A 144179-nucleotide genomic window follows, 5' to 3' on the forward strand; every position below is an offset into this window, starting at 1 on the left:
TGCTAATTCAATAATTGCTGCTAATTCCCTCCCCTGGGTGGGACAAGGATGTCTCAGGTCAAACCTCTCGGCTGACAGACTAGCTTTTGTGACAGGATTATCCATGCTCCTGCCACATGATTGTTTACTACCTCTCAACCATAAACAGCACAGAGAGTTTTGGAGTATTCTGAGAGTCTTAATTAGCATAGGGCTTTTTCTTCTTGTTGAGTCAATGATTGCCGCCAGGCCTCCATATCCTTAGGCACCTGGGAATATATTAATCAATGTATTTGGACTATAGAAAAGGAAATATAGTAGTTTTTGATGTTAGCAATATTAGACTTTTTGAGTTAATGGATTTTCTCTTTTGTAATAGATCACTGTACTTTGTTATAAATCACTGTGTCCTTGCTAGGGGAGCATTGGTGAAAGGATTTTCATTTGTTGGGCTGATGTTTGCTGCTAAATCTCCATGTTCCCTACCCTTATAATGAATATAACTAACGTATAGGAGAAATAAGTATTAACCTTTAAGCATATAGGGAAAATAAGTATTAACCTTTAAGACTAATCATGTTAACCTTGGGTTAAATAAATTCCTTTCTTGACTGTAACTCACTACACCCTCACCCTATAGGAATGTAACTTTATTTGGAGGGTGGTGTCTGGTTTAAGAAAAAACACCCTTGGAAGAAATAAGTTTTTTGGTTATCAGAAAGAAAGTATCATAAAATGTCAGCAGGTCTCACTCATGGCCAGAAGATGATGTACCTTTTTCATACATTTATGTGAAGCACCTGATTTTGATAAAGGTCAGGACTGCTGACTCCTACGTGACTCTGTATTCATCCCTATGTGTAACAAAAGGTATAGAAGCAAACCCAAAAATAAAGAAATCGGGTCAGTTTCCAGAAAGACTGATTCCCCCATGTCGCTTCTTTCTTGCTCCCATTTTTCTGGCTGAATTCCCATCTGGAACATGGATGCTATTCCACGTAATCCAAGTTATTCAGCCTCCTTTTCTACACTATCTCCTACTACACTATCCATTTCTAATCTCTCTATATATCTGTAATTAAATATGTATTTTTCCAAAGATGCCGATGCCGTCCCCCCACCTTCGAATTCCCTGGATCGACCGGGGCTGGACCCCGGCAAAAGAGAACTGCAAAAAGGCAAAATAGTTGTCTGAGGAGGCCTTACAAACAGCTGAGCAAAGAAGAGATGTGAAAGGCAAAGGAGAAAAGGAAAGATATATCCATTTGAACACAAAGTTCCAAAGAATAGCAAGAAGAGATAAGAAAGCCTTCCTCAGTGATCAATGCAAAGAAATAGAGGAAAACAACAGAATGGGAAAGAGTAGAGATCTCTTCAAGAAAATTAGAGATACCAAGGGAATATTTCATGCAAAGATGGACACATTAAAGGACAGAAATATTATCGACCTAACAGAAGCAGAAGATATTAAGAGGTGGCAAGAATACACAGAACTATACAAAAAAGATCTTCACAATCCAGATAATCACGACGGTGTGATCATTCAACTAGAGCTGGACATCCTGGAATGCAAAATCAATTGGGCCTTAGAAAGCATCACTACGAACAAAGCTAGTGGAGGTGATGGAATTCCAGTGGAGCTATTTCAAATCCTAAAAGATGATACTGTGAAAGTGCTGCACTCAGTATGCCAGAAAATTTGGAAAACTCAGCAGTGGCCACAGAACTGGAAAAGGTCAATTTTCATTCCAATCCCAAAGAAAGGCAATGCCAAAAAATGTTCAAACTACTGCACAATTGAACTCATCTCACACATTAGTAAAGTTATACTCAAAATTCTCCAAGCCAAGCTTCAGCAATACGTGAACTGTGAACTTCAAGTATTCAACTGTGATGTTCAAGCTGGACTTAGAAAAGGTAGAGGAACCAGAGATCAAATTGCCAACATCCACTGAATCTTTAAAAAGCAAGAGAGTTACAGAAAAACATCTATTTCTGCTTTATTGACTATGCCAAAGCCTTTGAGTGGGTGGATCACAACAAACTGTGGAAAATTCTGAAAGAGATGGGAATACCAGACCACTTGACCTGCCTCCTGAGAAATGTGTATGCAGGTCAACGAGCAACAGTTAGAACTGGACATGGAACCACAGACTGGTTCCAAATTGGGAGAGGAGTACGTCAAGTCTGTACATTGTCACCCTGCTTATTTAACTTATATGCAGAGTATATTATGAGAAATGCCAGGCTGGAGGAAGCATAAGCTGGAATCAAGATTGCTGGAAGAAATATCAATAACCACAGATACGCAGATGACACCACCCTTATGGCAGAAAGTGAAAAAGAACTAAAGAGCCTATTGATGAAAGTGAAAGATGAGATGAAAAAGTTGGCTTAAATCTCAACATTCAGAAAACTAAGATCATGGCATCCGGTCCTATCACTTCATGGCAAATAGATGGGGAAACAATGGAAACAGTGCGAGACTTTATTTTGGGGGGCTTCAAAATCACTGCAGATGGTGACATTGCAGCCATGAAATTAAAAGATTCTTGTTCCTTGGAAGAAAAGCTATGACAAACCTAGACAGTATATTAAAAAGCAGAGACATTACTTTACCAACAAAGGTCCATTTAGTCAAAGCTACGGTTTTTCCAGTAGTCATGTATGGATGTGAGAGTTGTACTATAAAGAAAGCTGAGCACTGAAGAATTGATGCTTTTGAACTGTGGTGTTGGAGAAGACTCTCAAGAGTTCCTTGGACTGTAAGGAGATCCAACCAGTCCATCTTAAAGGAAATCAATCCTGAATATTCATTGGAAGGACTGATGCTGAAGCTCCAGTAATTTGGCCACCTGAGGCAAAGAACTGACTCATTTGAAAAGACCCTGATGCTGGGAAAAATTGAAGGTGGGAGGAGAAGGGGATGTCAGAGGATGAAATGGTTGGATGGCAACACCAATTCAATGGACATGAAATTGAGGAAGCTGCAGGAGTTTGTGATGGACAGGGAAGCCTGGTGTGCTGCAGTCCATGGGGTCACAAAGAGTCAGACACGACTGAGCGACTGAACTCAACTGAACTTGCATGTCAGGTGATCTCTGATGCAACTACTTCACTACTGCTGCCGCATGAAAGTGGTCAAAGATAATAAGCAAATGAATGGGCGTGGCTCTGTTTCTAAAAGCATTTACATGTGGCAAGTCTAGGTTTGCAGTATAGATATGATATACAAATCAGACATTTTTCAGGCAGATATGTTAAAAAAAATAGTTATTAGTTCTAGTTTTGTACTCTCAGGATATTTTTTTCTTAAAACGTTTACTTTATAGGAACCAATTATTTCTCCATATGTTCTTCCCACACTCTTCATGCAGATGAACTATGGTAACTCTAGGAGGGCTCGAGATGAGTTTCTGAGGATTAATGGGTTAGTCAGCACTCACCAAGTGCCTACACTATCCCGGGCATGTACTAAGGGCTCTTCTGCAGTAGCTCATGTATTTCTGAGAGAAAGTGAGGTTAGAGATGCTACATAACCTGCTCATATCGAGTAAGCCATGGGAAGAAAGAAAGAAAGAAAGAAAGAAAGAAAGAAAGAAAGAAAGAAAGAAAGAAAGAAAGAAAGAAAGAAAGAAAGAAAAAGAGTAGTCATTCAGTCATGTCTGACTCTTTGCAACCCCATGGACTGTAGCCCACCAGGCTCCTCCGTCTATGGAGTTTTCCAGGCAGGAGTACTGGAGTGGGTTGCCATTTCCTTCTCCAGGGAATCTTCCTGACCCAGGGATCAAACCCAGGTCTTCTGCATTGCAAGCAGACACTTTACCATCTGAGCCACCAGCAAAGCCCTAGAAGTGAGATATGAACCTAATTCATCTCTTTAATTTACCCTCTTAGGACCATACCATGCTCTGTAGTATATTTGTAACTGACGATTCTTTTCCACAGCATAGCAAGTTATATTTCAATATATGGAGCTTAAACCAGTAGTGTAGATGACATCACCCTTATGGCAGAAAGTGAAGAGGAACTAAAAGGCCTCTTGATGAGAGTGAAAGAGGAGAGTGAAAAGTTGGCTTAAAGCTCAACATTCAGAAAATGAAGATCATGGCATCTGATCCCCTCCCTTCATGGGAAATAGATGGGGAAACAGTGGAAACAGTGTCACACTTTATTTTTGGGGGGGCTCCAAAATCACCACAGATGGTGACTGCAACCATGAAATTAAAAGATGCTTACTCCTTGGAAGGAAAGTTATGACCAACCTAGATAGCATATTCAAAAACAGAGACATTACTTTGCTGACTAAGGTCCGTATAGTCAAGGCTGTGTTTTTTCCAGTGGTCATGTATGGATGCGAGAGTTGGACTGTGAAGAAAACTAAGCGCCGAAGAATTGATGCTTTTGAACTGTGGTGTTGGAGAAGATTCTTGAGAGTCCCTTGGACTGCAAGGAGATCCAACCAGTCCATTCTGAAGGAGATCAGCCCTGGGTGTTCTATGGAAGGAAAGATGCTAAAGCTGAAACTCCAGTACTTTGGCCACCTCATGTGAAGAGTTGACTCTTTGGAAAAGACTCTGATGCTGGGAGGGATTGGTGGGGGCAGGAGGAAAAGGGGACGACAGAGGATGAGATGGCTGGATGGCATCACCGACTCAGTGGACGTGAGTTTGAGTGAACTCTGGGAGATGGTGACGGACAAGGAGGCCTGGCGTGCTGTGATTCATGGGGTTGCAAAGAGTCGGACACAACTGAGCGACTGAACTGAACTGAACTGAACTGAAACCAGTAGTAGAGAAAAACTAGTGTGGTTGTGTTAGGAGGGTGTGCATACCACTCTTAGTCAAAATACTTAAACATGTCTTTGGAGTAAATAACCAATTCCACAGCTTTAGAAATCTCTAAAATCTGCTGGTGCCGTCATGTAGAACATGGTATTAGTTATGCTACAGTAATTTTTAAAACCAGATTTTCATAGTTAGTTCATTAGGATTGGCCAAAGAAGGAAGCAGAGCATGAAACTTCATATATTGACAATTAGAAAATTAATATCCATATTAAGAATATATTTACAGTGATTGACAACTGTCACTGGAACAGCAGCTAATTATAAGGGGAAAAAAAAAGAAGAACAAGTCAGAACTCTGCTATATAATTTAAGAGGAATCAGTTTCATATACAAATTATAATACACACATTCTTCAAAATGGTATAAATTATATATTTTCCAGATACAAAACAAAAAAGCTATTTTTGAACACTAAGTAATAGCAGGTTCTAACCATCATCTGACTAAAAGGAAGACAGTGAAAAAGGGAAGGGACCGCAAATCTAATCTGACAAGCCATGGTTATTCAATTGCTATTGGACTGTGCTTTCAGCCCATGTGGAACTGATGTCCTGCCAGACCAGATACACAGCTGGGTTGGGAGCCCATAGCTCATTCTAGAAAACACTGAATCTAGCTATGGGATGGTAAATCTAAAGGCAAATGAGGGGCAAAGCAGATGATACTTTGACATTTAACCTTTGGTCTTTGAAAGAGAAGAAAAAGGAACTAACAGTTAAATGGTATTGAGGCTAGATTTGAACTGAGAGCTTGAAAAAACTCCATATTTCAGAATAGCAGCAAAATTAGTGCAGAGAAGGATTCAGTCACATTGTGAACAGAACAGAGAAACAGGGGTTAAATATTTTCTTGAAAATGGAGATACACATGTAGAAGGGAATAGAGAGCAGGAGAGAATAAACTGATCTGAAGAAATATAGAAATTTATGGATAAGTTTTCTTTGAATGACAAGAAGACATTGATATTACTATGCCCTCTCAGAAATTATCCAATAAATAATCTCTACCATCCCAACACAGCATTTGAAGATTTGGTTCTGTGGTAAGGCATCTAAAATCAATATGAACCCAGTTGTTCATTTAGTCAACAAATATAATTTCTATTCAACAAATAAAAATCTTTAGTTGGCTGCCCTTCTCCTTGACATAACTTTGCAATTTTTCTTCAGCACACACACCCTCTTTGGTTCACATTCCCAGGGGTTTCCCTGGTGGCTCAGTCAGTAAAGAATCTGCCTGCAATGCAGGAGACCCAGGTTCTATCTGTGGGTTAGGAAGATGCCCTGGAGAAGGAAATGGCAACCTACTCCAGTATTCTTGTCTGGAGAATCCATGGATAGAGGAGCCTGGCGGGATATAGTCCATGGGGTCACAATAGTTGGACACGACTTAGCAACTAAACCACTACCCAAGTGGCATGAGTGGGCCCCACCACCATCCCTTGACACTCAGAGGGTCCTGGTTCAGTTTAAGCCAGTCAATTTAGTCTACTTCCCTTGACTCCAAGGTTGGCCACATCATAGATAATTTAAAGCAGGAAGCTACTGAGCTTCCTCTGTCTTCCACGGAAGTAACTGAAACAGATTCTCTCTTTCTCCCTCTGATGGTATGATAGGAAGATGGTGAGCCTGAAACACTGAAGCCTTCAAGCTGCTAGGAGCCCCCTGGGCCTTGGTGACTGAGTGGGCTTGAACCACTGAATCAAGCCTTTCATAAAGCCAGAACATATTCTGGACTTTTTGGTTTTGTGAGTTAATGAACTCTCCTTATTCCTCAAGTCTGTTTGGTTTGGGTTTCCTTCTGTCATTTATTTTCAAGAGAATCTTCACAAAGTAAATGCACATTTTGTCAGGTTCTGTGGAACCAAGACAAATAATATGATTTTTTGCTTTCAGGAGACTTTTCTACGTCATGAAAATATAACTCTCAGTTACAAGTTGATAGGGGCCTAGCTATTTTCAGGCAAGAGACTGGAGCACTAGAAAAAAATTTATTGAATTAGAGTTTTTAAAAAGGACATTAAAAAAACCCCAAAAAACCCAAAAGGAAGAAATGAACCAAAAGATCACCTGAAAGTCTGCAAAGTCTGATTTCAATGCCACTCAAATCAGTTTATATGAAAAACACTGAAATATTCTGAAAGATTATTGTGCACAACAGAGGAACTCTGGGGAGAATCACAGCTTTTAAGAGCAAAGAGCATGTTCCTTCCTCCTATAAATAACCAGGAACAAGATGTCTGTTCAGAATTAATCACATTAGTGTCAAGGATGATTTACAAAGCAAGCAATATCTAAGAGATCATCTGTGTTATCTTTGTCCTTAAGAACAGTTTAAGTTGTTAAAAATAGATTGATTGTGCTTTGAGTTCATAGCTACATTCAATTACATCCTCTGTCACAGGAAAACGGGCTAAGTCTCTTTTACAAAGGAATAAAAGTAGCGCCCTGGCATGACTAGGAATGGCTCTTTTTACTTAACATAGAATGGAAATTTATTGTGCTGGGTTATGTAAAAGAAAAGGGAAAATAAATGCATTTGTCTTCCAGCTATAAAGAATGATCGCCTGTGGATTAGCTTTGGACTTCTACATAAAAAATGGGATTTTGAAGTAGAAAAGTTAAGACTCAAACTCTAATGTGTGTACAAATCACACAGGAATCTTACTGAAATGCAGATTCAGATCCAGATATCCAGGGTGGGCCTTAGAACTGCACTTTTCACACGATCCCCAGTGACAGTGATATTTTGAGAGGCAAGGATGTAGAGCAAAGAGCTGGGCTGTGCAGGAGTCAAGAAGTCTGCCTAATTTCACTTGTATCATTAAACAATCACAACACCTTTTTCATGTCACTTCCACTTTAAATGTTTCACATTTATAAAATGATGTATTGGACTTTTTTCCTGTTGCTGTTTAGTTGCTAAGTTGTGTCCAACTCTTTTGTGACCCTATGGACTGTAGTCTGCCAGGATCCTTTGTGCATGGGATTTCCCAGGCAAGAATACTGGAGTGGGTTGCCATTTCCTCTTCCAGGGGACATTCCCAATCCAGAGATCGAACTCAATCTCCTGCATTCGCAGACATTCTTTACCACTAAGCCAGCTGGGAAGTCACTGAGGAAGTCCCAGGTTGGGCTCAGTCATCTCAGAAATCCCTGACAAACCTAACCCAACAGGAAAAAGAACCTCTATATGTTTTGCATGGTGCTTTAAGACCTTCCCTGTACATTGTTCCTTGTTCCTTTTCTTCATGTCATCTGCCGTTCCAGCAACTTGAATATTCTCCTTGTCTCTTCTCTCCTCATCACCTCCCTGTATTCAATGATTCATCAAGTCTCATCCAGTTCCTTCCTAAATAATTCTAGACTCTTCTGTTTGTGCATTTCTATTTCCACTGGTACAAATAAAATTCAAGTAACCATCATCTTCCTCTTGACCATATTATACCAGCCTCTTAAAAAGTTTCCACCCTCCTATTCCTCTTCCCAACCCATTTTTTCATTCATTTATTCAGCAAATGGGTGTCTTTAAAAGTCTGCTTAGCCACTTTTCCTGTCCTCTAGGCAGAGTGTTCCCTATACATTGTAGCACACCTCTCCTCCTGTCCTCGCAGCCCTGTGGTTAGGTGGGTGCCAGCTACCTTCCTGTTCCAATACTGAATTAATCCCTAATTGTCTCCTGCCTTGTGTGAAATCCTTCAGGGACTTCCCACGTTTAAAGCATGTGACCTGTGGGCTCTGTTACGACATAGGCTTAGTATGATGTCACACTTGTCCACGCTCCTTTCCCCTTCTTGCTCTCATATTCTAGTCCTACTGGACTCCTTCAAGTTCTGCAAAAACACCACGCTCTTTCTCATCTCAGCTTCTTCACACCTGTTGTTCCTTCCACATATTCCCTTTCCCCCGCCTCCCTCCCCAAGTCACTGGTGACTTATTTTGCTTGGCTCAGTCGAAATGTCACTTCTTAATTCCCATGCTTAATTTATGACTCTGAGATTAAATGTGCTAGAAGTACTTTGCACTTGACCATCATAATACTCAGTGACATACTTTAAAATATTTCTTCAATGTTTGTTTTAGGTAGTGGGCTGTATGCTTGATGAGGACAGGTAACCCAGATACCTCACACAGGGTTGGATTTGAGAACATTTTCAATCATGGCTAACAGAAGTCAAGTGGAAAAATTATAGATAACTTTGCTCTCCTCACTTTTAACGTCTAGGTTTTATAGACCATTGGATAACTCTTGTGGTTTCTCCGCCATTAATTTCTCTTTATGTCAATCTTTCTTCACACTGCTGGCATTTATTTCAAACCAAAGCCCCAGTCATCTTACTCCTCTGCTCAAAACTTATTTTATGGCTCCTTGCTGCCTATGGAGTAACAACACAGTCATGGGCTTCATTCAAGTTGCTCCATAATCTGTCCTAAGAAATCTTGGGGACACCACACACGGCCCAGGCAAATTTTATAATATCCAGCCAAATGGGATTATAAGCTGTTTCCCAAGCCTCTGTTGGGCTTCCCTGGTGACTCAGATGGTAAAGAATCTACCTGCAATGCAGAAGACCTGGGTTTGATCCCTGGGTTGGGAAGATCCCCTGGAGGAGGGCATGGCAACCCACTTCCGTATTCTTGCCTGGAGAATCCCCATGGACAGAGAAGCCTGGCAGGCTGCAGTCCATTGGGTCGCAAAGAGTTGGACATGACTGAGCAACAAAGCATGCATGCACACAAACATCTCACATTTCTAGGTGCCATGATTTTGTTGCTACTGTGTCTTTTTCATAGACTATTTCTATAGCTCAATATAAATGTCATTTTGTTATTAGTCATTTTATATGAAAAGTGAAGAGTGAAAGTGAAGTTACTCAGTCATGTCCGACTCTTTCGGACCCCGTGGACTGTGGCCTACCAAGCTCCTCCGTCCAAGGGATTTTTCAGGCGAGAATACTGGAGTGGGTTGCCATTTCCTTCTCTGGTCATTTTACATATCATGGATGAAAAATAATCTCTTCTTCCTCTATATTCTCTTAGTAGTTCTTCTGTCCCTTCATGCTGGAGGTTCAAAGGACCCTAATCACCCTTGTCCTCTTGTTCCTGTTCTAGCCAGTGAAACAGACACAAGAAGCCAAAAGCAGTAATTAATAAATGAGGCCTAAAACTCACAAATGACAAATCTTCCTGGACTGTTAAACATGGCTTGGACTTAAGGGCTTCCCCATTTCTCCACCGTTCCCAAGTCTACAATCCATGTGGGAAAAATTGAGTATATTGAGAAAATATTTAGCGATGGCACCCCACTCCAGTACTCTTGCCTGGAAAATCCCATGGACGGAGGAGTCTGGTAGGCTGCAGTCCATGGGGTTGCGAAGAGTCGGACACGACTGAGCGACTTCACTTTCACTTTTTCACTTTGATGCATTGGAGAAGGAAATGGCAACCCACTCAAGTGTTCTTGTCTGGACAATCCCAGGGACAGGGGAGCCTGGTGGGCTGCTGTCTATGGGGTCACACAGAGTCGGACACGACTGAAGCAACTTGGCAGCTGCAGTTAATTACAAAAGTGTAGCTTCCTTCACCGGGGCTTCCCTGGTGGCTCAGTCTGTAAAGAATCTGCCTGCAATGCAGGAGACCTGGGTTTGATCCCTGGGTTGGGAAGATCCCCTGGAGGAGGGCATGGCAACCCACTGCAGTACTCTTGCCTGGAGAATCCTCAAGGACTGAGGAGCCTGGTGGGCTGCAGTTCATGGGGTCACAAAGAGTCAGTCATGACTGAGCAACTAAGTACAGCACAACTTCCTTCACAAACTTATACCAAAAAATGACTTAGAGCAATATTGTGTAAGAGAGAGATGATGTGAGACACATACACAGTTTAAAATACTTTTATTAGCCACATAAAAATTTTTTAAGTGTAAAATCAATTTACTATTATAGCATTAATATATTAATTTAAAATGTATTTATTTAATATTAATTATTCATTTAATTATTATACAATAATTATTCAAAGCATTATCATTTCAACACGAGATGTTTTGCCTTCTTTTTTGGTCATACTATATCTGGTATGTATTTTATACTTAAAAGACATCTCTAGTGTTTAGTAGCCACATGTGATTAGTAGCTATTCTGCTGCTGCTGCTAAGTCACTTCAATCATGTCCAACTCTGTGCGACTCCATAGACGGCAGCCCACCAGGCTCCCCCGTCCCTGGGATTCTCCAGGCAAGAACACTGGAGTGGGTTGCCATTTCCTTCTCCAATGCATCAAAGTGAAAAGTGAAAGTGAAATCACTCAGTCATGTCCAACTCTTCACGACCCCATGGACTGTAGCCTACCAGGCTCCTCAGTCCATGGGATTTTCCAGGCAAGAGTACTGGAGTGGGTTGCCATTTCCTTCTCCAGGGGATTTTCCCAACCCAGGGGTCGAACCCGGGTCTCCCGCATTGTAGGCAGATGCTTTACCATCTAAGCTACAGATTCAGAAGAAGTTGCAAAGGATGAAGAATAGGGTTCCATGAACTCTTCAGCCTATGTCCCCTAATGTGGATGCTTTTTTTCCCCTCAATTTTTAATATAAATTTATTTATTTTAATTGGAGGTTAATTACTTTACAATATTGTATTGGTTTTGCCATACATCAACATGAATCCACCACAGGTGTACACGTGTTCCCCATCCTGAACCCCCTCCCTCCTTCCTCCCCATACCATCCCCTTGGGTCATCCCAGTGCACCAGCCCCAAGAATCCAGTATCATGCATCGAACCTGGACTGGTGATTCGTTTCATATATGATATTATACATGTTTCAATGCCATTCTCCCAAATCATCCCACCATCTCCCTCTCCCACAGAGTCCAAAAGACTATTCTATACATCTGTGTCTCTTTTGCTGTCTCGCATACAGGGTTAATGTGGATGCTTTTAAAAATTATAGTATAATAACAAAACCAGGGAATTATATTGATCCAAATATCAATAACCTCAGATATGCAGATGACACCACCCTTATGCCAGAAAGTGAAGAGGAGCTAAAAAGCCTCTTGATGAAAGTGAAAGAGGAGAGTGAAAAAGTTGGCCTAAAGCTCAACATTCAGAAAATGAAGATCATGGGATCCAGTCCCATCACTTCATGGGAAATAGATGGGGAAATAGTGGAAACAGTGTCAGACTTTACTTTTTGGGGCTCCAAAATCACCACAGATGGTGACTGCAGCCATGAAATTAAAAGACGCTTACTCCTTGGAAGAAAAGTTATGACCAACCTAGATAGCATATTCAAAAGCAGAGACATTACTTTGCCGACTAAGGTCCATCTAGTCAAGGCTATGGTTTTTCCTGTAGTCATGTATGGATGTGAGAGTTGGACCGTGAAGAAGGCTGAGCACCAAAGAATTGATGCTTTTGAACTGTGATGTTGGAGAAGACTCTTGAGAGTCCCTCAGACTGCAAGGAGATCCAACCAGTCCATTCTGAAGGAGATCAACCCTGGGATTTCTTTGGAAGGAATGATGCTAAAGCTGAAACTCCAGTACTTTGGCCACCTCATGCGAAGAGTTGACTCGTTGGAAAAGACTCTGATGCTGGGAGGGATTGGGGGCAGGAGGAGAAGGGGATGACCGAGGATGGGATGGCTGGATGGCATCACGGACTCGATGGACATGAGTCTGAACTCCAGGAGATGGTGATGGACAGGGAGGCCTGGCGTGCTGCGATTCATGGTGTTGCAGAGAGTCGGACATGACTGAGCGACTGAACTGAACTGAACTGAATATTACCTTTTAAAAGCAGTGACCTTTCATCCCTATATAACCAGATTTCTCTGACATCACTAATGGATAGTTTCTTCTTTTTCCTCCAGGGAGAGATTCATAATAAAATGGGGATACAGGCTAAAGTTTTTCAATCAGATATTTTGTTTTCTTCTAGAGGGTGGATCAGATATCCTTCCACTCATGAAAGAAAGAACTCTTTCCTACACCCACCTCCAGATATTATACTTTGCCTTATTTTAGAGTTAATTATTTCTAATTCTACTTTTATTGAAGAAGTAATAAGATCCTGGGATACAGGGAAATATTCTTTCCAATATTGTCCATACATACACTGGTTTGCACAGAGAAGATGCTCAGTGAGTATTTATTGTGATGGTTTCTTGAAATAACCCAATTGTTATACGAAAGGCATTCACCATGCACATTGTTGCATGTCTAAAAGGGATATGACATAACCTTTGAATAGGTCTGATGAATGGCTTTTCTCAAGCAAGAAGGATTTAAGGGAACACAGTAAATTAATAACCACTAGGGACTATTCTATCCACCCAGAGATACAAGCCTCTTTTCCTTAATTTAGTTTTAATTGGAGTGAAGTCTTTGAGGAATTGTCATCCATTCTGTGGATAGTTTTTACTGAGTTTACCATCTCTACACTTCAAAAACAGAAAAACAGAGATGTAAAGACCTTCCAGGCACACTGATGTACATGATTATTCAGCTAATAATTGGTACATGGATACAAACCATCATCTTTCCTGTCAACTTTTACAGTCTAGATGTACTGAATCAGCTCCAAGAGCTACTGACTTCAAACAGACTAGAACCCAAATAACTCGTATATCTAAAAATATATTTTAGATCCAGTGCAGAGCCAGGAACATGGCAGAGATCAGCACACATATGTTGAATGAATGGGTAAATGAATCAGTGGTATCCTTGTTCAGTGTCACTTCTGCCTGGCTTTAGGGTCTAAGAAGAGACTGTCTGAGTTGGAAGGGTATTAGGGAACTCCTAAGGAGCTGGAAAATCCCATGGATGGAGGAGCCTGGTGGGCTACAGTCCATGGGGTCGCACAGAGTCGGACATGACTGAAGTGACTTAGCAGCAGCAGCAGCAGCAGGGAGCTGTCAAAACTCACCAGGAAATGTTACCAGCTGCTCAGCATCACCTGGCAACAGCTGACCAGCGGGATGTGGCCAAAATCCTGAGCAAAACCAGGGCCAATCACTATCACTTTTCTTCCTGTTATCCAAGAATATCTATATGGTAGAGACTGGAGTTCTGGTCTTTACTGTCTTCTAGGTGAATTCAAAGTCTACGCATCAATAGCAGCATGTCTTCAGATCTTTCCTTATCATTTATATCCACCTAACTCCCATCTGCCACCTCCTCTAGTCTTTGATGGAAGTCAAAACATTACCCTTAATTTTCTCCTTTCACTTGCACCTCCACATTCAATTTAAAACAAAATCCCATTGACTATGATCCTAAAACATCTCTGAAATCTGGCCATTTCTTTGTCATGCAGCCACAAACCATCTCTCACTTGGAAAATGAGGTGGGCCCCACATTTCCATTCAAAGGGCAGAGATGTGCCCATGTGACTTCCCTGCTTCAAATCTTTCAGTGTTTTCTCATTAGTAATGAACTATGTTTCTAACACGGTTTCAAAGGCCTTGGCTCATCTGGACCCCACCTACTTCTCCAGGTTCATTTCAGCTCCTCTCCTCTCACATACTACTGTAGACTTAAAAAAACAGTCACAGCCTAGAAGTTGAGAGTTATGTTTTATTTTGTGGGACTTCAAGCTCAGGAAACTGCATCTCAAGTGTCCCTAAGAGAACTGTTCTTGGGGGTGGGGTGGGGAGGGGGTCAGGTTATACAGAAGCTTGTAATAAGGGGTAGGTGGTGTGAACATCGAAAGACTATTGTTAAGGAAGGAAAATCAGATATCTCAAGTTAAGGAATTTAGTGTTTTTCTATGTATGTGAAGATGCAAGAGTTTGGGTTTAATTAAATTATTCCTTTCATATGCACCTCATCTATCTGGGGCCAGCATCCTGAGATTTGATTTTTCCCATCCTTAGTTCCTAGCTCACTGTGAGGAGTGGCTGATGACCACTGGATCATTGGCATTATTCTTCCTGGGTTCCCTCAGGCTCAGAAATTCACATTTGGAGGGCCAGAATCGAGGATGGCTGTGATACCTTTGTTTGTTGATATGGCAGGAAATATTCCATTTCACATTATGCTTGAGCCACACTCAAGTTATATGGTTTTCCTCCTCATGTCTTGAAAACACTGTCCTTTACTCCACTGTCCTACCCTCTTTCAGGAGCTGATTACTCCTGAAAGAGGGAGTAATTATTACTACTCATCCTTCAAATTTCATTATAAAAAGTACTTTGTCAATAGGCCTTATCTGGCCTCTTTAAATCAGTTTAGAACTCTGGTAAGGATTCCATTCACACATTACGTTTCTTCTTTATGCCATTCACTGTAATTATAATTTCTTGTTTAACATCATTAATCCTCATTCTACTGTTATTCCCAAGAAGTCAGAGTCTGTGAGTACCTTCATTGCTACATCAATGTCTCGCACAGAGCCTGACAGGTTTGGGGTGCTCAATAATTATTTATCAAGGAAATGAAGTATATGTTCTCACCATTTCAATGTCTCTTTATTTCTTTAATAGCTCACAGTTTGATCACCCTATGAGCAACCCCACGCCCGAGGTCAGGGGTGGCGGCTGGGAGGAGCAACCCCACGTCCCAGGTCAGAGGTGGTGGCTGAGAGGAGCAACACCATGTCGAAGGAGCAGTGGCTGAGCAGGAGTGGCGAGAGAAGCTACGCCACGTTCAAGGTCAGGAGGGGTGGCCAGTGAAGAGACACCCCTTGTCCAAATAATGAGCACCAGCTGTGCTTTGCAGCCGTGAAGAGATACCCCATGTCCAAAGTAAGAGAAACCCAAGTAAGATGGTAGGTGTTGCAAGAGGGAATCAGAGGGCAGACACACTGAAACCACAATCACAGAAAACTAGTCAATCTAATCACACTTGGACCACCGCTTTGTCTAACTCAACGAAACTAAGCCATGCCGTGTGGGGCCACACAGGACGGGCGGGTCATGGTGGAGAGGTCTGACAGAATGTCGTCCACTGGAGAAGGGAATGGCAAACCACTTCAGTATTCTTGCCTTGAGAAGCCCATGAACAGTATGAAAAGGCAAAATGATAGAATACTGAAAGAGGAACTCCCCAGGTCAGTAGGTGCCCAATATGCTACTGGAGATTAGTGGAGAAATAACTCCAGAAAGAATGAAGGGATGGAGCCAAAGAAAACAACACTCAGTTGGGGATGGGACTGGTGATAGAAGCAAGGTCAGATGCTGTAAAAAGAGCAATATTACGTAGGAACCTGGAATGTCAGGTCCATGAATCAAGACAGATTAGAAGTGGTCAAACAGGAGATGGCAAGAGTGAATGTCAACATTTTAGGAATCAGCAAACTAAAATGGACTAGAAAGAGTGAATTTAACTCAGAAGACCATTATATCTACTATTGTGGGCAGAAATCCCTTAGAAGAAATAGAGTAGCCATCATGGTCAACAAGAGTCCAAAATGCAGTTCTTGGATGCAATCTCAAAAACAACAGAATGATCTCTGTTCATTTCCATGGCAAATTATTCAATATCACGATAATCCAAGTCTATGCCCCAACCAGTAACGCTGAAGAAGCTGAAGTTGAATGGTTCTATGAAGATCTACAAGACCTTTTAGAATTAACACCCAAAAAAGATATCGTTTTCGTTATAGGGGACAGGCAGAGAAGGCAATGGCACCCCACTCCAGTACTTTTGCCTGGAAAATCCCATGGACAGAGGAGCCTGGAAGGCTGCAGTCCATGGTGTCACTGAGGGTCGGACATAACTAAGCGACTTCACTTTCACTTTTCACTTTCATACATTGGAGAAGGAAATGGCAACCCACTCCAGTGTTCTTGCCTGGAGAATCCCAGGGACAGGGGAGCCTGGTGGCCTGCCGTCTAGGGGGTCACACAGAGTCGGACACGGCTGAAGTGACTTAGTAGTAGTAGTAGTAGTAGTAGTAGTAGTAAGTAGTATAGGAGACTGGAATGCAAAAGTAGGAAGTCAAGAAACACCTGGAGTAACAGGCAAATTTGGCCTTGCAGTACAGAATGAAGCAGAGAAAAGGCTAATAGAGTTTGGCCAGAGAATGCACTGGTCATAGCAAAACCCTCTTCCAACAACACAAGAGAAGACTCTACACATGGACGTCACCAGATAGTCAACACCGAAATCAGACTGATTATATTCTTTGCAGCCAAAAATGGAGAAGCTCTATACAGTCAACAAAAACAAGACCAGGAGCTGACTGTGGCTCAGATCATGAACTCCTTATTGCCAAATTCAGACTTAAATTGAAGAAAGTAGGGAAAACCACTAGACCACTCAGGTATGACCTAAATCAAATCCCTTATGATTATACAGTGGAAGCGAGAAATAGATTTAGGGGCCTAGATCTGATAGATAGAGTGTTTGATGAACTATGGACAGAGGTTCGTGACATTGTACAGGAGACAGGGATCAAGACCATCCCCATGGAAAAGAAATGCAAAAAAGCAAAATGGCTGTGTGAGGAGGCCTTAAAATAGCTGTGAAAAGAAGGGAAGTGAAATGCAAAGGAAAAAAGGAAAGATATCAGCATCTGAATGCAGAGTTCCAAAGAATAGCAAGGAGAGATAAGAAAGCATTCCTCAGCGATCAATGCAAAGAAATAGAGGAAAACAACAGAATGGGAAAGACTAGAGATCTCTTCAAGAAAATTAGAGATACCAAGGGAACATTTCGTGCAAAGATGGGCTCAATAAAGGACAGAAATGGTATGGAGTTAACAGAAGCAGAAGATATTAAGAAGAGGGGGCAAGAAAACACAGGGGAACTGTACAAAAGAGATCTTCATGACCAAGATAATCACAATGGTGTGATCACTCACCTAGAGCCAGACATCCTAGAATGTGAAGTCAAGTGCGCCTTAGGAAGCATCACTACCTACAAACAAAGCTAGTGGAGGTGATGGAATTCCAGCAGAGCTGTTTCAAATCCTGAAAGATGATGCTGTGAAAGTGCTACACTCAATATGCCAGCAAATTTGGAAAACTCAGCAGTAGCCACAGGACTAGAAAAGGTCAGTTTTCATTCCAATCCCAAAGAAAGGCAATGCCAAAGAATGCTCAAACTACCACACAATTGCACTCATCTCACATGCTAGTAAAGTAATGCACAAAATTCTGCAAGCCAGACTTCAGCAATACGTGAACCGTGAAATTCCAGATGTTCAAGCGGGTTTCAGGAAAGGCAGAGGAACCAGAGATCAAATTGCCAACATCTGCTGGATCATGGAAAAAGCAAGAGAGTTCCAGAAAAACATCTATTTCTGCTTTATTGACTATGCCAAAGCCTTTGACTGTATGGATCACAATAAACTGTGGAAAATTCTGAAAGAGATGGGAATACCAGACCACCTGACCTGCCTCTTGAGAAACCTATATGTGGGTCAGGAAGCAACAGTTAGAACTGGACATGGAACAACAGACTGGTTCCAAATAGGAAAAGGAGTGCGTCAAGGCTGTATATTGTCACCCTGCTTATTTAACTTATATGCAGAATACATCATGAGAAATGCTGGGCTGGAAGAAGCAAAAGCTGGAATCAATATTGCAGGGAGAAATATCAATAACCTCAGATATGCAGATGACACCACCCTTATGGAAGAAAGTGAAGAGGAACTAAAAAGCCTCTTGATGAAAATGGAAGAGGAGAGTGAAAAAGTTGGCTTAAAGCTCAACATTCAGAAAATGAAGATCATGGCATCCGGTCCCATCACTTCATGGGAAATAGATGGGGAAACAGTGGAAACAGTGTCACACTTTATTTTGGGGGGCTCCAAAATCACTGCAGATGGTGATTGCAGCCATGAAATTAAAAAACTCTTACTCCTTGGAAGGAAAGTTATGACCAATCTAGATAGCATATTCAGAAGCAGAGACATTAACTTTGCCAACAAAGGTCTGTCCAGTCAAGGCTATGGTTTTTCCAGTAGTCATGTATGGATGTGAAGTTTGGCCTGTGAAGAAAGCTGAGCACCGAAGAATTGATGCTTTTGAACTGTGGTGTTGGAGAAGACTCTTGAGAATCCCTTGGACTGCAAGGAGATCCAACCAGTCCATTCTAAAGGAGATCAGTTCTGGGTGTTTTTGGAAGTACTGATGCTGAAGCTGAATCACCAATACTTTGGCCACCTGATGCAAATAATTGACTCATTGGAAAAGACTCTGATGCTGGGAGGGATTGGGGGCAGGAGGAGGAGGGGACTACAGAGGATGAGATGGCTGTATGGCATCACCAACTTGATGGATGTGAGTTTGAGTGAAATCTGGGAATTGGTGATGGACAGGGAGGTGTAGTGTGCTACACTTCATGGGGTCACAAAGAGTCAGACAAGACTGAGCGACTGAACTGAACTGATGACTCTTCTATCTATATAAATTATTCATGATCATCACCTTTATGTGTGGTACAGTGAGAAATGCTGGTTTGCTGGAAAGTTTGCCTGGGGAGACACATTTGTCTCGTGTAACAAAAATGGTACTTAATAGGAAGTTACAACTCCAAGTTTAGCTCCAGGGTCTACCATTAAGTAGCTATACAAACTTCAGCTAGTTCCTTTCTCACTTTAGGTCTTAATTTACCTTTGTGTAAACTGCAGAGTAGTATAGCTTGAGATGACCACTCAAAGCTAATGTTTTCAGTCTCAGGGCCTCCCTAAAGAAATCTAGGATAGCTGACTCTTCAATTATAAAGTGTAGATGCCACAAAACCTTTAAAAGTAAAGTACAACAAACTTTAAGAGGCTCTAAGGAAAAGTATTGAAATTCTTTTCAGAAAAAATGCTTGCTGTGTAAGCTGGACCCTGATATTTTGCTTAGAAATTGAGGCTAAGAAGTATTGCTTCAAATTAAATTTACATATTTCTAAGAGCACTTCTCAGATATGCAGATGATACCACGCCAATGGCAGAAAATGAAGAGGAACTTAAGAGCCTCTTGATGAGGGTGAAAGAGGGGAGTGGAAAAGCTGGCTTAAAACTCAACATTCAAAAAACTAAGATCATGGCATCTAGTCCTATGACTTCAAGGCAAATAGATGGGGAAAAAGTGGAAACAGTGGTAGATTTTATTTTCTTGGCCTCCAAAATCACTGTAGATGGTGACTGTAGCCTTGAAATTAAAAGATGCTTGCTCCTTGGAAGAAAAGCAATGACAAACCTAGACAGGTGCATGGGGATGATCCAGAGAGATGATATGGGGTGGGAGGTGGGAGGGGGATTCAGGATTGGGAGCTTGTATACACCCGTGGTGGATTCATGTCAATGTATGGCAAAACCAATACAGTATTGTAAAGTAAAATAAAGTAAAAATAAAAAAATATATTAAAATAATAAATAAATAAAAAACATAAAATGTAATAACTCCATCGTATTGCCTTTACTCCTTTGTCAAAGATCAGTTGATTCTATTTATGTGGATCTGTTTCTGGGTTCTCTGGCCTGTTTCATTGATCTATTTGTCTAGCCTTTTGTCAATACCACACTGTCCTGATTACTGTAGATTTATAGTAAATCTTTGAGTCAGAGATTAGTTTCTTTCTGGTTTGATAGATACTTTTTAAGTATCTACCATGGGAACACAATGATGAACAAAACACAAACACAAAAACCAAATTTATTCTTCATGGGGTGAGGAAAATATTAATCAAATAATCAAACAAATGAAAATTGACAAACTGCAACCAGTGTGGTTTAAGAGAAATTATCGGGATTTATGAAAGAGATGAAATTGGAAATAGTTTGTTTGAGGAAGTAAAAGGAGAACAACGTGGTTTATACATGAGAAACAAAAGGTGGAGAAGTGCTTGAGAAGGTTGAGGAGGAAGGCAGAGCCCAGACCCTATGAAGTTTCCTATGTCACATTAAGTTTCTGACTATTTCTCTAGAGCAATGGGAAATCATACTGGGGTTCCAGTCAGGCTAAGTGGCATGAACAAATTTCTCTTTTTTGATTAATCAAACCAACTGACGTGAGAGAATATATAGAAGTAGGCAGGACAGGGGACTCCCCTGGTGGTGCACTGGATAGGAATCTGCCTGTCGATATGCAAAGGACATGGGTTTGATCCATGGTCTGGGAAGATTTCACATGCCAAGGAGCAACTAAGAGCAACTAAGCCCATGCACCACAACCACTGAGCTCAGGCTCTAGAGCCCGTGAGCCACAGCTACTGACCCTGCATGGCTAGAGCCTGTGTTCCCCAACAAGAGAAGCCACCACAATAAGAGTTCCACAACTACAGTAGCTAACGAGTAGCTCCTACGTGCTGCAATTAGAGAAAGCCCCCACAAAGCAATGAAGTCCCAACAAAGGCAAAAATAAATTTAAAAAAATTTTTAATTGCAACAACATAAATGGACTTAGAGAGTGTCATACTGAGTGAAGTAAGTCAGACAGAGAGGGAGGAATATAGTACCTCTTATATATAGAATCTAAAAATAAATGATACAAATGAACTTACTTACAAAACAGAAACAGACTCACAGACTTAGAGATCGAGCTTATGGTTGCCAGGGGGAAGGATAAGGGAAAGGGATGGTTAGGGAGTTTGGGATGGGCACGTACCTCTGATGTATTTTAAATGGATAACTAACAAGGGCCTACTGTACTGCACATGGAACTCTGCTCAGTGTTACGTGGCATCCTGGATGGGTGGGGAGTTGGGGGAGAATGGATACATGTATATGATGTATATGTATGGCTGAATCCCCTCCCTGTTCACTTGAAACTATCATAACATTGTTAATTGTCTATCTCCCAATACAAAATTAAAATTTTAAAAAATATATAATAAATAAATAAACCATTTATTTATAAAAATAATAAATGAACCCCTTATTTATAAAAAAGAGAGTCTAAAAGAATATCTTACAATATTTCAAATAAAATTTCATTGTAGCTTTGATTATGATTCAGATTGTTGCTCAAAGGGATCTACAAGACCAAGTACTCAACCCTGCTATTTTACAGGTGAGGTAATTAAGGCTCAGAGAAGTTACAAATTGTGCCTAAATTCTACCATTTCTTCAAAGGCTTCCTCTTTCTGTTTTCTTCCCCTCTCTCCTTCTCTACTTCTTCTCTTCTTCCTCCTCACCCTCACCTTCCGCCCTCTGTTCCTCCTCCCTGAGGCCCTTTTTGCTCTGCACTTAGGGACCAATCCTTCCTCTTAATTACCACTTAAAGTCATGCTGGATGCCCCTTGCGAAGGCATTTTGTTCTGTCATTTTTAGTGGGCTAATGTCCCTGCAAATAGATAACAAGACTTTCATAACCAGAAGCCAAGACATACACAGGCTTCTTAGCCTGCCCAGCATGTTGGGTTTTAATTTTAAGGGTAACCTTCCAATTAAATCCTTTTGCAGGATAATGCATGAAATGAACAGAAACTTATCAAAAGGTAGACAACTCAGGAATTCACTTCTAGAAGAAATCTGTGAAATGAGAGAAGGTGAGGTATATTCTGGATTCTAATTGCAAAGGCCAACCCTCTGCCATTACACCAAGAGGTACAAGAACAGAGGCCTGGATTCTCATCTCTCCTCTGCTGTTAATGGGTTTGGGCAAGTACCTTTGTTACTGAGTCTAGGATGCTCTTTTAGCAGAGACAATCCATCGCCAAAGGGATGGATTTCAGTCTGTTATTTATTTTAGGACATTAAAGAAGTCTAAAGAAGGCAAGCAAAGCACAATCCAGAACTGACTCATAAGTGACCTTGTGACCTAAGCAGGTATTCTTTGTTACTTTCTATTACAAAAGCCTATAAATATCCTGTAAATCATAAACCTCAGTGTGTAACTGATCTGTTTATTTTTTCCTCTTTCATTGTCTATTTTCTCACTGGATTGGAAACTCCTTGGGGGCAAGGATCTTGTCTTTCATGTGTTATGCTATGCCCCCTGATATAGCACAGGGAATGATCTCTAGCTCATACTCTGTTGCCATTTGTTAAATGCACGGATGAATGAAACGGTTACATTTTTCCAACATACCTATTTCAGTCCAGTCTCAACACATGATCCTAACCACCCAAACCTCATAAGAATGAGGTGAAGCAATGTTGTCAAAGCATTTTCGGAAGGAGTCGGAAATCTTTGCTACTAATTCAGAAATATTTATCTTTCAGTGTCTCTAATTTTCCATTTTGCCTCAATTTTTAGCACATATTGATAAACACTGAAGCATTGGGCTTGTCCAGAAATCTTGATGCCTAGATCATAGCATGGATCTTTCTTCATGATTAGCTTGAACATGCCATTTAAATACCAAAATTGTATAGATTATACATATCAGCCAAGGGTAAATTTGAAAGCATTCTAAAATAATAATGGACTGCAGACTTTTCCAGATATCTCTGACAAGTTTAATAGATAAGACAAGACAGAGGACTGAAGCATAAATTAGAGCAATGTCTTGGTCCTGAAGAATAAAGATGAGAGAATTTTCATTGAGGTTGATTTGTTCCACTTTAAAAGGGAACCCATTATAACACCTCAATTCTGATCGATCCTTATCTTTTTCTTATTTAAACTCTCCAAAAGCTTTCTTTCCCTGTGCCTCTGTTTCTAAATTGTGGTGAAACCAGACACTCTCTGATTGTACTAACATTTCTATGAACTTTCTGTTCAAGTCCAAGAGTCAAGATGTCTTGATTGTCCCAATTTCTCCTTGCACAGTGTGTTAAAGGAGCCAGTTTACTCCCCCTCATCACTAGCCTGTGAGCTCCATAAAGGCAGGCATCAGCCTTCTTTTGTTCTTCACTAATATATTCCTGCCACCTATTATAGTGACTGACATATAGGAAGAAATCAGTAAATATTTGTTGAATTGTTGAAATATCTGATTGCACAGATCTCTTAGTCCCCATAGCAAGTACACATAAAAATCAATTAATCGAGCCACAGGACATTACCATTGGAAAGGATTTCTTGAAATTTTCTAATTGAACTCCTTAACTATATACTACACAGGAAGAAACTGATGTATAGCAAACTAAACATCTAGAACAATTGTCTCATATCCAGAAAGTGATTGATTTGGCCTGCAGTGCTGGTTTTCTGTTCAAAACCACCAAAACTTAAGAGAACATATTTGACAAAACAATTACAGTAAATATAATAGGATCTTTTTTCAGTAATTATCCAGCCCTGAAAGTTCTTACAGTTTTTCTGGGTCCTTGAGAGTTAGAATAATTCTCATGAAGATATGTGCCAGTCAACAGAGATCACTTTGTTTTAGAATGTCACATGATAGGAGGCCTGATTTGTTTCTTTGAGTCAGCAAAAGCCGCCTCTGGTGGGAGATGTAGCCAGGCTTTCTGAGTTAACAGATTTAATTACTGCTAATACTTATCTTGCACTTACATCATGCTGGACACTTTTCAAAGTGCTCTATGTGAATTAATTCATGAACTTCTCAGGCTACCTTGTAGGGTAGGTTCTATTAATATTATTTTCACTTTGTAGGTAAAGAAATTGAGGCACAGAGAAGTTGAGTAACTTCCTCAACGTCAGACAGTGAGTTAGTGAAAGAGGATGTGAAACCAGGAAAAGTGTTTAAAGATGACAGGAAAAACAAGGTGTTTATTCTCCATGGAGGGTATATCTGGCTTCCGCATTCACTTGCAAAAGTGAGTCAACTTTCTCAAGATACACCTTTAAACTGTTGTTACCTTTAAACTATTGAGTTACATAAGCCCATAAATTCTCTACTGTAAGGAAGTCTGTTGGAGCTGGGTTTTCTACTACTTGCCACCTAACTGTTCCTAGCTGACATAGTTTGCATGTCAAATAAATGAGTCAATGTGTACAAACAGCTATGCCTAATACCTGGTACTTATCAAGCATTCAATAACATGTATCCAACATTATTCTAATCAGAAGTTTCCCTCTATGGTTTTCAGCACCTTTTGCCTTCACTCCCATCCCTAAGACTGTTTCTCAGGTTCTTAAAGCCCTCTCGAAATCTTTAAGCCCATCTCAAGTTCCTTCTCTCCTCCAAGGCCTTTTCTCAGACCCCTGGTCACCTGTCTCCAGCCAGTCCAGGTGAGATGCTTAGGCCCTTGCTGCAACTCTGTGCTCACTGAACACCTTCTTCCTCTGTTAACACGTGACAAGGTAACTGATCCTCTGTCTCTTGCTCCTTGAGGCAGGGACTAATTCCTACGGCTGCATTCCCTTACAGCCTGACAGAGAGTAGGTGCCCAGTAAATGCACACATGATCAAGTGAGGCTTTATTAGGCAAGTTCATCTTAGCAGTTATGTCCCTGGCACACAGACAGGAAGAATATCAGGAAATCTCCCTGCTGTATCAGAGTCACATTACCAGAAAACAGAGGAAAAATAAAGCAGAGAAAGCTTTCCTAGCTACATTCTCCTGAAAAGCAACAGGCAGTAGTTGCCAGGAACTACTTATCAATGTATAGTTTATTAGAGCTTTTGATAATGGTCTATAAATATCCTTGGCTCTTTTCAGAGAAGTATTTTCTCATCCCTCCATCCTCATGTTCCCTATTTAAAACTCATTTTTCAAATACTGGCATGCTGCAACATCAACCAGGGGCTCTAAATTCACCCGTGAAGATTTTCTTCCCTAGTTTTTGCCAGCCATCAGGCAGAAATTGTAGTTTAAGGATGGGGTGAGGGAAGGGAGCTCATTGCCTTGGCTGCCTCAGTGGAGAAAACTTTTAGTCAATTTTTTTTTTCCTTTTAAATCCTCAAGTTGAAAGTAATTTCCACGTTTTATGAAAGGCCTGGAGATAAGATTGAAGAGAGGTGACTGTGAGGGGGAGTTTCTAAGGAGACTGATTAGGGCTCTTGTCCTGTTCAAGAGGAAAAAATACAGCAGAGAGGTGTTTGATGCAGAACTTGAGCAGAGCCTCCCAGGGATGGAAAATGCTTCTGTCTGTCTATTCTGGCTCTTGAGGTCAACTTTAAAACTTTGCTTCTTGACAAACAAGCTTGAGTAAAGGCAGCTCTTCTCCCCCATGTCCTGTGGCAAAGTTGGACAGCCTGGAGCAGCCTTTTTGTTTTTTACTTAGAAATATATTCTCTGAACAGAGCTAGGGTTCAGGAATAAGACGCAAGGTACTTTGCAAATCTAAGGTGCATGAGATGGTCATCAAATAGAAGCACTGTAGTCCCAGCTGAAAATCATTTAGGTATGATCCTCTAAGCCAGCGCTCTTCACCACCATATGCAATCTCTAGCCTTAGTAAGGCAGCATTTGTTTGTTGTTTGTTTGTCATGGTCCTTTTGTTTTTTTTAATATTATGCTCTTTCTCTGTCTTCTCCAATGCACAAACATAAGAGTGCCTGCTACAGTGCCAGCCAGGGCAAATGCCCTCCTGTCCTCAAGGAGCAGGGAGCCATAGCGGGAAACAATGAGGAGTTTCAACTACAGTGTCATCATCTAGACTAGGGTTTGGGCTCTGGTTCTGTCTCTTAAGGGCTACCCTGGTGGTTCAGAGGATAAAGTGTCTGCCTGCAATGCAGGAGACCTGGGTTCGATCCCTGGTTTAGGAAGATTCCCTGGAGAAGGAAATGGCAACCCACTCCAGTATTCTTGCCTGGAGAATCCCAGAGGAGCCTGGGATTGCAAAGACTGAGCAACTTCACTTTCTTTCTTTTCTTTTCTTTCTGTCTCTTAATAGCTATGTGGCCATGGACAAGTGACACAGAAATATCCACCCCATAGTTTTAATGTGAACATCAGATGATATATTGGTTTATATATAATACTGTATATAAAATTGTACATTTTATATATGAGAATATATAAAATAAGCAGTCTCTGATGCACTGTTGCTCACGAGTAAATGGTGATCCTAATGATGATTTCCATCAAAGTTTAGATTGCATTCTTTCTAGAAAAAGTTCATTACATTGGTCCTTGGGCACTGTAGTATCACCATTCTTTATTTACCAATTACTTTCTGTTCAAAAGTACTTTATACCTAAGGACAGTCTCCTTTCCCTTGTGGAGACAGAAAATTGTACCTGTATGTAGCAGGGGAGGTGAAGAGTGGTTCTTAGGAGAGGCAACAAATCCTTTACAAAGGATGTGAAAGAGAAAAAAGTTAAAGGGTGAGCACCAATCCCTTTTGCTGAGCTCAGCTGCTATGTATATTGGCTACTAATGGTTCACAGTGGCATAATCTTCTGTGACAATTTGCCCTGGATCAGTGGAAGTTGCTGAGAAATCTGTCTGTGGGTAAAGAAGCTAGAGTTAGAACCACACGCAAAACAATGGACTAGTTCAAAATTGGAAAAGGAGTATGTCAAGGTTATATACTGTCACCTTGCTTCCTTCTATGCAGAGTACATCATGAAAAATGCCAGACTGGAAGAATCACAAGATGGAATCAAGATTTCTGGGATAAATATCAATCACCTCCTGTATGCAGATAATACCACTCTAATGGCTGAAAGTGAAGAGGAGCTAAAGAGCCTACTGATAAGGTTGAAAGAGGAGAGTGAAAAAGCTGGCATGAAACATTTAAAAATACTAAGATCATGGCATCTGCTCCCATCATTTCAAGGCAAATAGAAGGGGTAAAAGTGGAAGTGGCAGATTTTATTTTCCTGGGCTCCAAAATCACTGCAGATGGTGATTGCAGCCATGAAATTAAAAGATGCTTGCTCCTTGGAAAGAAAACTATGACAAACCTAGATAGCACATTAAAAAGCAGAGACATTACTTTGCCAACAAAGATCTATATAGTCAAAGATACGTATTTTCCAGTAGTCATGTACAGATGTCAGAGTTGGATTACAAAGAAGGCTGAGAGCTGAAGAATTGATGCTTTTAAATTGTGATGCAGGAGAAGACTCTTGAAAGTCCCTTGGACAGCAAGAAGATGGAACCAATCAGCCCTAAAGGAAATCAACCCTGAATATTCATTAGAAGGACCGAAGCTAAAGCTGAAGCTCCAATACTTTGGCCACCTGATGTGAAAAGCCAACTTATTGGAAAAGACCCTGATGCTGGGAAAGATTGAAGGCATGAGGAGAAGGGAGCAACAGAGAATGAGATGGTTGATGGCATCACCGACTCAACTGACATAAATATGAGCAAACTCTGAGAGACAGTAGAGGGCAGTGGAGCCAGGCATGCTGCAGCCCATGGGGTCACAAAGAGTCGGACATGGCTAAGAGATTAAGCAATAACAAGAGGAAGCCACCCTGCTCAGAGATGCCTGGGAGGATACATCACACCCCACCCCCCCAACCACCCTGTAGCTCTCAGTTAATGACTGATTGATAGGAATGAAAGCCTGCTATCTTGCCCCAGGGTGGGACATTTTGATTCTACCATTCACCTGGTGGGCTGCCATCTATGGGGTCGCACAGAGTCGAAACGACTGAAGTGACTTAGCAGCATTCCTGCTATAGAGCCCCCAGTGGGCTCAGGCTGAGTATGCATAGGGTCTTCCCTTATCTGCCTCCTCACTCCCAAACTGATTTCACTTGAGAGCCCTCTCTTAAAATCCCCTTGTGTAAAAGCCCCTATCTCAAGCTCTGCTCCCAAGGAATCTAATCTAACAGCCATTAGCAAAAAAATTTATGGAGGAATTACCCTCCCATTGTGTCCTGCCTTTTAGCTTAGAGGGGTCCTCCAGAATCAACCATTTTTCTTGGCTTTGCCTGGCAGATGGGAAAACAAATTGTCAGGAACACATACCTGAGCTAAGTGTAGGTAGCAGACCTGTGAAGTCTCATTGCTGTGAGGCTCAGGGACAGTGAGGGAGAGAACAAATTATCATTTAGTAGCAGACGCTGTGTTCAAACATATGGATAACTCATCTTATTTAAATTCTAATAAACCCAGCACAATGTCCTCCAGGTTCATTCACGCTGTTTCACGTGACAGGATTTCCTTCTTTCTCAAGGCTAATAATATTGCATTGTCTGTACATACCGCATTCTCTTTATTCATCCATTAGTGGACATGCAAATTGTCCAATTTAAATTGACATGTAAATTGTCAGAGGATGAGATGGCTGGATGGCATCACTGATGCAACGGACATGAACTTGGGCAAACTCCAAGAGATGGTGAGGGACAGGGAAGCCTGGCGTGCTTCATTCCATGGGGTTACGAGGAATCAGACACTGACTGAACAACAGCAAACTATCTGCTTTCCTTGGCTATTGTGATTAATGCTGGATGAACCTGGAGGACCTTATGCTGAGTGAAATAATCGCAGTAGAAAAAGTGTTACATATTTCTGCTAATGAAATGTATCTCTAATAGTCAGACTCAGAGAAGCAGAGAGTAGAATGGTGGTTGCCAAGGGCAGTGGGGAGGGGAAATGAGAGTTGATATTCAGTGGGTATAAAGTTTCAGCTTTACTAGATGAATTGGCTCTAGAGATCTACTATGCAGCATTGTGCCTGTTAATAGTACCATACAGAACAACTAAAATTTTGTTAAGAGGATAGATCTTATATTAAGTGTTTTTTTACTATAATAAAAAATAAACACATTCTAATAGGACTAAAAAGGTATTACTATTTTTATTCAAGTTATTTGTCCTGAGCAGAAGAGGAAATAAAACTTATTTTATATTTGGTTAACAGTATTCTTTCTAAATATTGATGTATCTCTTGTCAAAATTATTATTATTTTTTTTTAGTGAGCAGAAGATTTCTTTTTTTTTTTTTTTTATACGCTGTCCATTATCACTCAAAGCCAAGAACTTAATGGTAAGTTAAGGAAAAAAACTGGGACAGTAAACCTAGTTAAGAGTCTCTGCTTATCTGGGACGTTCTTATCTTAAATGCTAGGTTTTCAGCAATGTCATTTCCAAATCCAGCACGCATGGTTTCAAGAAGGCCTCGTGATTTGGAATAATTTTATAATATTACCATAGCAACTCATGTGATTGCGCAGATACTGAGAATAGAAATCCACAACAGAATTGTTAGGAAGGAATTTTTTTAAACATATATACAGTCAGAATTAAATAAAAATCAAATTGTACTTTTGTGGAGTGATGGTACAGAAATTGTTTTTTTTTTTTTTAAGTGAATCTTATTTTACCTTTTTAAATATGAGAAACTCAGTAAGGAAAATTCAATGCAATAAGACAGCTGTAAAAAAAAATCCTGAAGAAAGTAGTGCTTGTGTAGCAATGCCAGACAGAGGGCTGCAGGGAGAATCTGCATGTTACAAAGAGGTTGAAAATGTACTAAGTAGATATGCAGGCTGTATGTGTGTTGCGGGGGGTGGGGTGGGGGGGTGGGAGGTGTTGGTTTCTCAGTCACTCAGTCGTATTTGACTCTTTGTGGTCCTGTGGACTATAGCCCACCAGGCTCCTCTGTTCATTGGCAGGTGGATCCTTTACCACTGAGCCACCTGGGAAGCCCATAGCTGGTACATATTTCAAAGGATTGATGAAAATTACCAATAATATAACTGTGGGATTGTTCTTGTTCCCCACCAAAGGTGCCCAATTTGGGAGTTCCAAAGCTAGGGAATTAAAGATTATTAGAATGAAAAAGTTCTTAGAGGTCATTTATGATGTTTGACTCTCCCCTGCCAATTTCATACTAAACGATATGCCAATAATATACAGTGGTGGATACTGGCTCTTTTGTCCAGTTGCTATTTCTCTTCCACATGGTAATACATTTTATGATTTTTTTGGGAAGCCACTCATCCCCATCACATCATTGCATTTGCTGGGGCTGAATCCATAGCAACCCAAAGCTCCTTGTGGGGGGAGGGAGGGACACACAGGTCAGCTGTAGTCCGAGTAGAACATCCTCCCACACACAGCAATGAGATAAAATCTGCTCAAGGCTGAAATCCAACAGGCGGGGACATCTTTCTATTTTTATTGGATCTCCTGAGAAAGAGGCTCTGTCTTTCCACTGGACTTGCTAAGGCATTAGACTGAAAACAAAGAGAAGCAGGTATCCATCTTGGCACAAACAAGGTTAAGCCTGCCAGAGAATGAAGGCAAAATTCAGAAATATGACTGCAAACCTCAAGTGGTCCCTTGGCGTTGCCTGGCGATTCTAATATATTTTTCCGGGCAAGTTACTCTCTCATCCTCTGAGAGGTCCACTTTAAATCTTCCCCTGCTCTCCAAGCTCCCAGTATGTTCCCCTCACCATCCACTTGCATCTGATGGTATCACTTTTTATTTCAGTGAGAAAATAAAAGTGGTTAGAAGAGGACACCCTGTGTTTCCACTAGCAAAGCTATCAAACGTCCAGCTTCTTAGTAATAGTATAAATATTGTTGTCCCTTTATTACAGTGGTCATCTGTCTCTGATCTACTATCAACCCTCTCTGATGTGGTAGTGTTGCTGTTCAATCACTAAACCTGAGCAACAGTGTTTGACTCTTTGCAACCCCATAGACCAGCATGCTAGGCTTCCCTGTCTCACTATCTCCCAGAGTCTGCTCAAATTCATGTCCATTGAGTTGGTGATGCTATCTAACCATCTCATCCTTTGCCACTCTCTTCTCCTTTTGGCTTCAGTCTTGCCCAGCATCAGGGTATTTTCCAGTGAGTCAGCTCTTCACGTCAGGTGGCCAAAGTATTGGAGCTTCAGCTTCAGCATCACTTCTTCCAATGAATATTCAGGGTTGATTTCGTTTAGGACTGACTGCTTTGATCTCCTTGCTGTCCAAGGGTTTCTCAAGAGTCTTCTCTAGCACCACAGTTTGAAAGTATAAATTCTGCAGTGCTCAGCCTTCTTTATGATCCAACTCTCACATCCATACATGACTACTGGAAAAACCACTGGTTTGACTATATGGACCTTTGTACACAGATGTGTACATAGCACATAGGTGTGTACTGGGTTCCAAATATTAGCACCACCACTCAAGGAGTTTGCTTTTTCACTTACACCTTGCTCTCTGTCATGATCAAAGTTCTCTTTACTATGTTATTCCCATCAGTTTATGAACTTTCTGTGACTTTTCCCAACTTAGAAAACTAAAAACATTCCCTCCCTTAACTCACAAATCCTTCAGCTTCTGCCTATTTCTCTATTGTCCTTTACAGTGAACCTTCTTCAAAGTATCTCTCTGTGCTCCTGGTCTCCTCTTTCTCCTCCCATCTCATTTCAGCCCTCAGCAATCAGAATTATGATCCCAGTATCCCACTGAACTCACTCTTGTCATGTTTTCACTTTAATCAATGTTTCACTTTTACCTCTTGATGTATTGATTTCAGTTGACTTTGAGAACATTTGTTTTCTCCTTGTTATTTGCTGTTCCTTTCTCATTGTTGTAACTGGATCTTCTTTCTCCTTTAGAATAGAGCTCAACCCCAGATTCTCTTCTCTCCCCTATTTATATTTACTATCCATGGCTTTAGATGCCATCTTCTCACTCGTGGATAGTTCCCATGTGTGTATCTCTAGCCCTTTACCCTTGAGATGGTCTATAATAATATGCATCTCTGTGAATCTTTACACACACACATGCATGAATATTTTTCTGCTTAGATCCAAAACATCACAGTCAATCCTCACATCTCTATTTCTCTTACACTCTTACAGCACACATCTAGTCCATCATTAAGTCCTGTCAGTCACAAACCTGACCACCTCTCTCGATCTCTGTAGCTTTACCTCAGTTCAAACCACTTCCATCTGTCTCTCACTTGGATTAGAACCATAGCCCTCTAACTTATTACCTGCTTCTTAGAGTGTCTTGGCCCTTTAGATGACACTGTATTCAGCAGGTAGACAAGTTATTTTAATATAGAAATCAGATCATAGCACATCACTGCTCAAAACCTTCAGTGGTTTTGCATCAGTCTTGCTTGGGTTTCAAGGTCATATATGCCCTGGTTCTTTTCCCTCCCAAACTCCTTTCATACTTTCCTCTCACTCACTTGCCTCCAACCAACCAGAACTTTTTTTTAACACTTTGCAACTTGCAACTCAAATATGAAAGCATGCTTCCATATCAGCACCTGTGAATTTGCTGTTCACTGTACCTGAAATGCTCTTCCTTGGTTATTCATATAGCTTACTGCCCAACTATCATCTCCTCCCTGACCAACCAGTCTGTTATGGTCACTCCTTAAGCCCATCATAGTTTCTTACTCCTTAGGTAGGCTTGTTTTTCTTCATTGCACTTATCAGTCCATATGGTTTTATACACCGACTGTCTCTAGACCTAGAACTTCATGAAGGCAGAACTATGCCTGTTCTACCACCTGTACACTCAGCACACAGAATAGTGCCTGGCACAGAGTGGGTATCCAAGAAACAGATGGAAAAAGAGAAAAAGTGAAAGTGTTAGCTGTTCAGTCATGTCTGAATCTGTGCAACCCCATGGACTGTAGCCTGCCAGGCTCCTCTGTCCATAGGATTCTCCAGGCAAGAATATTGGAGTAGGTAGCCATTCCCTTCTCCAAGGAATCTTCCTGACCTAGGGATCGAAGCCAAGTCTCTTGCCTTGTAGGCAGATTCTTTACCGTATGAGCCACCCAGGAATCTAAATATATGTGAACAAATCAATAAATAAGTGAATGAATGACAGCAGCAAAATTCCCATCATGTTTGAGCCAGGAACCCAGCAAGGCAGGGTCTGGTCTTCTCCTCCAACTTTACAGAACAGGAATCAAAAGTCTTATTTCTCTCTCTCTCTCTGATACCTCAGTTCAGTTTCCTCAAACCGGTGGCTGAAAGACTTTTGACTACAGGCAGCTCTGTGCTGGAGCTGTCTTTCTTACTCAGGCTTATGAGAATGGAATGTGCTTACTTCCTTCCCACTCTGCTTTTAATGGTGTTAGTCTCAAGTCAGGCACACTGGGAGTAGTCCCACTATGGCAATCAGCAAACTCAACAAGCCAGGGATCTATGTTTTCCTTTTTACCTTCTATGGAGAGTTTGAGTTAACATTTGCCAGTATACCACTGTATGTCTCTTGCCATTCCTTATCAAGTTTCAAGGAAGGGGCTCTCCCTGATCACTGAAGTGAAGTGAAGTGCAAATCACTCAGTCGTGTCTGATTCTTTGCAACCCCACGACTATATACAGTCCATGGAATTCTCTAGGCCAGAATACTGGAGTGGGTAGCCTTTTCCTTCTCCAGGGGATCTTCCCAACCCAGAGACTGAACCCAGGTCTCCCACACTGCAGGCGGATTCTTTAACAGCTGAGCCACCAGGGAAGCCCATGAATACTGGAGTGGTTAGCCTATCCCTTTTCGAGCAGATCTTCCCAACCCAGGAATCAAACTGGGGTCTCCTGCATTGCAGGCGGATTCTTTACCAAGTAAGTTATCAAGCTGTGATCACTAAAACAACCTAATCTGATATGGGACAGCCGTCACCATTACAAGAACTTAGTGATTATGTAGTTTCTAAAACGTGTTGCATTTCTCTTTTTAACTCCCATTCTGCTTTCTGCAGCAACACAGAGCTAGTCTAGTCATTCTTCTATATAATTAACCCCCAATATTTGAATAAAACTCTTTGTACATCATCCTCTCTCTTCCTCTTCATCTCTGTGTATTTCCAGGCTAAACGCCCTAAAATCTATTCCTTTCCCTCTTTTACTGGCCAACTCCCTGTTTTAAAGAAAATTGTTATTTTTAATATACACTGAAATATTTTACACAGGGTAGGAACTCAACTGATACTTAATGTGAATTTATCAAGCATTCTGGAAGATAAATTATCTTGATTATAAATTTTTTTAAAATGTCAGCATTGATATATATTCAGAACTTCTATGTATAAACACATTCTGAAGGCAAGATATATTTCTCCCTTATTTAATTTCAGCAAGATTAAGGCAGACATCTTTCATGATAGTTCGCCTCATAGTTTATGTCAAATACTTTCACAGCATACGAAGAAACTGAGTCTAAGTTGTTAGAAGACTTGACCACTGACATTAGCAAAGTAAGATCATCTAACTCAGATCTCAGCCTTTTTTTACCATTAACTCCTAGATTCATCTCTTAAGAAATACCATTTTTTCTTAAAATGGTTATTTCTTTATGTTAATTATTATTTACCATCTGTTAGATCCCATTTGGACACTAGATGAATAACTAATCAGCATCTTTACTCTTGGTCTTATTTGGCCCATTGCCAAATCTACATAGTGTTATTCTATCAATCAGCCCTAAGACCAATAATCTTTTGTACACTTTTTTCTCATTTTTCCTATTAAGACTTATGGTGTTTAACAAAAAGCATCATTGATTTTTATTCTGTCCTTTTCTAGGTGCTCATTCAATCAGCACATCTTTACTGAGGATATTTTATGACATACAATCTTCTGAGCTCTGATGGTACCAGGGTGAACAAGACGAACAAGTCTCTGATCTCATGGAGTTTAATTGCTAATGATATGTAGGGATTAAGCAGACAGTGAAGAAGAACTGTGGATAGTGGTAAGCTGTTTATAAAAAAGAAAACAGTATTATGTGGTAGGGATGGCTCCATGGGGGAAGTGTTTGTTTGGTCATGGAAAAGGTCTTAGACTTTTGAACTGAGGCTTTAGAAATGATAAGGAGACAGGCATGGAGTGTCCTGGAAGGAGAGAACACTCAGAACAGAGGAAACAATGATGATGGAAGCCCTGAGCAGGAATGAGGTTGAATTTTCTGAGGCAAAGAGATAAGGTCAATGTGGCCCCAAGGTACAAAATGATGCCACAAATGAAGTTGGGGACCAGATCATAAGCTTTGTGAACAATAATAAAACTGTACTATGTTCTTAGAGCTATGAGAAGCCCCTGGGTAGTTTAAGTAGTAGAATAACATGATATAGTTTATATTTAAAACTCTCTCTCTCTGAATTCTGGATGGAGTGTAGATTGTCAGGATCAAGCATGGAAACAGGAAGACCAATTAGAAATGGTCCAGAAAAGAGACATAGCACGGTGTCATCAGTAGAGATAGCTATATTTTCAAGGGTACATTTTGAAAACCGAGCCAAAAGAATTTGAGGATGAATTGAATGGAAGTACTGGGGAGAACAGAGAAACAAAAAATGAGTTTGTGGTTAAAGATGTGTGCGACGAGATAGATGCTGATGACATTGACCAAGATGAGAAAGCAGGGGGTGAAAGTGACTGGAAAAGAACCTGAGTCTCTAGTGTCAGATGGGATAGAAAATCATTTAAGATGGTTGTAGTAAAGGCAAAAGAGCAATGCCCAGGGCACCAGAAGAATAGCTTTCTAACCCTTGGTCTGTTGTTGATCATATGAGTGATCCCAGGCATTCTCCCAAAACATGCCCAACAAAGTCTTAGATTTTTCATTCTCTATGTGAGTGGTCTTGATTGTTTCTAAATTTCCTCCCCACTTTTCCCTTCTCTGATGTACAGCAACACTTGCTTCTCTACAGTCAAACACTCCCAGGCCTGTTTTCCCATAAGAAGAGAAGCCCTTGTTCCCAAATTCAGACCTGGGTCTTCTATTTCTTGTCCTCCTCTCTTTAACAAAATTATTTTGCATGTTCTTGCCTTTGCCAGGTAACAGACTAAAAAAATAGTTCTGCATTAATTTCCTATCTTTTCCAGCTACTTAAGTTCATCTCTTTAAAACACAGACTCGATATAGTTTGTTTTTTTTCACACTGAGTGTCACAGCTGGAGAAGTATGTTAGAAGAACATATTTACGAATGAGACAGTCTTATGTATTTCTTACTGTAGATCCCTCTCAATTGAAGAGTCTTCTCTTGTGGTCAAATTCACTCAAGTGCAAAACATCCCAGCAATGGTGTAAGAAGCTATTTATAAAGAAGGAGGGTGAAAGTAAACAAGTAAGGAAGATTAATGCTCCCACCTTTAGGAATAACGTGCTACCTGCCTGAAAAAGAACCAAGTACTGTTGTCTCCAATAAGGGTTCCATTAATCAAAGCCTTGCAGCAACTGTATAATGAAGCCAAGATGTTGAGGAGGATTAGAATAACGCTGTACTTTCTGCCTTGCTGGCACGAGTGGCAATCTTAGGGTCGGCACTAGTATCATCTGTTTCAAAATATCATAGATGGGAAAAAGAAATGACAACTACCGATTCCCAAGGAGGGTTCTGCAGACCTCTCCCTAGTATTGAAAGCTGCTCCAAAGACAACACAGTTTCTTGGTTATTTCGTGGGGAAAACTGCATGCTCTATACTTGTCCTGGTGATGGATAAAACATATCCCAAAGCCTCACAGTAAAAACCTATTTCCTTCTGTTGAATTAAAAGTTTCTCAAATTAGTTTGCTCATATTATTACCATCGGCAAGACAGTCTCTTTTTTATAGAGGCTCTACTGTTTCAATTACTTAATTACTAGAATTGTCCAACTCGGGCTCCACAAGGCTCTCCAGCATGGCTTTTATGCTGTCTTTATCCGGGCACAGTGCCTGGTACAGAATCCATGCCAAACTGGCCTCAAAAATATTAACTCAATTTGAATCACATTTAGTCTAACATTCTGCCTGTCAGTGATGTGGACTGTCCATTTCAGTTTCACTCGCTGATCCCCATTTGGAGTCTATCTTCTAGAACATATTCTGAACTTACTTAGAGGCTCAGCTTCAAGAAAATTCCATATATCCTATTCCATGTATTCTATTCCCAGGTGCTATACATGTTTAAAACCTACCGGTTTTCAGACTTGCAGATACAGAGAACAAGCACATGGTTACCAGTGGGGAGGGGGAAAGGAGTAGTACAGGAGCTGGTGAGCTCGAGGGACAAACTGCTGGAGGCAAGATGGGTTCAAGGAAGTGCTGTACAGTATGAGGAGCATAGCCAATATTTTATTATAACTGTAAATGGAAAGTGATCTTTAAAAATTGTATTAAAAGTAAGAAAAAAAAAACCTACTGCTTTTAAGCTTCATGACTTTCTCTCAGGTCTTGTTATACAATATTTATTTGGTCTACAAGAAAAGCTCTCATTTCAAAGTTTCTGCCTACTTTCCTTAAAAAGGCAGATCTTCTTGGAACAGTTTTCCTTGCCCGGGGGAGAATCTGATGGCTCCTTGGAGTTTAGGGATAGATGGATAGAGAGGTCCACAGTACTTATGAGAACTGTGTGGCAATGAGCTGAATTGGGAAAGAAACTGGTTGACTTCTTTGGCTTCAAATGATATTTTTGGAAGGAAAACAACCAGTTTCCTTTCAGACAATTAGAAATTCACTAATACATTAAAATGGTTCTGAAAAGGGTTTTCTACTAATCAAAAGAGAATGCATCCTGAAGAATGGTAAATGTGATGTGGTAAGGAATAAGGCAGTCCTGGTGGGAAAACTGGCTTGGGCAAAGAATAGGTGGTCCTATTGCTTATGGTGAGATTACAAAGTCTGAGCTGGTGAGTGTGACTGAGAGGGCTCACCCAGGGGCCAGAAACTGCAGGAACAGCTGCACAGCACAGAATCCAGGCATATTTTCCATAGCCAGACTGTGTGGCAGAAACAGAAGCACCTGTGAGTCAAAATCTTGGATATTTTAAAAGAAAAATAACATTCTCTGATTCTTTCTGTCAGGTAATGAACTGGTCCATTTGGCATGGGTGAGCCCCTAGGGAGCTGTAAATGTGAAGCAACAGATTGGGGTGATCAATGGGCTTTGAACAAGTCACATGATTTTATTTTGCATTCCTCTTTTGTTTGCCGAGTTATCCTTATCCTGATTCAGAGTTTTCAGAATTCTTACCACTTGGCTCTGTACTCATTGTCCCTGCCTTCTTTTCTGAATTATTTAGATTAAATACTTAAACATCATATTTCCTATAGAAAGAATGATTATCTTTATTTTCAGTGAGTGGGATACTTACTGAAAAAATGTAATAGAGCACAAAGAGGAGGATACAATTTTATTGAAAAGTTTCCTGTTGTTAAAAATAAGGGAAATTTTCCAAGTCTTCCCTAGATGATTTAATATAAGAACTTTTATATTTACCAAGGGAATAATCTATTTTTGCCATTTTTCTCCAATATCTAGTGAAAATCTGTGCATATGTTAGGTGTTCAAAAAACACCTACTGGTTGATAAGAAGGCAAAAACTTTGACAGTCACAGAGTGATGTTATAGTGAAGGCAAAAACAACCAGTCAAACGTGGTGGGTAACAGAATGGAGGGGCATACATCTACACCAAGATCTACTTTGTACCAGGTGCTATGCTAACATGTTTTTTCCTGTATCTATTTAAGAATTCACACAATAAAGCTATGGCAAGCTGCTATTATCCCCATCATGTACACCAGTGAGGTTACCTGGCTCCAAATAACAGAACTGGGAATTTGGACACAGGACTATTTACATTCAGAACTCAAGTTCTTAAAAACTTCATATAGTGAATATATTATATTTGTATAATACATCTGTTATAAACAATTGAGATTATCCCTATGTTATAAAGTATCTAAATACAAAATACTTTAAACTATATTTGTATATTGATACAAATATATAAATACTGTCATATTTTTGAATCAAGTGATCAAATTTATAGGTTCAGTCATAAGTTGCCCTACCCTACCCTTTTCCTCTCACATGATTCTGGAATGTTACTCTCCTGTTCATTTTTCAACAATGATGGGAAATAATGCAGATTTTCTATTTTATTCCCTAAAAAGAAAAAAGCATCTAGTGCTAAAATTTTGAAGACTTAGGTTAAGCATAATATTAATTTATATGTAGTTTATACTTGAGCCAGTTTCTCTGCTATTACCAGATGATGAATTCTAATTGAAGATGCGGTCCTTAGTTATTAGAATGTGTGGATTTCCATTTAACTTCATTATTGTCAGAGAACATGCTTTGTATGATTTTAATTTTTAAACATTTGCTGAGATTTGTTCTTTGGTTCAGCATATAGTCTATGTGCACTTGGAAAGTTTGTATATGCGTATTAGGTAGAGTGTTCCATAAATGTCATCGCAGTCATAGTGGCTCATAGTGTTTTCAGGACTTCTACATCTTTGAGTAAGTAGAAAAATCAATGATTTTCTAGTAGAAAAAAGGATCGTTGATTTTTATACTCTACCAATTATTGAGAACGAAGCACTGAAGCCTCCATCTACACTTATGGTTTGCCCATTTCTCCTTTCAGCTTTATCAGTTTTTGTTTCATTGTTTTGAAGCTCTGTTGTTAGGTATATAACATGTCAGATGGTTCTGACTTCTTGACGAATTGACTTCTGTATGTAATTATGTCTTGGCTTCATGCCCTCTTTTTTTCTGGTCTATTTTTGTTTTGAAGTCTCCTTTTCTGATATCAAGATAGTTATGTCATATTTGTTTTGATTAGTGTTTTTATGGTATATTTTTCCATCCTTTTATTTTTAATGAGAAGTACTTACAATTCTTGCAAATGACACATATTTGGGTATTTTTCTAAACCAATTAACAATATTTTTTCAACTGCTGTAGTAGAACTGGTAATTATTGATAGTATTAGATTTAAATCTATCATCTTCCTAGTCGCTTTCTATTTGTTCCTTCTATCTTTTCTGGTGGCTTTTGAATTAAAATTTTTTATTATTTTATCTCCACTACTGATTTGTTAGTTATACCACTATTTCTGATATTTTTAATGGCTGTCTTCAGTTCAGTTCAGTTGCTCAGTCGTGTCCGACTCTTTGCGACCCCATGAATCGCAGCACGCCAGGCCTCCCTGTTCATCACCAACTCCCGGAGTTCACTCAGACCCGCATCCATCGAGTCAGTGACGCCATCCAGCCATTTCATCCTCTGTCGTCCCCTTCTCCTCCTGCCCCCAATCCCTCCCAGCATCAGAGTCTTTTCCAGTGAGTCAACTCTTCGCATGAGGTGGCCAAAGTACTGGAGTTTCAGCTTTAGATTCAGTCCTTCCAAAAACACCTACGACTGATCTCCTTCAGAATGGACTGGTTGGATCTCTTTGCAGTCCAAGGGACTCTCAAGAGCCTTCTCAAACACCACAGTTCAAAAGCATCAATTCTTCGGTGCTCAGCTTTCTTCACAGTCCAACTCTCACATCCATACGTGACTACTGGAAAAACCATAGCCTTGACTAGACGGACCTTAGTAGGCAAAGTAATATCTCTGCTTTTGAATATACTATCTAGGTTGGTCATAACTTTCCTTCCAAGGAGTAAGCGTCTTTTAATTTCATGGCTGCAATCACCATCTGCAGTCATTTTGGAGCCCCCCAAAATAAAGTCTGACACTGTTTCCACTGTTTCCCCATCTATTTCCCATGAAGTGATGGGACCAGATGCCATGATCTTCGCTTTCTGAATGTTGAGCTTTAAGTCAACTTTTTCACTCTCCTCTTTCACTTTCATCGAGAGGCTTTTTAGTTCCTCTTCACTTTCTGCCATAAGGGTGGTGTCATCTGCATATCTGAGGTGATTGATATTTCTCCCAGCAATCTTGATTCCAGCTTGTGTTTCTTCCAGTCCAGCGTTTCTCATGATGTACTCTGCATAGAAGTTAAATAAGCAGGGTGACAATATACAGCTTTGACATACTCCTTTTCCTATTTCGAACCAGTCTGTTGTTCCATGTCCAGTTAGTGGCTGTCTTAGGACTTACAAAATGCATCTTTACATGGCATGTATTCAAATAGTATTATATGACTTCATGCATAGATTACAGAAGACTACTTCCTGTTTCAATATCCTATCCTTTGTGTTTTCATTTTATTTTTACATGTCATAAAATAAAATATATTTATATTTTTTCATCAAACAGGCAATTATATTTTAGAGTAATTTAAAATAAGGAAAAAAGGATTTTATATTCACTTTCATTTTTACTATTTCTAGATCTTATTTTTTATGTGTAGATCCAAGTTTCTTTATGGCATTCTGTTCTTGTTCTTGAATAACTTTAAGACTTCTTGTAATATGCATCTGGACAATGAATTTTCTTATTATTAATTGTTGCAATTTTACCTTCCTACTAGATTTTTGAAAGTCTATCTAACTGATCATTGCAGCCTCCATAGTTTTTAGTGCAAGGCCTTAAAACTAGACTGGCTTTGCACATGAACTTGCCAATTCATCACGTCTAATCATTTTTCAGAAATTTTGAGAGAAAATATTGTACTTTTTAAGCTTTTTGCCTAAGAACAGAATAGGACATCTGAGAATGTCACACATAGCCTAGTTTCATCTGAACATTTCAATTGTTATAGAATGTGATGGATCCATCGGGTACCCAAAGAATTCATCACCTCCCACTTCCTGACTCTCCAAAGTGTGCTCTTTGTCCAGTGCTTGCTGTCAAAGTAAAAGGCATATCAGCCACACTGTTATCAAGACAGTAACCCCAACATAATCTTTGTTTCCTATGTTCCTCTCCTCCAGTCACTGCATTTAATCTAGCACCACACCCTGTAGATCCAAGCTTCCTTATAACTCTTGAATTACTGTCTTCAGCTCTCTTAATATCACCCAAGTTCAGGTCATTTTTACACATTGGGGGCAATGGGGGCAATCTCTTCCCAGCCAGTCTCCCTGCCTCCAGAGTTGACTCTCACTAACTCTCCTCACTCAACAGTGACAGAATGAACCTTCTACTATGCTAATCTGATCCTGCTAGTTAGCTGCTTAAAACTTCATTGGGTCTCCACTGGCTCCGAAAAAAGGGACAAACTCCTTAAGAAATGTTCTAGTTGCTATTGCTGCAAAACAAACCACACAAGGTTAGAGTTTTAGATACATCACAGTGGAGACAGCTTATCTCTTCTCTGCTCTACCAGGTATGGGAGCTCATTTGGGAATACTAGCAGATTGGGAATAACCTGACAGCTGGGTTCTGGTATCATCTAGAAGAGAATTCACTCACAAGTCTGGTGGCTAATATTACCTGTTGGTTGGACAACAGCCAGCCATTACCCCCAAATACTTTTATGTGGCTTCTCTTTGTGTTCTTTTTGTGTGGAGTACCTAGGGTATCCTCACTGCATCATGATTGAGTTTCAAGAGCAAATGTCTTCAGAGAATAAAACAGAAGTAATGGCATTATATAATTTGTCTCAGAGATTAAAATGTCCACCCAGGTTCTAGAGGAGAGAAGAAGGAAGAAATGTTTGAAGGCAGAAATGTGGGAAGTTCACATTTTAGAAGAGCATGTGGAGGCAGATATTGTTGTAATTATCTTTTGAAAATAGAATCTACCACAATTTACGTATGGTCTTTTATGATTTGATCCCTACTTATATCTCTATAGCATTGCCCTCATCTCTCTTGAATTCTGCTGTCTAGACATACTAACCTCTTTCCCCTAAATGCACTGTATATACTTGTTTTGGGTCTTGTTCACAAGATTATCCCTCTTCTGAAATCCCTTGCCATCACAGCCCACCCTTCCTGGCTAACTTGCTCCTGGATGTTTTCCCTGACTACTGATGTCTACTCCAAATCTGGGTTTGTGCCACTCTTTTATCATTTCCAGATAACATAGTAAGCACATAAGAAGTGGTCAAGAAATATTTGTTGAATAAATGGATGTCTCTCTCAAATTAGGGACTTACATTCACCTTTATGGCTTCCCTTAAGATCAGTACAGTGCTGAGCCATAGTAGGTGTTCAAAAGTATTTGATGAAAAAAAAGTATATTTATCTATAGAGGATTTTTTTGTTTTTTGGGTTTTTTTTTTTTTTTTTTTTGAGAATTCACAGGGCTAGGTAAAACTATTGGAAGAAGGCCTCATGCTGAGCCAGTGTTGTATCAACTACTGCTAACAGAACTAAGTCATGAGTCAACTGTGTTAGCATCCCAGAGCTTCTTCCAAGCTAATTCTTTCCACTTCTCACTCAAATAAACACAGTCTCTACTCAAAAGAAAGAGGCTCAAATGTCACAGAAGCACTTACTAGAGAGCATCCCAAAATTTCTGCCAGAATCTCCAGTGTGGATTGAAAGGGAGAAATTATGTGGGTTTTCCACTATTAAGATGGGTAACAGAGCTATGTGAGCTTCTTATTCTTCCTATAAACATCGCTATGGTAACTGACAGGTAATTAGCTGTTTATCCCACATACACATATGCACACATAATTTCAAGCTGGAGACTGCAACAGCCTGTAAGCATAAAGAAATGCAATCCATTGCAGACTATTCTTAAAATTATTTTCAGAAAGCCTTCCCACTGTGAGCATTCTGGGGAAACAAAATATTTATGATATGGACAAGCATCGCTAAAACTGATTATATTTTCAGCTGTTCCCTTTTACATTCTTCTTCTCACTCCTCTCTGAAAAAGAGAATTTAGGTTTAGAGATCCCCATCTTAAATTTTGAGTTGAGAAATTGACAGAAAAGATGGCAAAGCAAAGCAAAAGAGATAATAATAGCACTGGTGGCTCAGATGGTAAAGAATCTGCCTGCAATGGGGGAGACGTGAGTTCAATCTCTGGGTGAGGAAGATTCCCTGGAGAAGGGAATGGCAACTTACTCTAGTATTCTTGCCTGAAGAAACCCAAGGACAGAGGAGTCTGGCAGGCTATAGTCCATGGGGTCGCAAAGAATTGGACATAATTGAGCAACCAACACTTTCACTTTTAGTAGCATCACTAACAGTGAACTCACCTGTTAAGGAAATATGTTAAGAAACCAAATTTCCTTCTAGCTACAGGTCAGAATGACTAATCATTTTCTTTCTATTTTCTAATATGCTCCATGGTGCTAATATGAAAAAAGCAATAGAGAAGGTAGATACTAAAAGACAGCAAATTGCTTATTTTGGCCCTAATTTGTATCATTTGATGATTGGACTACAAAAGCCTATTGTGAATTTTATCCACATAATTTCTGAATATATCTGTGTATAATAACCTTCCATCCATACGTAATTACATCCTATTTATGCATAATCAAAAGAGGCAGTTGGAAGAAAAACAAGTTCATCAGAAGATCTGCAATAGCGATTAAGAAGGGCCTAATTAATACTTTTAAGGAGGGATAAATTCTTTCTCAATGCACACTTTATAATTATCTCATTTAAGTTTCTTGAATCACAACTTTATTTTGAAAAAAACAAAATACTTGGAAGCAATTATCAGAATATCTATTTTGTCTTGCTTAAAGGAGCATGAGAACAGATGTTTCTCATACATATAAACATAACCTCAGCTAGCCCAATATTTATCAAATGATAACACATATCATAGATCAAATGAGTCTAAAGAGCATATTTAGAAATTGTGCTAATGTGTATCTCAGCACGGGGCCTGTGCTCCTTGATCACGTCTCTCCAGGAAGCCAAGCCTGGTGTCATACATTAGCAAGGAGTGAGCTTGAAAAGATAAGTCAAGGAGACAGGAGCAGGAAAACTACCTCGCAAACTCTTGCAAGGAATCATGATAATTGTGATTGGAACTGAAACAAACTAATGGAAAGAGAAGTGATGGTCCTACTTTTTCATTTTAACCACCAAGATGATTCTCATGTGCCATATTCAGGAGGAGGAAGCCACACTTCCTGTTTATTTTCTGTTAAACAGGCCTCTGGTAAGGTGTCGTCACTCAGTCCAGTCCGACTCTTTGTGACCCCATGGACTGTAGCCTACCAGGCTTCTCTGTCTATGGGATTTTCCAGGCAAGAGTACTGGAGTGGGGTGCCATTTCCTTCTCCAGGGAATCTTCCTGACCCAGGGATCGAACCCAGGTCTCCTGCATTGCAAGCAGATGCTTTAGCCTCTAAGCCACCAGGGAAGCCTCTGGAAAACTATAATAATCAGGATATTGGTTTAGTGAGAGGCATCTTATACTTTGAGATTTCCAATAATGGGTACCTTAGCAAGTCTCAGGGTTTATAATTTGGTAGGAAGAGGACACACACACACACTTGCACAAACACACTGATTGAGCTGACTGTGATACAATTCTCATAATGTAAGAAGAGCAGATGTAACATAACTTAACATCACTTCTCTTGGCCCCTGCTGTGGACTGAATTGTGTCCCCTCCAAATTCATAGTCAAAGTCCTAACCCTGCCGCCATGTGACTATTTGGAGATAGTTCTAATAAGGAGGCAATTAAGGAAAACGGAGTAATGAAGGTGGCTCCCTGATCCAATGGGATTAGTGTCTTCAGAAGAAGAAACATCAGAGACTTTACTCTCTCTTCCCTCTTCCCTTCTACCACCCTCCCCCGACCCTGCACCCTCACACCTATGAAAGGTCAGGCCAGGAAGTGGCTTCTCATCAGAAACAACTGGCTAATACCTTGATCTTGGGCTAACCAGCTTCCAGATCTCTGAGACATATATTTCTATTGTTTAAGCTTCTTAGTCTGTGGTACTCTGTTACAGGAGCCCAAGTAGATGAATACTGCCCACAAGGTCTCCAATGGAGACACAGTTGACCTGGACACTGTCCATGTCTAAGGGATCTTGCTGGAGTGGAAAGCTCCAGTCTTGCCACATCACCAACCTTTTATACTTAGGATTCCATCAATTGGCACTTCTGACTTAAGGCAAATTTACGAATATATAGTACTCCTGTTGTCTAGCATCACTGAAACACTTGATTGTGGTAAGCCTGGAAGGTATGAAGAGAGAAAACCAGAATCCCTAAAGAATAACTCTGCCTCCAGCTTTCTCACCTCCAGGAAAGTCCATTTCTTTGCACCACCTTTTGGTCAGGGTTAGTTCATCACTGTGCATTGTGATGGCTAGAACAAGGATTGTTTCTTATCATTATTGCAATTCTGACAACACCATGTAGGGTTATTAACCTCATTCTTCCAGGTGAAGCATCTGAGAAGCACAGTCATTTGCTCAAGATCATAAATCCAGATTCAGGACATGAACTCAGGTTTGGTTGACCTCAAGGCTCAAACCAGTGATGGCTATACAATAAATTCATCTAAAGTGTCCTACGGACCAGATGAAACTTTACAGAATATTGAACCAATCTGATAAACAAACCCAGACTCAAAGATTAACTATTTGCTTACTAAAGTGCTCTTCACTGGCAATATTGTTAAATTTTAATAAATATCATTTAGATATAGAGATCTTTTCAAAATGGGAAGTAAGTTCTTGGCCTTTTTAGTTATTTGTGTAAGAAAACTCTTCTGTAGGAGAAAAGTATTAAAAGCTCTTTGGTCATGTTTGTGGTTTCTTCAAACCATGGAGAGTATCCAGAAATTCTACTTTCAAAGGTTAGCACATTAGAATGAAAAATACCAGATGTGGGTTAGAATGTTAGGATTATGATTGCATGTTTCTTAAAATGTTTCATAATTTCTATAATGTTATTAATTGCCTTCATGATAAAAAATTTGCAATAACATTTATTGAAAACTTACTATTAAGATTTAAATACTTGATGCATAGATAACTCAAATAATCCTCCTAACACTCTTGTGAGTTAATTACTATTATTTTGCACTGTTATTTTACAGATAAGAAAACTGTATTCCTGAGAGGTTTAAAGCTAGTTAGTATAGGGCAGAATCAGCATATAAAGTCAGGCATTCTTCCTCCAGAGACATTGCACTGAACTCTCCAACAAGCTGTTTTTTTGAATAGCTGAACCTAGTGAAAAACAGAGGTCCAGAGCATTTGAGTTTGGAGGTCTAAGATAGGGGAGAGGAGGAAGGAGGTGGGAAAAATAAGCTAGGAAATTAGACAAAGACCTCAGATTCAGATGAGGGGGAGGAAAGAGCTTTGCTCTGCAGCAGTCCTGTTTCTGATGTTAACATATCATGCGAAATTAATTCCCAGTTCTAGAATAAATGAGCAGCTTTATATCCTTATATCCTCAGCCACAATAATCATATTCCATGCTTTGTTTCACACAGTCCCTCATCACAAAATTACAAGGTAAATGCCTTTAATGGGCGTGCTTTAGCTTCATAATTAGCAATCTTACATAATAAATTTCTTTTTAGGTAATCCTATCCAAAAAGGGCAACAGTTGTATAGTGGTTATGTGGTTTATGAATAATAGAAATAAAATGCATTGCCTAGAAGCCAGACACTAAATATTCAGGTCAAGCAAAATGACTCCCTGATATTTTGTATTACCCCATTACCACCTCAAAAATAACAACATAAGTAATATTAGTTCTACTCAACGTGTAACAACAATAATACAAATCAGTCTGGAAGAGCAAATATCTACTTACTGCATAGTGGTTTCACATGGACAATGAATTTCATCTTATCTGTGGAAAGTTGTTACAGTGACATTGGCGAGGGCAGTATTTAGTTCATCTACAAGGAAAAGGAAAGCAATTTCCTCCATCTATATGTCCAAACATCTATCCATTATTTCATTCTATCCATGCATGCACCCACCTGTCCATTTATCCATCCATCCATTTACTCATGTATCCATGTATCCAGCCAGCTACTGATCTAATGAGTATTTGTTGAGCACCTACACTGAGCGTGTGTCAGTTAAGAAATACACAGCTGCTGCTGTGGATTCTCTTTGGGTGCTTTCTTGTCTTTTGTTCCTAATCCACTGTATTTTCCCAAGTGCAGTCTGTGAATTACTTGCCACAGAATTTCCCGGGCATTTTATTAAAAACATGTACTCCAGGCACCCCTCTACCTACCTACTTTATTACAATTACTGGCAGGAGTCTTTTTTTATTCTAAAGATAAATTTAATCCATTAGAGATTAAGAAGTACCAATCTGGACCAATTCTGTTTCATAAGAATTCTTCTTAAAAGCATTCAGAGAACAGAATTGAGTACAGTCATTCATTCAAAGGTATTTATTAGTCTCAAATGCAAAGAGCTGATGATCTAAAGAAGTGTGACTAGAATACTTAGGACCTTGAAGGGACGTTTGCAGGAGCTGACTTTCTTTAGTCTGACCTCCGTGGGTAAGAGCCAGGATTGAGAGAGGGTGTGATCAACGCTCTCTGAGAATTCTCAGACCATCATGGCTGTCCATTTATTTACATTTTATGACCTTTTCTGGCCTATGATCATTTAACTTTCACTTCAGTAGCCTGCATCCCAGACTGTCTTTGCATTTGGAAAAAGGATCCCAGATTACTTGGATGATCACAGATAAATCACCTAACTTCTCTGATCTTTAGATTCTTTAACTGTAAAATGGTAAAGATTATACCATGTAACTCTCAGCATGTTTTGAAACACGTTGATATTATATTACTTTTGTTTCTGTAGCTTTCTTACTACTGAATTATGCTGTGGATGATTCTCAGCTATCTCCTACTCCCTAACCAGGCTAGATCTGTGTGTTGTATATTCTTTGCATTGAATTCCTCTCCATCTATCTATCCCAAGTAGCTCAAAACTCTCCTTTACATTCAAATTTGTGTTGAGTATGGAGAATTGTCTGTTCATGTCCCTGCATGTTAGGAGCTAACGATCCAGTGTTGTCCAAAAGGTTGAATTTTGAAAAATGTAGAACAGGAGTTGTTTCTATAGAGATGTATGAAACAATGAAGTAGCAATCAATGTAAAATTTCTTATTAGATGGCATTTGAAAAACCAATGGGAATTCACACCAAATATGAATGAAATTCCAGAAATGCTTCCTATACAAATTTCATCATCAGAACATCATTCAGAGTCATTCAGTCACTTATTAATTTACTTACCCACTGATTGATTTTCTGTTTCATGGTGGGGCTGGGGTTTTGGCAACGAATAAGTGAATTATAATGCCTTCTCTCCCAGGGTTTGTAGTCTAGTGTGGGAGTGGACAGAAAGACAAAACAAACACTTCAGAATCAAGATTAGTGATATTCCAGCAAGTCAGTTTTATCTGCAGGTAGAAATTAAGCTTGAATCATTATGTAGATCTACAGGGGATGGAAAAAGGATTGTTCAGGGAAAAATACTGGAAAGAGAGGCTTACATTTTCATGAGAGTAATGGTGATAATTTTTAGGGCTTTTTCTCTGTTTCCTAGCTCTAAATTGATCACCTCTTGTGGAATTAGCATGGCACTGCTTATGGTCGTATCCAAAATTTCTCCCACTCAAGCAGTTTTGATACATCAACAAAGTGGTGGGTGACCCCTCAAAGGTAAAGGTATTTGGTGCTAATGTATGTGTTGAAATAAAGTGGTCCATGAACCAGGGTTGATCATTCTTTTCTGAAGCTACAGTGACAAACAGCCCAGAATGAAAGTCAGGGGAACTAGATGAGAAGAAACAGCACTCATAAATTTGCCTTGGTTCTATTTAAGGGCTGATTCCTGTAAGCACTGGGGTACATAAAGCTGGCAAATATCACCTTCAAGATCACAAAGGAGTCAAGTTCAAAAGAGGGAAGTGGCTTCGCCAAAGTCACAAAGGACATTAGCAAGAGAGTCAAGGGGACAGCACAGGTCTCTCAATTTTTAGCCTAGCATTCTCTTGACCGACCATATCTCAATACCTCCATGAACTGAAACTTTAGAAGGCTGAGAGGCCATTCATATCATTCTAGAAGCTACTGACAAAGAACCCATTTTTCACTGAATATGTCGCCTGCAGGTGAAAGACCCATACCAGATGCCCCATGACCTCAGGAACCAGAGCATCATTCAACTGTCCTCTTCCATGGTGAGGAGGCCCTGCACAGAGCAAGACACTCTGAATCGGGGTTGCAGCTCACACCAAGAAAGCCTCCACTCAAATGCTTGTGCCATAAAACTGACACCTATTATCGTCCCCATTGTTGTATTAAAATCATCAGCCTTGCCCATACAATTCAGATTAACATGTACCAGACACTTCAAGTGGTAACAAATTCAAATGGTAATGGCATATTCATATATTCTTACTTATGCATGATTTCAACTCTGTGCTATTCTCCCCACCCCTCTCCCATGCCCCCCACATTTGTGTAGGTGGAGTGAGAGAGGCAGAAGAAATACACAGAGAAAAAAAATGTTAAGAATACTGGCAATTTTCTTCTCCCATCCCCACATATCTTTGCCACTTGGCAGAAATAATGAGTAATTCTAACTGTTAGATTCTTCTCTGCAGGTAAAACTTTTGGCAAATTGTATATTACCTGGAATGAGGGAGAAATACTAACATTGGGCAGACTTCCTGCCCATTATTCTGTGCAAAGTTCTTATACTCATTGTCCCAATTAATCTTTCCACCAACCTTACAAGCCAATTGACACCTTGCATTGCAAGGGTTCTGGAATCAGGACACAGAGAAAAGGTTTATGAAACGATATTAGCTTTCATTTGGACTAAGATTTATGGTTTTCAAAGTATATCCACATCCATAATCTTATGAACACAATTATTTTACAGATGAAAAAACTAGTAGGCACAGTGGTTGTCTTTCTGGTAAGCAGCCTTTCCTTTGTGAATATCTCCTTTCCCTTCTCAGTGGTCTTAGAAATGTCAGTCATGGGCTCATGAGCAGCTGCTCTACTCTGCCATCCTGCCAACACACAAATTCGAGCACACTACCAGCCTGACTTCTCAGATGATCACTCTTCTCTGGTTCCTTGACTTTTAATGCGTGGACCATGGAGAAACGAAGAGATCCTTCTTCCTTTTGGATAGTGAGTCCAGGCAAAAGTCTTGAGAACAAGTCCAATTAAAAATGGTTAGAGTTTGCATTAGGTTGAAAGGTTGAAAGAGGGGGGTTGAGAGAAGATGCTGTTGTTGATAAATGCTTGGATCTAGCAAATGCTGAAGTCTTCAATTACGTAAGCCAATGATTTATTTCTTAAGCTTGTTTTGATCTCTGTTTTTGTAACTTTCAACCTAAGTCATGATTAATACACCTACACAACAGAAACCAGAACCTGAATTCTAGCTTTTCTGATGTCAATTCCAGTGCTCTTTCTCCTAGACTATGAAGTCCAAGGAAACCTGCAGCTTGCAAAATTATCCAGAAAAGGTATATCAGCTAGGGTAGCAGAATGGAAAACACTCTGCTTCTAAAAGGAAGAAGAAAAAGTATGAAACTCATGGCTCAAGTAGGAAAGGGCAAAATGAAGAGAATTGGTTCTTTGAGGATGTTAGAAGAGAATTAGTTCTTCTTAGGAAGTGAGTACAATGAAGACAAGTACATTTCTTTCCTAATTTTGCCAGTAGCTACCCCTAGAAATTAAACTCAGCGGCCACCACTTGTGACTCCAAGGCAATGATCCTTGTCAAAGAACTCACAGCTTCATTAAAAAAGGGGTGGTTTCACCTTTCTTTCCATCCTCACCACTGTTTTCTATAACTAAGGCCTTGCGACCTGCTTAGAATATGTTAATTTACAGAATGTAGTCTTTTCCCTTATCAGCCCCTCCAGGCAGTTGGCAAGAAGTATTTTCAGCTACAGACCTTGCAATCAGCCACTCAGACCTGCTGGTTTCCTGTGCCCTGACAGATAGAACTAATTAGCACTCAGCAGCTTTTATGCATTATCTCTGGCTCCAGAACATCCCCATAAATGAGGAGCAGACTTGTCTCCACCCCCAAAGGACAAGAATAAAGTCTCAGATATTTGGAGGTGAAACAACTTTCTGAAAGTTCCTCCCTCTATCTGAATTTCACTTATCCTTTTATGGTCAGCTCATGTCCCATTGTTTCTGAGCAGCCTTAGGAGACTACATTAATCTTTTAAAATATTTTCTTTCTCATGTAAATTTGTATATAATTTTCCTACCATGCTGTCACCACATACAATACAACTATATGATCTTATCCTCATCCATTCATCCAGTCAACCAGCATTTACTGAATGCCTACTCTGTGTCAAGGAAGTGGGGATTCAGAGAACCTAACAGAAAGTGAGCTCAGTTATATACCAGTTGGGAAAGAAGGATAATAGATAAGAAAACAAATTAGCAAGATAATTATGTATCATGATGGGAACTACTGAGAGTAAATCAAATAATGGTATGCAGGGTGAAGGGAGTATTTAGTTACACAAGGCTTCTCTAAGGAGGTGACATGCAAACTCAGATAAGGAAGAGTCAGCCAAGCAAAGATGCAGAAATGGGCATTTTCCAGGAAGAAGAAGGCAGTTAGTACAAAGGCCTTCATACAGAAATGAGGCCTGTGAATTTGTGAAACAGAAGGAAGCTCTGTGTAGCTGGAGCAAAATGACTGAGCCAGGGGATGGCTTTAGAAGAGGTCCAGGATTCATCCCTTCTTTGGATTTTCTTCTGACCACAGTGGAAGGTCATTGGAAGGCTTTTATATCATCATGTAACCGAATCTGAATTAAGCTTTGGAAAGATCACTCTTGTTGCTACGTGGAGAATGAACCGGGGTGGCGGAGCAGGGAGGGGCGGCGCAGGAGACTAGTGTGGTAGCACACAGCTGGTTCACTATCTCATTTGTATTATGTGTTTGACCCTCCACTTACATGCTGAGTGCTCCACTTCTGTTTTTCCTGGATCTGTTTAGAGCCCAGAGAGGCATCAGCTATTTTTATATTTTGTAAATGAAGAACCAGTTGGGGACTTCCCCAATATCATAATTGTTAAGTGGTTGAGCTGAGATTGAACATCCAAATAACTCCAAAGCCTTTGTGTTTAAATATTTATTGCATCGTGCTGTGTCATAAACCCTTGACCTTTATAAGCTTAATGATCAAGGTTTTGATTAATTTTAAGAAATCCCAATGTCCCATGATGTATTAACTTTTATGGAAGCACCCACTTCTGTGCACTATAAGGATGGTGTGTATCAAGGAGGCGCTTTAAGAGTGAGATGTTCTTCAGCCAAGAATATGCACTAACTCTCATGGAATGCCTCTCTAGAGGTTGAGCATGAGAAACATATGATCCTCCAGGGAACTGTGAATCCAGGAACAATATTTTCTGACATATTGAAGTAAGAATGTGAAGAGAACACTCACATTTTTCAAACTTTACTGCTTTTTTCAAAGAATTTATATGCTATGGAAATATGTGCAATTGGGGATTTTTTTAATATCTTTGAATCTACTCTTTCAAATGTCAAGGGTCTGGAGTTTATCTCTAAATGAAGATTTAGGAATAGCCAGCACCAGGCCCTTTCAATCAGGCTGCCAGACTTTGTTCTATCAATCTCATTTCTTTATAATTGACAGATGAAAACCTAAATTTGATTCCAGAATTCCATAGCCATAAACTCCATGATGAAATTAAATCAGTTAAGTCATGCAAACTTTTGTAATCACTGTCAAATCTGGCACCGAGATCTTGGAACCATCAAAATATTGGGGGGATTTTCTTTTTAAAGGGAAGAATGGGATGTTAGGGTGAGGTCTGACTTAGACATAGGCCTCAACCTTGTTGGTAGGCCAACAAGAGTGACCTCACTCGGTAGAAAAAATTATTTTCTGACTTTTCAAGGGAAACAGTAGAATACCAGTCTGTAACCATTGTGGGGTTGGAGATGTTTGGAGGAATCAGTGAAACTAACATCGTCTTTCCTATGGTGGAGAGAGTACCACCCCATTATACACCCTTTGTACCCATCCATGCCTTTTTTCCTCCTCTCAGAACATATCTGCATTAGGTCTTTTTTCTTTTTGGAAGCCAAGGACTCCTCTAATTATTTCCCTAAACATCTCAGAGTATATATAATCATCCTAGCTAGGGCAATGACATTTTACCAGTAATTTTAGAGGGACAAGACACACCCCAAAGACCTAGATGCTAGAATAGATCTGTGGGTAAGAAATGTCTGGATATTCAGGCCCCATGGTTCCTTAACTACCCTATTTACTCATGGACTTCAGTTATTTTTAAAGAAAATGCCATAGAGATGCCTCAAAGACAAGATAGTGATAGACTGTAGTGTCTAAACAATGAAAATGTCATCCAGAAAGTTCTAGGATTATCAAATAGCCTCTGTTTTGCTCTCTATATTTCATTTAGCTAATAAATTTTATTGAAGATCTACTACTTAACAGGCACTGTTCTAGATACTTCAGACTCATCATTGAGCTAAACAGACAAAAATCTATGCCTCTGATTCATAATAGCAAGATGCAAAAACAACCTAAATGTTCATCAGTGGGTAAAAGGATAAACAGAAAGTGGTATACACATAAAAATAAATACTATTAATATATAGTCTTAATAGGAAAGAAAAATACCATGTGATCCAGCAATCCCACTCCTGGGCTTATATCTGGAGAAAACCACACTTCTAAAACACACATGCATCCCAATATTCATAGCAGCACTATTTCCAATAGCCAAGACATGGATACAACCTAAATGTCCATCAACAAAGGGATGAATAAGGACGTTGTGAAATATATATATATATATATATATATGTATGTATACGTATATATACATAATGGAATACTACTCAGCCATAAAAAGAATGAAATAATGCCATTTGCAGCAACATAGATGAACTTGGAGGTTATCATACTAAGTGAAGTAAGTTAGAGGAAAACAGAAAGTGACAATATATACTAACCATAATGAAATCATATGGTATTGTAAAAGGTAAGCACTCAATCAAGATAAGATAGGGGAGGATTTGAAGGGCCACTTGCAGAAGGAAGTTCAGTATTAAATAAAAAACATATAAAACCTCATTAAAGGTGCTATTTGAGCAAAAGCTTGACACAAGTGAGTGGTTAGCTAAACAGAAAACTAGTGGCAGGGGTGGAGAGAAAGGCAAGCATTTCAGGCAGAGGGAACAGGTGGAATAGACCTGACGGTGGGAATATGCCTGTTGCAATAGAGGAACAACAAGAAAACTAGTAGATTTGCTGTTTCTGGATATTCATCATGCCCAGAGTCATTCAACAAAGTGAAGGTCTTTATGGGGAAGGTAATTAGGATTTTACTCTAAGGCCCACTGATTTTTTTGTGCATGGTTTAATATTTGTAAAGTTACCAGTATTATGCAAGGGGCTAAAGATAAAACTTGTAAATAAAACATGTCCTTGCTGCCAAGAAGGAAGAGAGGAGAGTTAGTCTACAGGCAATGGCAATCACTGCAGTCGGTATCTGATGGGGATGTAGGAGGACTAACTTCAAAGAAGGCCTCCCTGAGGACAGAATGAATATTCTACCAAGATATCAAGAAGGAGAAGTGAGCCAGAAAATGAGCAAGGGGAACAGTGCTCTGGGTGATGGGGTGGCACGTTGGAAATCCTGGAGGCAAGATGACACAGAGCACATTGGGAACTGAAACACGTTTACCCTGAATAGCATTTAGGAGAAAAGGGTACATAATGAGCATAATGAGGGAGAAAGATGCTGGGAGATATTATAGGGGCCTTAAATGCTGTTTTAAGAACTTTTTCTTTAAGAAAAAAAAGTTATAAAGTGTTTTACACTGGAAACTGATGTAACTAAATTTTATCCTTTTTTTTTTTTGATACAAAATTGGTCTCAATAATTTTTGGCTCATTACCCTACTTCCCTCATTGATCCATGTATGGTCCTCTTTTATTGATTATTTAGTTACTTCCAATGATTTGGAATAATTTCCAAATTATTTCCACTACCCCTTGTGAAAGTTAGGAGGCTTTGACAATAGTCTTCACCTCTTTCCTCTAACCCCTGTCCCATACCCCTGTCCTTCCCAATTCAAGGTAACCATTACCCTAAATTCTGAGTTTATTCTTCTTCTGTTTTCTTTTTCTGTTTGAAGTTTTGCAATCCTACTTGCTTTTTTTTGACATTATAATTATGGTTAAAAGTTCACATTCATATTTATTCACATTGTTGTGAAATCTGCAGAATTATTTTTATCAGGCAAAATTGAAACTATGTACATCTGATATCAACCTTCTGTTTCCTCCTGTCCCTGTCAACCATTCTACTTTCTGTTTTTATAATTTTGACTGTTTAGATACCTCGTATAAGAGGAATCATACAGTATTTGTCTTTTTATGACTAGTTTATCTCATTTAGCATAATATTGTCAAGGTTTATCCATGATATAGCACGTGACAGAATTTTCTTTTTCTTTAAGACTGAATACTATTCTACTGAAAAAAAAATGTATATATATGTAACATATGTATTTATGTGTATTTTTTAAAGGTATACTTTATTTTAAGCATTAGGGCTGCTACTGGTGGAGTTTAGAGGGAGATGAAATAGTCCCTACATGGCTATGATGTTCACATTGCACTAATGGAATTAGTTGTATTCCAGGCATTTCCACATACAAAGGCAATTACAGAGTTCTGAAGCTAGGGTATCACGTGCCTTGGGCATGAAGTCTGGTGACTGGGAATTATCCTCTCCTTGGTGATTCTGCCATGAGTCATAAAAATATCATTTCTTGCTGTGTGAGATTAGATCATCCACATCAGTTGAGATCTGCAGTTTTAAAGGCTAGTGGTGGGCATGAAGACCCCCACTATCCTCAAATGACAAATGCATTTTCTCCCATTTTTTTCCCCAACAGAAAAAACCTTAATATTAGATCTTACTGTATAACACAGGGAATTATATTGAATATCCTGTAATAAACCATAATGGAAAAAGAGATTTAAAAAGACTGTACAGGGACTTCCCTGGTGGTCCTGTGGGAGGTCCATGTTCCCAAAGCAGGGGGCCTCATTCAATCCCCGGTCAGGGAACTAGATCCCACATGCCTCAACTAAGAGGTCACATGCTGCAACTACAGATGCTGAAGTAAAGCTCCCAAATGCTGTGACAAATATTGAAGATCCTGCATGCTCAATTAAGACCTGGAGCAGCCAAATAAATAAAAATAAGGACATATTTTAAAAATAAAAAATGTACATATATATATGTATAACTGAATCATTTTGCCATACAGCAGAAATTAACAGAAGATTGTAAGTCAACTAAGATTGAAAAAGTCCTTAAATTGAGTATCAGACATATAAATGAGAATTTTGAATAGTATCTTCCTTTCCTTTCCATTACTTCATGCATGACCTCTTTCTGGAACACTTGTGAATAAACAGAAATTTAATGGGGTCAGAAGGGATTAAGATGGAGCTGTCATAGACCAAAATAGTGGGATACAAGGGTGGGGGGAAAAGGCAGGAGGGAGAGAGAGAATGATGTGATTCCAGAAAAGGAGTCTGTCAACAAGATGTAGAAGGAAGTGTGCAGGGGAGAATGTTTACTGGGGCATAGAGTATTACACAAGCTACCAAAACAAGTAGGAGAGGAGGTGGAAGAGGCAGGGAGGGCAGAGAAAGGGGGGTGGCCAGAGGTGGGAATTGGCCCAATGAAATGGCGCCAACTCCCAGGGAGATTGCTGAGGGCTTCCAACCTGCAGATCCATCTGTCTCTTCGGATTCTAGGGCAAACCTCATTAGTGTGAGGGGCACCCCACGGCTCAGCCCCTACCCCGGGGACCTCGGATCCCCATCTGGCAAGCTAATGGAACAAGTCTGTCATGGGTTTGCACTCTTTCAAACATTCTTCTTCTAATAAGAAAAATGCATGTTTTCCACTATTTATTCAGTTTTATTGGTTATGTCATGCTGTTATTCTAGCCTCAGGAGTCACACTCATTTTATTTTAAGCTGACTGTTGAAGAAGAATAATAACTTAACTCTTTGTGTAATTAAACTCTGAAAAGCAAATCCTCTTTTACAGTCATCTTACCTGGCAAGAGGACAAAGACGTCCACTGGACTTCCAAACCGTGGCACCTGGGATGCAGGCCACATGCTTCAGGACTGGGGTTACTCAGAAGGCCAAAGGGGCACATGCTTCATGAGATATTTTATTTCTTCCTGCAAAGAAATGAGAGAAGTTAAGGGGCTACTGCAAATCTAGAGATTTACAATTCTAGTGGTGAAAAATACTATCCATGGTGGTAAGTGGTTTAGTCGTTAAGTCGTGTCCAATGCTTGTGACCCCATGGACTGTAGTCCACCAGGTTCCTCTGTACATGGGATTCTTCAGGCAAGAATACTGGAGTGGGTTGCCATGCCGTTCTCCAGGGGTTCTTCCTGACCCAGGGATTGAACCCAGATCTCCTGCCCTGCAGGTGGATTCTTTACCGATTGAGCCACCAGGGAAGCCCATTGTCCATTGGACATACAAATAAAGTGAAATATAGCTGGAACTTATACATGAAACATTAATGCATGTAGCCAGAACTTACTTAAGGATAATTAAAAAGTCTCATAGATGAGCCTTCCTCTGCCAAGGCTATAAATTCATTCTTATAACGTATTGAGGGCTTCGTACTTTCTCTGCATCTAATTAATTATTTTATTTATTTAATAAATCTATATCAACTACTCACTCCATGCCAGCATTGTGGTAATTATCGGGGTTACATTCAGTTGTGTAAAAGACATATTTTTTTTCTTGCCCTCATGGAGCTTATAATTTCTTATGATAATTGAAGTTGCCTAATGGAAGAGAAATAGTCAAGTACCTTTTCTGATAATATGAATATACTCTTCGTCTTTGCTATGGTGGCAGACATCATTCCAGAGTTCCCAGTCCTCTATTCACTTGAGAATGGAACAAGGGGAAGAAGGGAAGTGGGACACCCAATGTCTGCCTTGCAGTTCCACGTTCTCTACTTTATTGTGTGACCTTGGGCATGTCACATAACCTTTCTGAGACTCCATTTCCCTCATCTGGCAAATCCAACCTGCCACATTATCTTATCTCACAAAAATTCTGTAAAGTTGAAATAAAATTAAACATGGGAAGCTCTTTTTAAAGTGTTATACAATGTGTTCTGTTTTGTCCCTTTTCCCTTAAGCTTTGATGACAAGCTATAAGGTGGTAAAAACCCACTCTGCACACCATTGTGTGGCCTTGGGTGTTTTCATGACATTTTCTGAGGCTTTATTTCCTAATTAGAAAGTAGATATTACAATTAAACACATACAATTGCAAGGATTAAAGAAAAGCTAATAATGTACATACACACTTGCTCTGGTTCAGCAGCAAATGTGCTCTTGATAAAAGGTTAATTTATTATTTCTCTTCTTTGCTCTTGTTCTGCTTTCTTTCTTTTACTCTTTTACTTTGTCTCTGAAGACCACCAAGGAAGCAAGATCAAAGTTATTGTGGGTGGAAGGGAAACTATGGCAGTGTTTTCTCCCTCAATAACAATTCTTATGCACTTAGCATTTTTCTTCTCTGGCAAGGCAGTAGTTACTTTAATGGGGGTAACAGTCAATGAGATAATAACAATAGCAGATAACAATTAGCACTAACTGTGGAATTAGGATCTAAACACTTAGGAAGAATATCCCATTTAATCCTCTCTGCTCTGAATTAGGTACTGTTGTTATGAGGAAAATGAGACACAGAGAGGTTAAACAACTTGACCAACGTCATGGTGCTGGAGCCGGAACTTGAGCCCACTTCATCTGACACTGGCGTCTATATTCTTAACTGCCTGGTGTTCTGGGCTCCTGGTCACCGTATTTATAAGACTTGAGCTACTCAAGGGAAATTGGCACTTTTCAGATTTTCTCATCCAAGTTCTATAACTAAGCTGTTCATTTAGACTTCAAAATAAGTATTGAACAAAAAAAGGATGGATGGATCAATCAATGGACAGTCCCTGAAAACTTCAAAGAAAATGTGGTTATTCCAGAGTGATTTTCAGCTTTCTAAGCAAAATCTGTTTTATTCCAGCATTCCTGCTCTCTTGCTCATTTTTACTTATTCTTTCTTTGCCTTTGCTTTAAAGATGGACTACCACCTTCAACGTCCTTTCTCCTTATAGGAAAGTCACTATCTGCTGCCATTACAACTTCAGGCCATTCAATCCAAATCAGTTTGGTTCAGGTACTACAAATCACTCCTGCTTTCTTGTTCATCTCTGATGTTCTGGTTAAGAATAGCAGTGGGGCTACAGATAATCATTTTGTTAATATAATTATATATCATTATCATATAAATGATAATGTAATCACCTGAGAATCTTTAGGAAGCTAGAAATTATGATAGGTTTTTTACCTTTTTATTTTATCTGCATAATTATCCTGCTTAGATGTTATTCTGTCCATTTTACAGATGAAAACATCAAGTTCAGAGCCCATGACCACAGTTATCACATAGTGCAATCAGGTTACAAGTCCAGGCCTGGGCTTTTTGTTTTATATGAAGCAACTTCCTATTCTCCTCTATGTTTCAACCTTCTAATTAAGAAAGTGTTAAATGGATCATTAACACTTTTAGGAGATCAAGATTATTCTTTTGAATGGATGCAAAATCTGTTATCTGTTTCTAGTCTCAAAGTTAACCTTCTCTTTTTTATTAAAATAGGGAAAAAAGCCACTTCTTGATTTCAGTGTTATCTCTAGACCAGTAACACCTAAGAGCTTTGCTTCTTACAATTTTATTCATGTTACTATTACTCTTGCATAATAGCTGCATACTTCCTTTAATCCAAGAATAAAAAAAAACACAGAATTCTCCTCTCTACCTTGAATGATGTGTTGCAACAATAAGTATATAAATAGCTTAAATTTATTCCATGTGCCCCTTTATCTATTTCAGCAAATATTTGATGTGAATGCTTATTATATTTGTTTGAATACTGATGTGACCTCTCTATGGAGCAGGGAAAGCCAGGATGAAAAATGTGATCTTTACATTGGCACTTACAGCATGTAGATATTCTATGTCTCTACACCACTGTTGAACTTCTTGGGGGAGGAGATGGGTATGAGAACATGGCAAAATATTTCTCCTCATAATCTTCATACAAAAGTAATGCTTTATTCTCTGTCATCTCCCTGCTTCAGAAAATTCAAAGTTTTCTGGAAAGCTATGAAAGAAGGTAGGCATGGCCTCAGCTTTGAAATGGGAGCTGTATTAATTAGGTCCTCAGAGAGTAGATGCTGAGATGTAATTAGGATTACAAGAGGCTTATTACATAAAAGGAGAGAAAATAGTGTTGAAGACAGAAGGTTTACAGGCATGGTGTTAGATATAACAAAAGTCTTGGTCAACCCAGTGGAGGATCTCTGGAACACACATGTTCCGTTAGATGAGTCCCATATTAGACAGAAATGTTCAGGACCACACTATGCTCAGTCTTTGGCTACCTATGTCCAGGAAGAGCACGACTTCAGATTGAAAGCTGAAGCAGGTTCTGAAGATGTTCATAGATAGAAGCTGTTGGCTTATTTCACTCCTTGAAGTGCAAAGTCAAGTATTTTCTTGAAAGGAGATTTAATTGTACACCTCACTGATGCTACGAGAGACAATTAGAGGTATTTTAGAGGTCTTCTAATCCCATTCTCACATGTTACTGTCGAGTCCTAAAATTTCCTAAAGAATTCTTCAGCATCCTGCAGCCTCTTTGAACATGTTTTTTATACTTCACTGCATGTTTTTGAAGTTGTTTTAAGGGACTTATTTTTGCAGGCTGCCATCTATGGGGTAGCACAGAATGGGACATGACTGAAGTGACTTAGCAGCAACAGCAGCAGCAGCAGAGATAATGTAATGCCTCTTCACATAAAGGTAAGAACTTTGCAGTAAAATGCATTGGTAACCCCATGAACAGTATGAAAAGGCAAAAAGATAGGACACTGAAAGATGAACTCCCCAAGTGAGTAGGTGCCCAACAGGCTACTGGAGATTAGTGGAGAAATAACTCCAGAAAGAATGAAGGGATGGACCCAAAGCAAAAAAATAAATAAAAATAAAAATACCCAGTTGTGGATGGGACTGGTGATAGAAGCAAAGTCCAATGCTGTAAAGAGCAATATTGCATAGGAACCTGGAATGTCAGGTCCATGAATCAAGGCAAATTGGAAGTGGTCAAACAGGAGATGGCAAGAGTGAACGTCAACATTCCAGAAATCAGTGAACTAAAATGGACTGGATGGGTGAATTTAACTCAGATGACCATTATATCTATTATTGTGGGCAGGAATCCCTCAGAAGAAATGGAGCAGCCATCATAGTCAACAAAAGAATCCGAAATGCAGTACTTGGATGCAATCTCAAAAACGACATAATGATCTCTGTTCATTTCCAAGACAAATCATTCAATATCATGGTAATCCAAGTCTACGCCCCAAACAGTAGCACTGAAGAAGCTGAAGTAGAATGGTTCTATGAAAACCTATAAGACTTTTTAGAACTAACACCCAAAATAGATGTCCTTTTCATTATAGGAGACTACTAGAATGCAAAAGTAGGATGTCAAGAAACACCTGGAGTAACAGTCAAATTTGGCCTTGGAGTACAGAATGAAGAAGGGCAAAGTCTCATAGAGTTTTGTCAAGAGAACACACTGGTCATAGCAAACACCCTCTTTCAACAACTCAAGAGAAGACTCTACACATGAACATCACCAGATGCCCAACACCAATATCATATTGATTATATTCTTTGCAGCCAAAGATGGAGAAGCTCTATACATTTAGTAAAAACAAGACTAGGAGCTGACTGTTGCTCAGATCATGAGCTCCTTATGGCCAAATTCAGACTTAAACTGAAGAAAGTAGGGAAAACCACTAAACCATTCAGGTATGACCTAAATCAAATCCCTTACGATTATACAGTGGAAGTGAGAAATAGATTTAAGGGACTAGATCTGATAGACAGTGCCTGATAAACTATGCACAGAGGTTCATGACATTGTACAGGACAAAGGGATCAAGACCATTCCCAAGAAAAAGAAATGCAAAAAAGCAAAATGGCTGTCTGCAGAGGCCTTACAATTAGCTGTGAAAAGAAGAGAAGCTAAAAGCAAAGGAGAAAAGGAAAGATATACCCATTTGAATGCAGAATTCCAAAGAATAGCAAGAAGATATAAGAAAGTCTTCCTCAGTGATAAATGCAAAGATAGAGGAAAAGAATAGCATAGGAAAGACTAGAGATCTCATCAAGAAAGTTAGAGATACCAGAGGAAAATTTCACGCAAAGAGGGGCTCAATAAAAGACAGAAATGGTATGGACCTAACAGAAGCAGAAGATATTAAGAAGAGGGGGAAAGAATACACAGAAGATTTATACAAAAAAGATCCTCACAACCCAGGTGATCATGATAGTGTGATCACTCACCTAGAGCCAGACATATGGAAATGTGAAGTCAAGTGGGCCTTAGGAAGCATCACTATGAACAAAGCTAGTGGAAGTGATGGCATTCCAGGTGAGCTGTTTCAAATCCTGAAAGATGATGCTGTGAAAGTGCTGCACTCAATATGCCAGCAAATTTGGAAAACTCAGCAGTGTCCACAGGACTGGAAAAGGTCAGTTTTCATTCCAATCCCAAAGAAAGGCAATGCCAAAGAATGATCAAACTACTGCACAATTGCACTCATCTCACACGCAAGTAAAGTAATGCTCAAGATTCTCCAAGCCAGGCTTCAACAATACATGAATTGTGAACTTCCAGATGTTCAAGCTGGTTTTAGAAAAGGCAGAGGAACCAGAGATCAAATTGCTAACATCTGCTGGATCATCGAAAAGCAGGAGAGTTCCAAAAAAACATGTATTTCTACTTTATTAACTATGTCAAAGCCTTTGACTGTGTGGATCACAATAAACTGTGGAAAATTCTGAAAGAGATGGGAATACCAGACTACCTGACCTGCCTCTTGAGAAATCTGTAGGCAGGTCAGGAAGCATCAGTTAGAATTGGACATGGAACAACAGACTGGTTCCAAATAGGAAAAGGAGTACGTCAAGGCTGTATATTGTCACCCTGCTTATTTAACTTATATGCAGAGTACATCATGAGAAACGCTGGGCTGGAGGAAGCACAAGCTGGAATCAAGATTGCTGGGAAAAATATCAGTAACCTCAGATATGCAAATGACACCACCCTTATGGCAGAAAGTGAAGAAGAACTAAAAAGCCTCTTGATGAAAGTGAAGGAGGAGAGTGAAAAAGTTGGCTTAACGCTCAACATTCAGAAAATGAAAATCATGGCATCTGGTTCCATCACTTCATGGGAAACAGATGGGGAAACAGTGGAAACAATGTCAGACTTTATTTTGGGGGGCTCCAAAATCACTGCAGATGGTGACTGCAACCATGAAATTAAAAGACAGTTACCCCTTGGAAGGAAAGTTATGGCTGACCTCGACAGTCTCTTAAAAAGCAGAGACATACCTTTGTCAACAAAGTTCATCTAGTCAAGGCTATGGTTTTTCCAGTGCTCAGGTATGGATGTGAGGGTTGAGCTATAAACAAAGCTGAGCACCAAAGAATTGATGCTTTTGAACTGTGGTGTCGGAGAAGACTCTTGAGAATCCCTTGGACTGTAAGGAGATCCAACCAGTCCATCCTAAAGGAGATCAGTCCTGGATGTTCAGTGGAAGGTCTGATGTTAAAGCTGAAACTCCAATATTTTGGCCACCTGATGTGAATTGCTGACTCATTTGAAAAGACCGTGATGCTGGGAAAGATTGAGGGCAGGAGGAGAAGGGGACGGCAGAGGATGAGATGGCTGGATGGCATCACTGACTCGATGGACATGAGTTTGTGTAAACTGTAGGGGTTGGTGATGGACAATGAGGGCTGGCATGCTGTGCTTCATGGCGTCGCAAAGAGTCGGACATGACTGAGCAACCAACCTGAACTGAACTGATACACCTAACCCTTCATGTTCTTGTTGTTACATATATTTATCTATATGTGTTATAGATCCCACAAGACATCCCATTAATTTTGCTTTCAATAGTCATATAGCTTACATAAGATTGGAGAAAAAATAAAGAATAAAATAGGTTTTTGAATTTATTCAGATACATACCATTTACAGTGGCTTAAGTGTTATCTGAGGATCTGAATTTACATCTGATATCATTTTTTTTTAACCTAGAGATTTTCCTTTAAGATATTTATGGTAAGATTTCTCTTAGTTTTCCTCATGTTGAATTGCTCTTTATTCTTGAAGATTATTTTTTTCTGAATTTTCTAATTCAGGATTAAAAAGTCTATATAGACTCTGGCATGGTTTTTCTATTTCTTTCAGCACTTTAAAAATGTTGTCTCACTCTTCTCTGGCCTCCATGGTTTCTGGTAGGAAATTAGACATTAATTTAATCAATCTTTCCCTGTAGGTAATGTGTCATTTTTCCCTTGCTGCTTTCAAGATGTGCTTTTCATCTTTAGCTTATAATAGGCTGATTGTGGCTTATAATTGTTTGACAGTATGAGCTTCTTCATGTTTATGCTGCTTTGTGTTTATTAAGCATCTTGTATCTGCCGATTTCTTCAATCAAATATGGGGAATTTGAGGCCCTTATTTATTAAATATTTTTACTGCCATAATTTTTTCTTCCCTTCCCTTTTTGGATTCTAATTATCCAATATGTTGAACCATTTGTTACAACAGGTCTTCAGAGCTCTATTTAATTTTATTTTTTTCTCTTATTTTCTTATTTGTATTTTTCACTCTCATTCATATTAGATAATTACCAGGACCTAACTTTCAAACTGGGGGTGGGAGGAGAAGGGGACGACAGAGGATGAGATGCCTGGATGGCATCACCGACTCGATGGACATGACTCTGAGTGAACTCTGGGAGTTGGTGATGGACAGGGAGGCCTGGCATGCTGCAATTCAGGGGGTCACAGAGAGTCGGACACGACTGAGCGTCTGAACTGAACTGAACTTTTAAATTAACTTGCTTCTGTCTTTTCCAGATTTTTTTTAAAAATTTTACTTTATTTTACTTTACAATACTGTATTGGTTTTGCCATACATCAACATGAATCTGCCACGGGTGTACATGTGTTTCCAATCCTGAACCCCCCTCCCACCTTCCTCCCCATACCATCCCTCTGGGTCATCCCAGTGCACCAGCCCCAAGCATCCTGTATCCTGCATTGAACCTAGACTGGCAATTCATTTCTTATATGATATTATACACGTTTCAATGCCATTCTCCCAAATCATCCCACCCTCTCCCCCTCCCACAGAGTCCAAAAGACTGTTCTATACATCTGTGTCTCTTTTGCTGTCTCTCATACAGGGTTATTGTTACCATCTTTCTAAATTCCATATATATGTGTTAGTATACTCTTTTGGTGTTTTTCTTTCTGGCTTACTTCACTCTGTATAATCGGCTCCAGTTTCATCCACCTCATTGTCTTTGTTTAAGCTGTTCTAGTCTGGCCATCAATGTGTAGTCAGAGATCAACCAGAGACATGGGTAGAAAGAATTTGAAGATCCCCTCTTCTGTCATTCCAAGATCCCTCAGTTCATCAATATCTCCATAGCTATAGTTCCCCTTGTCAGAGAAAAGTGCATACGAGCCATAGCAACTGCCCTTAGTCCAAGACTAAAAGCTGTGAAAACAGAGCTTGTCCAGCTCCACTCCTCCTGTGCCCAGAAAGAGCACTGCCTCCAATATGCTTTCTTCTAGTCCTTCTCCATTGCCTCAAGCAAGCTGTTATTTTTTATTATGTCCAGATTTTATAACTGTCTTCTGCAGGGGAGTCATCTGGTGGCATCTGCCATTACAAGAAGCTGCTAACCAAAAGTTTTTGAAAAACATCTTAGCCATAATTCAATTACATGTGACTTCTTAAGTTTGCTTCCTGAACAACTCTGAAATGTGATTATCTCTCTCCAGGCTGTTGACCACCTCATTGGTTATTATTACTTCTGTCCTGTTCAACTAGTTTCTTTGAATTTACTCTTTTGTTCTCCACACAATTGTCAGAGATATCCCAACAGTACAAATCTAAATAGGTCTCTCTCTCATTTAAAAGCTTCAAGTGTATCTCTAATAATTTTAGAGTAAAATTACAAATCCTTAGATAAACAAGATATTGCATAAAATAGCCCTTGCTTATTTATCTAGAAAAAGGGATGAGATCGCTCTTTCTAGGGGAGCTCCAGCCACATGGGCTTTTTTCTTTATTTTCAGTGATATTGATTTTCATGGTCATTGTCTATATACAGGGGATACTTATTTTTGGATAGGAAGTCTCTTCTACTGTTCTTTGTGCAATAACTTCACTTTGTCCTTGAGTTCTCTCGGCAAACATTAGCTTCCCCAGGGAAGGCCCTTAGTCATTCAGATTAGGCTAGGGTGCTTTGTGATAGACCTCACAGCACATGGTTCTTTGAGCACCACTGTATTATCTTCAGCTTTTGGGGACCTCCCTTGTGGCTTAGCTGGTAAAGACTCCTTCTATAATGTGGGATACTTGGGTTTGATCCCTGGGTTGGGAAGATACCCTGGAGAAGGGAAAGGCTACCCACTCCTGTATTCTGGCCTGGAGAATTCCAAGGACTACATGGGGTCGCAGAGTGGTGGCTGAGCAGGCACAGGAGGGCCTAGAGGAGCTATCCCATGTTGAAGGTCAGGAACGGCAGCGGTAAGGAGATACCCCTTGTCCAAGGTAAGGAGCAGTGGCTGTGCTTTGCTGGAGCAGCCGTGAAGAAATACCCCACACCCAAGGTAAGAGAAACCCAAGTAAGATGGTAGGTGTCGCAAGAGGGCATCAGAAGGCAGACACACAGAAACCATACTCACAGAAAACTAGTCAATCTAATCACACTAGGACCACAGCCTTGTCTAACTCAATGAAACCAAGCCATGCCTGTGGGGCAACCCAAGATGGGCGGGTCATGGTGGAGAGGTCTGAAAGAATGTGGTCCACTGGAGAAGGGAATGGCAAGCCACTTCAATGTTCTTGCCTTGAGAACCCCATGAACAGAATGAAAAGGCAAAATGATAGGATACCAAGAGAGGAATTCCCCAGGTCATTAGGCGCCCAATATGCTACTGGAGATCAGTGGAGAAATAACTCCAGAAAGAATGAAGGGACGGAGCCAAAGCAAAAACAATACCCAGTTGTGGATGTGACTAGTGATAGAAGCAAGGTCTGATGCTGTAAAGAGCAATATTGCATAGGAACCTGGAATGTCAGGTCCATGAATCAAGGCAAATTGGAAGTGGTCAAACAGGAGATGGCAAGAGTGAATGTCAACATTCTAGGAATCAGCGAACTAAAATGGACTGGAATGGGTGAATTTAACTCAGATGACCATTATATCTACTACTGCGGGCAGGAATCCCTCAGAAGAAATGGAGTAGCCATCATGGTCAACAAAAGAGTCTGAAATGCACTACTTGGATGCAAAATCAAAAACGACAGAATGATCTCTGTTCATTTCCAAGGCAAACCATTCAATATCACAGTTATCCAAGTCTATGCCCCAACCAGTAACGCTGAAGAAACTGAAGTTGAACATTTTTATGAAGACCTACAAGACCTTTTAGAACTAACACCCCAAAAAGATGTCCTTTTCATTAGAGAGGACTGGAATGCAAAAGTAGGAAGTCAAGAAACACCTGGAGTAACAGGCAAATTTGGCCTTGGAATGCGGAATGAGCAGGGCAAAGACAAATAGAGTTTTGCAAAGAAAATGCACTGGTCATAGCAAACACCCTCTTCCAACAACACAAGAGAAGACTCTACACATGGACATCACCAGGTGGTCAACAACGAAATCAGACTGATTATTTTCTTTGCAGCCAAAGATGGAAAAGCTCTATTCAGTCAACAAAAACGAGATCAGGAGCTGACTGTGGCTCAGATCATGAACTCCTTATTACCAGATTCAGACTCAAATTGAAGAAAATAGGGAAAACCGCTAGACCATTCAGGTATGACCTAAATCAAATCCCTTATGATTATACAGTGGAAATGAGAAATAGATTTAAGGGCCTAGATCTAATAGATAGAGTGCCTGATGAACTATGGAATGAGGTTCGTGACACTGTACAGGAGACAGGAATCAAAACTATCCCCATGGAAAAGAAATGCAAAAAAGCAAAATGGCTGTCTGGGGAGGTCTTACAAATAGCTGTGAAAAGAAGAGAGGCGAAAAGCAAAGGAGAAAAGGAAAGATGTAAGTATCTGAATGCAGAGTTCCAAAGAATTGCAAGAAGAGATAAGAAAGCCTTCTTCAGCGATCAATGCAAAGAAATAGAGGAAAACAACAGGATGGGAAAGACTAGAGATCTCTTCAAGAAAATTAGAGATACCAAGGGAACATTTCATTCAAAGATGGGCTCGATAAAGGACAGAAATTGTATGGACTTAACAGAAGCAGAAGATATTAAGAAGAGGTGGCAAGTATACATGAAAGAACTGTACAAAAAAGATCTTCACCACCCAGATAATCATGATGATGTGATCACTAATCTAGAGCCAGACATCTTGGAATGTGAAGTCAAGTGGGCCTTAGAAAGCATCACTATGAACAAAGCTAGTGGAGGTGATGGAATTCCAGTTTAGCTGTTTCAAATCCTGAAAGATGATGCTGTGAAAATGCTGCACTCAGTATGACAGCAAATTTGGAAAACTCAGCAGTGGCCACAGGACTAGAAAAGGTCACCTTTCATTCCAATCCCAAAGAAAGGCAATGCAAAACAATGCTCAAACTACCGCACAATTGCCTCCTCTAACATGCTAGTAAAGTAATGCTCAAAATTTTCCAAGCCAGGCTTCAGCAATACGTGAACCATGAACTCCATGATGTTCAAGCTGGTTTTAGAAAAGGAAGAGGAACCAGAGATCAAATTGCCAACATCCACTGGATCATGGAAAAAGCAAGAGAGTTCCAGAAAAACATCTATTTCTGCTTTATTGACTATGCCAAAGCCTTTGACTGTGTGGATCACAATAAACTGTGGACAATTCTGAAAGAGATGGGAATACCAGACCACCTGACCTACCTCTTGAGAAATCTGTATGCAGGTCAGGAAGCAACAGTTAGAACTGGACATGGAACAACAGACTGGCTCCAAATAGGAAAAGGAGTACATCAAGGTTGTATATTGTCACCCTGCTTATTTAACTTATATGCAGAGTACATCATGAGAAACGCTGGACTGGAAGAAACACAAGCTGGAATCAATATTGCCGAGAGAAATATCAATAACCTCAGATATGCAGATGATATCACCCTTATAGCAGAAAGTGAAGAGGAACTAAAAAGCCTCTTGATAAAAGTGAAAGAGGAGAGTGAAAAAGTTGGCTTAAAGCTCAACATTCAGAAAACGAAGATCATGGCATCCGGTCCCATCACTTCATGGGAAATAGATGAGGAAACAGTGGAAACAATGTCAGACTTTATTTTGGGGGGCTCCAAAATCACTGCAGACGGTGACTGCAGCCATGAAATTAAAAGACGCATACTCTTTGGAAGAAAAGTTATGACCAACCTAGATAGCATATTCAAAAGCAGAGACATTACTTTGCTGACTAAGGTCCATCTAGTCAAGGCTGTGGTTTTTCCTGTAGTCATGTATGGATGTGAGAGTTGGACTGTGAAGAAGGCTGAGCGCCGAAGAATTGATGCTTTTGAGCTGTAGTGTTGGAAAAGACTCTTGAGAGTCCCTTGGACTGCAAGGAGATCCAACCAGTCCATTCTGAAGGAGATCAGCCCTGGGATTTCTTTGGAAGGAATGATGCTAAAGCTGAAGCTCCAGTACTTTGGCCACCACATGCGAAGAGTTGGAAAAGACCCTGATGCTGGGAGGGATTGGGGCAGGAGGAGAAGGGGACGACCCAGGATGAGATGGCCGGATGGCATTACGGACTCGATGGACGTGAGTCTGAGTGAACTCCGGGTGATGGTGATGGACAGGGAGGCCTGCTGTGCTGCGATTCATGGGGTCGCAAAGAGTCGGACACGACTGAGCGACTGAACTGAACTGAACATGGGGTTAGAAAGAGTCAGATAGCACTGAGCAACTTTCAGTTTCACTTTTCCTTTTCATTTGAACCACCATTTTCTGATAGTACACTATTTGACTTTGTGTTTAGGATTTTGAGCCAAAGTTCTTTCTTAATAGATTCTGGCAACATTTACAGTGTCAGTAGATTGAAGCTGTCTTTCATGGGCTGCAGTCTTACTAAAGCATTGAAGGAATCACACATTGTAGCAATCAGAGAATTCAACATTATATTGGTACTCAGGACATAATAAAAGCATCGACTATCGGTGCTGTACTTTTGGAAATTTAGACCTGTTCTTTTGTAATCATTCTTGCCAGCTTTCAACTATGATCATTATTTGAGTTTTGATGATTCTGAGTCTTTTTATGTGATTCAGATTCAGGGCCAAATTATGTTTATTTTATGTATTTATTTTTGAAAAGAAGTTAAAGCATCTTGGGATTAAGAAAACTTTAGTTTGAAAAGGCCTCAAGGTTTCAAAACTGGAGGTGTGGATTCATAAACAGAAAGAATAAAAGCCCTCTGGAAATATAGTGAGATGAGGGAATTGGATTTGAAGCTATGTATCTTTTTCATAGTTATGAAAAAGAGAGAACCAAAAAATTTAATTAGCTACCCTAAAAATGCCTTTGATTCTAGTTTTCATTTTCACTTGGAGGACTGAAGGAATCTGATATTTTTGGATTTTTTGGTAGATTTAGTTAATACATGAAAATGGAAAGTATATTAAAATTAGGCACAATACATTGTTATTCTCTTTTGTCTGTACTTTATATAGGATATAAAGAAAAAAGAGGAAAGGTATGCTGTAAATATGTCAGCATAAGGATTTAAAACTCTGTATAGTAATATCACCTTTTTTAAATTGAGGTAAAATTCACATAATGTAAAAGTAACCATTTTAAGGCACATAATTCAGTAAAATTTAGGACATTCATGTTATGCAACTATCACCTCTATTAACTTCTGAAAACTTTCCATTACCACAAGAGGAAAACTCATAGTCATTAAGCTGTCACTCAATCGTATTTATTTCCACCTTTCCTTTCAAATCCTGATTGGCTTTCTGTCTCTATGAATTTTGTGGTTGTTTAGTTGCTAAGGCTTCCTTGTTGGCTCACATGGCAAAGAATCTGCCTGTAATACAGGAGAACGAGGTTTGATTCCTGGGTCAGGAAGATCCCCTGGAGAAGGGAATGGCTATCCACTCCAGTATTCTTGCCTGGTTGATTCAGAGTATCTATGTCTACAAATATACCTATTTAGCATATAGCATATAAGTGACCTTTTGTGTCTGCATTCTTTCACTGTGGCATGCATCAGTATTTTATTTCCTTTTATGGCTGAAAAATATTCCAATATATGTATACACCATAATTTGTTTACCCATTTGTCTGTTTATACTTTGAGATTGTTGTGAATAGTACTATTAGAAGCACTTGTGTACAAATTTTTCAATGAGTTTTGGTGTATTCCTAAGAACAGAATTGCTGATCAGATGATAATTCTATGTTTAATATTTTGATGAGACACCAAGCTCTTTTTGACAGTGACTGCACCATTTTACATTCCCAGCAGCAATGTATGAAGGCTCTTTCATCTCCACATCTTCACCAAATTTATTTTCCATTGTATTTTTAAAAACAAAATATAGCCTACTGGGTGTGAAGTGGTATTTCTTCATGATTTTATTTCATTTCCTTAATAACTAATGACATTGAGCAACAACATTTCTTGTGCTTCTTGGCCATTTGTATATCCTCTTTGAAAAAATGTCTATTCAATTCTTTCCCATTTAAAAAATGGGTTATTTTTCTGTTGTTGAGTTGTAAGAGTTATTTGTATATTTGACCTTTATATATGTATATGTGTGTGTGTGTATATATGTATATATATATATATATATATATATATAGGAGAGGGCAATGGCACCCCACTCCAATACTCTTGCCTGAAAAATCCCATGGACAGAAGAGCCTGGTAGGCTGCAGTCCATGGGGTCGCTAAGAGTCAGACATGACTGAATGACTTCACTTTCAATTTTTACTTTCATGCATTGGAGAAGGAAATGGCAACCCACTCCAGTGTTCTTGCCTGGAGAATCCCAGGGATGGGGGAGCCTGCTGGGCTTCTGTCTATGGGGTCACACAGAGTCGGACACGACTGAAGCAACTGAGCAGCTGCTCAGTGTCCGACTCTGTGCGACCCCATAGACGGCAGCCCATCAGGCTCCGCCGTCCCTGGGATTTTCCAGGCAAGAACACTGGAGTAGGTTGCCATTTCCTTCTCGTATATATATATGAAACTTTTAATAAAGTCCAATTCATCTATTTTTCTTTTGTGCTTGTACTTCTGGTTTCATATCTAAGAATCCCTTGCCAAAATAAAGTACATGAAAACCTACTCTTATTTTTTCTTCTAAGAGTTTAATAGGTTTAGCGCATACATTTCTGAGTTTTGATATATTTTGAGTTAATATTTGTATATGAAGTAAGGTGTGGGTCTAGCTTTATCTTTTTACTTGTAGATATGCCTTTATTGAAGCAAAATTTGTTAAAAAGAAAATATTCTTGCAACACCAACTGGTTTTGGCACATTTGCCAAAAATCAATTGACCATAAATGTACAAGATTAATGCATTTTTGTTCACCAATGTTTTCACACTCATAAACATTACTGTGCTCTTAGATAATACAAACAAGACATATTTTTTTTAATTTGCATACTTTTTAGAAATCAATACAACCTCTGCATTCTACTTATTAAACATTGACATTCTGTACTATAATTTACTACCCTGTTCTTTTGTTCCACCATTTATTACTCTCATTATACAACCGTGGCTTTCCCACAGAAACCAAAGTTATTGATAGGCTTGAGTTCACATTTCTTATTTTGGCTCTTAAATTTTGTCAAATGTTAAAGGAAGTACTTAAAATCTACCATGAATGTAAGTCTACTATAAAAGTTATTAAGATGGCTCTAGGAAACACCTTTAATATTGAACATTTTGACCACCTTGTATTTTCTTTATTATCAGCTTTTAAATGTTATACTGAAATTTATGTCTTTTGATTACAATTTATATGCTCATTTCTACTCCATTCCAGTATGTTGAAATAAAATGAATAATTTTCAACTTAAAGTCTCATACTAACACAAATAAATGCCTATATAATTGACATTTTCTGAAATAAAGTCTACAGATTCTCTTTTTAATTCTAAATCTGTTGAATAAATAGCTCTAAATACATGAGAATTTATAATCTACAAGTAGTGTGGGAAAATGTAGGAATATTAGGGAATCTGTAAGTATTTCTAAATGTAAGTTTTTCTGTATTTACTTCTATTTTTGTTAATATGATTGGCCAGATATCTGATTATAGCTTTCTGCTATATGCACACACACACACACACACACACAAACATATACTGGTGGACACTAACAAAGAAGCAAAAATTTATCAGGCAAATATCTAAGTCAGACAGTGGGAAACTTCAGCAGTGAGACAAGTCTGGGCTGTTTCTCTTTTGTAATGCCCCTAAGCTAAGAATGTTTTCTATGGTTTTAAATAATTGTAAAAAGAAATTTCACATGAAAATTAAATGAAACTCAAATTTCAATCTTTAAAACTGAAGCTTTTATTGAAACACAGCTTTCCCACTCATTGACTTATTTGTTCACTGACGCTTTTGCACTAAAATGTCAGGGGTGAGTCATCCTGATGGAGATGTTATGACTGTAAACAGTGCCTAAAATATACACTATCTTATCATTTACAAAAAAAATGTTTGTTGATCTCTAGTCTAAGTCAAGGCTAAAATCTAATGCAGTAGGCAAAACACTGTGACTGCTTCTGAAAGGTGTTTTGAAACTGGTGAATTTGAGCTTCAGTGTAGGGTCTTGCTGGCAAACTGAAAAAAGGAGGTTCTAATAGGAGATTTTCAACTGTCTAAATCTGGCAGTCCAAAGGTCAGTATCTTTACTGTAAGCTATGAATCAGAAATAAATGGTTCCTCCAACCCCTGGGAACCACAATGAATGCTACCTTGATGCTAAGCAATAGTACAGGAATCCCTGAACTGTTTAACAATATACCTTCCTTAAAGGGGCTTTGAAACAGAAATTAATGTTACTTGGTAGTCCACAAAGCTTCTAGTTGTAAATTAAAAAAAAATAAAAGTCCTTAAATACTTTCAGGTTTCTAGCAAAAGTAAATAAATATACATATTTTTATTATCATTTTTACTTCCTTTGTTTTAATATGTATATAAAAAGTAGAAATTTAGAAAGTTGGCTTGCTGTATTAGTTTTCTATATTATTTTCCATTTTATTAATTTCCGTCTTTAAATTTGTTTTCCTTGTTTTTATTTACTTTGAATTGAATTTGTTTCTTCTGATTTCATTAGGTAAAAATTTCAATCATTGATTTTAAACACTTTTTGTTTTCTAATATAAATATTTGAAGCTATAAATTGCTATATGACACAAACATTAAACTGCATTAGATGCATTCTACATTTTTTAAAATTTACTTTGAGCAATTTTAGAGTTAAGAAAATATTTTTAAAAAGAATGTAGAGTTCATGTATACCCTTCCCAACTTCTATCATCACCATTTTAGATAACTATTGGACAGCTATCAAAATGAGTAAATTAATGTTGGCACAATGCCATTAATTAAACTACTGACGTTATCTGAATTTCACCAATTTTTTTTTGTTTTTATGTTATTTCTTCTTATTTTTCTACAATTTTTGACAGTTCTTCAGTCTTTCCTTGTCTTTGTGCTTTAACATTTTGAAGAATACTAGTCAGTTATGATTGAGAGTGTGAGTGCTCAGTCGTGTCAAGCTCTTTGCTTCCCCGTGGACTGTAGCCCACCAGGCTCCTCTGTCCATGGGATTCTCCAGGCAAGAGTACTGGATGAGTTGCCATGCCCTCCTCCAGGGGGTCTTCCTGACCCAAGGATCAAACCTACATCATGCATCTCCTACATTGGCTGGCAAATTCTTTAACTGCATCACCTGGGAAGCCCCATTATGGTTGAGAACGTTTCTCAAACTGGGTTGGTCTGATAATTTTTTATAATCAGGTTAAAGCTATACATCTCTTTTTGCAAGAGTGTTACAGAAATGATATTTGGTACTTTTTTTGTAAAATATATCCTAGGCTTCATATCATTATGTCTTATTTTATTTTAACCTCATTCACTTTATTTGATATACTGTACATTTATTCTTTCAGATGAAAATATTTTCTGATATTCTTTGCCATTTCTTCTTTAACCAATAGAATATTTAAAGTATGCTTTGTTTTATTTTCAAGTTTGGGGATTTCTGAATATCTTATTTTTTTTAAATTTCTAATTTATTGCATTTTACTCAGAGGAAATACTTTGTAAGACTTTATTTTGAAATCTATTGAAACATTTTTAACTTAGCTATGGGTTCAGAAAGTATGTGCATTCTACAGCTAGGGTGAAGTTTGCAAATGTCAATTAGCTCAGGGTGTTAAATCTCTAACTATGATTGGGGATTTATCTTTCTTCCTTTAATTATGTAAGTTGGACTTTCCTGGTGGCTCAGATGGTAAAGCATCTGCTTAGAATGTGGGAGATCCAGGTTCAATCCCTGGGTCAGGAAGATCTCCTGGAGAAGGAAATGGCAACCTACTCCAGTATTCTTGCCTGGAAAATCCTGTGGACAGAGGAACCTGGTAGGCTACAGTCCATGGGGTCGCAAAGAGTCAGACACAACTGAACGACTCCGCTCACTTCCTTCACATATTTAAAGCTCTGTTATTAGGCCTATAAAGGCATACCTCAGAGATATTGTGGGTTTGGTTCCAGACAACAACAATAAAGTGAATAGTGTAATAATGCAAGTCCTTATATATTTTTTTGGTTTCCTAGCACATATAAAAGTTACATATATACTATACTGTAGTCTATTAAGGGTGCAATAGGATTAGGTCTTAAAAAATGTATCAATACACACCTGAATTTAAAAATACTTTATTGTTAAAAAATGACAACCATCATCTAAGCCTTCAGTGAGTCATAATCTTTTTACAGTAGTGACATCACAGATCAACATAACATATATAATAATGAAACAGAAATATAGTGAGAATTAACAAATGTGACACAGAGATTTGAAGTGAGTATGTGCTGTTAGAAAAATGGTACTGATAAAACTGCTTAATACATCGTTGCCTTTAACGTTCAATTTGTATTAAAAAAAAAAAATAGCTTACCTGCCTAGAGCAGCAAATTGAAGCAAAATAAAATGAGGCCTGCATGTGCATGTATGCATTTATTATTGTCTTATTTTTGGATGAATTAATCTTTTTCTCATTATTAAATGTTACTCTTTATTTCTGATAATATTTTAAATTCATTTTTATCTTAATATAGCACTCCACTTTTTTGTACCTACTATTCATATGACATTTCTTTTTCTATCCTTTTAGTTTTTCTTATGTCATTAAACTTAAAATGGGGTTTTGTACAAAACATATAGTTGGGTCTGATTAAATCAAACAAGACAATCATTGAGTTAACTGAGAAGTAACTGGGAAGTTTAGTCCATTAAAATTTAATTATCAATATGGTTGAATTTGGAGGAGGGATGGCAACCCACTCTGGTATTCTTGCCTGGAGAATCCTCATGGGCAGAAAAGCCTGGCAGCTACACTTCAGACTTGCAAAGAGTCGGACACAACTGAAGCAATTTAGCATGCATGCACGCATGGTTGAACTTAACTACAATTTTGTCATTTGTTTTCTATTTTTCTGTAAGTTTTTGTTCATTTCTCCCTTCCTTTCTTTCTTAGGGATCTAATAATCCTTTTCTAATATAGTATTTTAATGCCTCTATTAATTTTTTAGCTAAACTTGTTAGCATTAGTTTAGTGGCTGCTCTAGAGTGACAATATCTATCCTTAACTTACCATAGAATTTTTAGAATTAATTTGTACCACAAGTAGCAAATATAAGAAAGTTGTGATAGAACAGTTTCAATTACACTCTGACCTTTAGCCATTGTTACTTTATATACTATAGAGGCATATTATAACAAATTACATAATGCATGTTATATTTTTTCAAAGTCATATATTGTTTAAAGAAATTAATAGAAAAAAATCATACATTTATCATTTCCAGTGTTCTTTCATTCTTCTTATAGATACAAATTTTCATACAGTATATTTCTGGTGTCACTCTAGCCCAAAGAGTTTTCTTTAGTATTTCTTGCAGTGTGGGTCAGATGGCAATACATAAATTATTTTTTATTTACTGATTCTTTCATTTGCCAGCCAATCTATCTGCTATGTATACAGCAAATTTTTCATTTCAGATATTTTATTTAATAATTCTGAAATTTCCATTTGGATTTTATAGTCTCCATTTCTACTTTGGGTTTCACATAACTTCTCTTATTATGCTTCCCTGGTGGCTCAGCTGGTAAAGAATCCACCTTCAGTGTGGGACACCTGGATTTGATCCCTTGGGTTGGGAAGATCCCCTGGAGAAGGGAACACTACCCACTCCAATATTCTGGCTTGGAGAATTCCATGGACTATACCATGGGGTCTCAGAGTCAGACACGACTGAGTGACTTTCATTTTCACTTTCACTTTCTCTCATTATAAGCATATTTTCCTTTGAGTCTTTGGACGTATTTGGAATTGGAATTAAAATCCAAATTCTGTCTTTCCTATGGTGAGCAGGAATTAAAACTTTAAACATTTTTAGTCTTTTATCTGTTGCTTTACACAGAGAAATTTGGTGCTTCCTTGATTCATAAACAGTTCAGGGATCACCAAGGGATTATGGATCACAATAAACTGTGGAAGATTCTGAGAGAGATGGGAATACCAGACCACCTGACCTGTCTCTTGAGAAATCTGTATGCAGGTCAGGAAGCAACAGTTAGAACTGGACATGGAACAACAGACTGGTTCCAAATAGGAAAAGGAGTACATCAAGGCTGTATGTATATTGTCACCCTGCTTATTTAACTTATATGCAGAGTACATCATGAGAAATGCTGGACTGGGAGAAACGCTGGACTGGAAGAAACACAAGCTGGAATCAAGATTTCCAGGAGAAATATCAATAACCTCAGGTATGCAGATGACACCACCCTTATGGCAGAAAGTGAAGAGGAACTAAAAAGCTTCTTGATGAAAGTGAAAGAAGAGAGTGAAAAAGTTGGCTTAAAGCTCAACATTCAGAAAACAAAGATCATGGCATCTGGTTCCATCACTTCATGGGAAATAGATGGGGAAACAGTGGAAATAGTGTCAGACTTTATTTTTGGGGCTCCAAAATCACTGCAGATGGTGACTGCAGCTGTGAAATTAAAAGACGCTTACTCCTTGGAAGAAAAGTTATGACCAACCTAGATAGTATATTCAAAAGCAGAGACATTACTTTGCCGACTAAGGTCCATCTAATCAAGGCTATGGTTTTTCCTTTGGTCATGTATGGATGTGAGAGTTGGACTGTGAAGAAGGCTGAATGCCGAAGAATTGATGATGCTTTTGAACTGTGGTGTTGGAGAAGACTCTTGAGAGTCCCTTGGACTGCAGGGAGATCCAACCAGTCCATTCTGAAGGAGATCAGCCCTGGGATTTCTTTGGAAGGAATGATTCTGAAGCTGAAACTCCAATACTTTGGCCACCTCATGCGAAGAGTTGACTCATTGGAAAAGACTTTGATGCTGGGAGGAATTGGGGGCAGGAGGAGAAGGGGACAACAGAGGATGAGATGGCTGGATGGATCATGGACTCGATGGACGTGAGTCTGAGTGAACTCCAGGAGTTGGTGATGGACAGGGAGGCCTGGTGTGCTGCGATTCATGGGGTCGCAAAGAGTCGGACACGACTTAGTGACTGAACTGAACTGAACTGAAGGGATTTGGGCAGTATTTTGGAGATTTTTGTGGCACCTTCCTTTCCAAAATTTCACCTTTATTTTACAGAGTCTGACTGCACTGATTTTCATTATCTGACTCATTGAGCTAGTAAGATTGAGCTTAGCCATGACTCTTCAGATTTGGAGTTTTCCACTACATGAAATAATAAATCCTCCATACAGCTCTTTTTGTCTCAACTTAGTTGATTTGATTTTCCACCTGTTGAAACTGAATAAAATCTAACTAATATAAAGTCTTTTGCTATTAGTAGAACCTCTGGAAACAATGGAGCTTTTTCAGTGGGTAGTCATAGATTCCAACCCCCCAGTTCATGTCAAATTCAGACAAGGAAGAAATATCTGTACCTTCACTTGGGTAAAGTCAAAACTGTAAACAATGATTTGTATAATTTATGCACTTTTTGCTAGACTGTGAGATTCTTGATGGCTATCTTATTTGTCTCTGTATTTCCAGGGCATAGCATGGAGTGCTCAACAAATGTTTGTTAGCAAATGAATTTTGACATTTGAATTTGGCAATTGAATTGCAAGTTATTATTTAACCAAGCAATTACTAAGTCAGGGATTGATTGATCAACCTATCCTCTACATCTAAGCCAAAATAATCTATCCAAGAATTAAAGTAAGGGTTTCCCTCTTGGTCCAGGGATTAAGAATCTGCCTTGCAATGTGGGGGATCCTGGTTCCACCTCCGGTCCAAGAAGATCGCACAGGCCTTGGGGCATTTAAGCCCACAGCAGCACAACTACTGAGACCGAGATCTTGAGGCGGTGAGCCCCAACTACTGAACCCCTTGTGCCCCAGAGCCTGTGCTCTGCAACAAAGAGAAGCCACTGCAGTGAGAAGCTCTTGCACCACAACTGGAGAGCAGCCCCCGCTCGCCACAACTAGAGAAAAGCTGTCCAACAACGAAGACCCAGCACAGCCAAAAATTAAAAAAAAAAAGAAATTGAAGTAAGTAATTTCAGAGACTACTTAGTACTATCCAACAGTTTCCCAATGCACTCAAGACAAAGCATAATTTTGCTTCCAGGGTTTAGAATGGGTACCGTGCCCTGGCCCTTTTCTCTCTAGTTGTTACTACTCTCTCATTTTTTTCATTATGCTCCAGCTTACTCGTCTTCAATTTTTTCTCTCTAAGCTTATTTCTGACCCAGAGTTTTCTTCACTTGCTGTTCACTCCATCTAGAATGTTCTTTCCACAACTTTTCAGCTGGTTCCTCATCATTCAGATCTCAAAATCTCACTTTTTCAGAGACCTTTTCCCACATCTCTGTATGTACATGAGTACCACCTATCACACAGAGTTTGAAATTAAAAGTGAAAGTTGCTCAGTCGTGTCCAACTCTTTGCGACACCATGGACTATATAGTCCATGGAATTCTCCAGGGCAGAAAGCTGTTCCTTTCTCCAGAGGATCTTCCTAACCCAGTGATCAAACCCAGGTCTCCCACACTGCAAGTGGATTTTTTACCAGCTGAGCTACCAGGGGACCTTAAACACAGTTTAGTGCATTACTTTATTTTTATTATTTAAAGCATTACTTTATGAAATCATCTGGATTATTTATCTGTTTTCTGTATGGTCTGTCTCATATCAAAATGGAATCTCCATGGGAGCAGGAAACTTACCTGCCTTGCTCATTCCTATATCTTCAGTGCCTAGAACAGTGCTTGCTGGGTGCCTAGAAAGAATTTGATAAATATTTGATAAGCAAATGAATTTAATCATAACAAACAAACTAAAGGCGACTGTAAATAATCTGCTTTATAAATAGTCAATTCACCATAAAAAGAAATCAAACTAGCTAATTGGAATCATGAGGTAAAACTATTGTTACTCAGGTCCTGCATGGCCAGAAATTAGGTTGAAAGCAGATATATAGCTGTCATGTTAAAAAAAAAAGGGGGGGGGGCAGCCTAAGTTATTTTATTGCTCTCTCTCCTTGAAGCAGAATTTATACATAAAAAATGAGAACAATTAAAGTTAATGGTGTATCACAGACTGGCCATATAGATTTTTCTCCACAATTGATCTCATTCATTTTGGGTATTTACTATTTGCTAGCTATTCATTTAGGAGCAAGGATTGGCCTCCGTATTCTGTGTGATCCTTTTTATTGTTCATTTTTCAGTGCTGTTGCTCCAGACACATACATGAGTACATTTGGTGATTTTCCCTATAAAAACAGCCAATTTTTCTGATGAAGATCTCTTCTCAGCATATTTATTTGTAAACATGATAGTCGGTGTATTAGTGCTGTTTGAACATTTATGCTACTTATCACACAATTGTGTATGGAGATGGCATACATTAGCAAGTCTTTAGCAATGTTATGGAGGAATCCAGACAGGCATAGTTCACTCTTTCTCCTACCTGCTTTGCAGAACTTCCAGTTTTGTAGAGATATTTCCCTTCTTATGGATACTACATCCACAGAAATGACTAATGAACATGTTTGGTCCATTATCACAAAAAAAGCACTGGGCTTTCTCCACTCACTCTAGCCTCCTTCTAGGGCAAGTCCTATCTGCATCTTTACATCTTTTGAGCACAACAAGTGTTGCTCTAAGTCCTACTCTTTGCTCCTCCTGTGCAGTACTACAAGCTCTTGCTACTGCCATTGTCAAGCAGTGCTACTACTCACCACAGCCCCTAAGGTGACAGCCATCATATTTCAGGAAGACAGAAAACTGTTTACTCCCTTTTTTTCTGTCATCCACTTTGTCACATGGCCTCCAAATAAGAGACTAGTTATTGGAAAAAAAAGAAAGAGAGAGAGAGAGAGAGGCTGGTGTTTTCCTAAGTTTTCTGGTGAGTTAGTTGCTTCCGATTTCAACCATTCTTGAGCCTCAGCTCTATTTGTATTTTTGCCCAATAGTGGAAAACCCATAGTGGAATCTGGAGAAGGAACTGGAAACCCACTCAAGGATTTGTGCCTGAAGAATCCCACAGATAGAGGAATCTGGTGGGCTACAGTCCTTGGGGTTGCAAACAGTTGGACATGACTGAGCAACTAACACTTCAGTTCAGTTGCTCAGCCATGTCTGACTCTTTGTTATCCCATGAACAGAAGCACACCAGGCCTCCCTGTCCATCACCAACTCCCAGAGTTTACCCAAACTCATGTCCATTGAGTCAATGATGCCATCCAACCACCTCATCGTCTGTCATCCCCTTCTCCTCCTGCCCTCAAACTTGCTCTTCACATCAGGTGACCAAAGTATTGGAGTTTCAGATTCAACATCAGTCCTTCCAATGAACACCCAGGACTGATCTCCTTTAGGATGGACTGGTTGGATCTCCTTGCAGTCCAAGGGACTCTCAAGAGTCTTCTCCAACACCACAGTTCAAAAGCATCAATTCTTCGGTGCTCAGCTTTGTTTATAGTTCGACCCTCACATCCATACATGACCACTGGAAAAACCATAGCCTTGACTAGATGGACCTTTGTTGACAAAGTATTGTCTCTGCTTTTTAATATGCTGTCTAGATTGGTCATAACTTCCCTTCCAAGGAGTAAGTGTCTTTTAATTTTATGGCTGCAATCACCATCTGCAGTGATTTTGGAGCCCCCCAAAATAAAGTCAGCCACTGTTTCCACCATTTCTCCATCTATTTGCCATGAAGTGATTGGACCGGATGTCATGATCTTAGTTTTCTGAATGTTGAGCTTTAAGCCAACTTATTCACTCTCCTCTTTCATTTTCTTCAAGTAGCTCTTTAGTTCTTCTTCACTTTTTGCCATAAGGGTGGTGTCATCTGCATATCTGAGGTTATTGATATTTCTCCCAGCAATCTTGATTCCAGCTTGTGCTTCCTCTAGCCCAGTGTTTCTCATGATGTACTCTGCATAGAAGTTAAATAAGGAAGGTGACAATATACAGCCTTGACATTCTCTTTTTCCTATTTGGAACCATTCTGTTGATCCATGTCCAGTTGTAGCTGTTGCTTCCGGACCTGAATACAGGTTTCTCAACAGGCAGGAGCAGCAGCTGCATGGTGCAGGAGTGGCCGAGAGGAGCTACCCTACGTCCAAGGTCAGGAGCAGTGGCTGTGAAGAGATATCCCACGTCCAAGGTAAGAGAAACCCAAGTAAGACGGTAGGTACTGACAGAAAGCATCACAGGGCAGACAGACTGAAACTACAATCACAGAAATCTAGGCAATCTGATCACATGGACCACAGCCTTGTCTAACTCAATGAAACTAAGCCATGCCATGTGGGGCCACCCAAGACAGACGGGTCATGGTGGAGAGGTCTGACATAATGTGGTCCACTGGAGAAGGGAATGGCAAACCACTTCAGTATTCTTGCCTTGAGAACCCCATGAACCTAACACATAGTGGAATCTATAAGCAAGTAACAATTTGCTATTGTTGTTCAGTTGCTAAGTCATGTTGGGCTCATGACCTCATGGACTGCAGCATACTAGGCATCCCTGTCCTCAGCATCTCCTGGAGTTTTCTCAGACTCATGTCCATTGAGTCAGTGATGCCATCCAACCATCTCCTCTTCTGTTGCCCCCTTCTCCTCCTGCCCTCAATCTTTCCTAGCATCGGGGTCTTTTCTAATGATTTCATTGTTTGCAACAGGTGGCAAAACGTACTGGAGCTTCAGCATCAGTTCTTTCAATAAATATTCAGAGTTGACTTTACATATTAGCTGTGTTCCTCCTCTGATAACTAATTCTTCTTTACTGAACTATGCCTAACTGCCTGACTCAATAACAGCTACTAACATTTAGGAGTGCTAGTCATGTGCTTGGTGTGTGATTCTTGTCTTAATCTCAGCTAAACCCTTTAATGACCAGCCTAGATAGTATATTCAAAAGCAGAGACATTACTTTGCCGACTAAGGTCCGTCTAGTCAAGGCTATGGTTTTTCCAGTGGTCATGTATGGATATGAGATTTGGACTGTGAAGAAGGCTGAGTGCTGAAGAATTGATGCTTTTGAACTGTGGTGTTGGAGAAGACTCTTGAGAGTCCCTTGGACTGCAAGGAGATCCAACCAGTCCATTCTGAAGGAGATCAACCCTGAGATTTCTTTGGAAAGAATGATGCTGAAGCTGAAGCTCCAGTACTTTGGCCACCTCATGAGAAGAGTTGACTCATTGGAAAAGACTTTGATGCTGGGAGGGATTGGGGGCAGGAGGAGAAGGAGATGACAGAGGATGAGATGGCTGGATGGCATCACTGACTTGATGGACGTGAGTCTGAGTGAACTCCAGGAGATGGTGATGAACAGGGAGGCCTGGCATACTGTGATTCATGGTGTCGCAGAGAGTCGGACACGACTGAGCGACTGAACTGAACTGAACTGAAACCCTTTAAGGTAGATTTCTGTCATTATTTCTAGGAAGGCAGAGAAATATACCTGTTTTGTTTCCTGCTATATTTTCAATATCTAGAACAGAGTTTGAAGCAGAGTAGTTGTCCAATAGATATTTGTTAGATGAATGAAATTTCATTTTATTCATGAGAAAGCTGAGGTTTAGCAAGGTAAAGCAACTTGCTCAAGGATTTGGCAGGACTAGGATTTGAAAATTAAGCTTATCTGACACTGAAATCCTCACTCAAAACCTCCCAAATATTCCTTGGTCTCAGGCAGAGACCTTTGTCAGACCCAACTCATCAACCAGATGGACTCTTGCTTAAATCTCAGCATGAAGTGTGGACCAGGCTCCAGGGAGGATGGTGTCACACTCATTCTATGAGGGAAACTGAGAAGTTGATATGGAGCTGAATGTTTTGAAAAATTAAATATTCAAAATTATTAGAGAAAACAGATTTAGCAATTTCAAATCATACTCGTCATCTTTCCAGTTCCTTTAAATTTGGGTGAGGCCTCAAAACTATCATTGCTTCCATTAATCCCTCACCTGTAAGGCTACTTCTCCACCCAAATCCTTCCCATCCTCAATGATCCAATTCAAAAAGGATCATGCCTATACAAGTTTGATTGCCTTGGTGAGAGGTTAGCACTCTCTTCCAGTTGAACTTAGTAATTGTTTGGCTAAGTTTATCATAAAGCTGCTGAATAAACAGCAGTTATTTATATGAATTGAGTAAACTGAGTAGCTCAAATTGAGAATTTATTATTCAATTGCTCACTGCATACTGCCTTGAATTTCATTTCTGCATATGTTTCCTCTCTTCACTCAGATCTCAAGAAGCTTGAGGACAGGGTCTGTGTCTGGTCTGTGTCCTTTCCTGCTTCATACTGCACACAGTGCAGAGACTATTGTTAGGCACTAACCCTTTGCTAGGGATTAGATTTATTGACCAATATGGTGACTGATTGGCCAATATGGTCAGAGTCTTGGCAAAGGGCACAATGTCCTTGGCATTACTGTGCTTAGCTTAAACTCCATTGTGTTGATCCTTATGGACTAGAAAACTCACAGCCAGAGTATGTTTCCCAATTAGAAGGTTTAGATGTAAGAGGTTTTATTCACTTCAGATTTTGATTTCTGATGAAAACTTGAGTTTAGTTTTTGGTAGGCTTCCCAAAGTACCTGAGCACTTCATAAGTGAATGGTTAGGGTCTTTGAAGTAGAGAACATATGTAGGCAGAGATTTTGCCCAGAGAAATGTGGATATAAGTCCCTGGATGGGGACTTGGCCTCGCTTAACTAGTCACAACTCAAGAGTCAGAGTTGTCAAACTAGAATATGTCAATATTTCCTTATATAGACGTTCATGTACAGCTAATTTTAAGTTCTTGCTGAATGGTGATATAACTTACCACAAATAGAGTCTTTCTCAAGTCCAGCATGACCTTACTCTGTAAGAATTACCATCAACATCTAAGTCTTCTCCTAGGGGTCCACATGCCCAGTGAAAACTTGGATAAAATATCCACATGTTGTATCTACATGTGCTGCTGAGATTTTATACATTTGATGGTATTAAACATTCTATACACTTTTTCAATCAATCAAAGCATATTTGAAATGCCCAGCGATGTCACTTGCACATCTAAATCCATAAATAAAGGTATTATTTATTAAGTTTTTAAATTATTTGTTTCATTTAAATCAATGTATTTTCCCTTGGTTGCACAGAGTCAGACATGACTGAAGCTACTTAGCACAGCATGGCATCCTCCCTTGAATATTTTCAATGAGTATGGAGTTCTTCGGTCTTAGATTATTCAAGTGTATGCTTTCTCACTCAGTTGTGTTCAATTCTTTGCAACCCCAAGGACTGTAGCCCACCATAGACTGTCTATGGAATTCTCCAGGCAAGAATACTGGAGTGGGTTGCCATTTCCTTCTCCAGGGGATCTTCCTGACCCAGGGATTGAACCCATGTCTCCTGTGTTTCCTGCACTGCAGTTGTATTCTTTGCCCACTGAGCCATCGGAGATGCCCAGATTATCCAAGTAATCTCCTATTTTTCTAAATTGTTTTCAGCACAGTCAAAATGAGAAAAAGATATTCCCTCAAATTTTTATGACCTTAACTGGACTTTTTATCTATTAAGACATTTTATTTGCATTTCTCTGATAATGAGTGATGTTGAGCATCTTTTCATGTGTTTGTTAGCCATCCGTATGTCTTCTTTGGAGAAATGTCTATTTAGTTCTTTGGCCCATTTTTTGATTGGGTCGTTTATTTTTCTGGAATTGAGCTGCATAAGTTGCTTGTATATTTTTGAGATTAGTTGTTTGTCAGTTGCTTCATTTGCTATTATTTTCTCCCATTCAGAAGGCTGTCTTTTCACCTTGCGTATATTTTCCTTTGTTGTGCAGAAGCTTTTAATTTTAATTAGATCCCATTTGTTTATTTTTGCTTTTATTTCCAGAATTCTGGGAGGTGGATCATAGAGGATCCTGCTGTGATTTATGTCTGAGAGTGTTTTGCCTATATTCTCCTCTAGGAGTTTTATAGTTTCTGGTCTTACATTTAGATCTTTAATCCATTTTGAGTTTATTTTTGTGTGCGGTGTTAGAAAGTGATCTAGTTTCATTCTTTTACAAGTGGTTGACCAGTTTTCCCAGCACCACTTGTTAAAGAGATTGTCTTTATTCACACCAGTCAGAATGGCTGCGATCCAAAAATCTGCAAGCAATAAATGCTGGAGAGGGTGTGGAGAAAAGGGAACCCTCCTACACTGTTGGTGGGAATGCAAACTAGTACAGCCACTATGGAGAACAGTGTGGAGATTCCTTAAAAAATTGCAAATAGAACTACCTTATGACCCAGCAATCCCACTGCTGGGCATACACACCGAGGAAACCAGAATTGAAAGAGACACATGTACCCCAATGTTCATCGCAGCACTGTTTATAATAGCCAGGACATGGAAACAACCTAGATGTCCATCAGCAGATGAATGAATAAGAAAGCTTTGGTACATGTACACAATGGAGTATTACTCAGCCGTTAAAAAGAATTCATTTGAATCAGTTCTGATGAGATGGATGAAACTGGAGCCGATTATACAGAGTGAAGTAAGCCAGAAAGAAAAACACCAATACAGTATACTAACACATATATATGGAATTTAGAAAGATGGCAATGACGACCCTGTATGCAAGACAGGAAAAAAGACACAGCTGTGTATAACGGACTTTTGGACTCAGAGAGAGAGGGAGAGGGCGGGATGATTTGGGAGAATGGCATTCTATAATGTATACTATCATGTAAGAATTGAATCACCAGTCTATGTCTGACGCAGGATACAGCATGCTTGGGGCTGGTGCATGGGGATCACCCACAGAGATGTTATGGGGAGGGAGGTGGGAGGGGGTTTCATGTTTGGGAACACATGTAAGAATTAAAGATTTTAAAATTTAATTAAAAAAAAAGGAAAAAAAAAAAAAGACATTTTAAAGTTACAATTCTTAGCTACCAGCACAGACCTTAATCTCAAATTGCATCATCTTAGAACATCCTAAAAAGCTGTCAGTTCAACAATGACAGCTCTGAAATAACAGGCCAACCTGTGTTATCCTAAGCAGATCACCCCAGCCAGGTCCCAGTAGAGGAAATACAGATTAAAAAATAAATGACAAATACAAAAGTATACAAAGATGCTAAAGAAAAATAGCACATCCTCGGGACTCAGCAGAAAGACTCCACACATCCAATTCATGGCCAGCTGGTGGAATAAAGTACATAGAACTTATACCTGTTTTAAACCTCTTATATATGCTAAAATGCACTGCAGTTTACAGATATATTTTACATAAGCTATTGAATTTGATCTTCCTAACTAGCATGTAAGGCTTGGAGGATTATATCTGTGTCGAGATGAAGAAATTGAAACGTGGAAAGCTGAACTTGATGTTGAGAACCTGGTTTAAATTATGGCTCTGTCAGTGACCTTTTCTAGTTCATAAGTGAGGTCAAGTAAGTTAATTTCAGTGGCGACAGCTTCCATATCTATTAAATAACACAAGACCTACATACCCAATTGTTGTGAGGAATCAACGCAGCAAGGTGTGCAAAGTGCTTACTAAGCATGTTTGCACATAGTACATGACCTGATATTATTGACATTTTCAAGGTCACTAAACTAATAAATCATAGAGCCAGGCCCAAGACATCAATCCTTATTGAGAAGTAAATAGTTTGCATAGTGAAACTCAGTACAATATTATCTGTTTACCCTTGACAACTTTTTGAAATTGATGTCATGACTTAACCTACTAAGGCAATGCTAGAATCAGAAGCAAGCATTTCCATTAAATTTGACATTTTTATAAATCCTTCCTAGGGATAATTCATTTTTTATTCATAATAATCTTATGGAATCAATAGGGACCATATACCAACTTTACAGACAGATCAGGAAATGAAAAATCGAGACCCATCTGTTTCTCCGTCAATAGCATTCATCAGCTCAGTAATGGGGCCAAATGAGTGAGTTTGGGCTGGGCAATGGTGAGTTTTTTCAGTGCCTCTTCGAATGTGAGATTGTGATTGAATGGACCCACTTTCCCTCACTTTTCCATTTTCTGCAGATAGTATTTCATACTGTGTGTGTGTGTGTGTGTGTGTGTGTGTGTGTGTGTTTAATCTGTCCCTCTCTCTTCTCCTAGGCCAGAATCAAGGATGAAGCCATGGTTCTTCTGTGCGTTCTTGCAACAACCATCTAAATGGGCTCCCTGTGTATATTCTTGTTCCCCTCTGATTTGTCTGTGTCAATTTTCTTTTGACAGTGGAAGAGCTCTGTGATTGAGAACTGATTTCTGGAGTAAGAAAGTACTGAGTGGCCTTACCAACTGGCTGCATAATGGAGATTACAGCTGACCTCTATCTTTAGGGCAACATTAAGTGTTTTCATGTTTGATAATGGACAACTGGCATATTCCATAGGCTATAGTTCCTGTTATCAATCAGCTATATGTGTTTATCCTGGGGATTTAGATTCTCAGTGAGGCCATGCTAAAGATGTGTTTGCTGGGCCAAGAATATGGCTGTTTCCTTCCAGAACTGTCCAGATCTATAATAGGGAAAAGAGTAGTCCTCTGTAGGCTTGTTGTCAAGGTTCAGATATGACAATGTATATAATGCAATTAAGTACAATCCTAGCAAATAACATATGCTCACTAAATGTTATAGGCCATTGTCATTCTTCAAATGGTATTGATTCTCTTATTATTAAAAAATAATTTGAAGCTAAGATGCCTGAAAAGACACTGTTAGCACATTGAGAATTCCTCTAATCTCTTCTCCATACGCAGCACAGGGTTTGGTGTTCCTGAATCTTACATGCAAACTATTATTGTATACACAAATATTTAATGAATTTATTACATGAGTGAATGTTAAGAAGAACACTATATTCAGGAATTTTCCTAATTTGTTAGTCAGCTGAGTTCTTGACAACTTCAACATTTTTTCAGATTCTTATGAGGAAAGTACCAGAAACTGTACAGACATTTTTTCTCTTTCTGTTAGCATTGAACAATTCTTATTGATACTTCTTTGATGATATCAAAGATTCCACTGAAGTTAAAAAGAAAGGAGATAGGAGGTGTTTCACATTTAGGAGAGATAATATAAGCCAGGACAATACAGGCCCATTTTGTAATGATACATCATGAGACACCATTCAGTTCAGTTGAGTCGCTCAGTCGTGTCCGACTCTGTGTGACTCCATGAATTGCAGCACGCCAGGCCTCCCTGTCCATCACCAACTCCCGGAGTTCACTCAGACTCACGTCCATCGAGTCAGTGATGCCACCCAGCCACCTCATCCTCTGTCATCCCCTTCTCCTCCTGCCCCCAATCCCTCCCAGCATCAGAGTCTTTTCCAATGAGTCAACTCTTCGCATGAGGTGGCCAAAGTACTGGAGTTTCAGCTTTAGCATCATTCCTTCCAAAGAAATCCCAGGGTTGATCTCCTTCAGAATGGACTGGTTGGATCTCCTTGCAGTCCAAGGGACTCTCAAGAGTCTTCTCCAACACCACAGCTCAAGAGTATCAATTCTTTGGCACTCAGCTTTCTTCACAGTCCAACTCTCACATCCATACATGACTACTGGGAAAACCATAGCCTTGACTAGATGGACCTTTGTTGGAAAAGTAATGTCTCTGCTTTTCAATATGCTATCTAGGTTGGTCATAACTTTCCTTCCAATGAGTAAGCATCTTTTAATTTCATGGCTGCAATCACCATCTGCAGTGGTTTTGGAGCCCCCCAAAGTAGTCTGACACTGTTTCCACTGTTTCCCCATCTATTTGCCATGAAGTGATGGGACCAGATGCCATGATCTTCATCTTCTGAATGTTGAGCTTTAAGCCAACTTTTTCTACTCTGCAGTGTTTGGTATTAAATGGAGAACATAAGGGGTAGGAACACAGTGGTTTAATCATTTAACATCATTTAACTACTCTCACTGCATGGACACGTACACCAAACGGCATACATTTAAATGTCTAAATAATAAAAGAAAGCATATTAAACCAATATATCAACAAAGGAGCAACAATTAACTTATGGTCCTTCTGTATAATTGTGCATCATGAGAAAGATACAATTAGAATCAGTGTGGAAAATGTTTCTTCAACTTTGGACTGTTTAAAGTACATAATGTGTACTTGGATAATAAATTCACTATGCTGAGTTTTAAACCAGGAGCTGGAGGAATGAACCTTATGGGGACCCGAACTCTACTGCCTCACTTCCAAGCAAGAATGCATCTTTGTCACACATGCATTTTTCACCCCTCCCATCTTTTCCTCTTTCCTATCTTTTAAATTATCAGATACCTGGTGGTGGGTAGGAGGACACAGTCAGCAGTCTTTGAAACAGCCACTAGGCTGTCTGTCCAGCCACAGCGATCCTCTTAACTGGCTCTTCATCTAGGCACGTTTACCTGATGGACATGTTATACAGTGTGCCTCCATCATTCCTAGGTCAGAAGTGGACACTTCACTCAAGTAGGACCAGAAAGAGTCTCACTTATCAGAATTTGGGTTGAAGTGAAGTGGGGCTTTCCTGATGGCTGAGCAGGTAAAGAATCCACCTGTAATTCAGGAGATGCTGGTTTGAATCCCTGGATTAGGAAGTACCCCTGGAAAAGGGCAAGGCAACCCACTCCAGTATTGCGGGGAAAATCCCATGGACAGAGAAGCCTCGTGGGCTACAGTCCATGGTGTTGCAGAGTCAGACACAACTAAAACAACTGAGCACAGCACACAAAGTGAGGAGAAGGAGAGAAGGAAGGGAAGGGAGGAGGAAAGGAGAGCACGATGGCTTCTCTTTATTTTCAGGTCTCCGCTCATGTGTCCCTTAGGCCTTCCCTGACCAACCAAGTTGAAGGGGCACCCCTCAGCCACTCTGTATAACATAGCCCTGTTTTACCTCCTTTGTGTTGCTTATTAATATGAGGAACGATCTTGTTCTTGTTTTTGCATTTTCCTGCTCTGTATTTCCTCTCTGGCGATAACTACAGACAGGATGTCCTACACTCCTGTGTCTTTGGAGCCTAGAACAGTACCTGGCATACACAGAAACTGAAATATTGAATGAGTTAATGAAAAGGATCACAGACATGATTTTTTTTTTCCAGTGTTTGAAGCTACAGACCAGACTGTCCATTTTGGATAACTCTATTTGATCTCGTAGGAAGAATCCAATTAACAATGTCAAAAATTAAATTCCTCCAAAGACGTTCTCCCCTACTTTTCCCATAAATTATAATCCCCATTTTTCTTCACTCTCTTACTGAAAGATAATATTCAAGGTTATAAGAAGCAACTTCTGAAATAATTTAAACCAAGTATATAATGACTACAAGTATCTCCTTCTGCCATTTTACTTTCCAAATTTCATAGACAAAAAGAAACATGATGTAATTCTTCAATTCTGGACAAGGAAAAAAGTTCAGAGAAGAAAAGTGTCATTCATTTCAATTAAATACGTGTGCAAACACTTGGCTTCTTTTACCAAGTCACTTTGAGCTTGAAGATATACTCTCTTTTAGGATACAAACTACCTTACTTACAGCATGGGGGTGGTGGGGTTAGTTGCTAAGTCATGTTAGACTCTTGTGACCCCATGGACTGTAGGCTGCCAGGCTCCTCTGTCCATGGGATTCTCCAAGCAAGAATACTGCAGTGGGTTGCCATTTCCTTCTCCAAGGGATCTTCCTGACCCAGGAATCGAACCCGGGTCTCTTGCACTGCAGGCAGAGTCTTTACCAACTGAGCTACGAGGGAAGTCCACTTATAGCATAGAGGGTGAATTTATTCTTCATTTAAGTTAACTTTTTCTTGAGAGCCACCATGTTCAGAAAACTATTCCAAATAGGATATACAAAAAAGAACAAATATATATTTTTTCCTTCAGGAGCTGATACTCAAATCATCCATTCTGGATGAGCAAAAAACAGTTATAAAAGAATACAAGGTTAAGTACGTAACATACACAGAACCTAAAAGGAACTATAGACATTCACAAGTGCTCACTTTTGGTTGTAGGATAAAACCCACATATTTGTGAAATTAATATTTGCCTTTGACCAACAAGTTTGTATTAGTTCCTAGGTGGATGAGACAGAATTGGTCTCAGGGAGCTTATTATTTAGTGAAGAGGGCTAAGAAAATATACAAATAAATAATTATCTACTCTGATAAATACCATAATAATAAACTAACAGGGTAATATGAGAAAAATATCTTAGGGGACCTACTTTTAGCAGGAGGCATGGGTGAAGGGGTCTTGAAAAGCTTGTCTGAGGAGATGACACTTAAGCTTAGACCTAAAGAAAGGTAAAGACATTGTCAGGAAGGGAATGGCAGAACGCAGACAGAGGAAGTACATGTGTGAACTGCCTAGGAAGGTCATCAACTTGGCATGTTAGAGGAATGGAAAAAAGCGAGTAAAGAGAGTTGAATAGCCTGAGATGAGTTTGAAAAGGTAGGCTGATCAGCCAAAGCTTTGCAGTCTGTTGTAGAGTGTATATACTTAGAGAAGATGGAAAATTATCAAGGCATATCACAACTTCTTTTTTATTTAGATCTCAACCAATTAGTAATTGCTGACTAGGCAGAGCTAGGCACTGGTTCATGGCAGGTTGAATTAAGTAGACGTCAGAGGAGTGTCCCTGAAATGGACTATTGCAACCTATGGATAAACAGACCCAGGGCTTGGCTGAGAATACAATGCCTTCACTTCTAAGCCCAGTCCTCACCTTGGTCTCATCACAAGCATTCAGAGATATGAAGAGCCTGATCTAGTCTCTGCTCATCATTAGTAAGAGGAAATTATAAGAGAGAAAAGTGCCTTCATTAGAAGAAACTTCTTTAATCTAGTTATAACTAGATAATGTTTTACATCTGCTTCTGAGGCATCCCAAAGGGAAGCCTTTTATTATTAGCCTTGCCAGAGTTGTGCAAAGTCTGCTGTGTGCCAAATGCTTTGGAAAATCCCACTGACAGCCATGGCTGTTGTGACTGTTGGAAATTACAAGCTGTGATAAGATGTCAGGAGTCCCACCTGTTCCGAGTCAGAAGAGGCTAAAATAGTACGTGGAGGATGATAAGTGTGAAGAAGAATATGTAGCCTTACTTTGATGCCCTGAGAGTGGGAGGAAAAATTCTAAGCATTTCTATAGCCAGCCATTTCCTATTTGTCTAGGATGGTGTACTTTAAATGACTTGGAAGGCACCACGTGATTTAGATTTCTCTAATTTGCTAGAATCTTTCATCTTTTAAAATATCACTTATTTTATTTTTAAAATTGAGGTATAATTGACATATAACATTATATTAGGTTCAGGTCTACAATGTAATGACTTGATATTTTATATATTGACAGATGATCACTATGATAATTCTAGTTAACTTCCATAACATAGTTCTACATTTTTCTTGTGATGAGAATATTTAAGATTTACTCTTTTAAACAACTTTCAAATATTCACTACAGTATTATTATAGTTATAGTTATACATTATATTCTCATAACTTTATTTTATAAATGGAAACTTTTACCTTTGATGCCCTTTACCCATTTTGTCCACCCCTCACACCCTGCCCCCTGCCTTTATGAATTCTTTTTTGTTGTTTTAATTTTTTAGACTTTACATAAAAATGAGATCACACAAAATTTGTCTTTTTATGTCTGGTTTATTTAACTTAATATAATGCCCTCAAAGTCTATCTATGGTGTTGCAAATGTCAGCCTACTAGAATCTTCGCAAACTTTTCCAACTTTAATGTACATGTGACTTATCTGGGGATCTTGTTAAGATGTAGACTTTGCTTTGGGAAGTTACAGGTGGGGCAGACATTCTACATTTCTAACAAGTGCCTGGAGATGCAGGAGGCACTGGTCCATGAGCCAAAATTTGGAAGGAGCTATAAAATCTATTTTAAAATTAGAGTGATGCAGAGCTGATGAGAGATACTGGTAAGACGACTTTATCCTAAATCTATTTTCTTACTTAGGAGTCTTGGAACCCTGAATGCCCTTGATGACTGGTTTTCTTCTGTGTGTTTTCCCCTCATTTTCTCTTTCAAAATGCAAATAACTTATGAGCTGAAATACATCAGAGTTCAACAAATTCTGTTGCATCTGCTTCCAAATATCTTTATCGCCGTCTCCTAATGTTCTATGTCCTTTTTTTGGCGACTTTATCACTTTTCTGCTGGACTGCTCCAAGAACATCTTAATTAGACATTTTAGCCATCTCACTTCTTGTCTCCATTTTCATATAGGAGACAGAGCTGTTCCTCAAAACTGCAAACCACATGTCATGACCTATCTTAAAATCTTTAATGGCTTCATATTTCCTTCAGGATAAAATTTAATAGGATCCAGAGAGGGATTTTTCCTAATATTCTGAAATTATATTTAGACCCAAAGTTGAGGATAAAAGACACTAAGTTTCACACATCCTAAAGTCAAATAGCTGCTAAGAGAGCTTAACAAGATACAAACAGATAAAGGGATTTTTAACAGGGAATTGACTGTCAGCAATTGTGGAAGCTGGATAATCAGTCGCTGTGATGGCTGTTGTCTCTGTGTTTGGCTAGAAGGGAAGATAGATTTAAATAGGAGGATCAAGAGCAACCCAGAAACCACAAACTCAACCTGAAACCCCACTGAAACCCTGTCAATTCGTGTCTCAGACCCTGGTGACAACAGTGCCCTGTAGACATCAAGGTCCTTCATCACAAAAGTAAACACACCTACCTCACTCAGAAATCAGAGAATCTGAAACAGATACAGGAAAAGTAGAGCAACTTCAGATCTAACTCCTGCTTCATGAAAACAAAGTGTCAGCAAATCAGCAAATATGTACATGAGCTAAATAATAGATGTTGCTTTCCTTTCATCCTCCTGTTCTCCCAAGAATCTTCCCTGTAGCACACCCTAACCAGAAACGTAGCAGAAAGTGAGTACTGGAAAATATATTTCAGCCTAGCCAAGCTGACACACTGCACAGTCACCCCAGAGGGTTTATTTTTTAAAATAGGCTCATCAGACCATATTACTTTTTTTTCAGAGTACTTATCTTAGAACTTGGCAATATATTTCTCCTTCATTAGGCAATGAGTCTCATTAAAAAAGAGATGTACTTGATTTTGCCTGTCACTATAGTCATAGTGTCCAGCCTAAAACTTCACATTTAATAAACCCTATTTACTGCATAATTAATAAATGACTGCATAGAGGAGTAAAAGGCAATAAAACTTGTAGGAATAAAACTGTATTTGGCTTGTGTCAAGTTTCTAAAATGTGGAGGCCATGGACTCAGGGGATGCTTTAAATGATATCAGAAAGGAATACTTTTCAGATATAAACTGATTCCAGGCAATATGATATAGGAGGAATATAGAGTAGTATATAGTAATATATAGTATATACAGTAGATATCATATCTACTCTCCTCCCTGAAACATATAAAAACAGGCACAGAAATATGTGAAACAACAGTGTTCAAGACACTGAAAAACAGGCAATGTGGAACAGTGATCTCTGAGAAACAAGAAACGAACAAGGTAAACCCTACGACTGCCTCAGCCTATTACCTTTAAAGAGTTTCTAGACCATGGTGCAGTGGGGTAAAACAGACAGAACCCAATAGATTCCCTGAGTTCAGGGAACAGAGCTAAGAATCTAAGGAAACCAAGGAAATCAGAATTCATAGGACAGAGTACTGGAGAGGAAAAAATCCTACAAAGAGATACTCACAGAGAGTTGCAGAGGGTCTTCATAAAGTACAGAGCTGAACATGAGAAAATTACCTGACATGAGAGAAAGAACCATGTAGAAGGATTAGAAATTAAAGTGTCTGGCGCTCACGCAAGGCTGATAGTAGTCACACAGAATTGACGCAGATTTTTACATTAGCAGACAAGATCACTAAAACAGCAATTATAATGTATACTTTCAAAAAGTTAAGTAGACATATAAGATACACTAATCAATTGAATGGAACATCTAGAAATAAAAACAACAATAACTAGGATGAAAAAGTACACTTAACTGATTTCATGTTATATCAAATAGATCGGTACAGGGTACAGAACTTGAAGATTTATCAACAGAACCTATCCATAATAAAACACAGTGAGAATTTTTAAAAATATATAAAAGAAACAAAAAGAATATTAGTGAGCAGCAGGAATATTTCAAGCAGCCTAGCGTACCTATAATTAGAGTATCCAAAGGAGAGAAGGCACAGAAAAGCTGTATCAAGAAACAACTAACAGCTTTCCAAATTTGATGGAAACTATAAATCCACGGATCTAAGAAACTATAAGAGATCTCAATTACAAGAAATATGAGGAGAGCTACACTGATGCATGGACTTCCCTGGTTACTCAGACAGTAAAGAATCTGCTTGCAATGTGGGAGACCAGGGTTCGACCCCAGGTCAGGAAGATCTCCTGGAGAAGGGAAGGGTTACCCACTGCAGTATTCTTGCCTGGAGAATTCCATGGACAGAGGACCCTGGCAAGCTCCAGTGTAGGAGGTTGTAAAGAGTCAGACATGACTGACCAACTAATACACATGTACTGAGGCATGTTAGAGTCAAACTGCTTCAACTTAATAATAGGGAAAAATCTTATGCACAAGGTAGCAAAATGGAAGATAATTCTTACCAGGAACAATACAGCTGTGCAAGTGAAAATATCTTTAAAGTACTGGCAGTAAAAAGTGTCAGCTGATAAATTAATACTCAATGAAACTATCTGTTAAAAATGAAGATGACATAAAAGGTATTATAGGATAATACTAAGAATGATTGAATATCAATAATTTAACAGAGAGAAATGGACAAATTCTTAGAAAGACACAAAGTATTACAACATAGCAAAGAAAAAATCTGAATAGATGTATAAGGTAAGAAACTGAATTAGTAATCAGAAAAATTTCCACAGAGCCTAGGAACAGATGGCTTCAATGGTAAATTCTGCCAAATATTGAAAAATAAATTAACTCTAGTCCTTCACAAACCCATCCAAAAAATTTGAGAAGGAAACCTCCTTCCCACTTTCTTCTGTGAAAAAAAAATTCTATCTTGATACCAAAAGTAGACAATAACATTACAAGAAAACTACAGACGAATATCCCTCAGAAATAATAGAAAATATTATTAGAATTCAGCAAATACATTAAAAAAAGGACTATGTGCCACTGGGATTTATCCTAAAAATGCAAGACTGGATCAATACATGTAAATCAATCAATGCAATGGAACATAATAAAATAAAAGACAAAAATGATATGATCATACCCTTAAGGCAGAATAAGCATTTGGAAAAATACAATTCGCTTTCCTGATAAAACACTCAACAAAATAAGAATAGGAGTAAACTTCCTCAACCTGATAAAGGGATCCTATTTAAAAAAAAACAAAAAAAAAACTGAAAGATTAATAGCATCATGCTTAAAGGAGAAAAACTGAAAACAAGTGTACAGAATATAAGATTAATATACGGTAATAATAGTGTATCTATGCACTAGCAATAAGCTCTAAAAGTAAAATATTAAATAATATTCTACTTATAATAAAAAATAAAATATTTATGAATAAATTTAACTAAAAATGTCCTGATTTGTGCGCTGAAAATTATAAAACATCATTGAAAGATACTAAAGAAAAACTGAATAAACTGAACAAGCCTATTCACAGATTGGAAGATCTAATATTATTACAATGGCAAAACTGCCCAAATTAATCTGCAATATTGCCCCACAAATCCCTATAGAAATCTTTTTAGCAGAATGTGACAAACTGATCCTAAACTTTGTATGGAAATTCAAGAGACCTAGAATAGCTAACCAACTTTGAAAAAGAAGAACAAAGTTGGATGACTCACACTTTCAAAACTTACTACAGAGTTACAGCAATCAAGACTGTGGGGATACTGGCGTAACACTAGACATACAGGTCAATGGAAGAGAAATCAAAGTACAGAAGTAATCCATTCATTTACAGATTTTTGAAAAGAGTTCCAAATCAATTCAAATGGGTAAAAAATATTCTTTTCAACATATGATGCTGAAACAAATGGATGGTGGCATGGCAAAAGGTTATTATGGATCTCTCTACCTCTAAATGAAACAAAGACCTAAAAAGTAACTGCTAAAACTATGAAGGCCTTATAAGAAAACATACAGGATAAATCTTCATGACCTTAGTATAGCTTCTGGTTTCTTAGGTATGACACTCAAAGCACAAGCAATCAAAGAAAAAATAAATAAATATGGACTTCATTAGGATTAAAAAGTGTATGCTTTAGGATGTACTATTAAAAAAAAAGGTAGCCCAAATAATGGGAGAAAATACTTGCAAACCATACATCTACATATCTGATAAGGATCTAGCATTCAATGGTCTTTTATGTTCGTTTTTTTACAGTGTTTTAGGAATCTAGTGTGCAGCATGAAATTATCATCCTCTACCTGGGTGGGGACCTTAGTTTCTGCAAACTCAAAGATATATAATAACATCCACTTGTTGAGGAGCAGCCTGTTGCTGCTGCTCGGTCACTTCAGTTGTGTCCAACTCTGTGCATCCCTAAGGTCTATAGCCCACCAGGCTCCTCTGTCCATGGGATTCTGCTGGCAAGAACACTGGAGTGGGTAGCCATGGCCTCCTCCAGGGGATCTTCCCAACTCAGGAACTGAACCTGCATCTCCTGGGTCTCTTGCACTGACAGGTAGGTTCTTTGCCATAGAACCACCTGGGAAGCCCTGTGGAGGAGCCAGGACCCCGCTGTATCACAGCTCTATTGTTTCTTGATCGGTCCTCTTCTGTTTCTGCATTCCTACCCTTCTCTAATTAGAAACAATCTACCCTTTTGAACTCAGGGGAGGTCTAAGAAGCTGAAGCCTTTTCTTTTTTTTCCAAGCAAGAAACTGGGGGACACAGAAAGGCTTTTGTACTCAGGAGGGTCCCCAATTCCTTCTTAGTTCTAATCCCTCAGTTTTCTTTGATATTGCTCAATCTTGAGGAGAACAGGTGTTGGACAGAAAGGAAATAACATTTTGGATAGACAGATTAGTCATAAAATCTGCAGAGGAATTTGGTTTTATAGGGATTTGGTTTCAGTCCCCAGTCCAATTTCAACTTTCTCCAAATCTTTTAGGGGACAAGGTAATGTCCACTCCACCTACTTTCTTCTGCAATAGGGTATAGGCCTGCCTCAATTCAGAGAATGGATGCCAACTTGGAAATATTCCCAAATTCTAAACCTTAGATTGGCATCTTGTATGATTAAGATCTCAATCCCTTAATCCAACATTTTGGTGCAACAGAATCCAATCAGAAGTAGTTAGAATGAAAGCAATTCTTTTGCTGCTTTCCTGTTTTCCCATTTCTGTTAAAAGAACCTAATGATAGGAATGGGGTCATTGGGCAATTTAACCTAACTCCTGACTTCCGTTCTCCTTAATGCACATCATGCCTTGCCTAACTTGTTGATTCTTTTCCTAGATGAAAAGAATGAAGAAGTAAGTAGTTAAAGAATGACTAGCTCTTGATAGTGGTAAAGAACCCACTGGCCAATGCAGGAGACATAAGAGATGCAGGTTTGATCCTTGGATTGGGAAGGTCCCCTGGAGAACGGCATGGCAACCCACTCCAGTATTTTGCCTGGAGAAGCCCATGGACAGAGGGGCCTGGTGGGCTACAGTCTATAGGGTCACAATCAGACATGATTGAGGCAACTTACCAAGCATGTGCTACCCACAACAGCCCCTTTAGCAATCCTGCAGGCAGATCACTCAGGCAAGATAACATCTGGAGAGAGAATCAGCCAGCTTGTACACTTTGGAGAATGATGACCAACCTCCAGCCTCGATAGATCACTGAGATTCTTACCCCTTTACACCTTTGAAAATCGTCATGGCTAAGCAGAATCCTCAGAATTGGTCTCAGGACCTGAGTCTACCTTGTCCTGAAAGCCAGACAGAAAGCTGGCTTTTCTGATTAAAGCATCTTTCCTTTCTACTGATACTTGCCTTGCAATTATTTGCTTTTGAGTGGTAAGCAGCCAAACTTGAATTTCGTAACAAGAGGGATGACTTTCTGAACTTCGGTAGACAAAAATAGATCTCATTTCCTGAAGAATTCAGGAGAATAAAGTTGAAAACAGTCTGGACCTGGCACTTTGGGGGAGACTTGCCATAGCTAGTTGTCAAATTTTATCTAAGTAGGATTTAACCCCAGATAGCATCCAATATTCTTCCATCTCAGCAATACAAATAACCCTAAAAAGGAGTGAATAATTTGAATAGACATTATTCAAAAGAATATATACAAATAATATATAAGTACATCAAAATACTCAACCTCATTAGCCAGTTCAGTTCCGTTCAGTCACTCAGTCATGTCTGACTCTTTGCAACCCCATGAATCGCAGCACACCAGGCCTCTCTGTGCATCACCAACTCCCAGAGTTCACACAGATTCATGTCCATCGAGTCAGTGATGCCATCCAGCCATCTCATCCTCTGTCATCCCCTTCTCCTGCTGCCCCCAATCCCTCCCAGCATCAGAGTCTTTTCCAATGAGTCAACTCTTCACATGAGGTGGCCAAAGTACTAGAGTTTCAGTTTTAGCATCATTCCTTCCAAAGAAATCCCAGGGCTGATCTCCTTCAGAATGGACTGGTTGGATCTCCTTGCAGTCCAAGGGACTCTCAAGAGTCTTCTCCAACACCACAGTTCAAAAGCATCAATTCTTTGGCACTCAGCCTTCTTCACAGTCCAACTCTCACTTCCATACATGACTACAGGAAAAACCATAGCCTTGACTAGACGGACCTTAGTAGGCAAAGTAATGTCTCTGCTTTTGAATATACTATCTAGGTTGGTCATAACTTTTCTTCCAAGGAGTAAGCGTCTTTTAATTTCATGGCTGCAGTCACCATCTGCAGTGATTTTGGAGCCCCCGAAATAAAGTCTGACACTATTTCCACTGTTTCCCCATCTATTTCCCATGAAGTGATGGGACCAGATGCCATGATCTTCGTTTTCTGAATGTTGAGCTTTAGGCCAACTTTTTCACTCTCCTCTTCCACTTTCATCAAGAGGCTTTTTAGCTCCTCTTCACTTTCTGCCATAAGGGTGGTGTAATCTACATATCTGAGGTTATTGATATTTCTCCCAGCAATCTTGATTCCAGCTTGTGTTTCTTCCAGTCCAGCGTTTCTCATGATGTACTCTGCATAGAAGTTAAAAAAGCAGGGTGACGATATACAGCCTTGACGTACACCCTTTCCTATTCGGAACCAGTCTGTTGTCCCATGTCCAGTTCTAACTGTTGCTTCCTGACCTGCATACAGATTTCTCAAGAGGCAGGTCAGGTGGTCTGGTATTCTCATCTCTTTCAGAATCGTCCATAGTTTATTGTGATCCACACAGTCAAAGGCTTTGGCATAGTCAATAAAGCAGAAATAGATGTTTTTCTGGAACTCTCTTGCTTTTTCCATGATCCAGCAGATGTTGGCAATTTGATCTCTGGTTCCTCTGCCTTTTCTAAAACCAGCTTGAACATCTGGAAGTTCACGGTTCACGTATTGCTGCTGAAGCCTGGCTTGGAGAATTTTGAGCATTACTTTACTAGCATGTGAGATGAGTGCAATTGTTTGGTAGTTTGAGCATTCTTTGGCATTGCCTTTCTTTGGCATTGGAATGAAAACTGACCTTTTCTAGTCCTGTGGCCACTGCTGAGTTTTCCAAATTTGCTGGCATATTGAGTACAGCACTTTCACAACATCATCTTTCAGGATTTGAAATAGCTCGACTGGAATTCCATCACCTCCACTAGCTTTGTTTGTAGTGATACTTCCTAAGGCCCACTTGACTTCACATTCCAGGATGTCTGCCTCTAGTCCAGTGATCACACCATCATGGTTATCTTGGTCATGAAGATTTTTTTTGTATGGTACTTCTGTGTATTCTTGCCACCTCTTCTTAATATCTTCTGCTTCTGTTAGGTCCATACCATTTCTGTCGTTTATTGTGCCCATTTTTCCATGAAATATTCCCTTGGTATCTCTAATTTTCTTGAAGAGATCTCTAGTCTTTCCCATTCTATTGTTTTCCTCTGTTTCTTTGCATTGATTCTGAGGAAGGCTTTCTTATCTCTTTGTTATTCTTTGGATCTCTGCATTCAAATGGATATGTCTTTCTTTTTCTCCTTTGCCTTTTGCTTCTCTTCTTTTCATAGCTGTTTATAGGGCCTCCTCAGACAACCACTTTGTCTTTTTGCATTTCTTTTTCTTGGGGATGGTCTTGATTCCTTAATCCTATACAATGTCAGGAACCTCTATCCACAGTTCTTCAGGCACTCTATCAGATGTAATCCCTTAAATCTACTTGTCACTTCCACTGTATAATCAGAAGGGATTAGATTTAGGTCATACCTGAATGGTCTAGTGGTTTTCTCTACTTTCTTCAATTTAAGTCGGAATTTTACAATAAGGAATTCATGATCTGAGCCACAGTCAGCTCCTGGTCTTGTTTTTGCTGACTGTATAGAGCTTCTCCACCTTTGGTTGCAAAGAATATAATCATTCTGATTTCAGTATTGACCATCTGGTGATGTCCATGTGTGGATTCATCCCTTGTGTTATTCGAAGAGGGTGTTTGGTTTGACGAGTGTGCTCTCTGGGGAAAACTGTTACCCTTTGCCCTGTTTCATTTTGTACTCCAGGTCCAAATTTGCCTATCACTCCAGGTATCTCTTGACTTCCTACTTTTGCATTCCAGTCCCCTGTGATGAAAAGGACATCTTTTTGTGTGTTAGTTCTAGAAGGTCTTATAGGTCTTCATAGAACTGTTCAGCTTCAGCTTCTTCAGCATTAATGGTCAGGGCATAGACTTGGGTTACTGTGATATTGAATGGTTTGCCTTGAAAACGAACAGAGATCATTTTGTCATTTTTGAGCTAGCACCCAAGTACTGCATTTTGAACACTTTTGTTGACTATGAGGGCTACTTCATTTCTTCTAAGGGATTCTTGCCCACAGTAGTAGATATAATGGTCTGACTTATATGATCTGAATTAAATTCACCCATTTCAGTCCATTTTAGTTCACTGATTCCTAAACTGTCAATGTTCACTCTTGCCATCTCCTGCTTGACCACCTCTAATTTACCTTGATTCTTGGACCTAAAATTCCAGGTTCCTGTGCAATATTGCTCTTTACAGCATTGGACCTGACTTCCATCATCAGTCACATCCATAACTGGGTGTTGTTTTCACTTTAGGCCTGTTTCTTCATTCTTTCTGGAGTTATTTCTCCACTGATCTCCAGTAGCGTATTGGGCCCTACCGACCTGGGGAGTCCTATCTTTTTGCCTTTTCATACCGTTCATGGGGTTCTCAAGGCAAGAATAGTGAAGTGCTTTTCCATTCCCTTCCCCAGTGGACCATGTTTTGTCAGAACTGTCCACCATGACCCATTCGTTGTAGGTGGCCCTACCGGGCATGGCACATAGTTTCACTCAGTTAGACAAGGCTGTGGTCAATGTGATCAGTTTGATTAGTTTTCTGTGATTGTGGTTTTCATTCTTTCTGTCCACTCTCTGAAGGATAAGGATAAAAGGCTTATGGAAGCTTCCTGATGAGAGGGACTAACTGTCTAGGAAACTGGGTCTTGTTCTGATGCTCCGTATATCTTTAATCCAATTTTCTGTTTATGGGCCGGGCTCTGTTCACTCCCTATTGTTTGGCCGAAAACCAAACTATGGTGGAGTTAAGGAAGATAATGGTGACTGCCTTCAAAAAGTCCTGCATATGCACTGCCGCACTCAATATCTCTGACCCTGGAGCAGGCCACCATCAACCCACACCTCTGCTGGAGACTACTGGACACTCACTCACAGGCCAGTCTGGGTCAGTCTCTTGAGGGGTCACTGCTCCTTTCTCCTACCTCCGGTGCACACAAGGTTTTGTTTGGGCCCTCCAAGAGTCTGTTTCCACAGTCCTGTGGAAGCTCTGTAATCAAATCCCACTTGCCTCCAAAGTCAAATTCCCTAGGGGTTCTCAGTCCCTTTGCCAGATCCCCAGGTTGGGAAATCTGTTGTGGGTCCTAGAAATAGCACTATCCATTTAGACGTTAAAGAAATAGCACTATCTTATTTCAAGGCTTATTATAAAGCGATAGTAATCAAGACAGTGTGCTTTTGGCACAAAGATAGATCAAACAAAAATAAATAAAGATACATAAATAAACCCAGACATAAATAAATAAGGGATTTCTGGCAATGATGCAAAGACATTTCAGGGAAGAAAAGATAGTTTCCTTGACAAATTTTGCTTTAACCACTGGATAGTCACATACAAAAAAGTCAATTTTGATTCGTACTTCATACCATATACATAAATTTATCTCAATGGAGTATAGAAGTAAATATAAAACCAAAAATTATGAAACTTCAAAAGTCAACATAGGAGAAAATTTTTGTAACCTTGAGTTAGGCCAATAAATTTTTAGGTAATATCAAAAGTATAATCCATTAAAAAAATTTTTAGTGAACTTCATAAAAGTTAAAAAAAAAAAGAAACCTTTGCTCTTTAAAATAATATGTTAGGAGAACGATAAGAAAAGCCACTGGGAGAAAATACTTGTGAATTATATGTATGATAAAGAATTTGTATCCACAATATATGTAGATCTCTAAAGCTCCGTAAAAAAAGAACCACCCAATTTTTTTCAACTGGGCAGAAAATTTGAATCAACCAATCCATAAATACATTCTTAATATCGGTCATTAAGGAAATGAAAATTAAAAGCACAATGGTAAACCACTATACATCTTTCAGAACAGCTACAATTAAAAAGACTGACCATGTCAAGTGCCTACAAGGATGTAGAAGATCTGGAACTCACACACTCCTCCTGAGGTAGTAATGGTACAATCACTTTGGAAAACTGGTTACAGTTTCTTAAAAAGTTAAGCATGCTGCTAACACATGATTTAGCCATTCCACTCCTAGTTATTTACCCAACAGAAATGAAAGCATATATGCCTATAAAGGCTTGTACAATCATGTTCATAGCAGCTTAATTTATAGAAGTCAAAAATTGGAACCATTTAAATATCCATTAAGAGCTGACAACCATAGAATATCTATATGATGAATTCTACTCAGCAAAAAAAGGGAATAAACTATTACTACATGCAACATGAATGAATCTCAATTATGCTGAATGAAAGAAAACAGGCCAAAAAAAATACATTTTGTATGATTCTATGATTGCATTTGGAAATGCAAGTCAGTGTGCCATGACCAAAACCAGATTAGTTATTGCCTACGTGAGGAGAAAAGGGAGGGGTAGGCATAAGGCATTGCAAGGGAAATGGAGACAGCTTCCATGGGTGATAAAAATATTCATTATCTGATTGTGGTGAAGGTTTCATGGGTACATAGATATGTCAAAACTTATGAAATCATACACTTCAAATACGTGTAGTGTATTGGACACAATTTCCCTCAATAACTCTGTTTCTTTTAAGGATCAATTCATCTCTCCAGATATTACACATTTTGAATGACTCTGTCATTTGTCAGTCATACAATTTCTAAATCAACATTAAAACTGACACTACGATAACAGAGGACCTCAAAATGTGCATGACATCCCATAAATGCTGCCTACAGAAGCCACAAGGCAGCTTCTCTTAGTGGTTTTTTATTCAGTTAAATGTATTTCCCTCAACTGAAATACGGAGTAAAATCTGCCAAGAATTTCAAGTTGTTAAATGTACTTCTGCAATTTTATTTTCAGTTGTCATGCCTATATGAAGTTCTATCCCAATTTACATTTAGATCCAAAGCTTTCAATATCAAAATTTGCACAATGTCTATTAATTTCTCATATGCTATTATTTGAATGATTGGAGCATTACAAATATCATTAAAATAATGGAAAATGTTATCAAAGCATCACTGCACAAGATTTGTATTCATATATATTTCAAATTTGGGCTTCTCATATTATTAAGCCAGTCTCAAACTTTTGAAATAAAAAAAAAAAAACAGCAATAATAAAGCAACAACAGCAAAATAAGCCATAATGATTGTTTTCTACAATGGCACACGTTCAACAAAAAGATAAATTGACTGTTCCCCATGCAAATGGCCATGATGGTGCCGTCAGTCAATATCCCACACTTTTATTTAATCTATGTTTATTACTTCTATACCTGGTCAAAGTGATTTATTGTACAAACCCTACTACTTATTATCTTGTCTCATACATTGTTCAATAATGGAATCATTGTAATTGTTCCAGTTTGCTAAAAATAAATTATAATACGAGTATTAAAATAGTTTTCTCTGGAGATCATTTAAAGTTCATAATACCTGGATAACTTGAGTGATTGATTTATGGATAGCAAGTTATGGAGGAACTCCTGAAGGTAAGTCCCCAATGGGAAATTTCAGATGTGGGTGAGATTATTAGCCTTGTTATCACAGTATAAAGTCAATTAATTCACTGGGACTTTGAAATAGGGATTGAAAGTAAGTTTGAAGCACAGCACAGTAAGTCTATTTTGTAGTTGCACCAGTCTTATAGCTCAAGGCTTTATCTGCTCTTGGTACCTTTATATCATTTAAATAAAAACAAGTCAGTAATTTCTTTACTAGTATAATTGTCATGATATATACCAATTAATTTATTTATCAAATGTTTACAAAAACCTACATTGTCCTAAGTGCCAGAGACACAGCAATGGACAAATAAGGTAAGGTCCCTCTCAAGGAGTCACCAGAGTAAGGCTGCTCGAGTATTTCTGTCCTGGAGAACAATTAAGAGTGTTATACAGTAGTATGAGTTTCACTATCTATCCATCAATTTTTCCTTCATTCTCTCTTCCTTTCTTTCTCTCCCAGATTAACAGGGATCTCTTTTCAGTTCATATTCCCAGTTGGATATTATCTTTTTCTTCAATAAATCATGGAAATCAACTTTCCATGTGAGAATTAAAGCACAGTCACCAGTTCTTCAGATCTACAGGAAAAGTTGCAAGGTCAACCAGGAACCATTCTTGGGTAAGAAGGAATGAAGCCAGGGTTGTGCCCAATAGATTGGAAAAACAAACAAAAATAGTTGCTGTATCCATGATAATGAGTATTACCTAAAGAGATTTTAAGCAATGTCATGAGTGTATTTAGACAGCATATTAAAAAGCAGAGACATTACTTTCCCAACAAAGGTCAATCTAGTCAAGGCTATGGTTTTTCCAGTGGTCATGTATGGATGTGAGAGTTGGACTATAAAGAAAGCTGAGCACAGAAGAATTGATGGTTTTGAACTGTGGTGTTGGAGAAGACTCTTGAGAATCCCTTGGACTGCAGGGAGGTCCAACCAGTCTATCCTAAAGGAGATTGGTCCTGGGTGTTCATTGGAGGACTGATGCTGAAGCTCCAATACTTTGGTCACCTGATGCAAAGAGCTGACTCATTGGAAAAGACCCTGATGCTGGGAAGGATTAGGGGCAGGAGGAGAATGGGACAACAGAGGATGAGATGGTTGGATGGCATCATCGACTCAATGGACATGAGTTTGGGTAAACCCCGGGAGTTGGTGATGGACAGGGAGGCCTGGCGTGCTGCAGTTCATGGGATTGCAAAGAGCTGGACACGACTGAGCAACTGAATTGAACTGAATGGGTGCATGAACTTGGAGCAATACAGAATTGCATTCTAGTGCTGTTTGGATCACTAACTTCATCATATTCCCTGAGCTGTAGGGTTATGGGCAATTACTTAAACTCTTAAAGCTTTTGCTTCCCTTGTATAATTTCATAGAATTAAGTATCAAATAAAATGACCCATGAAAATGCTTAACATTGTGCCTAATAGTAAGACTCAGCAAATATTTACTGAATAAAATTGTCAGGACAGCCACACAAAAATGAATAAAACATAAAGAATATTTGAATACTAATACATTTGATTCTGCCTGTGTGTATATATATACACACACTTACACACATATATATGTAGATAGATTGATTGATAGATAAATAGATAAATTTAAATGTTTTACTTTCAGGTTAAATGACCCAATAGTATTACAGATTTTGTTTCTTTTCTTCCTTTTGAATATTTTTCTACCTATTTTAATTTATGGCTCATAAATAACATTTTAAAAATACACAGCATTCTACTTGCTAACATTCAAAGTGATTTTGGGGGAAGACCAATACTTTGGCCACCTGATGAGAAGAACCAACTCATTTGAAAAGAACCTGATGCTGGGAAATATTGAAGGCTAGAGAAGGGGACAGCAAGGATGAGATGGTTGGATGGCATCACCAACTCAATGGACATGAGTTTGAGTAAACTCCAGGAGTTGGTGATGGACAGGGAGGCCTGGCGTGCTGCAGTCCATGGGGTCACAAAGAGCTGGAAATGACTGAGCAACTGAACTGAACTGACTGAGTATCAAGGCTTATAAAAAAGAAGCAGTGAATTCAAACAAAATACAGATAAGAAATAGAAGCAATGCTCAAGGAAGAATGGCAAAAAGACTAAAAATGACCAGCAAGGCTCAACTCTCCTATTCAGAAAGAAGAGGATGATTTTTCAAAAAGACAAGGGTAAACACTCAACTAGGAATTCAATAGTAGACTTACATGAGATCAAACAAAGTTCTTTCACTCAACAAATATTTATTGACCAATAACTATTTTGGGGGTCTGATTTAGTCATTGAGAATTTGGCAGTGACCAAACAATATACAGTTAAACACAAACACATCTATGCACATGTGTATGGGTATATGCATATATATATATATACATGTACACACACACACCATATAAAAAATAAGTACAATAAAGAAGAAGAAAGTAAGGTGAAGGGTAGAGAGTGAATGTAGAATACTGTTAATTTACAACTGTCAGTGAATGCCTCTCTAATACACCTTGGAAAGCTTTTATACAGCAAAGGGAACTATCAACAAAACAAAAAGGTAGCCTACTAAATGGGAGCAGATATTTGGAAATGATATGTATAATAAAGATTAATTAACATCCAAAACACAGAGGGAACTTATAAAATTCAATATCAGAAAAACAAAACAATGAATAACTTGACTAAATAATGGGCATAGGACTTAAACAGACATTTTCCAAAGAAGACATACAGATGGCCAACAGACACGTGAAAAGATGCTCAGCATCAGTAATAATTAGGGAAATACAAATCAAAACCATAATGAGATATCCTTGTCAGAATGGCATTATCAAAAAGACAAGAAATAACAAGTGTTGGTGGGGTGAAAAGGGAATCCTCATGCACTGTTGGTAGGATTACACATTGGGGCAGCCACTGTGGCAAACAGTACAGGACAGTCCTCAAAACGTTAAAAATAGAACTGCCACTTGATCCAGCAATTTCACTTTGAAATGTTTACCCAAACAAAACAAAAACACTAATTTTAAAACATATGTGAACTCCAACGTTCACTGCAGTATAATTTACAATAATCAAGATATAGAAGCATTGACAGACGAATGGATAAAGAATAGAACTCAATCATAAATATGAAGTCTTGCCATTTGTGACAACATGGATGGATCTAGAGTGTATTATGTTAAGTGAAATAAGTCAGACAGAAAGACAAATATCACACAATCTCACTTATATGTACAATCTAAAAAAGTAAAATGAACACAACTAAATGAAAACAGAAACTGGTGTTTGCCAGACAGGAGGGAGTTGTGGAAGGTGAGTGAAAAAGATGAAGGGAATTACGAGGTAAAAATTTCCAGATATATAAATAAGTGAATAAGTTAAGGGGCTACAATATACAGCATAAAATATAGTCAATAATATTATAATAACTTTGTATGGGGACATATGTTAAATAGACTTTTGTGATCATTTCATAAAGTAGGCAAATATCAAATTATTATGTTGTACACCTAAAAGTAACATAGTATTGAAAATGAAGTACATTTCAATAAAAAATACATTTATTTTCTAAAGGAAAACAAAAGTCTGTCATTTGAATGGGAGTATCAGTGAAGTGAGGGAACTAGCCCTAAGGATAGGCAGAAAATTGTTTAAGCAGAGGAATGAGAAAGGGTAAAGACCCTGAGACAGAAGCTGGACTGACATATTCAAGGAACACTGAGAAAGCCTGTGTGGTCGGAATGGGGTGAACTAGGTAGAGAGTTGTAGGAAATAAGACAGCAGAGACAGTGGAGAGAGTATTTAAGCTGACTATAAGGGTTTGGTCCTGTTATTACATGAATGGAATGGAAGACACCCAAATGCTGTTTAAACACAGTAACACTTTTAATAAACAATAGAAAATGCAGAATGATAAAAATATGAATTAAAGTGGTTAATGTAGAAATTTTAAGTTATTTGTAATCTTTCACTGTTATAAATTAATGCTTCCATGAGCCTAGCTTTGTAAGGGCTCTATTCCATTTTCTTTTTCCTGTTAACAACTTAATATTACATTTTTCTTTCGTAGGAGTTTACATATTAGCTATAAGTATTACTTCCTAATGGAGACAAATTAAAGGAGGTATTTTTCAGTGATGCCAAGCTTCTATATATTGAAAAGAAAAAAAAATCTACAAATATCAACAGTACACTATCTTTAAAGTTGACAGATATGCTATCACTTGATTCAATTTGTTATCCCTACAGATATTAAATGAAAGTCTATTAGGTTCATATTTCTCAGTGTTTTACATGGTAGTAATGCAGCCATGAAATTAAAAGACACTTGCTGCTTGGAAGGAAAGCTATGACAAACCTAGATGGCATATTAAAAAGCAGAGACATCACTTTGATGACAAAGGTCCATATAGTCAAAGCTATGGTTTTTCCAGCAGTCATGTACTGATGTGAGAATTGGGACCATAAAGAAGGCTAGGCGTTTTTGAATTGTGGTGCTGGAGAAAATTTTTGAGAGTCCCTTAGACAGCAAGGAGGTTTAACCAGTTAAACCTAAAGGAAATCAACCATGAATATTCACTGAAAGGACTGATGCTGAAACTGAAGCTCCAATACTTTGGCCACCTGATGCAAAGAGACAACTCATTGGAAAAGACCCTGATGCTGGGGTCTTTGACTGAAGGCAAAGATTGAAGACAAAAGGAGAAGAGGGTGGAAGAGGATAAGATGGTTGGATGGCATCACTGACTCAATAGATATGAATTTGAGCAAACTCTGGGAGATAGTGAAGGACAGGGAAACCTGCTGTGCTGCAGTCCATGAGGTCACAAAGATTTAGATATGACTAACCAACTGAACAACAATTATTATTAAAGAAGTTTTCCTAGGTGACTCAGTGGTAAAGAATTCACCTGCCAAGCATGGAGAAGGAAATGGCAACCCACTCTAGTATTTCTGCCTGAGAAATCCTATGGACAGTGCAGTCTGGCGGGCTACAGTCCATAGGGTTGCAGAGTCGGACATGGCAGCAACTAAACAGCAGCAGCAATAATCATTATTACAGGGATCCCTGACTAGAAACGGGATAAATTTTATTTTAGAATTTTTCTGGTGTAATAAAATTTGAATCACATTTGAGTCTAAAGATGTGGATTCAATCTCATTCTCCATCTTCTAACTGACAGTGACTATGAGCATCTGAGGTATCTACTAAGTTTTCTTATTTGTAAATTGAGGCTAATGATGCCTTCCATGATTAATTCACAAGGACTGGAAACACTGTTCTAACAGCAGCATAGCATAAGGTAAAATGATTAGAAATTTTAAAGTCTGTCAAGGAGTGAGGAAGTAGAGTAATAACAACTGATACTACTACTCTAATATTAATGGAAACAATTCAAGGTGGGTATTGAAAATGCTTGAGTTGAGATCAATTAGCATTTACACTTACTAACTTGGGCCAAATTCTTTAACTTCGTCAAGCTACAGCTTTGTAAAATGAGGGTAATTATGGTACTTAGCTCTCAGTACAGTTCAAAGACCATTTTTGCTGAAGGAGTTGTTTGGGATAATGGCCATGCAGTGGTTTAGCAGAGTGGCTGGCACACTTTAAATGAACTGTAATCTTATCATCCTAAAGATGAATATGACACTGCTCATAAGCCACAATTGTAAACAACAGTAACCACTGGTAGCTGATTGAAGCTAGAAAGGAAATTACTGAAACTATACTGTGTCCCATAAAGGTTCAAGGTGAATGACTGGAAAACCAGGTTCTGAAAACAGGCAAGAACCACCAGAATCCAGATAACTAACACAACAGGCAAAATCATGCTCCAGAATCAGGTGGTGCTCCAGAATCAGGTGGTGCTCCAGAATCAGGTGGTGCTCCAGAATCAGGTGGTGCTTCAGAATCAGGTGCTGCTCCAGAATCAGGTGGTGGGGACGGCACTGAATACACAATGTCATGCCTTACCCTGTAGCTACACAAGAGAGATAATGGCAATTCTGCCACCAGTGCCTGTGGAAACCTGTTATGCTACTGCTTCCTCGTCCCCCTTTGACTCATGAGTTTCTGGATCAGGTTATTGCTTTTGAAAAAACCATTTGGCAAAATAGTTGTCTGAGGGAGTCTTACAAAGAGCTGAGAAAAGAAGAGAAGCTGGAGGCATAGGAGAAAAGGAAAGATATACAACTGAAGGCAGAGTTCTAGAGAACAGCAGGAGAGATAAGAAAGTGAACAATGCAAAGAAATAGAGGAAAGAAACAGAAATGGGAAAGACTAGAGATCTTGTCAAGAAAACTAGAGATACCAAGGGAATATTTCATGCAAAGATGGGCACTATACAGGACAGAAATGATATGGACCTAACAGAAAACAAACATATTATGAAGAGGTGGCAAGAATACACAGAAGACCTGTAGGTAAAAGGTCTTAGTGAGCCAGATAATCATGATAGTGTGATCACTCACCTAGAGCCAGACATCCTGGAGTGTGAAGGCAAACAGGCCTTAGGAAGCACTCTTACGAACAAAGCTAGTAGAGGTGATGGAATTCCAGGTGAGGTATTTCAAATCCTAAAAATTGATGCTGTGAAAGTGCTGCACTCAATATGTCAGCAAATTTGGAAAACTCAGCAGCGGCCACAGGACTGGAAAATGTCGGTTTTCATTCCAGTCTCAAAGAAGGGCAATGTCAAAGAATGTTCAACTTACTGCACAACTGCCCTCATTTCACATGCTAGCAAGGAATGCTCAAAATCTTTCAAGCTTAGGCTTCAAGAGTACATGAATCAAGAATTTTCAGATGTTCAAGCTGGATTTAGAAAAGGCAGAGGAACCAGAGATCAATTGTCAACATCTGTTGGGTCATAGAAAAAGCAAAAGAATTCCAGAAAAATATCTACTTCTGCTTCATTGACTAGGCTACAGGTTTTGACTGTGTGGATCATAACAAACTATGGAAAATTCTTCAAGAGACAGGAATACCAGGCCACCTTACCTGCCTCTTGAGAAATCTGTATGCAAGTCAAGAAGCAACAATTATAACCTGACAAGGAATAATGGACTAGTTCAAAATTGATAAAGGAGTACATCAAGGCTATATATTCTCACGTTGTTAATTCAGCTTCTGTGCTGAATACATCATGTGGCATGCTGGATTGGATGAAGCTTATGCTGGAATCATACTGCTAGGAGAAATATCAGTAACCTCAGATATGCAGATGACACCACCCTAATGACAGAAAGCAAAGAGGAAATAAAGAGCCTCTTGATGAAGGTGAAAGAGGTAAGTGAAAAAGCTGGCTTAAAACTCAACATTCAGAAAACTAAGACCATGGAATCCAGTCCCATTATTTCATGGCAAATAGATGGGGAAGAAGTGGAAACAGTAGCAGATTTTATTTTCTTGGGCTCCAAAATTACTGCAGACAGTGACTGCAGCCACAAAATTAAAAGATGATTGCTCCTTGAAAGAAAAGCTATGAGCAACCTAGACAGCATATTAAAAAGTAGAGATATCACGTTGCCGACAAAGATCCATCTAGTCAAAGCTATGGCTATTCCAGTAGTCACGTATGAATGTGAGAACTGGGCCATAAAGAAGGCTGAATGCCAAAGAATTGAACTGTGGTGGTGGAGAAGACTCTTGAGAGTCTCTTGGACAGCAAGGAGATCAAACCAGTCAATCCTACAATAAATCAACCCTGAATTTCATTCGAAAGACTGATGCTGAAGCTCCAATTTTGGCCAACTGATGCAGAGCCAACTCACTGGAAAAGACCCTGATCTGGGAAAGATAGAAGGCAGGAGGAGAAGGGGACTACAGAGGATGCGATGGTTGGATAACATCACTGATTCAATGGTCACGAGTTTGAACAAACTCTAGGAGATAGTGAAGGACAGGGAAGCTTGCTGTGCTGCAGTTCACAGGGTTGCAAAGGACTGGACATGGCTGAGCGACTGAAAAACAACAACAATTGCTTTTTGACAAAGAAAGCCTAGAACACATTTATGCTTAAGCTTTAAGGATCCTGGGAAAGTCCTTACCTAGACCTTGTTTCTCCCATAAAGGCTCACAAGATGAAAATTTTCCTGCAATGCAGGACAGAGTTTCCAATTAGAGACAGCTCCCAAACAGAAAATGACCAGTAAGATGCTGAGGATTTGAAACAGTGAAGATGAAACACACCTATGACTTCCAGAGATGGCCCTGAATGACAGCAGAAGTGAACCACCGGTTTGAACCTTGCTTGTTATTGTTTGTGCCATTGCCTGGCTGATGCTTTTTGCTCTCTGTTTCCCTCAGGACCATATTGTAAATGCTCAGCAGAGAGATTTGTGGATACTGTGTGAACCCTGTGCTATTTTCCTGTGACAGCAGATGGCATGGAAGGGGCTTCTCAATATTAATCATAGTTTATGAAGAGTATTATCATTTGACAGAATTCAGGGGCAGCAGACCAAAGAGCACAATTTTGTTTCATAGCTAATACTGGTAGGAAATGACTTTAAATTAACTATTATAAAAGTTAAAAGAGCATGGTTAAACTGATATTGTTTTAGCAAAACCTGTAGCAGTAATTTTTGAAATTTGGGCAAATTATACTTCCTACGAAATTCTCCTCTGGATCCTAGCACATCCCTTTTGTGGCTGCCTCAGGGTACCCTAGTCTTCAATTTACAGCTCTTGGAGGAGCAATACACAGTGGGTAACTCATCATTACCATTAGAAGCGACCATGGAGACCTCTTGGTTTCTGAATGAGTAAACAGCAAACAGAGTAAGTCACTCAGCAAACAAAACAAAGAAAGAAAGAAAAAAAAAAATTCCTGATAGTCTACAAACATCTTGTCTGGAAAGAGAAAAACAAACTCAAGCCACACTTATTCAAAACATATCCTAAAAACAAACATACTTTGGAGAAGGAAATGGCAATTCATTCCAACACTGTTGGCTGGAAAATCCCATGGACGGAGGAGCCTGACAGGCTACAGTTTATGGGGTCGCAAAGAGTCGGACATGGCTGAGTCACTTCACTTCACTTCACTTCGGATACCAGAAATATATATAAAGTAATTAAAAGCCCACAAAAACTGCCATTTTAACCATATTACACTCTATTAATCAGTCTAGTGTTTGGACCATTCTTCCTGTGCTTTTTTTAATTATTATTTTGTTTATTTGGCATTTGAAAATAAAGGTTGTTATTTACTAATTTGGTTTGTTTTGTTTTTCTGATTCCAGAACTGCCACTGAGATCCTTAAAAATGCTTCCAAATAGTGTAACAGAGTCTAGGAGAACAGGGTTTGGATTTCAAGATCTTCTCAGAATAGCTAGCTCTGTCTAACCCCCTCATTTTGAGTAGGGTCTCAAGAAGTTGGCAGAATTACATAGCCTTATAGATATTGCTCAATTATTGCTATATTTGTATAGATATACTCAGTATTCTTGGGGCTTCTATGGTGGCTTAGATGGTAAAGAATCTCCTGCAATGCAGGAGACTTTGGCTTGATCCATGGGTTGGGAAGATCCCCTAGAGAAGAGAATGGCTACCTACTACTATTTTTGCCTAGAGAATTCCATGGACAGAGGAGATTGGTGGGCTACAGTTTATGGGGTCACAAAGAGCTGGGCAAGACTGAGCAACTAACAATTTCACTTTCATTGATATTACAGCTCAAAACAGAAAGATCTCAATTCATGAAATTAGATTGAGGTGAGCCCAGGGTGCCAATGTCCCCAGCATCCAGGAGTATTAAATCTCATAGACCAAATGTGAGTCCTTCCTAGAGGAAGATGATACATTTCTAGAACTCAACACATGTATACATATACTTTCTCAAATACAATGCCAAGCACACATTATAAAACAAGGCACACTAATAGACATACAACATTCGTGACATTACAGAGAAACAGAGACACATATTCTCCAGGAACAGAAGCCTTAAAGTACAGACATTTAAGCAATCATTTTTTTCTATTCATAAAGAAAAAAGAAAGGAAGTCAGAGAAAGAAAAGAAAGAGAAAAAGAAATGGACAGTTTTTGCAGAGAACTAGAAACTATAAAACAAAAATTCAACTAAAATATGTAATTATGTGAAATGCAGGATTCAAAAGGGAGCTTAAAATCAGAGTTAAGACAACCAAAAAATCAGTAGATATTAAAAAAAGCCAGAAGATATGCAAAAATAAAAAAATTAAATGAACAAAGAAATGCAGAAATAAGATGAATAAAATTGAAAAGAAGCAAAAGAGGTGAAATGAATGTCCCCAGAGAGATGAAAACAGGACAAAACAGTATTTCTAGAGATAATGGCTGAAATGGATGGATATTAAGAACAGGATATAGAGTCTTAAAAAGTTTTTACCCAAAGCATTAACCCAAGAGCAATAAAGAATATGTCTAGACAAACACTTGTATGTAAACATCCATTGGCCTTTGTAAAGTTTCAAACTGAAGAGAAAGAAAACTTTAAAAATACATGAATTATGTGAATAAAAAAATTATTATACATTCTTGGAATGAAATACTACTAAGCAATAAAGAATATAATTTTTAAAATGATTTATTTAGAGTGTGTATATTGTCTTTTTCTATGGTCTATTTTCCTTTTCATTTTAATAGTTTGAAAAGTTTGCATTTTTATTTTATTTCCTCAGTTTCTCTTTAATACCTTCTATACTTTTCTATAGCAAGAAATAATGAAACTAATTAATAACCATTTCTTTCTTCTACTGGCTAAAGATGGGATAACTTGAGCATTAGGAAGAACAGTGGGACTTCCCTGGTGGCACAGTGGATAAGAATCTGCCTGCCAAGGCAGGGAACATGGGTTTGATCTCTGATCTGGCATGATTCCACATGCCTCAGAGCAACTAAGCTTGTGAGCCAGAACCACTGAGCCTGTGTTGTAGAGCCCAGCAGCCACAACCATTGAAGCCTGTTTGCTGAAACTACTGAAGCCAGAGGGCCTACAGCGAGTGCTCTGCAACAAGAGAACCCACGACAGTGAGAAGCCTGCATATCGCAGTGAAGAGTAGTCCCTGCTCACAACAACTAGAGAAAGCCCATGCTAAGCAACAAGGACCCAGCACAGCCAAAAATAATAAACAAATAAATAATAAGTGAACTTAAAAAAAAAGAAAGCATGATGATTGAAATTCTGTTTTGTAATGATTAATAGTTATACAGAGGAAGTACAAATAGATTTAAGGGTTTAGATCTGATAGAGTGCCTGAAGAACTATGAACAAAGATTCATAACATTGTACAGGAGGTGGAGACCAAAACTATCCCCCAGGAAAAGAAAAGCAACAAGGTAAGATGGTTGCCTGAAGAGGCCTTACAAATAGCTGAGAAAAGAAGAGAAGTGAAAGTAAAGGAGAAAAGGAAAGATACACCCATCATAATGCAGAATTCTAAAGTATAGCAAAGATAGTGTACAATGCAAAAAAAAAAAAAAAAACAAAACACAGAAGAAAAGAAAAGAATGTGAAGATCAGAGATTATAAAAATTAGGGCAGAAATAAATACAAAAGAAACAAGAGACCATAGCAAAAATCAACAAAGCTAAAAGCTGGTTCTTTGAGAAGATGAATAAAATTGACAAACCATTTAGCCAGACTCATCAAGAAACAAAGGGAGAAAAATCAAATCAACAAAAATAGAAATGAAAATGGAGAAATCACCACAGACAACACAGAAATACAAAGGATCATAAGAGACTACTATCAGCAACTACATGCTAATAAAATGGACAACCTGGAAGAAATGGACAAATTCTTAGAAAGGTATAAGTTTCTAAAACTGAACCAGGAAGAAATAGAAAATCTTAACAGACCCATCACAAGCACAGAAATCGAAACTGTAATCAGAAATCTTCCAGCAAACAAAAGCCTAGGACCAGACAGCTTCACAGCCGAACTCTACCAAAAATTTAGAGAACAGCTAACACCTATCTTACTCAAACTCTTCCAGAAAATTGCAGAGGAAGGTAAACTTCCAAACTCATTCTTTGAGGCCACCATCACCCTAATACCAAAACAAGATAAAGATGCCACACATACACACAAAAAAGAAAACTACAGGCCAATATCACTGATGAACATAGATGCAAAATCCTTAACAAAATCCTAGCAAACAGAATCCAACAACATATTAAAAAAATCATACATCATAACCAAGTGGGCTTTATCCCAAGGATGCAAGGATTCTTTAATATCCACAAGTCAATCAATGTAATACACCATTTTAACAAATTGAAAGATAAAAACCACATGATTATCTCAATAGATGCAGAGAAAGCCTTTGACAAAATCCAACATCCATTTATGATAAAAACCCACCAGAAAGCAAGAATAGAAAGAACATACCTCAACATAATAAAAGCTATATATGACAAACCCACAGCAAACATTATCTTCAATGGTGAAAAACTGAAAACATTTCCCCTAAAGTCAGGAAAGAGACAAGGGTGCCCACTCTCACCACTACTATTCAACATAGTTTTGGAAGTTTTAGCCACAGCAATCAGAGAAGAAAAAGAAATAAAAGGAATCCAAATTGGAAAAGAAGAAGTAAAACTCTCACTGTTTGCAGATGATATGATTGTCTACATAGAAAACCCTAAAGACTTCACCAGAAAATTACTACAGCTAATTAATGAATATAGTACAGTTGCAGGATATAAAATCAACACACAGAAATCCCTTGCATTCCTATACACTAACAATGAGAAAAGAGAAAGAGAAATAAAGGAAACAATCCCATTCACCATTGCAACGAAAAGAATAAAATACTTAAGAATATATCTACCTAAATAAACTGTGGAAGATTCTGAGAGAGATGGGAATACCAGACCACCTGACCTGCCTCTTGAGAAATCTGTATGCAGGTCTGGAAGCAACAGTTAGAACTGGACATGGAACAACAGACTGGTTCCAAAGAGGAAAAGGAGTACATTAAGGCTGTATATTTTCACCCTGCTTATTTAACTTCTATGCAGAGTACATCATGAGAAATGCTGGACTGGAAGAAACACAAGCTGGAATCAAGATTGCTGGGAGAAATATTAATAACCTCAGATATGCAGATGACACCACCCTTATGGCAGAAAGTGAAGAGGAACTCAAAAGCCTCTTGACAAAAGTGAAAGAGGAGAGTGAAAAAGTTGGCTTAAAGCTCAACATTCAGAAAGCGAAGATTATGGCATCTGGTCCCATCACTTCATGGGAAATAGATGGGGAAACAGTGGAAACAGTGTCAGACTATATTTTTTTGGGCTCCAAAATCACTGCAGATGGTGACTGCAGCCATGAAATCAAAAGACGCTTACTCCTTGGAAGAAAAGTTATGACCAACCTAGACAGCATATTAAAAAGCAGAGACATTACTTTGCCGACTAAGGTCCGTCTAATCAAGGGTATGGTTTTTCCAGTAGTCATGCATGGATGTGAGAGATGGACTGTGAAGAAGGCTGAGCGCTGAAGAATTGATGCTTTTGAACTGTGGTGTTGGAGAAGACTCTTGAGAGTTCCTTGGACTGCAAGGAGATCCAACCAGTCCATTCTAGGGGAGATCAGCCCTGGGATTTCTTTGAAAGGAATGATGCTAAAGCTGAAACTCCAGTACTTTAGCCACCTCATGCGAAGAGTTGACTCATTGGAAAAGTCAGCTGATGCTGGGAGGGATTGGGGGCAGGAGGAGAAGGCGACGACTGAGGATAGGATGGCTGGATGGCATCACTGACTCGATGGACGTGAGTCTGAGTGAATTCCGGGAGTTTGTGATCGACAGGGAGGCCTGGTGTGCTGCGATTCATGAGGTTGCAAAGAGTTGGACACGACTGAGTGACTGAACTGAACTGAAAGACTCAAAAGACCTATATATATAAAACTATAAAACACTGATGAAAGAAATCAAAGAGGACACAAATAGATGGAGAAATATACCATGTTCATGGATTGGAAAAATCAATATAGTGAAAATGAGCGTACTAGCTAAAGCAATCTATAGATTCAATGCAACCCCTATCAAGCTACCAACAGTATTTTTCACAGAACTAGAACAAATAACTTCACAATTTTTATGGAAATACAAAAAACCTTGAATAGCCAAAGCAATCTTGAGAAAGAAGAATGGACCTGGAGGAATCAACCTGCCTGACTTCAGGGTATACTACAAAGCTGCAGTCATCAAGATAATATGATACTGGCACAAAGACAGAAATATAGATGAATGGAACAAAATAGAAAGCCCAGAGATAAACCCATGCACCTATGAACACCTTATCTTTGACAAAGGAGGCAAGAATACACAAAGGAGAAAAGAAAATCTCTTTAACAAGTGGTGCTGGGAAAACTGGTCAACCACTTGTAAAAGAATGAAACTAAATCCTGAAAGATGATGCTGTGAAAGTGCTGCACTCAATATGCCAGCAAATTTGGAAAACTCAGCAGTGGCCACAGGACTGGAAAAGGTCACTTTTCATTCCAATCCCAAAGAAAGGCAACGCCAAAGAATGCTCAAACTACCGACAATTGCACTCATCTCACATGCTAGTAAAGTAGTGCTCAAAATTCTCCAAGCCAGGCTTCAGCAATACATGAACCGTGAACTCCCTGATGTTCAAGCTGGTTTTAGAAAAGGCAGAGGAACCAGAGATCAAATTGCCAACATCTGCTGGATCATGGAAAAAGCAAGAGAGTTCCAGAAAAACATCTATTTCTGCTTTATTGACTATGCCAAAACCTTTGACTGTGTGGATCACAATAAACTGTGGAAAATTCTGAAAGAGATAGGAATACCAGACCACCTGACCTGCCTCTTGAGAATTCTGTATGCAGGTCAGGAAGCAACAGTTACAACTGGACATGGAACAACAGACAGGTTCCGAATAGGAAAGGGTGTACATCAAGGCTGTATATTGTCACCCTGCTTATTTAACTTCTATGCAGAGTACATCATGAGAAGCTCTGGACTGGAAGAAACACAAGCTGGAATCAAGATTGATGGGAGAAATATCAATAACCTCAGATATGCAGATGACACCACCCTTATGGCAGAAAGTGAAGAGGAACTCAAAAGCCTCTTGATGAAAGTGAAAGAGGAGAGTGAAAAAGTTGGCTTAAAGCTCAACATTCAGAAAACGAAGATCATGGCATCCAGTCCCATCACTTCATGGGAAATAGATGGGGAAACAGTGGAAACAGTGTCACACTTTATTTTTCTGGGCTCCAAAATCACCACAGATGGTGACTGCAGCCATGAAATTAAAAGACGTTTACTCCTTGGAAGAAAAGTTATGACCAACCTAGATAGCATATTCAAAAGCAGAGACATTACTTTGCCGACTAAGGTCTGTCTAGTCAAGGCTATGGTTTTTCCAGTGATCATATACGGATGTGAGAGTCGGACTGTGAAGAAGGCTGAGTGCTGAAGAATTGATGCTTTTGAACTGTGGTGTTGGAGAAGACTCTTGAGAGTCCCTTCGACTGCAAGGAGATCCAACCAGTCCATTCTGAAGGAGATCAACCCTGAGATTTCTTTGAAAGGAATGATGCTGAAGCTGAAACTCCAGTACTTTGGCCACCTCATGAGAAGAGTTGACTCATTGGAAAAGACTCTGATGCTGGGAGGGATTGGGGGCAGTAGGAGAAAGGGACGACCGAGGATGAGATGGCTGGATGGCATCACGGACTCGATGGACATGAGTCTGAGTGAACTCCGGGAGATGGTGATGGACAGGGAGGCCTGGTGTGCTGCGATTCATGGGGTCACAAAGAGTTGGACACGACTGAGCGACTGAACTGAACTGAACTGAACTGAGAACACTTTCTAATACCACACACAAAAATAAACTCAAAATGGATTAAAAATCTAAATATAAGACCAGAATGTACAAAACTCCTAGAGGAAAACATAGGCAAAACACTCTCCGATATAAATCATATCAGGATCCTCTATGACCCACCTCCCAGAGTAATGGAAATAAAAGCAAAAATAAACAAATGGGACCTAATTAAACTGAAAAGCTTATGCACAATGAAGTAAACTATAAGCAAGGTGAAAAGACAGCCTTCAGAATGGGAGAAAATAATAGCAAACAAAGCAACTGACAAAGAATTAATCTCAAAAATATACAAGCAACTCCTGTAGCTCAATTCCAGAAAAATAAATGACCCAATCAAAAAATGGGCCAAAGAACTAAACAGACATTTCTCCAAAGAAGACATACAGATGGCTAACAAACACATGAAATGATGCTCAGCATCACTCATTATCAGAGAAATGCAAATCAAACCACAATAAGGTACCATCTCATGTCAGTCAGAATGGCTGCTATCCAAAAGTCTACAAATAATAAATGCTGGAGAGGGTGTGGAGAAAAGGGAACTCTCTTACACTGTTGGTTGGAATGCAAACTAGTACAGCCACTATGGAGAACAGTGTGGAGATTCCTTAAAAAAACTAGAAATAGAACTGTCATATGACCCAGCAATCCCACTGCTGGGCATACACACCGAGGAAACCAGAATTAAAGAGACACATGTACCCCAATGCTCATTACAGCACTGTTTATAATAATCAGGGCATGGAAGAAACATAGATGTCCACTGGCAGATTAATGGATAAGAAAGCTGTGGTACATATACAAATGGAATATTACCCAGTTATTAAAAATAATACATCTGAATCAGTTGTAATGAGGTAGATGCAACTGGAGCCTATCATACAAAGAGAAGTAAGTCAGAATGAAAAACTTCAATACAGTATACTAATGCGTATATATGGAATTTAGAAAGATGGTAACAATGACCCTATATACAAGACAGCAGAAGAGACACAGATGTATAGAACAGTAATTTGGCCTCTGAGGGAGAAGGCGAGGGTGAGATGATTTGAGAGAACAGCATTGAAACATATATATTATTACATGCAAAACAGATTGCCAGTCCAGGTTTGATGCATGACAAGGTGCTCAGGGCTGATGCACTGGGATGACCCTGAGGGATGGGGTGGGGAGGGAGGTGGGAGGGCGGTTCAGGATGGGAAACACATATACATCCATGGCTGATTCATGTCAATGTATGGCAAAACCCACTACAATATTGTAAAGTAATTAGCCTCCAATTAAAATAAATTAAATTTTTTAAAAAAGAAAATTACAGATAGCAAGGGAACATTTCATGTAAATATAGGCACAAGAAAGGACATAAAGGGTACAGACTTAACAGAAACAGAAGATATTAAGAAGAGGCAGCAAGAATATACAAAAGAACTTACCAGAAAGGTCTTAATGACCCAGATAAACATGATGACATGATCACTCACCTAGAGCCAGACATCTTGGAATGTGAAGTCAAATAGATCTTAGGAAGCATTTCTATGAACAAAGCTAGTGGAAGTGATGGAATTTCAGCTGAGGTATTTCAGATCCTAAAAGTGAAACACTGTGGTGCTGTGAAAAGTGAAAAAGTGATGCTGTGAAAGGGCTGCACTCAATATGTGTGCAAATTTGGAAAACTCAACAGTGGCCACAGGACTGGAAAAGGTCAGTTTTCATACCATTTCCAAAGAAGAGCAATGCCAAAAATGTTCAACCCACCAAAGAATTACGCTAATTTCACATGCTAGCAAGGTAATGCTCAAAATCTTTCAAGCCAGGCTTCAACAGTACATGAACCGAGAACTTTCAGATGTTCAAGCTAGATTTAGAAAAGGCAGAGGACCCAGAGATCAAATTGTCAACATCTGCTGGGTCATAGAAAAAGCAAGAAAATTCCAGAAAAAATATCTACTTCTGCTTCATTGACTACGCTAAAACCTTTGACTGTGTGGATCAAACTGGAAAATTCTTCAAGAGATGAATATATCAAATCACCTTACCTGCCTCCTGAGATACCTGTATGCAGGTCAAGAAGCAACAGTTAGAACCAGCCATGGAACAATGGACCAGTTTAAAATTGGGAAAGGAGTATATCAAGGACTATATTGTCACCCTGCTTTTTTTGTAATGATGGTTTTAGTAATTTATTGTGGACATGATTTGAATTCTGAATGTATCTCTTTTCATCAGAGATACATAGTCAGTATTTATAGATGAAACATACATACATCAAGATTCTACTTCTAAATAATATGAATTTGGGGTATAGAGTGTGCACCTAGGGGCTTCCCTGATAACTCAGATGTTAAAGAATCTGTCTGCAATGAAGGAGGCCTGGGTTTGATCCTTGAGTTGGGAAGGTCCCTTGGAGGAGGGCATGGAAACCCACTCCAGTATTCTTGTCTAGAAAATTCCCATAGACAGAGGAGCCTGGCAGGCTACAGTCCAAGGGGTCACAAAGAGTCAGACTTGACTGAGCGACTAGACACACAGCACACAGTGTGCACCTATAGACTTAATAAAAAGATTTCTCATAAACTTCTAATTGTTAAAGTTGGATTATGGATCAATTCAGTTCAGTTCAGTCGCTCAGTTGTGTCGAACTCTTTGTAACCCCATGAACTGCAGCACGCCAGGCCTCCCTGTCCATCACCAATTCCCGGAGTCCACCCAAACCCATGTCCATTGAGTCGGTGATGCCATCCAACCATCTCATCCTCTGTTACCCTCTTCTCCTCCTGCCCTCAATCTTTCCCAGCATCAGGGTCTTTTCAAATGGATAACTGAATTTATTATTTCCTATTCTCTCAATAATTGTATACAGTTGAAGTTGTCAATATGAAAGAGTTACAAAAAGATAATGTCTGTAATTCATTAGAGGACATTATATATATTTTAGAATACCATGAGTTCATAAGAAAACACCTTTCTACCTCCAAAATTTATATATACATACACACATATATACACAAGTCATTGGGCAGAACTAAAGATGTTAGGATAGTAACCATTACTCTGAACGTTGATAACTAAAAAGGAGTAAATATTTATCTTGCTTTTGCCTGATGAATCCTACCTCATGGATTTCTTTTTTTTAATATAAATTTATTTATTTTAATTGGAGGTTAATTACTTTACAATATTGTATTGGTTTTGCCATACATCAACATGAATCTGCCAAGAGATTCATGCTAATAGATGCAAAAGAGATGACAGAATTAGAAAAACCACCATTTTGCAACCCATAGTAAAAGAGTTGATTCAAGTAATGGTCATCAAATAATGGTAAACTACTAAGTGAAATTCCCTGAGGGAATTTGCAATGACAGAATCTCATTGTTATTGTCTATTAATCACTGATCAATATTAGTGTCACTAAAGTGAGACATGTCTTCCCTCATACAGTGTAACACAGTGATGAGTTTATGAAAATACAAATTCATCCTGAACTTGATCAGAGTTTTTAGGTCCACATTTCAGTTGATAATATAGTCATGATAAACTAGCTCAGTTGCACCATGAACACAGAGCAGCATACCTTACTTGTATTCCTTAACAAACCAGTGACATAAAAAATGTAGGAGTAGAGAGAGGACACTCTCTTAAGAAAGACTTAAATGGACTTCAATATTAACAACCTAAGTATCAATAGTTAGCACTTAAGTATTAACAACTTAATACGATGAGTGGACACCAGTTAAACACTCATTTGAACAAACCAAAGGTAAACAAATTATATTAGAGAGATTTGAATATAAATCTGGTATTAGACCAAAGGAACTGGAGTTTGTCATTTTAAATATGCATGTTTAAATATCTTGATGTTAAATGACATCTGACATTTGCTATAAAATATTCCAGAGAAAAAACTTAGAATTAAATGAGAATGTAAAAATAAAGATGGTTATTAGAGTTGGATAACTGGTACATAGGGTACTTTGTATCTTTTATTTTGGGGTATGTTTAGAAATTTTCATAATAAACAGTTTAAAAAATGACTGAAATGCAAAATTTGTCTGATGTGATTTACAAATCAACTAAAATAGGTGAGACATGTAAAAATCAGTCCACAACACTTTGCTAATGAAGCCATTAATCCTTACATCCAATTCCTAAAACATATACACACATATATAAATCCAGTGCAGTGTCTAATTTTACCAGCTCACCAAAGTCAAGGAGGAGAGTAAATAAATCACCACTGCCCTGTGGCAAGCGATTTAAAATTTGACATTTGTGGTAAAGAGGAGGCAAGAAGTCAGAAAATATGCGCCCTAAAAGAATTCTTTTTACCCTAAATAAACACAATTCATACAAGCAAAAGGAAAAAGGAATTATTCAATGACCTAAAACACACAAGTGAAAAGCAGTGTGCGAATGCACACAGGGAACATGTGTGACCCAGGCAATGTCTTTGTAAGGCAAGCATCCTTTTCACTGGAGTCAAGACAGATCTGAGGAATCAGCTGACAAGATCCGTTTCATTTCCTCTTAGTTTTTAAGTAGTAGAATTCTTTTTTTTTTTTTCCCCTCTTCATCAAGCAGAAATTTGTGACACAGAAGAATGTTAGAGAGAGCTCAGACTATGGAACTAGAAATCATGAGTTTGTACTCTTCTCTGCCTCTTATGAGCTGGCTAAAGCTTAAATGCTTTATCTACAAAGTGGGTATAATAAAAAATAATTTATTGCTTTGTAAGGGCTAAATAATAAGCCCAGTACCTGATACATCATAAACCTTCAATGGCAGGGTGCTCATAAAAATAACTTCTTTAGCAGTTTACCTGCATGGAATACATTCCTCCTTCCTCTGGTGCCAGTATCCTGATTTTCCTTTGGAAATCTCCCTTTCTACACTTTTTATTGTTGGATCCTCTTATCCCTCTCCAGGGATAGGCATGAGTTCCAGGCTTGATCCATTCATCTTCTATTATGTAGTAGGGTTTCCCCAATTCAGCACTATTAAGTGTAGAAATGAATAATTCTTTACTGTGGGGGACTGGCTTGTGCATTGTATGTTTAGCAGCCACCCTGCTTTCCAACTATTGGATTCCAGTAGCAAGCTTGAGCTGTGATAACCAAAACTGTCTTCAGGTATTCCCAAATGTGCAAAACTGAAATCCACTGGACAATAGTGATTGACTCGGGGATAGGAAATGTAACTCAGTTTGGTCCAGTCAGAGTCAATCATTGGAATACAAAATAGGAGATGCACTCCTTCCCTGGGTTTGCTAAGCTAGGGGGGCTGCCAGATTGGATCTACAATGGACTTCTTGCCAGGATGTGGCAAAATCTTTCTTGAAACTGAAAAAAGACTGAGTCAAGAGATGGAGAGAGAAAAAAAAAATTAGTCTTGGTAATCTTTAAAAGCCTGTATCCAGCCATTTCTGAAGCAAGATGTCTCTGGACTTTTTTTCAATAACAAAAAAACCATGAATTCCCTTAGGTCCTAAGTCAGTTTGAACTGGGTTTGAAGAACTTGCAAACTCAAGGCTAGCTGTATTATAACTACAGGGTTGGAGCAGGAACTGAGATTCATTATTATGTGAGGCAAGTTGAAATGAGAGGGTCTTAACATTTTTGTCCTATACATCCTTTAGATATAAACATACTTTTATACCTAATTTTAGGACACTCAGGAACAGCTCCCCAAAGTCCTAAATTTCAGGTGTGAATTAGAGAACTTGATGTTCTAAAAGATTGGATCTGATGCCAGCATATGGCCTAATAGATTCAGACATTTAATTATGTCTCTAATACTTCTTTCTCAAAGATAGAGAACAAGTGTACAAAGCTATCTTTCGATGTCTCCAGAGTCCCCCATTCTCAATGTCAATGCCTGGAGATGATCAGGACGAGAGAGAGATCGTCTATCTCTGTTGTATTAAACAGAAAGAGACAGTCTTACTCCTGGCACTAATAATTATTGCCTGCCACACTATAAACGCTTTAGCAATCAGAGGGAGTCTTGCTAAGCATTCTTTGGACTCCTGGCAGAGACCACACCACATGACCCTGTGGCAGCTGCAAACAGCACAGCCAAGTACATACAGTTGCCTGGGAGTAGTATGTGGTGTGTCCTATTTCCGCTCACCTTGAGCAATGACGAAGCCTCGAGATTTTCTCTTTTTTCTGCTAGAGAATTGGAGCATCAAATAGGAGGCCTCCTCAGCTTCCCACTCTGGGAAGAGCCTGCGGATTTATCAAACAGCTCGAGGTAATATTCTGCTTCACCTTTGAAATCCCTGCTGGTTCCCGTGGACACTCTTACACTATGGTTTTTGTGAAAACAATTGTCAGTAGATTCAAGACCTCACTTCAGAGCTGGGCTTCTGAGTTCCTTACTGCATATATTTCCATTATGTGACTATTGTTATATCTTTGTGATCTAAGGTTCAAACACCTTGTTTAAGCACTAGCTCACCTGTAATGTCCTCAGTTTCCCCATCTCTTCAAGGGTAACTGGTTGGACTGGGTAACCTCCACATACCTGCAGTACAGTGCCAAGGGCAGAGTGGCAAGGCAGCCATGGAGCTCTAACTGTGCCAGCAGCTCAGCAAAGTGCTCCCTATGCTTTATCCCCATGTTTGGCATATAACATTGTATACAGTTTAAGACATATATGTTGATTTGATATATTTATATATTGTAGCACAATTGCCATTATAGTGCTAGCTAACACCTCTACACACCACATAGTTATCTTACTATTACCATTTGATTCTTATCACAACCCAGTGTGGTAGGTATTGATGTTATGCACTTTTTGGAGGAAACTGAAGCACACTGATGGTTAATGACTTGTTTGAAGCTACATAATGAAGAGATAGGAGCCAAGTCCTTAAGCTAGACCACTTTCTTACCCTCTGGAGTGGCACCACTGGCACAAATCGAGATCTTGTTCTCCTCTGTCAGTTCTTGTTCCAGAACTGCCTTTAAGCTTTGCTATGAAGATCAGCCTGACTTTAGGCAGAATCTTTAGCTAAACACTCCCAAGGATGGCTCTCTGCAAGGAGTACCTATAACACTAACATCAAGCGTCTGGAGGACCAAAGCCTTTTAACCTGCTGCGAGTATCCTGGATGATCACTGGCTTTTATTTACTTCCATTTAGTTATAATTAACCTACAATATTATATTAGTTTCAGATGTCTAACACAGTGATTTGATATTTTTATACATTGTGGAGTGATCGCCACAGTAAGTCTATCACCATACAAAATTGTTACGATATTATTGACTATATTCCCTAGGTGTACATTACATTCCCATCACTTACTGGTTTTGCAGCTTAGAGTTTGTGCCTCTTAATCCCCTTCACCTATTTCATCTGTGCTCCCTGCTCCAGCAACCACTAGCTTGTTCGCTGTATCTAAGAGTTTGTTTCTATCATTAGCTTTTAAAATGTGGCTTGAATCCAAAGTATGATGGGAAACTCATAATCTTCCTCATGGTCACCGGTTTCTTATGAAGATCATATTTCTCCTGGTTGATTCTTATTCAGAATCCTTGCTTCCACTTATTAGCTTTCATATGTCTCTTTTTATGGTTATTTCCTTTTCTTTAATCTTCATAAAACAAATGTTGAGCATAGCTTTTTCCCTTTAATATCCTTATAACATCTAAGCACTTCTATGATAGTCTTTATTTTTTAAGATTCAGGATAAAAGGAGAGGAACTTGTAGCATCTTATTAACTTTTGAGTCCCTTTAAGTGGTAATGATTTGGCAGGAGACAGCATAGTTTTCAGAGTAATCCATCCTATAAGACTGACATTGATACCCTGACATACTGTACAATGCTCTGTTAAAACATCAAAACAACGCAATGACAAAGCCAGGCTAAACCACATGTGTCTCATGGAAAGGGAATACAATTCTTCTAAATACCTAAACCATGTCTACCCTCTTCAGTCTTCTGACTAAAAGCTTTGGTGGTGTTACCCAGATATAGAAATGAAGCTAAATAAAATGCACAAAAGTTACTGATTTTCTCTGGGGCAACATTGCATTTGCATCTAAGAATGCATTCCAGAAATTCAGCTGGTATAAACAAAGGCAATCTATACACAGAATTTGTTTTTTCTTCAACGTCCTAACCTGCTAAAGATATGACAGCTTCTATATCTGTTGCTTTGTCAAATTTTCATCTCATCAGTGCAATAAGTATGACTTTCATTTATTTATATGTTATTCTCAAAAAATGGCATTTGAGTTGTTGGTGAAGGAGGGTGTATTAGATGGCATTTTGGTCAAGGGATTGTAGAATGCCATAATTCTGCCCCAAATTATAGCCTGTCTTCTTTTTATGAGGTTCTCAGTAGAACTACAAATGGCAAAAAATAAATCCAAGTATCCCTTTGAGATGGTGCTAAAACCCTAGACGTGGTGGTTTCTGGAGAAACTCCTCATAGCATCTGGCTTCTATGAAGGCACAAGGTGACTCCATTCCTTCCTGGTGAATGATGCCCAACAAATGGTTTATAATCTGACTAAATTACCCCCCCCCCCTTTCTTGGTTTTGAAAGGAAGGATGTGAGAAAGGATTCCCCTGATGTATGAGAAGAGGAAAACGTTTCTTCTTAGCTCTATAGGCACCTCTGCTATTGCCCTTCCTACAGTCCTTCCTAAAAGAGGAATGTGAAACACGTGTGTGACCTAAGATAAATCTGTTTTAATTTATTCTCATCATCTTGTCCTTCAGTCATTTTTCCTACCAGTGAAGAAGGAATTAGAACACATTAAGAACACAGCTATTATAAAATATCTCAAGTAGTAAGATATAAATTTTGAAATATCAGACATAACAGATGAACATGGAGGAATAGTTTCTCAAGCTGTATTTTAATACTGAATAATGTATTCTGGGCAGCTGTGAACAAGCCACTCTCTGGGAGGCAATGTTGTTTTGAGGTTCCATTCCCAATATTGTATGTGATTAATAAGCACAGAGAAATTCAATTCAAACCAAGTGTTCTGCATATTAATAGTGAGGCCCACACATATACCATGGAAATGAGTTATAAATGAGACAGTACCACCAACTAAGTTTGTAAATGAGTTATTACCATCAATTTGAAGCTTTTAAGAAGCTTTTATATTCAGATTTTTTGGCTTTAAAAGATCTATTAAGGATATAAAAATATGTTCATGCAACATAGCCATGACCAAAAGATGCTATTGAATTTTATTTCTACTTTTTTGCATACATTCATGGAGATGAAATATGATTACAAATAAACTGGCCCAGGGAAGAGCAGAGTAGTAGAGGAAATTAAGTTTGGTGAGCTCTCAATCTCTTCTTTTCAAACGTTTTGCCTTCTCTGTGGACTTGTGCTATCATCTTCCTTTTTGCTCTCAGGAAAAGCTCTGAACTAACTCATTTCCAGGAAGTCTAAGTTTTGGTCCCTTCATTTCCTATCCAAGAGGGAGTTTTATGTCTTTCAGATTCTGGTTTTGTAGCTTATTAAACTACTTCCAGCACCAAAAAGCAGATGGAGAAGTTTTTTTGGGTAGAAAGATTTTCTTACTAACCAAGATATTAAAATAAAAAGGGCTTTTTACTTCACCCAGTTTTAGCCCTGTTGGTATATCCCAAAGAATTTTCATATGGCAGCTCAAAACAATACATTACCCCAGAGTGACAAGATATTATCTTGCCATATTATACCTTTATTTGAGAAACAAGTAACTCAAAGATGAACAGAACAGAGTTGTCAATAGTCTTGTAAATACAGCATTTATTCTTGAACACCTCTGGCAAATTATTTTATTCAGAGTTCAAGGGACTGAGTGGCAGAAAGGAATTATCTGTGATGTTGAAATATATCAGTAAGCCCAACTGCTACTCATTTTTTTTTTTAATCCTGATGAGATGGATTTCCTTAAAAAAAAAAGTCTTTTGGACCAAACTTCTAGAATAAATGGTTTGTGCCATCTAAACAGATGATTAGATGATTTATATTATTTATTATTTAATCATGATTTTTATTATTCCGTCATCAAGAATGCACCTCAAAGAGGAATTTAGTTTCCTTTTATCTCACCAAATTCCAATGCACAAGTTCCTAGGTTCCATAGGGCAAGATGACAAATAATAGCTTGTGTTTAGTCAGTGAAGCCCAGATAATTTAAGTTTTTTTGAATGCAGTTGTTAAAAATGACCTTAATCAAAGAAATCACTAAATCAGTAAGCAAGTTGTCATAAATAGGCAAGCAGCCATTGTCATTGCACCATTTTGTAATCATTAGGCATATCATATTTTCTACAATTCTGAATTCCTAGAGAGGGGGAAAAAAAATGCACCTTCTGGATGGAATCAGCATTGAGCTTGAGGGTTGGAAAATATATTGCCAAGGGTTCAGATAATTAGTTTCCACATAGTATCCCCATTACAACAGTCCCAGAGGCAACATATTAGAGACACTGTATTGTCTGACAGCTTGAGAAGTATTTAAGAGCATTCCTTTGGGACAAGGAATACCTTGATTCAAATTTTATTTCCCTCAGTTACTATCTGCATGTATTGGTTAGGGTAACATTAATTGCTGTGATAAACAAACCCTCAAGATCTCAGTGGTTTAATACAAAGAAGTATACTGTTCTCTTATTAAAAGACCAAAACTATAATTGCTGATTGGTTAACAGCTATCCTCCAAGCAGTGATTCAAGTTTCGAGGCTCACTCATATTGTGATTTTTGCCATTCTCAAAAATAGCTTCCAGAATTTATGGTAGAAGGAGGAAGAAGCCTGGAGGATTGTGTTGGGATATTAATTACAAGTCCAACCTAGAAGTGGTATTCTTCATTTTTCTAAAAGCGCATTGGCTAGAACTCAATATCATGGCCACAGCCAAGAATAAAAGAAAGCTGGAAAATCTACACTGATAGTGTTTTCAGAGAAAAAGTTGAACGAGTTATGAGGTAGCCAGGCTGTCACTCTGAGCGATGTATGTATTATACAATACTTGATCTCTTCACATGATTTTCCTCATCCACAAATGAAGTTAAAAATGCCAGTAGACACTAAATTGTTCTAATATTATCACAGTGTTCTGCAAATAGAAGTAGTGGTTATTGTATATAACATTACATATACATGTTATCGCATATAACATGTATACAATAACATTTCACTGAACATTTTCTCTACATTGAGAATGGTTTTATCACTTTTCATTTTTTGATTATTCAACATCAAACATTTATTCATGATTCAACTACAAGAATGAATGACTCCTCCATCCTTACCCTAGCTAGATTCAAGAAAAGCAAGAAATTTTAAAATGATTCAACAGCAAAGGGCACAGAATTTATGCATATTCAAATCAAATGCAGAAAAAGGGGGAAAGGTCTTAAGACCAACTAAAGTAGAATACCCTTTTCATCATTCTAAGAATGAAAAAGGCTTGAACAATTTTGCTGGAAATTTCTATCACCTACTTACAATAGGCATTGCGAAGATTCTGTGTAAAGAAAATCATAATGCTTCTGTCAGAATTTCTTCTGCCACTTCTAAATTTCTTCATATCCTTTGGAAAAGATTTTTTTAAAAATTGACATTCCTAGCTGCTGAACTCAGAGAAACTAAAATGTTAGACTTTTTTTTTTTTTTTTCAAAATTACCATCAGGTGAAGACGAGTTAATTGAGCCCCTCATATTATGTCAACACACACAAACCATTGGCATAATTTTTGATCAGTTATAAATAGCTCCATAATATATTTTTAATTCAAAGTAAATTCTCCAATGGCTACTGGTGAGACTGGCTTATAAATCATGAAGGGCTATGACCGCACATTTTTCACCAATAGGAAAGAATTGTACACCCTGATGAATATGGACAAGTTATGTTTTCTTTAGGGGATAAATTCTTTCAGCTTAGATCAGAAAAAAGTTAATCCTTGGCTTGTTTTTATGGATGATTTGCACTGGCCCTTGGGACAAAATCTCTCAGAAAGATTGATGGATCCATGAGTTAGCAATACTTTATCAGTCTAAAGTAAGTATAACACAACAGGAAGATATAGCTACCAAAATGTCTCAAAAATGGAAAACACTGGAAATAAGACCATGTTGACACACTTCAGAAGAAAAGTTCTTGCTTGGGGAGATGCTAAGACAAACTGTTATTGCTAAGGAAGTTAGATGGTATAACTCTGGGCAAAACATAAGGATGACATTGAAAATTATATCTGAAACTTAAATACTCAGCTCAAATAATCCATAAGAAGGCTAGGAGGCAGAGACTTGAATGTGTAGAGTCATGTCACTGAGCCCATCCTTAAGCCTTGGTAGGTCACTGACAAGTCACTGATAAAGTTAATAATTATCTCTTCAGTCTTATCATTTCCCTCTCCTTCCATTAAGCTCTAAACTCCTGTTAAAACTGAAATACTTGCAGCTCCAACAGTTTTCTCATTTTCTACACTATTGCACTGATATTCCTCTAAACACAGACCCAGACCTACCTTCTTCCCCTGGTTAACTTTTTAAATTTTTTATTTATTTTTAAGTGGAAGATAATTGCTTTAGAGAATGTTGTGTTGGTTTCTGCCATACATCAACATGAATTAGCCATAGGTATGCTGGATGGCACGACTGACTCGATGGACGTGAGTCTGAGTGAACTCTGGGAGTTGGTGATGGACAGGGAGGCCTGGCGTGCTGCGATTCATGGGGTCGCAAAGAGTCGGACATGACTGAGCAACTGAACTGAACTAAACTGATACATATAACCCCTCCCTCTTGAACCTGCCTCCCACCACTCACCCCATCCCACTCCCCTAGGTTGTCACAGAGCACTGAATTTGAGCTTCCTGAATAACACTGCAAATTCCCAAATACCCCGGTTAACTCCAGTCATCCTACAGAATTTTTTTTGGCTGATGCTTTCTATTAGACCCTTGACTGTGCACTAGGAGCACCTAAGAGTGCACTGGCTGTGACGGACCTCGCAAAGCGTGGCCAAGAAGAGCTCCCCCACCGCCGAGGTCAGGGGCGGCGGCCGAGAGGAGCTACTCCACCGCCGAGGTCAGGGGCGGTGGCCAAGAGGAACTACCCCACAGCCGAGGTCAGGGGCTGCAGCCGAGAGGAGCTACCCCACCGCCGAGGTCAGGGGCGGCGGCCGAGAGGAGCTACCCCACCGCTGAGGTCTGCGGCCAAGAGTGCCAGGCTCTGACGGCACAGGAGGGCCAAGAGGAGTGAATCCACGTTCAAGGTCAGGAGGGGCATCAGTGAAGAGATACCCCTCGTCCAAGGTAAGGAGCAGTGGCTGTGCTTTGCTGGAGCAGCCTTGAAGTGATATCCCACATCCAAGGTAAGAGAAACCCAAGTAAGATGGTAGGTGTTGTGAGAGAGCATCAGAGGGCAGACACACTGAAACCATAATCACCAAAAACTAGTCAGTCTAATCACACGGCCACAGCGTTGTCAAACTCAATGAAATCAAGCCATGCTGTGTGGGGCCACCCAAAATGGGCAGGTCATGGTGGAGAGGTCTGACAGAATGTGGTCCACTGGAGAAGGGACTAGCAAATCACTTCAGTATTCTTGCCTTGAGAACCCCATGAACAGTATGAAAAGGCAAAACGATAGGATACTGAAAGAGGAACTCCCCAGGTCATTAGGTGCCCAATATGCTACTGGAGATCAGTGGAGAAATAACTCCTGAAAGAATGAAGGGATGGAGCCAAAGCAAAAACAACACCCAGCTGTGGATGTGGCTGGTGATAGAAGCAAAGTCCGATGTTGTAAAGAGCAATATTGCATAAGAACCTGGAATGTCAGGTCCATGAATCAAGGCAAATTGGAAGTGGTTAAACAGGAGATGGCAAGGGTGAACGTCGACATTCTAGGAATCAGCGAACTAAAATGGACTGGAATGGGCGAATTTAACTCAGATGACCATCATATCTACTATTGCGGGCAGGAATCCCTCAGAAGAAATGGAATAGCCATCACGGTCAACAAAAGATTCCAAAATGCAGTATTTGGATGCAATCTCAAAAACGACAGAATGATCTCTGTTCGTTTCCAAGGCAAACCATTCAATATCACAGTTATCCAAGTCTATGCCCCAACCAGTAATGCTGAAGAAACTGAAGTTGATCAGTTTTATGAAGACCTAGAAGACCTTTTAGAACTAACACCCAAGAAACATGTCCTTTTCATTATAGGGGACTGGAATGCAAAAGTAGGAAGTCAATAAACACCTGGAGTAACAGGCAAGTTTGGCCTTGGAATACAGAATGAAGCAGGGTAAAGGCTAATAGAGTTTTGCCAGGAAAATGCACAGGTCATAGCAAACACCCTCTTCCAACAACACAAGAGAAGACTCCACACATGGACATCACCATATGGTCAACACCGAAATCAGATTGATTATATTCTTTGCAGCCAAAGATGGAGAAGCTCTATACAGTCAACAAAAACAAGACCATGAGCTGACTGTGGCTCAGATCATGAACTCCTTATTGCCAAATTCAGACTTAAATTGAAAAAAGTAGGGAAAACCACTAGACCATTCAGGTATGACCTAATCAAATCCCTTATGATTATACAGTGGAAGTGAGAGATAGATTTAAGAGACTAGATCTGATAGATAGAGTGCCTGATGAATTATGGATGGAAGTTAGTGACATTGTACAGGGGACAGGGATCAAGACCATCCCAAGGAAAAGAAATGCAAAAAATCAAAATGGCTGCCTGGGGAGGCCTTACAAATAGCTGTGAAAAGAAGAGAGGCGAAAAGCAAAGGAGAAAAGGAAAGATATAAGCATCTGAATGCAGAGTTCCAAAGAATAGCAAGGAGAGATAAGAAAGCCTTTCTCAGCGATCAATGCAAAGAAAAAGAGGAAAACAACAGAATGGGAAAGACTAGCTATCTCCTCAAGAAAATCAGAGATACCAAAGGAACATTTCATGCAAAGATGGGCTCGATAAAGGACAGAAATGGTCTGGACCTAGCAGAAGCAGAAGATATTAAGACGAGGTGGCAAGAATACACAGAAGAACTGTACAAAAAAGATCTTCATGCCCCAGATAATCATGATGGTGTAATCACTCATCTAGAGCCAGACATCCTGGAATGTGAAGTCAAGTGGGCCTTAGAAAGCATCACTATGAACAAAGCTAGTGGAGGTGATGGAATTCCAGTTAGGCTGTTTCAAATCCTGAAAAATGATGCTGTGGAAGTGCTGCACTCAATATGCCAGCAAATTTGGAAAACTCAGCAGTGGCCACAGGACTGGAAAAGGTCAGTTTTCATTCCAGTCCCAAAGAAAGGCAATGGAAAAGAATACTCAAACTACTGCACAATTTTACTCATCTCACTCGCTAGTAAAGTAATGCTCAAAATTCTCCAAGCCAGGCTTCAGCAATATGTGAACTGTGAACTCCCTGATGTTGAAGCTGGTTTTAGAAAAGGCAAAGGAACCAGAGATCAAATTGCCAACATCCACTGGATCATGGAAAAAGCAAGAGAGTTCCAGAAAAAACATCTATTTCTCCTTTATTGACTATACCAAATGCCTTTGACTGTATGGATCACAATAAACTGTGGAAAATTCTGAAAGAGATGGGAATACCAGACCACCTGACCTACCTCTTGAGAAACCTATATGCAGGTCAGGAAGCAAGAGTTAGAACTAGACGTGGAACAACAGACTGGTTCCAAATAGGAAAAGGAGTACATCAAGGCTGTATATTGTCACCCTGCTTATTTAACTTATATGCAGAGTACATGATGAGAAATGCTGGGCTGGAAGAAGCACAAGCTGGAATCAAGATTGCCGGGAGAAATATCAATAATGTCAGATATGCAGATGACACCACCCTTATGGCAGAAAGTGAAGAGGAACTCAAAAGCCTCTTGATGAAAGTGAAAGAGGAGAGTGAAAAAGTTGGCATAAAGCTCAACATTCAGAAAGCGAAGATCATGGCATCTGGTCCCATCACTTCATGAGAAATAGATGGGGAATAGACGCTTATTCCTTGGAAGGAAAGTTATGACCAACCTAGATAGCATATTGAAAAGCAGAGACATTACTTTGCCAACTAAGGCCCGTCTAGTCAAGGCTATGGTTTTTCCTGTGGTCATGTATGGATATGAGAGTTGGACTGTGAAGAAGGCTGAGCACCAAAGAATTGATGCTTTTGAACTGTGGTGTTGGAGAAGACTCTTGAGAGTCCCATGGACTGCAAGAAGATCCAACCAGTCCATTCTAAAAGAGATCAGTCCTGGGTATTCATTGGAAGGACTGATGCTAAAGCTGAAACTCCAGTACTTTGGCCACCTCATGTGAAGAGTTGACTCATTGGAAAAGATTCTGATGCTGGCAGAGATTGGGGGTAGGAGGAGAAGCGGACGACAGAGGATGAGATGGCTGGATGGCATCACTTACTCAATGGATGTGAGTTTGAGTGAACTCCGGGAGTTGGTGATGGACAGGGAGGCCTGGCATGCTGCAATTCATGGGGTCACAAAAAGTCAGAAAAGACTGAGTGACTGAACTGAACTGATGCTTTCTATAAGTGGTTTTCTCTGAGTTCCTAAGAGTGCATTCTATGTTCTTTTTATGTGTTCCCACTGTATCCAGTGGTTATCATAGTAGTTATGAGTTGCCTATATGCAGTTGCTAAGTTTTATCCTCCTGGAGTTTAGAGAATACATTATCTTGCTACTGTGTTCTCCCAATATCTTGTAAATTGCTACGTACATAGTAGAGCTTAATAACCTTGTTGAATACATAAATGAACGAAGAATGAGGTCTGCCCTCCCATTTACCTTGGTAGGTATCTCAGTTGTAATGTCTTCCTAAGACTCTACTATGCATCAGACCCATTGCCTTGGCTGAAATCTAGCTTATTTCAAATAAAACTTGATGCCTTTTGAGATCTCCATAGAGGTGACAGATAAATTAGTCTGCAACACCAAGAACTGTGTAATGGTTTGGTGGTTATTTGACTTGAAAAGTTATTCTCTCCACTGTCCCTTGCATAGACAAATATTTATGTATTTTATATGATGTATTTCTTCTTTCTCAGAAGCCTTCTTACCCCAATCATGCAGAGCATAAATAATTTGTCTACAAAAATATGCTCTCATCTAGAGATGAAAACTGCTATGTAAATAGAAAACCCTGCACTATTATCTTTAGTTACTTTTAGAAGTTTTGTATCTGAAAAGAAAAATAAAATTTTGCTTTTTAAAATAAGTTTTAAAATCAAATTAGTCTCCATTTCATATTTTTAACTCATGATTAAAACAGTGTTGGACCAGAAGGTTTTCCACTAACACCAAACTTGTGTACAAGATGTTACCCTGTGTTGCTGTCTAAATAATCCTTTACAGAGATGAAAGGTTAATTACCAGCTGTTCTAATGATTTGTTGTTATTGATTTAAATGCTCCATTTGTTTCAATCACAGTTGTTTGATTTTATGCTACAAAAATTCCCATTAACCTGCTAAAGAAATTACAGTCCCCCTTTCGAATAATGTTTCCTAAAGGTCTAAGGCAAAGGCAGAAAAAAAGTGAAAACAACTGGAAACCTCCCTTAATAGAAAGTTTCTCATGGTTTGTGAATGATAATCACTCCCTGTGGGGGAAAATATCAACAAGATGAAGCATGTAATGCCATTATCTTGCATTTTCATTCTCCAAACAGGATCGTGCATGTTTCAGTTTCAACTTTACAACTGAGAAAGATGGGGAAATGGAAGTTAAGTGACTGTCCAGGGATATAATCAAAAGTATGACTAGTTCTCTTAAGTTGTTCTTGTGTTATTTTCTCATCAAGAGTACACACACACACACACACATGAGGACGCTTACAAGAATTGAGAATGAGAAACATTTCAATTTCACTTTACATATGAAAGTGAAAGTGTTAGTTGCTCAGTCATGTCCGACTCTTTGTGACCACATGCACTGTAGCCCACCAGGCTCCTCCATCCATGGGATTTTTCAGGCAAGAATACTGGAATGGGTTGCCATTTCCTTCTCCAGGGGATCTTCTCAACTCACGGATCAAACCTAAGTCTCACACATTGCAGGCAGACTCTCTACCTTCTGAGCCACCATGGAAGCTTTACATATACGTCATACTTTTTGCTTATTGGCAAAGTAGAAATTTTTAAGTGTAGCAGAGTAATTTGGGGGGAATTATTCATGATCAAAATTCTTCTCTCTTTTTTTTAATGAAATGTAAGATAAGCTTTGAAGGGCTCTATGAAATACTCAGTGGTAGATTTTTTTCAAGAAAGAAAGACTTAAGTATTGTACTAGGAGGCCTTGAGAATTCACTAGTTTCTAATAAACATGGGATTTAAAGCTTTGAAATCCTTTTTTTGCATACAGTTGCTCTAAGATTTGCCATCAGGGTTTATAACCAAAATCTGTTTAAGTGTGGAAGGTGCCACCAAGGTTTCTAGCAGCACTATTGCAGTAGCTAAAACATGGAAACAACCTAAACACCCATCAACAGAAAAGTGGATTAAAAAGATGGGATATAATCAATAGATACACACACACACAATGGGAATATTATTCAGCCATAAAAAAGAATGAAATAATGCCATTTGCAGCAACATGAATAGACCTAGACATTATCATATTAAGTGAAATAAACCAGAGACAGACAAATATCATATATCACTCAAGTATGAAATATTAAAAAAAAATGATACAAATGAACTTATGTATAAGCCAGAAATAGATCCACAGACATAAAAAACAAACTTATGGTTACCAGAGAGGAAAGGAGTGGGAGGGATAAACTAGGAGTTTGAGATTAACATATACATACCACCATATATAAAATAGATAACCAAAAAGGACCTTTGTATAGCACAGAGAACAAAAGGGGTGAAGAATCCTTAAAAGTATACACACACACACACACACACACACAGGGGTATATAAATAAACCCCACCCCTGGTAGCTCAGCTGGTAAAGAATCTGCCTGCAATGCAAGAGATGTGGGTTCAATCCTTGGGTTGGGAAGATCCCCTGGACAAGGGAATGGCTATCCACTTTAGTATTCTGTCCTGGAGAATTCCCTGGACTGTATAGTCCATAGAGTCACAAAGAGTTGGATACAACTTGGTGACTTTCACTCACTCACTATATATTATTTCAATAACTTCACTGTACACCTGAAACTAACAAAACACTGTAAATCAACTAGACTTCAAAAAAAAAAAAACAGACCAGGTGCCATTTTACTTCTTGGTCTTACTTGTATTTTATATATTGTAATGATTCGTTAAGAATGAAAGCTGTTTTAAATCTACATGTACAAATAAATTACTTAAATATATCCTTTCTTCTCTTATTTATGCACTGCTTTCTTTAAAAAAAAAAAAAAGTTATGTTCCTCCTAGGAACATAGGGTTGTTGAGTGTCCTGGATGAACCATTCATGAAGCCCTTTGTACGTGCCTAGCACACAGTCAACTCTCCACAAACGGTAGTTGCTATGTGTCACTACTAGCATTAACAGTTGGGGCTACACAGATCCTCACGGGAAAATATCTGCATTGCAAGGTTGACTATAAAGTAGGGGAATTACATTATATCTTCTTTAAACTTACAGTGTGGATAGATTTCAAGGATAACTCTTCATAAAATAAGGCCTTAGTTCTACATTTTTTGTAATGATTCTACTGCCACTCAAAATGTTACAGCACAGCATTGAGA

Source organism: Capricornis sumatraensis, chromosome 9, assembly GCF_032405125.1.
Source record: "Capricornis sumatraensis isolate serow.1 chromosome 9, serow.2, whole genome shotgun sequence".
Taxonomy (NCBI): domain Eukaryota; kingdom Metazoa; phylum Chordata; class Mammalia; order Artiodactyla; family Bovidae; genus Capricornis; species Capricornis sumatraensis.